The sequence below is a fragment of the Vicugna pacos genome, chromosome 7 (assembly GCF_048564905.1).
Source record: "Vicugna pacos chromosome 7, VicPac4, whole genome shotgun sequence".
Taxonomy (NCBI): domain Eukaryota; kingdom Metazoa; phylum Chordata; class Mammalia; order Artiodactyla; family Camelidae; genus Vicugna; species Vicugna pacos.
This window is the reverse complement of record NC_132993.1, coordinates 84405081-84526976: the sequence shown is the minus strand read 5'-3', so window position 1 is coordinate 84526976 and position 121896 is coordinate 84405081. Positions and strand designations below refer to the sequence as shown.

At 51.2% G+C, this 121896-nt stretch overlaps 1 protein-coding gene and 1 long non-coding RNA gene across 4 annotated transcripts; one reads left to right on the top strand and one right to left on the bottom strand.

Annotated features, from left to right (window-relative positions):
- Positions 1-1763: 1763 nt before the first annotated feature.
- LOC140697597 (uncharacterized) lies at positions 1764-3321 on the top strand. The gene is made up of 3 exons (XR_012074754.1): positions 1764-2022; positions 2347-2436; positions 3097-3321. It is a non-coding gene; the product is annotated as an uncharacterized lncRNA (long non-coding RNA).
- A 1028-nt stretch (positions 3322-4349) lies between these two features.
- ADCY1 (adenylate cyclase 1) lies at positions 4350-115291 on the bottom strand. Of its 3 annotated transcripts, XM_072965300.1 has the most exons (20): positions 114545-115291; positions 99364-99513; positions 73440-73558; positions 66867-66978; positions 51740-51867; positions 49075-49233; positions 44735-44876; positions 43256-43411; positions 32710-32904; positions 32433-32530; positions 31336-31420; positions 26488-26577; positions 25729-25985; positions 25318-25444; positions 24616-24732; positions 23510-23656; positions 22796-22894; positions 18855-18969; positions 16734-16858; positions 4350-11937 (listed from the first exon to the last, which is right to left on the bottom strand). In XM_072965300.1, exons 1-20 carry the CDS (start codon positions 115193-115195, stop codon positions 11599-11601), a joined length of 3411 nt encoding a protein of 1136 aa, XP_072821401.1. In that variant the 5' UTR covers positions 115196-115291; the 3' UTR covers positions 4350-11598. The 3 variants fall into 3 exon arrangements, with proteins under 3 accessions (XP_072821401.1, XP_072821402.1, XP_072821403.1); XM_072965301.1 differs by lacking the exon at positions 4350-11937 and having other exon boundaries at positions 16767-16858; positions 22796-22913; positions 114545-115211; XM_072965302.1 differs by lacking the exons at positions 4350-11937; positions 16734-16858; positions 18855-18969; ... (1 more) ...; positions 23510-23656; positions 24616-24732 and having other exon boundaries at positions 25380-25444; positions 25725-25985; positions 114545-115211.
- Positions 115292-121896: the final 6605 nt, after the last annotated feature.

Sequence of the window (121896 nt, the reverse complement as noted above, 5' to 3'; positions counted from 1 at the left end):
GGATGAAAAGCTTATTTCATTTATTCCAGAAAGAACGCTACTCATTGGCTATCTTTATTTCAGAAAACTAATTCTCTCCTGGTCATTTATTACGATGATATATTGAATGGAATATAGACATGTTCCGTTCAACATATACATATTTATATGCAACAAAATATATATTATACATAAATATATATATTTACACACTCAATTTTATATTTTATAAAAGCAACCTGAAAGAATTTGAAGGGCAGTGTATACAGTTGTACAAAAAGCCACCTTTCAGAACACATTAGGCGATGTCTTTCCTATTTCTCTGTAACTCCTATGCTACCCAAACGAGCCACTAAGCAGCCTAAAGATCTGTAATGAAGGGTGCCTCTCTTTGCTACTTTTATGCTTTTCATGTCCACAGCATAAGCAGTGATGGGAAGAAACTGATTGTTTTGGCCTTGGACCTAAATGTCACTATGCATTTGGTTGGCTTGGACTTTCCAAAGAATAAAATCATCCCTTTGTCACGTCAAAGAAACTACCAGAAAACAAAATTGTCAAAGGAGAGTTATAATTTCCTATAATGGAAAAAGAACCTACATTGTGAGACTGGAAGTTTTTCCAAATTATAAAGGAGTCAGATCAGTTGGGGGGCTGCGGGAGGCAAGGGCACCAGCCCGCTCTGGCCACGCAGGGCGCGGGCGACTCCGAGAGTCCAGGCGCGGGGCGGGCTTGGCGGCGGCCCGAGGTCCACGGAGGCTTCCGCGCCCGTCACCAGAGCGCCCAAGCAGAGGGGGCACAGCTTTGGGGCCAGGGGAGGGATAGGGAGCGACAAGGGCTCCGGGGTGCTCAGGGTGGGGAGCGACCAGGGCTCCAGGGTGCTCAGGGTGGGGAGCGACCAGGGCTCCGGGGTGTCCAGGGTGGGGAGCGAAAACGGAATCCGGGTGCCCAGGTTGAGGAGCCATAAGGGCTCAGGTGTGCCCATGGTGGGGAGCCACAAGGGTTCCGGGGTGCCCAGGTGGGAAGCGACAAGGGCTCAGGGGTGCCCAAGGTGGAGAGTGACAAGGGCTCCTGGGTACCCAGGTGGGTAGCGACAAGGGCTCCGGGGTGCCCAGGTGGGAAGCGACAAGGGCTCAGGTGTGCCCAGGGTGGGGAGCCACAAGGGCTCCGGGGTGCCCAGTTGGGGAGCGACAAGGGCTCCGGGGTGCTCAGGGTGGGGAGCGACCAGGGCTCCGAGGTGCTCAACTGCGCCCACAGCCATGGCCCCAGGCCCCCAGAGTGCCGACGCCCGCACTCCCCGCCCCGCGGAGGCCCGTGGGGCCTCCCTCCCCCCGCGGGGGCCCCGGGCGGCAGCCGCCGCATCCCCCTCCTTCCAGCGCCCCGCGCCCCGCGCCCCGCCGCCGCCGCCGTACTCACCTCAGGGGCGCAACCGGCACAGCCGGCCGTCGGCCTCGTTCCCGCCGAAGCGTCTCGCTGCGGTACTCCCTGCGTGGGCGGGCTGTTCCCCGGCGGTCGCACGGGGTTCCGGGGTGGGGGGGCGGGGAGCAACGAACCGAAGCGCCGCCTGCTGGCATTTTCCACAGGCCGGCGCCACCGCAGCCGCCTTGGGTCCGCACAGCCCCCTGCCGGCAGCAGCTCTTGCTGTCTCGCCGAGCCGACAAGCCTCCGAGGACAGGGGACGGAGCCGCGGCGCGAGACGGAGATCGGGCGGCGCTGTGCGCAGACTCTTTCCTGTGGGGACTGCGCGCATGCGCACCAGCGGGGCGGGACCCGCGGCCGCTGCGTGGGGGCCGGCCCCACCCAGGGGCGCTGGTCCAGCTGAGCCAATCGCGAGCGCCGGGTACCTCGGCGCGGGCGCTTTGAATGCTTCGTGGGCCGCCTGAGGCAGCGGCAGGCTGGCCATGCCGCTGCCGTTTTGGGAGATCTTCTGAGATCGGGAGGGGAACTCGCCCCTCATCCTTTCGCCGGATCCCCACCCTCGCCAGGCCGCGGGACTGGCGAAAAAAAAAAACAGCTGGGAAAGTAAAACAACACTGACTTCAGGTAACAGTTACCTCTTTGGATGGAAGGAAGGGAATGGGATAAAGGAAAGGTGAAAAAGAAACTTCAAGCATTTGTATATTATTTGATTTCTTAAAAGAAAACTTTTTAAATGCTGACATTTTGCCAGAATGCTTAAATTTTTTAAAGAAATAAAATGTTAATATGTAATTTTGTTACAAAAATACCCAAAATATATTCTTGCATATGCACACAGATATGCATATTTTATATCTAAACGTTAAAAACATTATTCAATGAATAAAATTATAGAAATTTTCTTTATCATTGAACTTTATTCTTTTCCTTTACTTATGGTTATTTCAGGTACTTCAGGGCTCCAGAGCTTGCCAGGAGATGCACATATCCAAGAAGGCCAGTCCCCAGCAGGGAAGCAGGATGGAGCCCCAGGTGCAGGTAGGTCAAGGCAGGATGGGGATGCTGGGGATGGTCCAAGGCAGGCAGCGAGGCTCGAGGTCGGTCAATGGGGAGGAAAGCATCGGGGTCTATGTGGGGCACAGGTAGGCCAAGGCAGGATGGAGTGAGGGGCGCTGTGTGGGACCCAAGTAGGAAGGGAGGGGAGGGGTGCTTCAGGAGCCAGGGTCGGGCTATCCCCCCCCCACCTCCTGCCACCTCCCAAAGCAGCAGCTGAATCCCTCCTGAGCTTCCTGTCGGACAGGCCCAGCTTTGGCATCTGCATCCTTGCCCCAAGTTGCTACACAGCTCCCCTCATCTGGATCCCCCTGCCCACTTTTCTTCCCCGCCAGCGACCTGTGTTCAAAGGCCCCCCTGGCTGGGACACCAGACCCAGTGCACCGTCCAAGGGACACCAGGGGGATTCCCTTGTTCTGTGAGCCAGTGTTCTCCAGGTGGACAGTTTTCCATGCCTCTCCTCCCGATGTGCAAGGCCTTCTCTCTAGGTGCTAAGGCCCTACACATTGACCTATTTGGGTTTGTTTCTCGGCCTCCAATTTTACCCCGTCAGATGACTGTCCATAAGTTTATAAGAAGCCTTAACACTTAGGAGGGCAATGTACACTTCTTGTTCTTGTTCCATTTTATCTTGGCTCTTCTTAGAAATTCCTCATCCCCCACCCCTGATGTCCAAGTCCTTGGCTGCCCTGAAGCAAGAATCCTGGTGCTGGATACCTGACCAAGCTCCTCTTGGTACCTCTCCATCCACAGAGCCGCATACTCTGCCCAGTGGCCAAGAACCCTCAGCTGTCTTTGCTGTATCTGGAGTGGAGTCTGATCTCTCTCCCTTTTGGCACTAGCCTTGAATAAACTCTTTCCTACCATTTTTAACAAGTGTCCGGTGAATACTTTCTACTCACCAGCAGCACCATGGAGCCTGTCGCGTGGCGGTCACAGCTCAAGCACACCCAGGCTTACACCCTCAGTTACTAGGTTCCCCCCACACGCCCGCACGACACAGAACCTGAGAAAAGTCTGAGCGCTTCCAGAGCGTGGAACCCGCGCACCCCACCTCTCCTCCAGTGCGTCCTCCTGGGGTCTCCTCCTGCTCCTCCCTCTGCCCACGGACGGCTTCCTAGTGGGCCAGGCTCCCCACTGGCAGTTCTCAGATCTCCATGGTGACCGTGCTCCTCTCCTGGCCATGCTTCGCACCACCCCACAGGCTCATTGGGCAGGAAGCTTTGGAAGTTCCAGGGCAGGCATACAACTTAACCTGCTCTCAAAGGGGACAGAGGCACCCACTGACATTCTCTGAGGATGCAGGAGAATTAGCATCTGCCACAATTAGGGCCCACACTCCACTCTGGGCTGGGATGGGTTTTTTTCCCTAAATCACAATGACAGCCATCACTCACTCCACTAAATGCTGTTCCCAGAAGCCCTGGATTGTGCTGTTTCACCGAGGCCTCTGCCTGGAGGTGGCTGTCCCCATCTGCCCAAAGGGCCGAGGACTCACTAGGTCTGCATGGGGCACAGACCAACAGTGAGGCTAGACCCTAACTTCCATATTTCATTTCAGGAAGGCAAGATTTTTTCCTATTGTTTTATAAAAGATTGAAATAGCAAGAAGACACTGCTTAGAGAGACTAGTCATGAGGAATTACAAATAATTCAAATCTTCTTCCCTGGAATCTCACATTAAGGTGCAAAAATTGAGCACCAAAGAATCCCCATCCACTGCTGCCACCTGTCATGAGATGGGGCTGCTCATCAGAAGGGGAGCAGACCCCACGCCAGGGCCCCGAAGGAGGACAGGGTGACTGCATTGTAGAAAATGGCAGGGTACGTGAAACACACAGGACTGTCTTTAAAACATCCACACAGTCGTCTGTTTTTCAATTAAATTGGCCACGGAGTTTAGTCAAGCAATTTTTTTCCTTTATTTTTGTTAAATAAGATTCCAGAAAGTATAGTGCAAACACTCAGTAGAAAAGTTGCAATTAAGAAATGTACATTCACATTTAACATTTCAGTCCATTCACTTTGTTTCTAAATAAAAATAGGACAAATTATTCAATGACTTGTCTCAATTTAACAATCTTGGAAAAGACTGGAAGGTGCTCTACGGTGTCCAGTGGACGTAAAAATAGACCCGTATTGATTATACAAATCTATCATGAGAAGTTACCCAGTGATATTGAGTTGTTGTCCTTCTGACACAGACATCTCGTTTCCACGTCTACAGAAGCGTTCTCAGTGAGCTCTACTGGTGGGAGGATGTGTCACCCGGGCCACTCTGTGCCCAGGAAGGGACACGGAAGGGCTGAAGGGTTCCCACAACCCTTCTCAGTGAGTAAAGAGAACCCAAGAGTGGGCTTTGGGTTTACCTTAAATCAGAGTGGAATCTGCTGCTCAGAGGTGGCCATGATCACCTTACATCATCTCTGCGTGTGCAGGGTGGTGTGCGGTCGGTGTGCACGAGAGACGGGGAGGGTGCCGGGGCCAAGTGGGGGCGCTGCAGGAGGGGTGCGGGAGCCACTGAGGCGCGGGGGGCCAGGACCTGCCGGGGCGGGACGCTCTGCGGCCAGCCGGCGGACGACCTGTGGTGACCGGGGCCTGTCCCTTTGCGCATGCTGCGTGTCTTGGAATCCAAAGTAAGTGACACACAATTAGGAACTTCACAGCATGCGACGCTGAGTGCAAAGGGCTTGTGCAGCCACGGTTTCGCCAGGGCCAAAGACAGAACTGCGGGCCTGTCTGGGACTGATGCCTGGGTGGGGAGAGCCGGCGCTCCAGGCCGGCAGAAGAGGCCGCGGTATATTCGTCAGGAGTCCCAGGACGTGGGGGTGGTCCCCTGAGACGTGTGCTTCGTGCCCGGGCCTCAGGGGGCGTGGGAGTTGCTGGTGGGAGGCAAGAAACAAGTTCTGGCTGCTGGTGGGCCCACTGCCCAATGCACATGCCCCGGGGAGTGAGAGCCCGCGGACGGGACGCTGCGTGGCTGTGCCTGCAGGCGGCCCTGCGCATGTTTACAAAGCCCGAGCGGTGGACAGATCTCTTGGGGGTTGGTCTGGGACTTCCTCGCTGGTTAAACTCCAATTCTTAGTCAACGACTGCCAGCTGTTTTGGAATCCAACCCATCCAAAGTCTGATCTGCCTGGAACCACAGAAGTCAGTGCCTGGGGGAGCCCAGGACACCCGTGCTCCAGCGGCTGCCAACTGCTCACCATCCATCATGATCCCCATCTCGCCTCCCGCACATTTTCAGTGAAATCTGTTCTTGTATGTCCTCTCATCCCCAGGAAGGAACAGTGACCACCTACATCGCTGCACAGCATGACGGGGACACGGGAGGGCTCTGATCAGGCATTGGGGGCTGGGTTGGCTCCACATAAGTGGAGAAGCGTGTGGAGTATGAGGGCATCTGGGGGCCCGCGTTCTCCCCCTGGCTGATGTCAAAGAGGCCTTACGGAAAGAGACAGGACAAGTGTCCTCACTGAGGGAAGAGTCTGTGTTTTCTAAGACGCGCTGGCAGGTGGCGCTGCTGGATACAGTTTTAGGATAGAACGTACGCTAAGATAAGGCAGGGAGTTTTCAGGCCAACGCTGTGTGACTTTGCTAGAGATCCTTCGTTAAAGCACAGGCAGGGCTCAGCTGACAGTCCATGTGCTGTTCCAATCTCACAGCATGAGGCCTAAGTGAGGGTGACTCTGTGCCTGGGCACATCCGGGGATGGGCAGTGGGGCAAACCTGGTGCCTGGGGACCTCCCTGGCTGTTCCAAAGCAGCCGACCAGGCACTGCCACCACCGTGCGCGCATGAGCTAAGGGCTCCAACACCACCAGCACAACTTTGCTGGTGTCACTGTTAGCTGAGAGGTGCTGAACGTGAGTGGCTCCCTGGGTAACTGGGAGGGAGGTGGGCGGGGGGCTGCCGGCTCTTCCCTCCAGAATCCCTGCACCAACACCCACCTGTGCCTCTCCCCTCAGGCCTCCACGTATACCCAAAACCCAAACACAACAAAATGAAACAAAGGACGAACTACGGAGAATGGGACCAATTCAGTGCCTTGATGCTGCGGGACTGCAGTAAAGGAAAAAAGAAAAGAGGCTTTCTTCCTCTCTAGCAGATGTTGGAGACAGACGCCGAGGCACCACTGGGACCTTGGTGGGAGTCAAGGCCACCTCTGTGTCCCAGAGCTGTTGCCCCCGCTCCTCCCAGGGTCAGGATTTCTAGGGGAAATCAAGTCATGGCCGTCAGGGAATGCCCTGGGGGTGGCAGTCATCTGTCCGTATTCCAAGTTAGTTTGTTCTTTATATGCATTCATCTTAATCCCAGGAACAAATAACTGATTTTAATTCTGCTTAAGCCATGCCATTCACACACACACACACCACACACACACTTGCATTAAGCATGACCTCTGGCAGAATAATTTCTTTTTATCTTAGAGAACAGATTTGATATGGAACAGATTATATTTTCAGGGTAATTAAGGAATAGAAATGTCTGAGTCGTTACCACAAAGTCAACTTGTGTAAGGAGGTCTAGCCCCAAAGTGGGGCCGTTGAAATTGGGTTTGTTATGAAACAGATGCTGGAGAAGACAAATTCCGCTACACCATCACAGGACCTGCCTCCACGACGTGTGCGCACACACGAGAGGCAAAGGGAAACTCCCCGAATCCTTTCCAAAGCATCCTGTGGCTTCCCAGACGTTAAAGTTCCTCAGGCACTCCCCGTCTGGGGTGCCAGCCCCCTAACCCCGAGAGGGAAAATCTAGGTCAGATTCCAGATGCTGGGGCTGGGCCCATGGTCCATGCTGGTCTCACTGGCCGCCCTGCTGGCCACGCCAACCCCAGTCCCAGCCACTCGAGTGCCCCTGCACCCCACGCTCCTACATTCCTATGTTCAGCTACTCCGCCCACACTGCCTCCCTCCGAGGCATGGGGCCTGCCTGTGGCTCTTGCCCATCAGGTTACACAGAATTAAGGGTGCCCTCCCACCACTGAGGGACTGGGCGGTGGTGGACAACTGTCTGTCAGCGCTCCCTGGGGCCAGCTACCCCTGCCTTGGACGGGACGCCCTCGAGCTCCTGAGTCCATCCTGGGAAAACTCACAACTCGATTCCCCCCACTGCCCACTTTGCCAACCACTGGGCACCTGGCCTGGACTTTTCTTGCCACATACGTCACTGGACAATGGGTACTGTGGAATCGGAGCTCTTCAAAATTCTTTGCTGTACCCCAAAGTCAACTTGGAGGCCTGACCCATCACGACTGGCCTCCTGACACCCAGGTGGGGGTCCCCGTCCTGCCTGCTGACCTCTGGGCCTGGTGACACAGCTCCCAGCAGACCTTGAAACCTCCTGATTTAGACCCACCCACAGCCTCACAGCCTAAGGACTTGTGAAGCCAGATGAAACCCAACGCGCCGTATGGAGAAACATCACGTCTTTCGTCATCCACTGCGGAACCTGGAGTATTACATGAAAATGAGAGGCTGCTAGTGCAAATTCGACTTTCAAAGCAAACCACAGCTGGGGAGGCGGGATGTTCAGGCCCAGGGACACTGCTGAGGCCGCCAACTGTCAGCTGGCCACAGCTCACCCCTCATTTATTTCACCAAACCAAAATATTTTGGAACTCATGGTCTCTACGGAGTTTGGATTTTTGGTTTTTGCTTTGTTGCTCTCTTTTGCATCGAAGCCATTACAAAACCAAGGATAAGTCAGTTTCTGGGGAGTTAGTTACACGTAACTAATGGGGCTGCATACTGAGAATGACAAGTGTACCAGCAGATCTGTGACCCCTCCCAAGAGCGCTACTCAATGCAGGGCACAGTGTGACCTTGCATTTCCTGCGCGGGCCACACACACAGAGGCAGCGGTTGCCTTACGAGTCATGTGTGCAGGTCAGGGGCAGGGCTGGCCACGCGGGTAGACCAGCAGGATCCCAACTCAGGCGATCACAGAACACACCACGCAGAAGGGTGGGCGCACCCTGGAACCTAGATGGGGCCACCTGCAAGGGGGTGAACCTGGACATGGTGACAGGCCAACCCAGCCCTTCCTTCTCGAGAGAGAGGTGAAAGCAGGAATCTAAGCACTCTATCCAGCTCGCTCCTGGGACGATGGTGCAGGATTTCTATCAGCTGCAGACAGAGCATCGCGTCTCAGAAGGCTGGCCGGATCCTGCCTGAGCCCAGAGTCCACCCATCAGCCAGGGTTTGGGGGTGTCAGCCCCCACAGTGCCCTGCAATCTGGGGAAACTTGTACACGTGGCTTGTCTCTGAATCACCAATCTGCTTTGGACCAGACCTGTCTCTACAGTTTAGAATTAGTTATTGCTTCTAGTGACAGAAGATATTGGAAGCCCTGGTGGCTTTGGAGTCAGATAAACATGGCAGGCTCAGGGTGGCTGGGTCTGGGGGTCCACCCTGCAGGACACAGACCCCGGAGTGGACTGGCCCAGGGTCAGGGTCCATGGAAGCATTTGGAAGTTCGAGGCTGTCCTCTACTCTACTGAGGCTGGAGCACAAGAGGCATGCAAGGGTCTCGAGGGGACACACGGAAGGGGTCGTTCCAAAGGGCAGCAGCCTCGCCAAGCAGGGTGTGATGCGTTGGGAACCTCACACACCGGCTACGGCGGGCTGTCCACACAGGCGGTCGTGCCTGTCTTCATCTTGGTCAGAAGGAAACAGGCAGCACCTGCAAGCGGTGCACTATTTACAGAGCATCTTAAATAATTTAGAGAGACTCCTACTTAGAAGGCGCTAACATTTGTACACGAGTATTGTACAAGGTTAAAAATAACTAAGGCAGTATCATACAGTGTAATCACAAATAAAAAGGAAGTTGTTGACCAAACCCCAAGGAACGTTATGGCTGAACGGGGCCCCTGTGCCCGCAGGAAGCAGGTAGGGTTTGGAACTGCTGATGATGGTGGAGGTGCTGCTCACAAAGGGGAACCTCGCTGTCTCAGCCGAGGCCCCGATGGCTTCCCGTGGCCGTGGTGACAGCTGGCCACACGTTCCATGGCTTTGCCAACACTCGTAGGGGGTCCCACGGCTCTGCGGACCTGAGGTCCCGACATGGCCAGGCTGGGCTCTCGCCCAGAGGCTCAGGGTCCATCTCGCTCAGGTCGACGGAATTCAGTGCCCGTGGGAGTGGGTTGTGGGAGTGCCGATCGCTTCCTCACTGGCTGACGGTTGGGGCGTCCTAACCTTAGACTGGCTGTGGCCCCTCAGCTTTAAACAGCAACCTCATGCTTTGAATCTTCCTGACCACCCCGCCTGCCTCGTCCACTTCTAAGGGGCCACGTGGTCACACTGAGCTACCCAGACGGCCCAGGATCCCCTCCCCACCTTGTGGCCTAAGCCCTGGTTCCCTTTGCAGTCCCCTTTGTCATGTGACAGAACATATTCATAGGGTCGTGAGCCACTGGGCTGTCCCCTCACCCTGCCTGGGGTGGAGGATCTGCCACGAGGTGCCGGCGGGCGCAAGTGCGCACACCTCCACGGGCCAGCGCTCACTGGGCTCCAGAGGTGACCTGGTTTTCCCTGGAAGAACTAGGCCCTGTCTGTAAGGAGGGTAGGGAAATCCGGTCACCCATCTAGGGCACATCTGAGAAAAGAACCCTCCATCACTGGCCTGCCCACACACGGCAGGGTGGCTGGCCCTGCTGGCTGCCTCTACACTGCAAAAAGTCACATGCCCACAATGGGGGCAGCCCAGGGGACACCGCTAGCCACCCCCATGGGGCTCTGTGCAGAGTGAACTCCTGTTCCAATACTGAAAAGTCGGCCCTTGAGGAGGAGTGCAATGTGGGACCCCCAGGCCCACTGGCTCTACCGAGCAGGGCTCCCCTGCAAGCCACAGACCCCTCCTCGTCGCTGTCAGAGCTGAGGGTCTCTGGACGGCCATTCCCCCACTGACTTGCCTGTCCAGAGCCTTTGGTCTGGTTTCAAGCTGTCCTGTCTTCCTGCAGTTGAGAGTTGAGGTCCCCATGTCCAGCTACTTCTGGCCAGTGCCTTTCCATTGGCCCCCCCAGACCCCTGCCCCGAACAGCACATCCCAGCACAGCCTCAGTCTTCATCTCCATGGCGACTGCAGCGAAGCGCAGGTCGGAGATCCCCAGACTCACACAGAATTACTTGCAGTCACTTTCCCTGTAAATTAGAGCAGGGACCTCTGTATTTACAGCCATCAGCGAACTCCAAAATACCATGTCCAGGGCCTGGTTCTGCCAGAGAAATGCCTTCCATCCAGGAAGATTTCCCATGGTCGTGAGGTTCACTCGTTTTCAAAATCAACAAAGTCTCGTGCTGTTGTTCAGCGAACAGAAACCCAAGACGCCACTGCAGAGAGGTAAGAAATGACACCGGCCACCTTCTCTCCTTTGAACAAACACAGTGACGTGGGCAGAAAAGGGAATGTCCGGATTTGACGGGAGCCGATATGCTCAGGAGGGGCAGGTGGAGAACGCACAGGAGGAGCAGGAAGTGTGCTGGTCACCGTACAGAGACGTGTCTGCAGGGCCCCCAAGAATTCCAGGAGACCCGACTCTGGCTCTTAGTGAGAAACCAACCTTGAAGAAAGCCAGAGGCCACCACCCTCCGTGCAGTGGGACAGGGCTTCTCAATTCTCCCCAGGCCGTCCGTCTAGGCCCGTCCAGCTCTGGCCCAGCTGAGAGAGCCCTGACTCCCACTCTGGGCTCTGCAGGCCGCTGCCCAGGGCTGGAGCCGCCCCCAGGGACACAGCTGGGCTGATGCTGACTGGTCTCGGGGCACACTCAAGGTGGGTCCCCCTGTCCACCTGCCAGCCAGACCTCCAGGGCTCTCCCCACAGCTTGCAGCCCTGGTGGATGTTCTGAAGGTCCCGGTGCCCGATACTGACCTGGCCAACCTCCCTCTGGCACCGAGGAGAGGATGGAACAGGCACAGCCGCCGGGAAAGCCTTGGCGTCCGTGCGGCCAGGGCTGTCCCCTCACTGGAGACGCTGCCCAGCTGCTTGGGGCCGTGCCTGGACAGTGACTTTTCTCCAGCCTGGCCACTGGCTCCTGGCCCTGCTCTGCTGCCCGGGCTGGTCCCTGCAGGAGCCTGAGGCCCCTGAAGCCCCTGAAGCCCCGAGCATTTGTGCCCTGTGTCCCCAGTAGCCCGTCTGGGCTCCACTAAGCCTCCTTCCCAGCTGCTCCAGGGGGCAAGTGCTGACCTGGGGGGCAGGGGGTGAACCCCGAGCCCTGCAGAGCCCCCATCCCGGCTCTGACTGAGAGGCTGGCCACAGGGGGCACTGGGGGGTGGGCCGTGGCCAGTCTGCTCTGGAAGCCACCTCTTCCATAAAGACACATTTTCCGCTCTGAGTTCATGCACCTGGTTTGGGAGCCGTTTCCGTCAGTCCTGCCTTCCAGGAAGTATGTCAGCATCTCGCCCTTGCCCTTGACGCTGACTTTGCCTCGGCACACGAAGCGGTACGCACCCTGCCGCAGCAGCCGGTGAACTTCCTCGGTCACCTGCAGCAGAGACATGCGGGCATCACTCTTGGTCAGTGGGGAGCCCACAGAGGGGTCCCTCCTCCACCTGCACGGCCCATCCTGATCACCCAGCCCCTGGCCTCCCTAGCCCGGCCTGGGAGCCGGGTCCTCTGCTCTTCCTGTGGTGACTCTGCTCACTCTGTGAGAAGGACGTGATCCCACAAAGAGAGCAGGGGACTCAGAGGGGCCTAACCGGCCCCAGACAAGCAGGCGAGGATAGTGTTCCCCACGGATGATGGGTGGGCTGGACAGGGGACAGGGTGTGAGTTCCGTGGTCACCCCAAGCTCCAGCCAGATGTGCAGACATCGAGCTCCAGCTGTGGACAGACAGGAGCAGGCCCGGCTCTCTGCAGGGCTCTCGGCACCTGCAGTAACCTCGGACAGCTTTGAGGGTCGGGGACTGGCAGGAAGGGCCCAGCACCAGGCTCGTATCCCTGTGGCCGGCACAGAGCCCTCAGGGTCCAGGTGGGGTGCCCAGGCTCCTGGGGCTTCTGTGGGTCCAAAAGCGGGGCCACCAGCACAGACAGGGCAGTAGGCACATTCCCCTAGTGACAACGGGACATGACTTAACTCCCTCAATTCTTGGGTTCCCACACAATGTTAGCTAGAATTCCTGCCTCACAAAGTTAAAAAAAAAAAAAAGATGATAGAGGAGAAAGCACTTTCTAATAAGGTTCTTTAAGCAGAAGAGGACACAGTAACTTGGTTCCTCCTCGCCTTACACTGAAGGAGGAGACCACCTCCCTCCTGATCCCCCTGGGTGCTGCTCTGAACCCCCCCCCATGTCACCTCTGGGATCTTTAGTTAAAATGACTCAGCCCTTCCAGGGCCCAGGGTCTCAGGTCCCCCGGGTGTCAGTCCCCGGCAGAGCTGGGCAGAGGACTGCTCTCTCCCCTGCCCGATGGGCTGGAACCTGGCCTTTCTCCCGCGTGGCCCTCGCACTCACTAACCATCGGCCTGCTTCTGGCATGCACATTGTCTAATTCCCGCTCTGGACAGTGAGTGCCCCACACAAGGGGTCTGGTCTGTCTCACCACGTCTTACCAGGGCTCCATATTCATAAGTGCTTGTTGAATGAAAGAAGGAAGGAGGGAAGGAAGGAAGAAAGGAAGGTAGGTAGGCGGGCAACCAAGGCCTGCAGAAAACTGTTTATCCAGGGAAGCACAGAAATCACACATGACCACAGAAAATCAGAACCTGCCCAGCTCCCTGGACAGTGAAATCCGTCAATGGCTCTAAAAGCCCCTGGGAAGAAACAAACAAAACTGGCTGATCCAGTATAGACAGGAGGGGGTGGAGCTGCGTCCGCTCGACCTATAGGAGGCGGCCCAGGGCACTACCAGTGCCCTGAATTGACGACCTCTGCCAATTTCTGCAGCTGCTCCTCAGCCAGGCCCTGGCTGGTGCTGGCACGGAGGGGCTGGGGGCTGCCTGGCGTCGGCAGAAAGTCCCCTGGGGAGGAACCGGATGCTGCCATTCACCCACCCAGACGGAGAAGGGGAGGTGGATGCCTGAGGCCTGGACCCTCACCGATTGGGCTCCATCTCTTAGCCTTGGCAGCTGATCAGGTGGTCCCTCCCACACCTGGTAAATGAGAAGGATGCTGCCCGCTGACAAGAAGAGTATCTTGGTCAGCCTGACGGTGGCTATCACAGTCACGGAGACTCAGATGGTCAAGAAAAAGGGGGAGTGCTTAAACTCCCCAGGGCGCTGGCTGGCGGGTGGCCCCAAAGACCCCGGTCTAAAGCCACACGACGGTGAAAGCCTCATTCAGGTCCCCCGCAGGGCTCGCTCAGTGCACCCTAAAGTCCTTCGTGAAACTCAGCCAGAAACTGGCTAGTTACCGGGGGAGACACCGAGGTCACCACTCAGATGTGGCCTCTTAAGATTCAAGGTGGAAAAATGGATCGTGATCAAAGGCTCCGTTTTGCTCTTTCCTTTCACAACTGAACCCACAATTCATCTGTTCAGAGACTTGTGCTCCAGAGACCCCGCCGTCCTGCTTGAGCCCCAAGATACACACTGACAAGCCGACAAAACCTCTTGAGTCTGATCCTGACCCTGAGCTTTTTCTTTCACTGTTTTCACTTGTTTTATGAAGAAAGGTAATAAGGAATCCAAAACATTGTGCAAAGAAATGCTGGAGGTGAGGATGACCCACCGCCACACACAGTAAAGCCGAGGTCTGACAGCAGGTAGGGACGGGCCAGGGTGTCCTTCCGGGTCGCCTGGGAGCTCGGGCTGCAAGCTGTCCCCGTAAGCCCCTCAGCCTTGAGATTTCAGCCAGGAAGTCCCAGGCTGTGAATCAGGACAGTGCGTGCTGTTACCGGGGTGGGTCCTGGCGAGGGCCCAGGTCAGGAGCTCAGAGACACAAGGGCCTCAAGAGGCCACGAAGGCATCCCCCAGAACGTCCGATTCTTAGCCATCTGCGTGAGGGTCCCTGTGTCGAGGCAGAGTCGAGCTGGGGACGCTCCCTGGAGTTCCCTGTGAGGCCCGGCCGGCAGGGGAGGACCCACCCCACAGCCACGTCGACCTCACTCTGCCTGAGAACAAGTGCTGGGCCCCCTGGAGGCATTTCCGGGGAAGCATCTGCTCGGTCCCCAAGCAGACGGCCGAGGTGGAATCTGGGCATCGTCGTGGTCAGCCTTCCCTTGGCTGCCTTACTCCTTGGAAAATGGGGCCCCGAGATGTCCCTGGGACTTCAGTCTGCACAGAACCCTCGCCTGTCTCTCCTGGGAGAGGAGACACGGGTGGGAGGGAGTCTCCTTTTTTGGATTTTTGACACAGAAGAAAAACGCTTCCACCAGAGGGCTGAGGAATGAGAATTCCGGCAGGCGATGTCTAATGGACATTTTTTTCAGGAAAAAGTAAGATGCCTCTTTACAAACCTTTAACATTAAAATCCCAGTCTCCCACTCCCTTCTTCAAGGGAAGAAGCAAAGGTTTAAATTAACGTGGGCCAGCACAGGGAAGGGGCTCTCTCCTGGACCGTGACTAGGAACCCCTAAAAGAACCACACAACAGGGGAGCATAAGTGTTTCTCCCTTAAAACAGCGGGCAGGAGCCCGATGGGCCGAAAGTGCCCTCAGCGAAGAGGGCGGTCACGTGGCCAGGCCGGGGGCAGGGACTGCTGGTCTCACCCAGGCTGACAAATGTCAGCAGAGCCCCGCTCTTGTCCTGCCCTGTCCCAGGTGCCTGGGTGCTGACACTCAAACCAAATGGAGGAAGGCGAGGGGTCTGGTCTGCAAAACCCTGCTTGATGCAGGCCCTCCCAGGAGGTCCATGCAGAGGGACCGTGGAGCCAAGACGCAGCACTGCCCTGTGGGAGCCCAGACGCGGACATCGCCAGGCAGCAGCTGGGGGAGGCTGGATGGTGTGGGGGAGGCCACGTGATGGCAAACAGCCCTCAAAAGAGGCTGAGGGAACAGGAGTGGTTCTGAGAAGAGGAGTGGCTGACTCAATCTGACTCCTCAAACTTAGAAACGTGACATTGGCTCTGGACGTGGCCAGGCTGGGGAGTGGGAGGGGCTCCCGCCAGGTCTCCACTGGGACACGACCAGCTCTTAGGGAAGGCTGCAAGGAACAGGGGTGACAGATCCTGTTAGGAAAGGAACACAGTGACCTGGGATCGACAGCCATACAACAACGTGCATGCCCTTAGCACTACCGAGCTGGGCACTTAAAACTGCCGAAGGTGGTTAATTTTACGTTATGTGTGTTTCACCACCTTAAGGGAAGCTTAAGAAAAAGAACCACAGATGCTGCACGGAGATCCCACCTACATTCTGAGCAGCAAGAGAGCGCCATAAGGATTTTGGTCTGCTGGTCATTCAAGCTGATGGATCCAAGGGACCCACCAAGGTACCTGACCAAGAGTTAGTGCCCAGCGAATGCCAGGTGGGGCCACCGGAATCGTACAGGCACGAGGTGGGAGAGCCCCAGGCTTGCAACCTTCTCATTGGAACCACATCCTGCAGGGGGCTGTACCCCAGTGTCTTTGTCAAAACCCGGGTTGAATGCACATCTCACACGGTCTGCAGAGGACCAAGTGCGACTCTGTGATACAGCAAAAAGACCAGCGCTAACTGGCTGCCACGTGGTGACAGCCATTGGGCGCACAGTCCTGTCACAGCCCCAAGGCCAGGCCACAGCAGGAAGGCAGCAGCCCTACTTGTCAAGTGCTGCACTCTCTGCCCTGTCCCCCGGGGTCCCCAGAGGACAGCCACAGCCACACCCAGGGGACAGGCTCCTTCCCTCTGAGGCTCCCAGAGGCCTGCAGCTTCCAGCCTTGAGCTGACTCACACTTGCTTGTTCAGTCTAAAGGAAATTCAGAGAGTGCAACCACACTCCCACCTACCCATGAAGAGCAGGGGCCACTGTCCTCGAAACCTTCAGATGACTCCCCGCTGGGGTCATAGCACCAGGGTCTCATCCCAGGTCAGGTGGCCCCACAGCCCTGTGCCCTTCGAATGGCGAAGAAGCCCCTTTCCTTCTAGGAGCGGTCACTCACTGTCCCCAACTGTCCCGGTCACTCACCACCCTGACTCTCCGCATGGCCACACAGGGACCAACCCCCAAGGCCGCAGACACAATGAGCCCTCATCAGTGTACCTTCATGCAGCTTCGTTTCCCCACCCAGAAGAGGCAGACGAGGAAGGGAGGATACAGGCTGCGGAGCTGGGTGGCTGGCCCGCGCCTGACCCTTGCCTCTCCTGCCTCAGTCTCCCGCCTGCAGGAATGGGCACCTGCGCCTTGGGGGCTCTGAATGCACTGACCTGGATCCTGCCCTGGACCCCAGTGCTGTCCATCCGACTGGCCACGTTGACTGTGTTTCCCCAAATGTCGTACTGGGGCCTGCGAGCTCCAATCACTCCGGCCACCACGGGGCCAACATTGATGCCTGGAAAACAGCCCCGGTGTGGTGTTAGTGGGGAGGTTTTGGAGGGGAGGCCCTGGATAACTGGGGTCACTAAGTGCAAACCCCTCCCTAAAGCAGGGACCCCACAGCATCACTGAGCAGCTGCTCCCAGCCCCTGCTTGCACCCCACACCACCAGGAAGCAGTCCTGATCCCAGAAAAAGTCCCATTTCCTGGAACAGCATCCTCAGACCAAGTCCTGCTGCTAAGGCGGCTGACCTTTCAGTCTGTAGAGCCACAGTGTGTGTCCCCCCCACCCCAGCTCCCTCTTTCAGAAAGGACAGTAGCTCCTGACTGTTTCCCGGGTGGGATCCCTCAGCTCCTCCGGGTGTGGGCCCAGAACGAAGTACTTCAGGATGCTCTGAAGGAGAGTGGAGGCCCCCTTCCCTTTATGTGATTCGGGGCCCACCCGACCTGGGGGGTGACACAGGCCCAGGTGCCCCAGCTGTGTCTGGGCCGACACCAGGTCGTATCTTCTGATTCTGTCCTCGGGCGTCGATCTTTCTGAGCTCAGCCAAGCTGTCAATAACGTTTCAGACACTGGCCTAGTCGATCCCCCAAAGCCTGGGCAGGCAGTGCTGGCATCCGCGGGAGAAGGTGGGGGAAGCGAGCAGAACTGGACGGTGTGAGCTGGGGGCACTCAGCCACGGGCCAGGTGGATGTGGGACCTCGAGGAAGAGCCCCAAAGGGCCCACTTCCCAGATGGCTGGTGGGACGCAGAGAGCCACCCTCTACCAACCCGGATGCCTCAGTCCACGTGAACAAGACGGAGCCAGGATCCAGTCTCATGTGACCAGCCATCCAGGCACAGAGGGCACTGGCTGGTGGGTTCTCAGTAGGAGAGTAAACAGTAGAATTTCCCTGATGGACCCTTGGATCTGTTCCCTGTTGCACCAGTACATCTATTAATCCGAGCTCGCAGCCCCGGAGAACTGACCGCTAGGGGTGAGGCGCAGAGGGCGCCCTGCCCCCACCTCCAGCCCGTCCCTCAGGCCAGGCACCAGGTCTAAGTTAGCGCTTGTGCTTAAGCGCATCAGAACTCCACCCACCCTGATGGACACCTGCTGCCCCCCTCACACTCAAACCCAGAGCTCAGTCCTACTCTTAAGGCCACTAGACGTGTGAATTGTAAAACAGCCAGAAGTGTCCAGTTTAACTAACTGTATCGTGACTAGCAGGAAAGAGAGAGAGAGAGACAAAGGAGAAAAAGAAACCATAAATCTGCAGGGAGGAGGGCATATCTTAGTGGTAGGGTCCGTGCTTAGCACGAAAGAGGTCCTGGGTTCAATCCCCAGCATCCCATTAAAAAAGTAAATAAATAAACCTAATTAACTCCCCCACTGAAAAATAAATTGAAAAACCTAAAATAGTTAAGACAAAGATTTTTTAAAAAAAATCATAAATCTCTAGTTTAACTATATCCTTGACTAGCAAGAATTTTTGTGGGAAATTATCTTCTTCCCGGAAAAAAGCTGAATTTAAGAGTGAAAAACAAAACCCTATAGGATTTATAAAAGCTAGAAAGGAACTTAGAGCTCCAATGGTCCCCCTCCTCACGCACAGGTGAGGGAAGGGACCCCAGGAGGACATAGGACCCGGCTTGAGTCTGCACAGCGGGGCTCTGCACAGCCGCGGCCCCAGTGTTCCGGGCCTGCTGACAGGGAAATGGGGCATCTTCCTCCAGCTAAGTGTGGACTCAGAGGTGTATCTGAAAGCCTCTGAGACAATCTACATTTCTCATGTGTTTTGTGAGCTGGACAATAACTCTTTCAGGTCCTAAGTCACTGATACCCAGCTCTGAGGCACACCCAGCTGTCCCTGAGCCCCACTCACTCATCTGGGTGGCTCCACTTTCCTCCCTGAGACAAGGGAGCCTGGACCAATGACCTCCTAGGGGGAGGGCCGCGGCCACCAGCTCCTGGGGCGGGTGTGGGAAGGGTGTGCTGGCCCCCGGGATGGGACGGCCTGCAGCCACGTACCGACACGGAGCACAAAGTCATTGTAAGACTGGTAGTTGATCTCATCCAGGACGTCGAACATCTCGATGGCAAAATCTGCCAACGTGCTGAGGTGGGAGGAGATGCACTTCTTCGCCTGGATGTGAGCAGACACGGGTTATTACGTTCAAGGGGTGCAAGGGCAGAGGCAGCAGGGACACTCGGCCAGGGATCTGTCGGGGAGGGGCGCAGCCTGTACCCCTGATGAGCTCAGGGATTTGATCCCCACATCAGCAGTGCAGCAGCCGGACTGCTTGAGTTAAATCTACAGGTCAAGTTGGGAATCACTGACGTCTTAATGATGTCTTTCTACGCAGAAACGCTATCTTTCTACTTATTTAGACCTTTGATTTTTTCATCCGAGTTTTACAGTTTTCCTCATAGACATACTACATATATCTTTAAAAGTTTGTACCTAATGTTTAATTTTGAGGGAGGGAGTGCTAATGTAAACGGTATTGTATTTTTAAATTCCACTTGTTCATTGCTGGTATATAAGCAGGTAATTGACTTTTGTTCTATTAACTTTGCATTTTGCAACCTTGCTGTAACTGCTTACTGCAGATATTTTGTTGATTCTTTTTTATTTTCTACATAAACATTCACGTTATCTAGGAACAAAGAGAGTTTTATTCCTTCCTTCCTTCCGTCTATTTACCTTTATTTCCTTTTCTTCTCTTACTGCACTAGTTAGGACTTCCAGCATGAATGTCAAATAGGAGTGGTGAGAGGGGCCTGCTTGCCATGCTCCTTACCTCACGGGGAAGGCATTTCTCATCATTATGCATGTGGTTAAGCTACAGGTTTTTTTTTTGGTAGGTGTTTTTTATCAAGTTGAGGAAGCTTCCTTCTGTATGTAGTTTGATGAGAAATTTTTCTTTAAATCAGGAATGAGCGTTCTGGGCTGTCAAATAATTTTTCTGCATCCATTAATGTGATTTCTCTTCTTTATCCTGTTGATACGGTGAATTTTATTAATTAATTTTGAAATGTTGAGCCAGCCTTGCCTATCTGGAATAAATTCATCAACTAGTTTGTGGTGTATAGTTCTTTTCGAACCTTGCTGGATTCAACTGGCTAATATTTGTTAAGAATTTACGCATCTGTATTCAAAAGAAATACTGGTCCGCAATTTTCCTTTTTGTAATTTCTTTATCTGGTTCAATATCATGGTAATGCTGGACTCACAGAATGAGTTAGAAAGAATTTCTTCTACTTCTATATCCTGGAAGAGATTGTAGGGAACTGGGATGATTTCTTCCTTAAATGTTTCATAGAATCCACCAGGAAACCCATCTATGCCCAGCACCTTCTGTTTTGGAAAGTCATTAATTATTGATTCAATGTATTTAATAGACATATCCCCACCCAGATTATCGGTTTCTTCTCAGGTGAGTTTTGGGAGATTGTGTCTTTCAAAAAATTGGTCCGTTTCTCCTCATTTATCAAACTTGTGGGCATACAGTTGTATTTTTAAATATTAATTGGAAATAGTAACTTATAAAATGTTTGATTTTCTAATTGTCTACAGCTAATATACAGAGATAAAACAGAAATTCATATGTTAATTTTATATACAGCAAGTTTGGTAAACTCACTTAAAAATTTTAGCATTTATATATGAATATTTTAGTTGAGAATGATGGCTCCATTCCTACTTTTGCAATTCACAAATCTTCTATTTATTGTCCTTCCCTTATTGGACTACTAGTTAGGACCTCCAGTGTAGCACCATAGAGTTGTTCACAATATATGTTAATATCTTTTTAATATCCATTGGATCAGTGGAAATGGCCCCTCTTTCATTTCTAATATTTGTGTCTTCTCCCTTTTTTCTTGATTGGCATGGTTAGAGATTATCAATTTTATTGATCTCAAAGAGCCAAATTTTTGGTTTTGTCGATTCTCTTGATTGTTTTCTTGTCTTTAATTTCATTGATTTGGGCTCTGACTTTTATTATTTCTTTTCTTCTTCTTGCTTGAGGTTAGATGATTCTTCTTTCTCTAGTTTTCCAAGGTGGAAATTTAAACTATTGATTTTGGATTGGTTTTCTTTTCTAATACATGAATTCAGTAATAGAAATTTCTCTCTAAATACTGCCTTTTCTGCATCCCACAAATTTTCGTAAGTTATATTTTCAATTTCATTTATTTCAAATTATTTTTCAACTTCTCTTGAGATTTCTTCTTTGTCCCATGTGTCATTTAAAAGTATATGGCTCCATCTCCAAATATTTTGGAATTTTCCAATTATCTCCTAGAAATAGGTTTCTACTTTAACTCCATTCTGGTGTGAGAATATAGTTTATATGATTACAATTCTTTTAAATTTGTTAAACCGAGTTTTATGGCCCACAGTGTGGTCTATCTTGGTAAATGTTTCATGTGAGCCTCAAAAGTAGCGTATTCTGCGGTTGTTGAATGAAGTAGCCTATGTCAATTACATCAAGGTGATTGACGACGCTGTTCAGTCCAGCTACCTCTACAGATTTCCACCCGACTGGACCTACCAATCACTGATATTGTGGCACTAAATTCTCCAACTATAATAGTGGATTCATCTATTTCTCCATGCCGATCTATCAGTTTTGGCCCCCTGTTGTTAAGTGTATAAATATTGAAGATTGTTGCATCTTCTTGGAGAATTGACTCGTTTTTCATTATGCGATGACCCTCTTCATCCCTGATCATTTTCCTTGATCTGAAGCTTGCTTTGTCTGAAATTAAGATAGCTACTTGAGTTTTTAATAGTGCTGGCATTGTATTTATTTCTACATCCTTTTTTTTTTACATTCTGTTATTTCTTTTTCAGTTTTATTAGGTAGAATTATTACAATTTGACTGCACATACACATTATATTGCATGTGAATGCATATATACAGTATACTGCACTTTTTTTTTAGTTTACATATATGTACTAATTATTGTTTCTAAGAACAGATTAGATCTTTAGCCTTTTAAACTTTCATAGTTATCAAAGGAAAAAAGCCAACTACAAAATAAGAATCAACAGAATGTGGTAATCCAATCATAAAGGACAGTCAGATGTGCTTACACATATTCAAGACATCAAAATAATAATTAGTTCATTTGGGTCCTTACTATTATTGTTATTATTTTTTTAGGTTCCTCATATAAATGATGTCATATGGCATTTTTCTTTCTCTTTCCAGCCCACTTTACTTAGAATGACAATCTTCAGGTCCATCCATATTGCTGCAAATGACATTATTTTATTCTTTTTCATGGCTGAGTAGTGTTCCATTGTATATATGTTCCACTGCATCCTCTTTATCCAGTCATCTGTTGATGGACATTTGGGATGTTTACATCCTTTTGTTTTTAATGTGTATGTGTCTTTATATTTAAAGTGTGTTTCTTGCAGAAAATCTAGTTGGGCCTTGTTTTTCAGCCACTTGATCAGTTTCTGTTCTTTAACTGGTGTATTTAGACCATTCACATTTAAGGTGATTATTGATACAATTAGATTAGTATCTACTGTATGTACAACTGCTTTCTAGCCATCGCACTTTTATTTTTATTTTTTTTACATCTTCCTTTCTTTTTCTGTCTCTTTTATAGGAGCAACCTGAGGACTTTATTCACAATCCTGCATCAGGGAAGGGGAACATTCAATGGTGCCAGGCTGCCACGGTGGTCGTGGTGGGGTGCCGGTGGGGAGGGGGCAGGGCTGGAGGAAGTCCCTATGATGGGCCTTTCCTCTGTTGACTTTCCACAGGAGGTCGTGTCTAGAGAGAGCTGGTCACTGACAAGACAGCCTGCAGGCTGCTGCCCTAGTCCAATGCAAAGGGCAAACCAAAGCCCACAGTGGGGACTCTGTCCATGGTCCCTGGGCAGTTTGGGGCAGAGCTGGAACCCAGTCTCTGAGCAGGGCACACCTGGACAGCGGGCAGGCACTCACCTTGGTCCCAGCTGTGGGCGCCAGCCCCACAGCAGCCATGTAGGTACTCCCAATGGTCTTGATCTTCTCCAGGTCCTTGTAAAAGTCTTTGTCCATGAGCTTTGTTTGAAACACAAAACTGTTAGATGTTACATAACATTTTAGACAAGTCATGGCAGTGTACAGCCACCAGGAGTAACTGTGGAGCGGATGGGCACGGCCTGGAAAGCAACATGTCTTCTTCATGTGGCTCTGAGATAAGTTCTGGGGCTGAACTGAAAAACTAAGAAACTCAGGCCTCAGGGGCTCCTACAAAGGCGTTTGAAAGAGGAGCCAGGGGGAAGCATACAGAACACACTGTCTTTCAGGAGCTGAGGTCACAACCACCCAGGAGGACGACGGGCCCCCAGCGAGGGAAGATCTGGCACAGACATGGGACCCAAGGTGGAGGATGCAGAGATGCCCACCCGTCCATCCTGTAAGTGAGGCCACCCACCTGAGCCCAGCATTTACAAGGTAGGGTACAGGTGCCAGCACCCCACCTCCTAGCCCAGAATCCATCCTCCCCAACCTAAGGCAAAGCCCCTTCCTCAACGGTCAAAGTCCGTTGGGATTCCCAAGGAGACAAAATGTATGTGCATCTGCAGAGAACATGCTACACTTAAGAACTGTTGGGGGCTGGGCACCCGGGCGCCCTCAGGCCCCAGGGAGTCAGGGCAGTGGGGCGGCCCTTACCTCATCGAAGTCGGCGATGATCTCGTTCAGGAGGCGCAGACACTCTACCCCCATGTTGTTGCCGTCCAGCTCGATGTAGAAGTCGTTGAAGTTGGGGATGGAGGCGAACATGACCCCCACCTGCGAGTACGACTGGTAGTACAGGTCCTGGGGGTCAAAGGTCGGGTCAGCCACCGGCGCCGAAGCCGTGACCAGAGCAGCTTTCAGCGCTGGTGCTGGGGACAGGCCCCACTGGGAACCCCTGCCTGGGCTGCCAGGATGTGCTGGGACCCCACACCGCACAAGGAGGGGGCTCGGAGCATCCAGGACACCGCGAGGTCGTTCAGCTCACAGGTGGGAGCAGAGCCCCCTGCGAGGAGGGGAGGAGGCACCAGGGAGGGACACACTCTTCTGGGAAAACAAACCACTCTGGACACCCCCAGGTCCAGCAGGATGAGAGATGAGCCCGGGAGCTATTTCAGGCCAAAGCTGGTCAAGCTGAGTCTTGGTGTTTGTGCCTTTAGGACCTAAAAGCCAACCTGAGCCCCTTTATTTTTGAGTCAGCTTTTCTAAGCCCTGTGCTGTGCTGCTGGGGTGGTTTTAGAGCTGCACCTCTAGGTCATGGCCCCTGACTGCGCTGAACACGGAGGAGGGAATGAACCACCGGCCCTGCAGCCAGATGGGCAGGGCCAGGCCATCCACACAAACTGAGCCAGGAGGGGGCGCCACCCAGAACATAAAGGCCTTGAAACAGCGCTTTCCCCCTTGAGTGTGGTTTCCTGAAGCCCGATCTCCCGCCTCGTGGGGATGGTGAATGCTACTCTCTCTTTCAGGATCAAAGGGGAGGGCACACCAGTTCTGGTCATCTGTCAATCCCACGTCCCAGGGGCCTCCTGATGGCCCAGCCTCTGCCCTGCCCTTGGGGGTGGGCAGGGGGCCTCCCATCCTCGGTGCAGCTGAGGGCTTGGAAATGGCCACCCTCTGCGATTTTAGGCCGGAGGAGGGTCCCTCTGGGTCAAACCTCCAGCTGCAGCCCTGCAGCCCCCACCAGACCAGCTCGGCTGGGAGGAGCACCCTGCTGGGTCTCAGTGCCCGGGAAGCAGCTGCCACGCAGGCCGCATGCTCACCATGTTCCGGGGGTTGGACATGAGGAAGTGCTGGGCGACGTGGGCCGGCAGGAGGTTGAAGAGGATCCTCTTGTTGTCCAGCTTCACCCTCTCCATGTCGTCCCGCTCCTCCTCCGCCTGGGGAGGGTGGGATCCTCCATTAGTCACTCGCCTGCTCATCCATGTTTCCTTCACTCGCTCAACAACCCGCCACCTGACAAGAGTCTCTCCTGGACCAGACTGTGAACCCTCTTCCCAACTGGGCCCTGACTTTGGGGCATCCCTGTTCACTTCCACATTGTCCAGTTTTAGCAAGAACTCTGCTGAGCCAGCTCAACCAGACACCTCATCCCTGACATCCGATCACCCCACACATCTGATTGGGTTCCTCATCTCCTTCCCTTCTCAGGTGATGTCTGATCACCTTGTCCTCAGCATGAATCTTGTTAGGTCAGCTTAGAAACCCCTCAGCTCTGATCTCTCCTCTTAGTAACTTTGCATCCACTGCCCCCCACTCTGCCCCTTGACTACACACGCCCACCTGCCCTTGCTGTATTAGGGTGGAGCCTCGTCTCTCTCCCCTACTGCAAGGCCCCACTGCAGTGGTCCTTACACCTAACACCACCCACACGGCTGCTGGCATCTAGCCGGGAGCCCCCATGTGACACCCCTCCCAAGGGACTCCCTTGCCGACCCCCAAGGAAGCAGAGGGGCTCCTCTTGCCTGCGCGGCCCAGAGGTAGTCCAGCCGCAGCTTGACATCCACCTGCCGGGCGTGCAGGGCCAGCGCACAGGAGAACAGCAGGATGGCCATGATAGGCTCGAAGCTGCGCCCGGAGATGCTGCCGCCCCTTGTGAAAGGGAAGGAGGAAAACCCACGTCAGTGCCAAGAACACAGGACCCGTCCACAGAGGGCCCCTCAGACGTGACACCCCCAGAGGCGCCTGGGACTGACCCGGGCTGAGATCCACATCTCATGGGGAAACCCAAGGACTTGCTGGAACTGGCACCCAAGTGAAGCAAGGGAGAAACCCTGGCAGTAACGAGCTTCTAGTCAGCAAACTGGAACACAGGGCACCACAGGCGGGTATTTGAGATGCCCGCCCACGGGCTCTGGCAGGAGCAGCGTACCTACCCCACGGCCTTTGTGTACCCGCTGAGCTCCAGGACCAGGATGTAGGACGTGGTGAGCACGCCGAGCAGGATCACTTTGAGCAAGGAGGAGACCCGCAGGAACACGGCCAGCGGGAGGGCGCCCACGAGGCCGCACAGCAGGGCGTGGGGCGCAGACTCGCAGGGCAGGGCAGGCAGCACTGGGGCCCGGCCCCCAGATGACAGGATCACCAGGGACCCGTTGGGGCTGGAGCTCCAGGCCCAGGGCAGGCAACCCACCTGGAGGGGGATGGAGGGGCCAGGAGTGTGGAGAGGGCCCCACTCAGGGCACACAGCACCCCCTCCTCCCCCGCTCTCTCCAGCCTTCAGCTCCGACCCACTCCCCAAGTGCCATCAGCCGGGCCTCGGACACTCCCACCCAGTTCCGGCCCTTTGAGGCTCCTCACTACCAGAAGGGGAGCCCCAGGATCTGGGCTGGGGGGCACGAGACCCCTACCATCCTTCTAAACCACTCAGCTCCATCCTGTTCTCCCCACCACCCTCTCCTTCCTATTTCTCTGCCCAGCTTCTGTCCTTGGCACACTACGAAGGGCCGATCACGTTTCCTCCACTGGGTGACGTCCCCCTCGCCCTGGCTTCCTGGGGCACCCCAGGCCCATCTCTGACCCCCTTGTTTCCCTCCCCATCCTAGGGACGGGCCCTCCAGTGCGGCTCCTGCAGGTGCCCCTCATCCCTGCACCTCACAGCTCTCTCCACGCCCAGCCCCCGCAGACAGGCTCACCACACATCCTTGGGCCACAGAGTAGATTAAGATGACTACAAAGATACACAAGACGGTGCGGATCTGGATCGTCAGGCATCCTGGAAAACACTGAAAGATAAAATACTATTGAAAACACAACCTGTTTTACAAAGTCGTTTGTGGCCACAGCAGATAATTCACAGTACAGAACGTCCAGAACCACTTGAATGCAGCCAGATCCTTTCCCATAATTCATCCTCCACATACGTTTCCTGGCTGTTTTCATGTAATTAACTTCCCAGGTGAAAAAGTTGCCAAAATTAAAAAACTGAAAGGTGACATCTTTAAATTCAAAAGAGCAACACTTCCCACCATCTGCTCCGCCCTGTGACACTGACTGGCACTGACATTCACTGAATAGATTAACTTGACATTTTTATAATACTGCATCCTTCTATCTCAGAGATGTTAAGAATTTCCCTTTATTTGTTTCTTCTCTTAGATGCTTTATCATTTTCTTCACATAGGCTTTATACAATTTCGTTAAGTTATTAGAAACTTTATTTTAAGCCTATTTAAACACATTTTTATAATATTTGACAAACGATTTCAAGGATAGTCAGAAGATCTTAGAATCACACTTCTGAAACTAGAAATGAAAACAAAAATAGAGACCCTGGGACCTTGCAGAAAGCACGAACCAGCGAGGGTGCCCTGGGCCGTGCGTGTGTTACCCCTCTAACCCTCCCACCCCGTGAAGTCGGGTTCATTACGATCCCTGCTCTATAGGTGAGGAACCGGGGCCCGGACACCACCAGCCAACCTCACTCGCTCTACAGACCAGGACACAGAGCGGGTTGCTCAGCTCACGTTGAGCTGAGACACATCCACACACAGACCAAACAATAGCACGAGAACTAATTTGTCATAACACCAAAAAAAGACAGCTGATCCGACATGAACAATGGAAAATGCCCCTAGAATGGGACCCACAATTAGTCAAAGGCAGCCCAGTGGGGTGTTAGCTGTTGGACCATCCTCAAAGCTCGCTGTCACTGTCTCAGAAAGTGACCGTGTAGCAATGGCCAGGCTGGGCATCCCGGACCCTATGGCCAGAGGCAGTTCACAGTCGGAGCTGAATTTCACAAAGGGCCCCAACAGCGGGACGAGGCCACAAGGCAGGAGGATGCAGGGCAAATGTGGAGCGAGAGCCTGTGCTCTGCAGGGAGAGAAGCCGCGGAGCGTGCCGTGACCAGGACACGACACAGGAGCACTGCAGCTGCACCAAATGGTCGTGGGAGGTAGGGTGGCCGCTGAGTGATGACCCCACCGTGCCTCAGCTCTGTGGCTGCGGAGTTTAAACAGTGTAGGCAAAGGGCACAACTACACAGCCACATCCTTCTCCACTCAGCCAGCCGTGCTCCTGGCTCATTCTCAGGGCTCCTGCCGTGTGTTACGGGCCAGGAGGAGGCGCGGCCCGGCTCCCTGGACCACGTACTCCTACTGCGGGGGGAGGGGGGCATTCAAAGGCTTCCAACCAGGCGACAAACTAAGAACCATGTTGTAAATCACAGTCGCACAGACACACACAACTCAGAGTTTCAGGAAACCCTGATGACAATCGATACAGTGACATTTTCATTCATTCTTGTTCTGTTTCTTTTGTTTACAACTCACACACATACACACAAAAGATTTCACAGCCCCCAGTGAGTCGCAATCTGAAGTTTAAAAAATACTGACAATCTATGCTAAATAAACGAACTCAGTCCCACACAGATACGCTGCGGGAGCCACTGGGGCTGCGGCAGAAAATGATGTAACACGAGGACCAGGACTGGGCATTTGCAGGGGCTGGCAGGAGCTCTTGGGTTTGTCTCTGGGGTCCCTGCCCTCTGCTTGGGCTCCCTCTCTCTTCCCAAAGAGGGAAAACCTAGAGGTTTTCTAACTTTCTACTCACTGTCCATTCATCAACCATGTCTAGTTTATCTCACCAGAGCTGCAAACCTCCTCCTTGCCTTCCCCACCCACTGCAGGGCTCTCAGGGTCTAGGGTGGGCTGGGCTGGGCTGGGGGTGCTCTTCCTCCCTGGAGGCCAGCCCTCCCACGGCAGCAGGTGTAATAGAAAAGAACAAATTTAACTTCATATTAGATCTGTTTCTTTTGCTTTAACCCTGTACCCTGTTTTCTAGGCTGAGTCTTGCCAGCTCTGCACCTTTTGTAAAACAATGCTGCCTTTAGCCTGAAATAGACAGGAGAGCCTATTCTCTGAGCTGTGACCTTTAAGGATATTAACACTTTTGTACTTACATAGAGATGACAAGTTGCAGAATAGAAAATAACATTTGTTTTGTTAGAGGTTTTACAGGGACACCATGACCTGACCCACGTGTACAGCTGCAAGAACAAAGAATTCGAAGAACAGAACTCCTGCACCAAGAAATCTGCAACAACCAACCACACCCCCTCTCTCCTTTTTAGTGTAGAAGGAGCCTGCATTGTGACTTGGAGAAGATGGATCTCCAGGGCATTAGTTTTCCATCTTCTCAAGTCAGCCGGTTTTCTGAATATAGTCACTGCTCCTTGCCCCAACACCTGGTCTCCCGATTTACTGGCCTGTCATGTGGCGAGCAGAACGAGTTTGGTCTTGGTAACAGAGAGCGGAGGAAGCCCATGTGAGGACTCTCACCTCCTGAGGGAGCCCCTCTGCCTGTGCTCAGAAGACCACAAAGGGGTGACTGGGACAGTGGATGGAAAAAAGAAGCTGAAATATGACCATCAGCACCACGCCTGGGTGAGAAAGATGAGGGGGGTTGCTGTCTAAGGCACAATGGCCTCCTTCCAGGTCACATCACCCTCGTGTCCCCAGGAAGCAGAGAGGCCTGGAGCCCCAGAGAGCAAAGTGCACCTGAACCTGCAGGTGCCCAGTGACCGGTCCAGTGTGCACCCCTCTGGCGCCCTCCTCACTGCTCCTCCTCCCCCCGCCCCACCTGCTCAGCCCTGGTCCCACCACAACCCCACCCAGGGCCAGCACCACTGCAGGAACGCCCTCGGCAGGCCGCACAGCCTCAGCTGGGTCCGCACGCCTGGTCGGTCCAGCTCTGCCCCTTTCCAGCCCTCACCGTGACTCTCCAGCCACCTGCTCTCCCGCCTTCCACCCTGAGCCCTGTAGAGCGCCTCCTCTGGTCACGGCATCCTGGCCTCCAGGACGGACAGGGATCCCGCCCCTTTGTTTCACCAGCTTCTCCTCCTGTTCTAAGAATGTTCAGTTGCGCCTATGGCGTCCCAGGCCCTGCTCCCAGGACTTCGCGAACATCAGCTCCAATTCCCATCCCTTTGACAGACAAAGACACGAAGGCCATAGAGCTGGCAGCCCCTAGTGACGAGGGAGCCAGTGGGGTGGGTGAAGGGCCCAGGTGGTCCCAGAGCTGCCACACCGGCCCTGATGCCCTGGCTGTGGCCACTTCCATATCATGGAGGAAAGCCCTCTGCTGACCCCCAGGCCTTCTTGGGGATGTGTGGCTGCAATGGGCCCCAACTCAGCCGCGTGCACAGCTGTGCCCACTGGCATCTCCCTTCCTCGGTACGCGCTGGGCCTCTGCTGGACAGTTCTGACCCACCTGCCGGCCCCCATCCTCCCCAGCCAGATCCTGCCGACCATGCCCCCCGTCTCCTGGCCCCAGTCTTCTGCACAAGCCCCGTGGTGAACTCAGAGCCCTGCTGTCACATCCAGGGCCTCAGGAGGGAGTGTGTGAGCACGTGGGTCACCCCTGAACAGGCACACGCCGGCCGGGTGAACTGAAGCCGCCTGCCATCAGGACCGTGCGTTCCACCGGAGCTGCTTCCTGACCCGCAGCCGGGAGGGGGACCTGCTGCCGCGCTGGGTCAAAAATCACACTTAGAAAAAAATGCTCAGGCCGACGAAGGAGGGCGAGGAGGGGTGAGCGGACATTCAGAAAGAAAGGGGCTGGCGGAGCCGGGGCCCCCTCCACCAGGAGAGCTGTTTGTCCACCAGGCACACAGGTCCCCAACACTGGGGACGAGTGTGACAGGACTTAGAAACCAGCATCTATTTGCGATGCTTTCACTTGAAATTAGGTGAATAAAGCCATCTTATGTGAAGTGGGAAGTTTCACTTGACCCAATCAGATGCCACTCCATCTATGAAATCAAAGAGCTAGGATTGTGGCTATTTATTCAAGTAGCATTTTTTTTTTGTCTCAACCTAAATCAAGAAGGTACCCATGAATAATAAAGAATTTAAATAAATACACCTAGATTCAATCTTCTCACAAAGTAGTTGTTTTCAACAATTGTACAAAGATAACCCAGGGTCTCTCAAACATGACAGCTGGGGGTCTAGGGGGGAAATGGGACTTTGGAAAAAGAAGATTCAGAACAGAGCCCTCTCCTGGGAGCCTCGGGCGGCACGGGGCCACAAGCTCAACCCTGGCTCCAAAGCCAAGGAAGAATCTTCGAGAGTGTGGAGGCCCCAGTCTATGACACGATCACACGACAGGGCACAGGACCCTCCTTTGGAGAGAACAGTGTCACCCCTTGTGTTCATTTATTCAATCACCATCCACACCCACCCCTTGTGTCTAAGGGGCACGCTCCCAGAACTCCAAACAGCACCCACACAGGATGGGGCCCAGTGAGTTTCTCCCACGTGGACAAGGCTTTTCACCTGCCAGAAGGTGAGGGACAAACTGCCTCCACCTGTCCTGCCAAGAGGGCATGCAGAGGCCGTGCACTTACCTGTGCAGGTGATAGGCAGGTACAAGCACACACACGTGCATCTGGACCAGGTAACGTGCAGGTACATCACACACACACGCGTGTACCCGGATCAGGTGAGGAGCAGGTACAGGACACACCATGCACGTACCTGGACCCGGGTGATGTGCAGGTACAGGACACAGGACACCAGGAAGCAGATGCAAAACACCAGCAGGAGCAGGACGGCCACACTCCTAGGACAGATGACACACAGTCCCTGCAGGCTGGGCCAGGTGACGTGTGCCCAGAGGATGCCTGGGACCGCGCCCTTCCTCCCCTGCCCCACCCGGGTCCCAGCCCCAGGGAAGCAAGCAGTGGTCTCTGGGGAGCTGCCCGTGCTGGTCCTTTCCTAGCAGAGGAGCCCTTCCTGTGTCCCCTCTAAGTTCCCCGCCACCCCAGGGTCCCTCTAGCTCTGGGGGCGCCTGAGAGGAACTCTCCTCGTGCGGGAAGGATGAGGGCTGCACAGACTTGGCTGCTAGACACTGCCCTCTTCCTGGGCCTCATCTGGAAAGGGTTTTTCTAGAAAAAGTTGGATCCCCAGGCAGGGCCATGCAGACGGCCACTGCGTGTCCACAGTGTCTGGGGCTGGGGGTGGCTTCCATGTGTTTTCTGGAAACTCACAGGGGAATCACTCCACTCGGGAGGTTTATTAACAAAGCCGTAGGTCTGCAAGAAAAGTGGAGATTTTCTGGGGTCTTTCTTGCCCCAAACCCAAAACTGCCAAACTCACTTTCACCCATAAGGATGAAATGTTATTAAAATTATTGTATCTGTGTTCCTTTCCAGAGCCTACTTTTTCTCATTTTAAAGTTTCTGAGAATTTGTTGACAAGCACCTGGAAATCAGGGTGCCTCTTTGGTCTGTTTCCTCTCGCAGAAACTGTCATGAAGCCAATGGTCCACGTGCTGTGGACGGAGAGGGCTTAGAATTGAGAAAATTTAAAATTAAAAACTGAGAACTAGCAGCCCCGCACACCAGCCAGCAGGCTTGCACAGCCAGTTCCTCCAGGAAATGACGCGTGTCCCAGGAGGGGTGTGGACCTCGTTTGTAGAGAAAGAGGAGTGGTTCTGAGTTTTTCTGAGACTGTTCTCAACGCCCTCCAGAGGCGGGGGCACCGTGGGACTGTGACTGCGGGAGTCGAACCTGAACCTGAAAAGCAAAGGACCCTTGGTGACCTCTGACGGATGGACCCAGAACAATACTTACTGCGGGATTATCAGCAGGTAGACAAGGCCGAATAAGGCGGCCAGAATGAGGGCCAGAATGACGGCGCTGGTAAAATACTCGTCCTGAAGCTGGTGGTACTACAAGACAGAAATCCCCCGTCAGTGGCCTTGGCTTCCCGGAGACGCCAGGGTCTCCCCAAAGGTGCCGGGGATGCCCAGAACCACTGCAGCGTTGAGAAGGGCCACACCCACGTTCACAGGATGTCCCAAGGCCCCAGCCTCCCGCCACCCCCGACTGCCCCCACCCCGGCACCTACCTTCCTCTCTCGCTCAGCCTGCTTGTATTTCAGGGTGAAGAAGTTCAGGTCCGCCATCTCCAGCTCCATCTGCCGGGCTTCCAGGAGGCGGCCGATGTACCTGTTGACGCGTGTCCCGGGGGTGGCGTGGACCACGTTTGTAGAGAAAGAGGAGCGGTTTCTGAGCTTTTCCGAGGCTGTTCTCAGCGCCCTCCGCTGCCCATCACGGGAAGAAAGGAAGGAATGCTGTCAAACTCTCCACTTACTAAAACAGGGAGCTCTTATGTGTCCCTCCTTCTGGCTCCTCGCCCACTGCAGTCTTGGCGGGGCTGGTGTGGGGATCTGAGATGCAGGTGTGGCTCCACCACCTGCTGGCGGTGAGATCCCAGGTAAGTTATCTCATCACTGGTGTTCGGGCTCCCGTGTCTGTAAGTGGGGTTGCACGGCACCTGAGTGGTGGCTCCGTGTGGAGGGTTTCTGGGCCCCATATGTGAGCAGTGGACAGTGCCCAGTATACAGCAATGAACTTGGTTCTTTGGAAATACCGATAAAATCAGTAGGTCTCTAGCACGTAAATCTGACAGCTTAGATCAATGACCTACTCCTTGAAACACACAAACTACCACAACTCACCCAACAGGAAAGATAATTGGAATAGCCCTGTAATTGCTAAAGAAATTTAATTCATAATTTAAAAATTCATGAAAAAGTAATCTCCAGGCTGAGATGATTTCACCAGAGAATTCTACCAAACAGTTAAATAAAAATTAACAAAAATTCTATACAATAGATTCTAGAAAAGAGAAGAGGAGGTAACACTTCCCAGCTCACTTCATAAAGTCAACGTTAACCTGACACGAAAACCAGACTAAGACAGTAAAAAAAAAAAAGAAAAAAGAAAAAATTACATTTGAGGCCATATTCCTCATGAATATTGATGGAAAAAATCCTTGGCAAAACATTAGTAGATAGAATTTAGCAATAAATAAATAGAGGTATGCAGCATGACCATTTCAAGATACGCAAGGCTGTTTAAATATCTGAACATCAATGCAATCCATTATTATTAATAAAACCGTATTAACCACCGCATGGAAAACCCCATGGTCATACTGATCGATAAAGAAAAAGCCTCGGACAAAATTCAATATCCATTCATGATATACATGCTCAGAAAACTAGGAATGGAGGGGAACTTGCCACAACTTGATGAAGAGCGTCTACAGAACACCTACAGCTAACATCACACTCAATGGTAAAAGACTGAATGCTGTCCCTCTACAATCTGCAGAGTCAGAGATGTCTGTCTCACGCTCCTATTTGATATAGCGCTAGAACCCCCTGACCAGTGTGATAAGGGAAGAAAAGGAAATAAAAGGCAGGTAGATCAGAAAGAAAGCAAGAAAGCTGTCCCTATTTGCAGATGATATGATAGCCTACAAAGAAAATCCTGATGGAAGAAAAGATCCTGGAACGAATAGTGAGTTCCACGGGGTCACAGGATACAAGATAAACATTAAAAAAATCAATCATATTTCTTCATACTAGCTATGAGCACGTGAAGACCAAAATTAAGATACAGTAACATTGACAATCACTGAGAAAGTGGAATACTAGTAAATCTAACAAAACACCTACAGAACTGCAGGCTGAAAACTACAGAGCGCCAGTGAAAGAAAGCCAAGCAGACCACACTAAATGCACAGACATTCCATCAGGGATCAGAAGACTCAACATAGTGAAGATGTCAATTCTCTCCACGTAGATGGACACAAGTTTAACATAATTCCCTTCAAATCCTAGCAGGACTTTTTTTTTTTGGTAGAAATGCAAGTTTATTCTAAATATGAAATGGAATGGCAAAGGGACTAGAATAGCTCCTTTTTCTTAAAAAGAATCAAGTGAGAGGAATCACTCTGACAGTGACTTACTATCTAAATACATCAACCCAGACAACGCGGTGTTGGCAGAGAGACAGACACACAGATCAAGGGAACAGAACACAGAGCCCAGAAACAGCCTCACACAAGTGTGGGCAACTGATTTTTTGTTGTTGGTGGTGGTTTTTTGGTTTTTTGAGGGGGAGGTATTAAGCTTTATTTATTTCTTTGTATTTAGAGGAGGTGCTGGGGATTGAACCCAGGACCTCGTGCACGCTAAGCACGCGCTCCACCACGTGAGCTATCCCCTCCTCTGCAATGGGCAACTGATTTCTGACAAAGTGCAAAAGCAATTCGATGGAAGAAGCTTGGCTTTTCAACAAACAGTGCTGGGGCCTCTGCAGAGCCATTAGCAAAAACAAATAAATAAACCTTGACCCAAACCTCACACTTTATTTTAAAGAACTCACTCAGAATGGATCATAGGCGTAACTATCAAATACGAAAATAGAAAATCCAATTAGAAAGCAGACAAAGGATACAAGAGGCATTTCACCGAAGAGGGGAACATACGGATAGAAAATAAACGCTTGAAGAGATGTGCGACATCATTAGCCATCAGGGAAATATAAAATAAAATCACAAAGAGATATCCCCACACATTTATTACAACAGTAATGTTTGGGGGAAAAAAAGGAGTGACGGGACCAAGTGCTGGCAAGGAAGCAGAGAAAACTGGATCACGCATACACTGCTGATGGGAAGGTGAAATGGGACGGTCGGTCCGGAAAACAGTTTGGCTGTTCCCTATAAAAGAGAGAAGAAGTGGGGAGGCTATAGTTGTAGAGCACATGCTTAGGATGCACAAGGTCCTGGGTTCAATCCCCAGCACTTCCAGTAAATCAATCAATCAATCAGTCAATCAATAAACCGTTACCACCCCTCAAAAAACAAAAGAAAAAAACACGACCCATTAATGACACACCTGAGCATCAATCTGAGAAAATGAAAATTTATGTCTACATAAAAATCTGTACCTGCATGTTTATAGTAGTTGCATATGTAATATACAAATTGGAAGCAACCTAAATGTCCTTCAGCAGGTGAGTGGCTGAACAAAGGTGAGCCATCCCAGCCACGCCGTGCCAGCCAGCCACGGAAAGGAAGGCGCTACCCATCCCAACAATAACCAGGAAGGACACAGGGGCATGGAGCAGAGTGACGAAATGGCCAAGTTCCCAAGGTCACACACTGTGTGATTCCATTTACACCAAATTCTCAAGTGACAAAGTTACAGGCAGGGAGAACCAGGGTTAAGGATGGCTGTGGGGAGGGAGGTGGTGTGACCCTGAGCAGGAAGAGACCTTGGTGGTGATGGAAATGTTCTGTATGTAATGTCACGTGTGGATGGTTACACGAATCCACCATGTGATGAGGTGGCACAGGACTACACACTCGGTGCTCCGATGTCCGTTTCCTAGTCTGGGTGTCACACTAGTTTTAAGATGCAACAGAAACCCCGTGGGAAACTGTGCAGAGGGTACAGGCTGCTTGATTCCACAGCTCACACGCGTGCAATCAGCAGTCTATCAATTCTATTGATAGCTGTAAAAATATTAAATAAGTAAAAATATTAAATAAGTAAATAAACAAAACCTAAGTCACTCCCAATCTCTGCTTGGAAATAAATCATCAGTCTTTTGCAGTACATCCCTCCAAATTTTTCCCTAAGCAGGTACCAGCCTGGGAATGTGTTATTTTCCAATCAGAGGCTCGCACTTCCAATTCCAGATGTGCTCTGGCCTCCCTTGGTCCTGAAACCAAGCACGGAAAAGACTGCAAGCGGGAGAGAAAGAAACTGTGAAGTCTGCCTTGAGTTAATGGGCAAGTGGCTTGTGCTCCTGTGAATTCTTTCTCCCTCTAGGATCTGACACATTTGTAAATATCAAGGAAAAAAAAAAGTTGATGTTGTGTCTGTGAGACCGGGAGCTGGCTCTCCTGTGGAGAGGGCCCAGGAGGCTGCCTTTAGGCAGGTATCACAGTCATCAGATTTCAGGGGTTTGTGCTTAGTTACTTTGTGTGGGCAGGGCTGACATCTGGGGGGCAGATGTCACCCTCGGCCCTCAGGGCGGCTGAACAGTGGGATGGGAACTCCATCAGTGGAGAATGTTAACCATGGCCAGCTCCTGGCATCTGGCATCGTAATTACAGATTTTCCCCTTTGTCATGCTTTGCTCTTCTTTCCCACAACAAACATATACTTCCTTTAAAAACAAATCCAAATCAAGTCAAGGGAAAATATTGCTAATTTTGAAGTGATACTTGGCTTTCTGAGTGTCTTTCTTGACCCACCAAAGGGAAGGAAACCGCAGGGATGCAAGAACCAGGGGCTGTGCAACCTGAAGTGAGCTGCTTAACCTCTCTGTGCTCCACTTTCCTAGTTAGCGCTCATGAGGATCCAGAATGTTCATACTCCAGGGAAAGACATCTGGCCCAGAGGGAGTCCTCCAGCTGGTCATCACTGTTCTGAAGCAGATAAGCAGCTGACATCAATAAAAATGCCCCCAAGTCTGCAAAGCACAGAGCTGTGTCTCGGGTCCCCTGCTCTGTCCAGCAGCTTTCCAGATACCAGTGCAGACTGTCCCCAGGTGGGCAGACCTGACCTGGGTCTCGACCACAGTGAGTGACCTTCTACTCAGAAGCTTAGTGGCCAATGGTGACTGTGAGCTGGTCTGACTTTTCTGGGGCTGATGGACCTTGGAGCCACCTCAGGTTAGCCTGTCACCTCAAGGTTTACAGTCTCCTCCTGCAGCAACTAAAAGCCACTGACAAAAGAGTGGCACATGCATCACTGTGGTGGCAAAGAGGGGGGCCCTCTGCTGCCCCTCGCAGTGGGTGTACCTCGAGCATCCTGATTTAGCGGGGACAGAAAGTGAGTAAAAACCTACTAAACATCAAAGAAACATTGCAGGATCCTGTAACTCTGTTCACCCTGTAAGAGTCAGAGGAGAAGATCCACCAGACTGACCATCTCAAGAGATGCTGAATAGCATTTTCTAAAATTCAACATCTCATTTTAAAAAGCGCACACACACTCACTCACATGGGCTACTTTCTTGAGATAATTTGGCACCTATTACAACTCCTTAACCAAAAGCATTGCAATTAATAGTAAAACTTTGTTTGTTTTAGCTAATTAAGGCCAGAATGGAAAAGAATGCCACTCATCAGCATCACTTGATAAAGGATGTAAAAGAGAAACAAAAATGATCAGCATTTAAACATGATACTACTGTGAGCTCTGGAGTTACCCAGCTAGATCAGGATGAAACAGGAGTAGCTGGTTCCTTCCAAATATGAGCAATGGTTCCCCTTCTAAAAAAAAAAAAGAAAGTGATACTACTGTAGATCAGAAAAAGTCGAAGGAAGTAAAAATTTACTAGAATCATTTTCAATAAGGGTGATCCAACCAACATGAACTGGAATTTTATCTTCATTAAATTCAGATACTGGAAAAAATATTTTTAAAGAATTCCTAGACATGTTTAAAACAAAAAGCTGGGAGAAGGGGCAGGAAAGGCCCTCTGTGGCTCTGAAACAGGAGAGCAGGAGGGAAGACACAGCACGGAGCCACCAACAGTACTTCAAATGTGCTGAGCCCGAGGTCGGGGTAGAGCTCAGCGGGAGAGTGCGTGCTTACCAGCAGGCACAAGGTCCCGGGTTTAAGGCCGAGCTGGGCGGTCAGGAGGCTCGGAAAACGTGGGGAGAACGATCTGGTATCAGCTATCAAAAATTAAAATACATACACCATTTAACGCAGCAATTTCACTACAAAGAAGTTGCCCCAGGCTTTCCTTATAAAGTTCACTAAGATATATTGAAAAAAAAAAAATCTGTGTCTGCAGGCGGAGGCCACCCGGCCCGTGCCGCCAGGATCTCTGATGTCTGTTACTGAGTGAAAAAACAGGGTGTTGGGACAGTCAAATAGGTTAAATCCTATTTCCCATCACCTTCTGGCACACCGCCAGATTCTTCTGGACGGTAACACAAAATGATAAACAGTTTAGGGGATTTAATTTTTGCATTGTGTCTACATGTTAGTTTTTTTTTTTTAAATAGATATGCTTAGGTATTTTAAACATAAAGAGAAGGACAGAAGCAGCATTTTAAAGAAAGGGAGAGAGAGCACTGGGGAGGCACGTTCCCCACCTGCTGCTACAGGTTAACACTGTCTTACCAGCTACAGACTCACTTTCACAGACACTCGACTCAGAGAATTCCATCACACAAAGTGATCAGAGATGTAAATGCACTTCCGTGTGAATTATTTACTTTGATTAAAAAAAAAACCCAAAACAAAAACCAGAAATGACCTAAATACCAATGCAAGTTGAGTAAGTAAGTGGTCTCTCCTTAGGCTGAAAATCTACACGGTGATTAAAGAACCCTATTTTTGAGGAATATTCAGTAAGATAAGGAAATATTGGCAAGTGAAACTAAACAAGCAGCAAACTGTATCATCCCATCAATTTTACTGAAAAACGTTTAAATATACACACACTTAAGAAAGACCAAAATGTTAACGATAAATTGATTGCAAGCGGTTGGATTGTAAATGAATGCTTTTCATTGTCTTCTTTGTGCATTTTTGTATTTTTCTATACTTTTTTCCACCATAAATTCGTTTTATGATCAGAAAGGAATATTGAAGGAAGAAACAGAACAAGCTATGCTCGTGGGGGTCGGGGTTTACGGCAGGTGCTTGTCCCTGCACATTACGGGGAGCAGTCCGGGAAGGCCCAGCTGGCAGCCCTGAGACCTAACCCCAACAGCCCAGGCACTGCCAGGAGGCGCCCTGCACAGCATCGCCCCCTCGGGGCCAACCCACTCTGGGCTCCCACAGCCCTGATCCAGGAGAGGCCAGAGACCAGGTGGACCCAAGAGGGACTGTGGTCTGAAGCTAACCACATACATCTGCAGGTCGCTCCCCAGTACTTGGGACACGATTTCTCCAAACACGGTGCGAAGACACAAAAGGCAGGGGAACCCACTGCCCTGATCCCACCGGCTTCCCCTGCTCCATCTCCAAGGCCACCTCGATCAGGCTGTCAGGCCTGGAGATGCAGATGAAGTAAATGGAAGACAGGAACAAGAATGATGAAACAGACTTCGTCCTAAAACAGAAGCAGGATCTGAGACCCGCCAGGGGGAGGCAGCAGGTGGATGGGGTTGCTCCCCATGCACGCGATCACTTGACAGGTCACTCACATCATCCCCCCACATGCCCAGGCTGGCCCTGCCCATGCACGGCCTCTCCAATCCATCCTTCTAGGACCACCAAGGACCTCCCGCCTCAGGCCACCTGCCTGTCACTGCCCCATCTTCACCCTGATGCCATCCCATGTTGCAGACGCTGCTACCAGCCCCATTCTGGACTCTTTCTCACTAATCACAAGGCTAGTGGCAATGAAGAGGCGCAGAGCCAGGCAGCAGAGGTCCAGGCTCCCAGCTCGGCCCCCAGCCCACGGCACCTTCCTGTGGAGGCTGCACTGTCTGCCCTGCCAGGAGAGGAAATGCCAGGCCCACAGAGGCTGCCCATGGGGCGAGGGGTCAGAGACGGAGACCAAGGCGGAGAAGACAGTGTGTGGCTGAGTCTGGATGTACTAGCCGGCTGCTATCCAGGGTGCGGGGAGGGGGCGAGCAGGGACCCTTCCAGGGCAGGGAGCTCAAATAGGGAGCCTGGAAACACCATGATACATAGGAGCTTGGCTCTGGACCCTGGAGTGAGGGCACAAGGCGACAGAAACAATCACTGGGTGAGCAGACCCTGAGGTACACATGCACCCACTACCCTATAGCTCACTGCAAAGCTTCTTCCAAGGGGCGAAGGAGCTAGCCTGTCAGAGCTGGGGTCTGGGGGCCCTGAGCCCACAGGGCACCTGTGGGAGACTGTGGGACAGAGGGGCAAAGGACGAAACCCAGGACCCCACCTCTCGTGCTCCCAGGGAGGGCGGGAAGGCCACAAAGCCAGGCATGTGAAAGGCACGCAGGACGCGGGAATCCAGGAAGCCAAACGTGACTCCTGACACTGGTATGAAGTGGGGGAGGGAAGGGGCCCTGCACGCAGGCAGGTCTGCGACCTGGGATGGGAGGGACGGAGCTGCAGGGTCCTGCAGGGTCCTGGGCCACAGGGTCAGGGGAGGAGGCTGGAGACACCGGCCAGAGAAAGTGGGCCAGTGAGCCCAGGTGTGCAATTCCTCCTGGACCTCAGGAGCCGTTTTAGGAGCGGGGGCGGGTGCTGCTGGAGCTCTGAGGTCCAAGTGGGGGACACCGAGGAGGCTGCCCAGCCCCAGCGAAGGAGAGACCCCTAACTGTGTGGGTTAATCAGGTTAAATCCAGGGTCACAGGCTCCTGCCGCCGGTCAGCATGCTCTGCCCGGGAAAAGCCCGGACCCTTAGGTCTTGTCAATCCTCCTCTCTGAGGAGTCCTGGGGGCAATCAGCCCTTGCCTCGGGCTCCAGGATGGCTCTGGACTGCCCTGGCTTCACCCGAAATTTGATGCTTTTTGTTCCTTGTGGATTCTTTTGGGTTACGTTTGATTTTTTAAAATATTGCACTAATTATTATTACTATTACTTATCCTGATCCTGCATTTTGGACGCATTTCAATTGTGCGCCCCACTCCCCTCCCCCAGTTCCATCCCCGAGGGGTCAAGTTCAGTCAAGAGGGCTGGGGGTGGGGGCGCTGGAGGAAGAAGACAGCGATTAAATCCCTGTTTCTACTCTGGCAATATTGGCAACAAGGAAGCCTGAAAGTTGTCCTGTTACAAATTCTAGGTAAATGTATTAACTCACATATACTTTGAAACTCAGCAGTCAAGAAAGTAAGGAAAATGACCGGTGGCCAGAAGTGTCAAGACAGCAGGGATGCAGGCCAGGGAACGGGGCCACCATGGGAACTGCCCGGGCTGCTGCAGTCTGAGGAGACCAGAGTTTCCTGAGTCCTTTAATGTCTCCCGGGCTTTCACAGAAAAGCTGGGGCCTGAGCAAGATGGGCAGGGAGGTTGAAGCCCTCTGGCTGAACCCCAGGCCCTGAGAGGCTCCATCAGCAAATATTGACCAGAGGAGATCGTGCAGTGGGGAAGGCGAAAAAGCTGACCTGTCTCAGACCCAGCTCTGCCCCGGGGAACCTCAGCAATGTGTCTGCACCTGCCTGCCATCTGGGGCCAGCTTCCCCACCTGAGACTTCCAGAAACTGAGACCGGAGGGAGGGAGGGAGGGCACAGCCATTAAAAGAAAGACAGCAATTAGCACCAAGAAGGTGGAAGACTCATCTCCCACTAGACCTCAAGCTTCAATCTACGCTTATTAAAATACAATCACATGCAAATTGGCCCTCCCACCGGGGCCAGGACAGTTTCAAGGCCGACCATAAAAGGTCAGAGGGTGCGCAGTGGCCCGATTCCTGGGAATCCCCACCCCTTCGCCAAAGTAGTTGCAATAATCCTGCCACCTGTTAGGATATGAAGTTACCAAGCCCGTAAAAACTGACAACCCCGCACCTCGTGGTCACTCTCCTTTCTGAGCCAGATGGCCCGCACTCTGTCTCTCGCGTGTAGCTCTCTCTCTGAATGAATCTACCTTCACTCAGCTGTGGCTGAAGCCAAGGACCCACACTCGGCAAGGCGCATCCTAGGGACTCAACTGAGACCTGGGACACGGCCATCCTCTTGCCCCACAATTTTCCTGTATCAAAACCACAAGCAAAAAAAACTAAGCATTTAGTTTAAAGCCACCGGCATGGCTGACAGAGGAAAAGCCAATCTTCTTGAGGGAGTCCACCATCATCAGAGCTCTTAAGGGATTTCCAAATAAAGTTTTCCCAAATATGAGCTCAAAAGCAAAGTCACAAAAAAAAATCCCTCTAGGATAAGGCACTGCAAGTGAGACAGCAGGAGTTTGCTGCTTCCTGAAAAGGTTCGAAAAAGTGATGAAATTCCTTTTAAAGGCATAAAACCGACAAGGCAGAGAAAACAAGAGTGCAGAAGGTGGCAATGCAACCTCAGGAAACAGGCAATCGGTCACTGCCGTGCAGACCCATGAACACAAATGACGGGGAAAGAGAGAATGTTCAGGAGGCACAGGCGTGAGTGGAAGGGCAGGCGCTGGAGCGCAGATTGTAACAGAAAAGAAACAGATCTGACTCCATATTAGATCTGCCTGAAATAGACAGGAAGCCTATTCTCTAGACTCTGATCATTTCAGATATTAACAGTCTTGCACTTACATAAAGGTAACAAGTTGCAGAATAGAAAATACCATTTGTTATACTGGAGGTTTACAGGGACACCATGACCTGACCCACGCGGACAGCTGCAAGAGCGAAGAATTCCTGCACCAAGAAGTCTGCAACAATCAACCACATCCCTCCCCTTTTTAGCATAAAAGGAGCCTGAATTCTGACTTGAAAAAGATGGTTCTCCAAGACATTAGTGTGCCATCCTTTCGGTCTGTCAGCTTTCTGAATAAAGCCGCTATTCCTTGCCCCAACACCTCATCTCCCGATTTACAGGCCTGTCGTATGGCGAACAGAACGAGTTTGGACTTGGACACAATGCCAAGGGGATACGGGGAAAATGCTGTCCCAACTGGTGTCTGCCGAGGCCCTGCACACTGGGGCTGACCTACCTTGTCATCGTCCTCACAGGTCATGACATTGGAGAAAGGGATCTCCGCCTTGAACATCTTCCGGCAGTGCATGAGCTGCACCAGCAGGTAGCACACAGTCTTGAACTTCATCCTTTTGGCCGGTTTTATGTCCGAGAGAATCAGCCCTGGAAATATCTGTGCAGACATGGGGCAAAGAGAAATGCTGTGAGTGGACACACTCATCCTATCCTGCCTGTCAGGAAGGGAGCACAAATGTGACGAGCAGGGAGGTCACAGCCACCTGCTCAAGGCCTGCTGCTCGCCAGACACAGCAGGGAGCAGAACCAGCAACCCAGTTCCAAACACGCAGCTCTCAGATACACACAAGGCATCTGAAAGCCGGATAAGTGCCCCGAATCCCGGAGTAGATTCGGACTCCTGTGTGGATTCATGGACCTCGCCCAGCTGTGTCAGCAGGAGGCTGATGAATGTCACCCATGAGCCCCCGGGGCCTTCCTGCAGATTCCCCTTCTGCCTTTTTCTCTCCTTCTCATCCCAAACTTCTCCAAAGGGGCTGCTCCTTGTACAGACCTCATCACCCCGCTCACCCCCAAACCGCAGCCACGACTGATGCTGGTGCTTGATTCTGCATGACCTGTGGGGTGGCATCCCTGCAGGGCACCGAGGCTCCCTCTCCGGCTCAGAACCTCCTGCATCCCTGCAGTGGCCCACAGGCCTCCCTCCTCAGCCCCTGCCCTTCGCTCCCACGTCCCCAGGTTGACAGCCACTGGTCACCCAAACCTCTCCCCGAGCCCTCCTCCTGGCCATGCTCACACCTGCAGTCCGCCAGCACACTCATTCCCTTTTTCAGGACTCAGCTCACCATGCCTGCCTGACCCCTCTGAGCCCCACTTCTCTCTCCTGGCCAGTGCCACTCCCGTCCACGGTCCCCATGTCACGTGAGCACCACTGCATCCCAGGGACTGTGGATGCACCAAGCAGCAAAACTCAAAGTTTTCCCTTGTATCTGACCTACTTGTGTCCGGAAGGAGCACTGGGGCCACACCTGAGCCCAGCGCCCCTCACCTGAGCCCTGGAAGTGGCTCAGTCACCCTATATCGTGTCCAGGTCGCATTCTCTTGAGAGTGACCTCCAGCACCCCACACACGATGGTCACAAGCCTTCCTGTGTGCACAGATCCTTCAATCCATAGGGCACCCCATCCCTGACTTCCTGCAGAGGGTTCTCAAACCTGATTACATGAGAGGCAGAGGGGAGGTGTGGGAGGATGCAGGATGGCCCAGGCCTTGAGGTCTCCAGGGCCCTGACCTCAAGTTAAGTCCCCCTGCCCTCCCCTACTGCCCTCCCCACGTGCTAAGGCCAGGCCCAGGGACAAGGTTAGTGGGGACACCCTCCAGTGTGCACAGAGCTCAAGGCCTGAGAAGCAGTGATCTGAGGAGAAAATAGGAGCCGTCAGTCTCTGAGAAGGCGCAGCACAGGAAGGGTTCTGGAACCTACCTTTCGTCTATGTGAGGGCACGATAAAAAAGGTCTCGATATTATGAGTTTTCAGAAAACTGTTCCTCTCGTGTCCATGGCCCGGCTCCACCTCATAGTCACCATTCAGGCACGCCAGGGTGGTCTTTGTGATGTGAACCTTCCTACAGAAAAGGAGGCAGAGATTTGGAAAGAACATTCAGGCAGAGGGGAGTAGGGGCCACAAGCAGACAAGAAGCAAGTGTCAGGATTCAGTAGAGACGATGGGGAAGGAGAGGGCGGCCAGGTGAGGGGAGAAGCGAGGCCCCTCCCCAGTAGGCAGTCTGTCCCTGAAACCTGCAGGGTGGGAGGACCCAGTCCAACATCAGGCCCACGCTGCCCCGACACAACGGGGGGCAGGTGGGAACAGTACGCTGTGGGCGGCATTCACAGTTCCCCAAGCGAGTTTTCTGGCGACAGAAGGAGAAATCCTCACCGTTAGCGCAACCTGAACGGAAACCGATCCCACACGACCTAGACACACAGCCTGAGCTCCCACCCCTTAGCAAGGCCTGAGCGCTAAGTCCTCCCATCTCTGCACAATCTCCTGAATTCCTTGCCGGCCTCGGGGTAGGGGAATGGGGAGGGGGACACATGCAGGGCACTGAGGCAGGAGTGAGTGTCCCCCCACAGCTAGCTCTGAGAGCACTTGGGACTCTGTCTCCCCATCAGCCTGGCCCTGAACTGCAGAAGGGACACCATGCACCAAAGGTCTCTAGAAATGCGTGTGTGTGTGCTCATGCTTTCACTGGTCCTCCCTCGCTTCCTCCTTTGCTTCTACAACAGAGACTGACAGCACTCCTGCTGCTGAGCTGAGGGGCCCACAGGGAGACAGGAACGTCAGCCATGGCGCTCAGCACACAGCATCCCAGGCCTGGGAAGGAGGAGGAGTCTCGGGCGAGGAGGCCCTAAATGCACGTGGTGGGAATGGACTGCACCCAGGGTCCCAGTCTGGACCCGCGGAGAAACTGGGGGCCTGGCTGGTCCTGAGCAGCAAAGCCACTAAGGGGGACAGAGCCCCCTCACTAGTGAGCACTGCCCACACTCACCAGGGGCGATCGCTCACCAGCACGTGCAGTGGGAGTGGAGACAGCCAGCCATGGGAGCGCTCCGTCCCTGGGGACGGAGGGTGGGGATGCCCAGTGTCTGCCACCTCCAAGGCCCCTGGCACCAGAGGCCCGCTTACTTATGAGACTGTCCTGTCCACGATGGCGGGGGTAGGGAGACATGAGGCCTGGAGGCCTGGGGTGGGGGTCCCACCACATGCTGGAGCTGGTTCTGGCCTGAGGGCCCCTGGGGGTGGGGAGAAGCATTTGCTCAGGATCCAATTTCACCTGCTTCTAGGCAGCCTGGAACATGCACCCAGCACACCAGTTTGGGGCAGACCAGGAGCTGCATGTGCTTGGGGCAGCAGAGCGGGGTGTGTGGTCTCCTGCTGCCAAGAGGCTGGAAGCTGTCACCATGCAAGGAGCAGACCCCTCCCTGGCCTTGGCCTCTCCAAGACAAACCACCCAGGGCCTACGGCCTTGGGAAGGAGCCCATGAACTGAGTCTCAGGAGTCCCAGCATGAGAGGGTGGGGTAAAGACACAGTGGTGATTCATTCCTCCCATGGATGGAAGGAAGTATGGAGAATGGATGGTTGGGTGCATAAAGCAAGCAAAAGAAAAAAAATCACATTACGAGTTAACGCAAGAAAACAGCAATCCTAAAGGGAGGCAAAGTGAGGAAATGGTGAGAAGCCTGGGGGTGGATGTCACCTCCTGGGGGCGGAAGTCATCTCCAGGGGCCTGGGGGGTCTCAGGTTACTAGAAAACCCCTATCACTGCCCCCAACCCAAGGGCAGGGCAGGACCCTGAGGGATGCACATGCCAGGTGTGCCAGGCCCCTAAAGGCACTGAGGAGGGTGGGCTCGGTAGCCCCTGGTCCCCACTCAACAGGCAGCTCCCCAGCAGCCCCTCCCCGGCCAGCTTCCCTCGGCTCCTCCCACCTCCCTGCCTGGGAGACCTGCAGTGCACTGCCTCCCTGGAAGCGCCCATGCTTTCGCCCTCCTGGTGCCCTGAACCATCTGCTGAGGCCACCGCTGGCCCCATGCACCTGACCTGGTGTCTAGTCCTCATTTTGCTGCAAAAGAGCAGCGCTGAACACAGCTGACGGCCCTTCCTCCTCCGGGGGCACACTCCTTCCGGCTGCCCGCTCTCCCTCTAACCGCCCCCACCTCTCCCTGCTCCCCTTCTCTCAGGGACCTGGGGCCCAGGCTTGGCCCTTCATCATCATCTCTCTTTCTCATGATTGGCACGGAGTTTCCAGGGCATCAGTGCCCCGAGAGCCTGTGACCCCCCCACACACTCAACCTCCAGCCCAGACCCCTGCCCAGCCCAACCAACCTCTCACCTCAGTGCTGGGGAGACCTGGCCTGACAGGTGATAAAGGACCCCCAGGCTCAGGGCCCCAAGCCCAGCTCTGTGTTGATTAACACCGCCCCGCCCTGTGTCATGACCCCCCCTTCTGCATTCCCTGTAGTGTTCCCTGTGGCCCCCCAAGAACATGAACTCCACCAGGGCCGGGGTCTGTCTCTGCTGCTGAAGCCCACCTCCTGGAACAGCGCCTGCACACAGCATGCGCTCTGTAACACCGTGCTCCTGGCTGGCGGCATTTCTTTGGTGGTGGGTGGGGGACCATCTTTTAGAAATGGGTGGGGTGGAGGAGAGAAGGGAAGAAGCAGAGAACAGGGCAGGGAGGAGGCAGCCCCTCCTGCAGGTCTGGTAGGTGGAACAAGGGAAGGGAAGTTGCAGGTCAGTCTGAACTTGAAAGAGGCGCTGGCCAGGCAAAGGGCCGGGGGAGGGGCTGCCTAGCGGTGGGAAATCTGTGCTTGTCCTCAACTGTGGGGCTGCAGGGCAGACAGAACACACAGGACCTCAGCAGGGAGGCAGAGGAGAGGTGGGCAGCTCCTGTCACCACCTAGCCAGCTAAGGGTCAGGAATTTGTGCGGCACAGTGGGGCGGCAGGAGTGCTGTCAGTGGGGGGTCGCTCTGGCTGCCAGAGGGGGAGGGGCAGGGACAGTGAGAGGGTGCTTACAGCAACCCCCCAAGGCCCTGTGCTGAAGGATGGAGGACAGGGGAGTGGGGGGCTGGCAAGGAAGTGGGGTGGCAGGGAGGCGTCAGTGGCTGCAAGGGTCCCCCCACAAGGGGACGCTCAGAGGCAGCCCGGGATACAGACAAAAATGGTGTGGTTTTTGAGCCCATTTAGAAATGCTGTGGCCACTCCTACGGCTGGCTCAGCTGTGGTATTCAAGATGATTTTGAGCTCCCACCTCCCTTTCTCTGCTGTTGGATTCTAACTTCCATGCTAGCTACTACTGAGGTTCCAGTAAGCCTTCCTTTCATGTGGTTAGCAGCGGCTGTCCAGAGCGAGCACCGCTGGATCCTGGCTGTCCCCAGCCGAGCTCAGGGCCTCGGCACAGGGACAGGGCTGCGTGTTTCAACCACCTCCCCTGAGGTCAGGCCGGGAGGGCGAGGGAAGGATGTGCCCAGAGGACACCAGGCCTGCAGGGTGAGAACAGGCCGTGGGGAGAGGGCAGGCAGCGAAGGTCAGAGAGGCCAGAGCAGAGGGCGCAGAGCTTTGCCCTGACGTTCACAGGACGTGTGCAGAAGCTGACGTGGGTGTGCGGGTGTTTAACGCTCAACTCCAGCACCTGGGAGCCACTGCTGGTCTCTGCAGTAGATGTGAGCACATCCTGTGATCTCCTCTAAGGGGAGGAAATCAGGATGGCGGGACCTCGAGCGTGAGCCTCAGAGCCCCCTTTCCTGCAGTCACATCAATGTCCTGCCGCCCCCCGCCACGGGAGGAAGGGGAGCTTCTGTAGTTTTTTGTTTTGTTTTGTTTTACATACAGTATACTATGCCTCGGCTTTGTGAAAGGTTTGAAGAAAATGAGCCCAGAGAAAGCAAATGTAGTTAGAACGCATCAGAAGTGCACAGACCATTGAGAACTCATCCCCGTTCTAGGAGGAAACCTGTAACTTCCCCAGAGGGGCTCTGAAGCCACAGCACGTTCCCCTCTGAGTCTGAGAAAGAAGCGAAGCGCGACGAGGCCGTCAGCACTCCGGACAGCTCCGAGCCCGGCACACCGCCCCCGCCTCCAGTCTCCTCCTCCAGGGCCCTCTCGCCTGCTTTCTGTGGGGTTCATGGGGTCAGGTGCCTGAACCAGCCCAGAGAAAGTCTCTTCCATGTTGGTGGGGGGCCAAGATGGCCAGGCTTCCCAGATCCCCACACAGAAGGTCGGATTAGAATCCCCCACACCTGCCCTCAGGGTCCCAGACTCACCCAGGCAGGCCGGCGGCTTCCATGACGTTGGCCAGGGTCACATCGTTGGACCACACATCGTACTGCCACTTGCGCAGGCCCAGGACCCCGCAGAGGACCCTGCCGGTGTGCAGCCCCACACGCATGTTCAGGTCCACCTCAGTGGCCTCGGCCACGGACCTGCAGCAAACAGACACAGGACGTGGGGATGGGTCCCCGCTGTCTGCTCCCGGGACGCCACGAGGACAGGAAAGCCGGGCCTTGTGCTGCCCCTGCTGTGAGGCTGGGCATGGTGCCCAGAGGAGAAGGAGCATGGGGGTCTCCTGACCTCATCAGCCTAACCCCTGAACTATGAACTGCTCCGGGCTGGCTCCCCGCAGCTCCCTGGCCACTGGCCATCTCACAAGGCATCACACCCCCCTTCCCCCCGCCCCCCCACCCAGGGCAGCCCTGAAGGGAAATGAGCCCAGGATTTGAATCCCAGGACCCCAAGCCGTCTCTGTGCACCACGCCTTGGGCAGGGCGCTCACCCCTGCTTGCTAGCCAGAGGCCCACATGAGAGCCACGGGAGCATCTAACAGTCCCAGGAGCCCTGGGAACAGGCAAGCTCTGACCCTGGGCCCCTGACTGAGAGGGTGGGCTGCAACCCCGCCTGCAGGGTGGCCCAAGGCTCTGCAAACCTGCCCTGAACAACAGATGGACTCCGTGGGCTGCAAACTGTGCCTCAGTCACTTGTGGGAGAAAACAAGACAAAACGTGCAGACACTGAAATCAGACTGCAGGCCCCAGTGCGCACCTCACCTCCCCAGCCACTCACGACCCTGGGCTCCAGCCCCTGCTGGGGACACAACAGCTCCAAGTCCTGAGGCGAGGCCCCGGGTGTGACCACTCTTGGAGGTGGGGGCAGCATCCCAGGAGCACTTGTGCAAGGTAACAGGAGGTGGCTTTAAAGGCTCCTTATAAAGAGATTCCCCGCAGTGGTGGAGGAGGGCTGTGCTCAGAAATCCTCTCAGGGGCCCCCGAGGGCGCCCCGCACGGTTCCTCCAACCCCACGACGCCCACAGTGAAGTGAGAGCAGGAGGCGCGCGACGCGCCTTTGGTGGCACAGTCAGAGCTCAGGGCATGCTCCACGGCCACCGTGACACCCTCTGATGCTGTTTTCCTGTATTTTCCACTTTTCCCCCAAAAGGCAGACGTTATTTTACTTTTAAAAAGTCTGGAACAGGAAGCAGCATTGGGCCTGGCTGGTGTGCTCCAAGGGACAGAAGTGCAAGGAGGCCTTGAGGGAGGGGCGGGGGTCAGCCTCGGCACCCCGGCCCCTCCCCAGCCTAGGGGTGCGAAGGCGGCCCTGACCGGCAGGTGTGTCAGTGGGACTCCCCAGACAGTGGTGACGTGCTGTAGCAAGAAGGCCAAGGAGGCCTAGTCGAGGGTAGGGGACACTGAAGGCCTGTGATTAGGACGTTGTCCGTGAGAAGGAAGGAAGGCCAGGAGACCAGGGTCACACAGGGCCGCACTGCCACCACCCTCCAGCAGCCCGACACAGACTACTCACCCTCAGTCCCTCCCAGCAGCAGGTGCTCACAGTCCAACCACATCTACACCCACAACAGAGCAGATGCCCCGAGCCTGTGAGCTCACGGCCAAATCTCACTCCTGCTCCAAGACTCAGGGCTGATTCACATGTCCACCTTGTTCAAATATGACACAGGCCCAGCCCCCATGCTGCCTCTTGGAAGCCCTCCCAGGTCCTTCACCAACGCTGACACGCAGCTCCTGTCTCCCGACAAGCCCGGTACCAGGCTGAGCACACTGGCGAGGTGCCCCCCCGGCCCTGAACGCCCTGCTTCTGCACATGGTGCACAGGTGTGCGGACGGCTGCGGGCCCCTCACAAGGAGGCACAGCGAGCCTGCCATGTGTTCCCAGCTCTGCAGTCTTTCTGTCTGGACCGTCTCTCTGTGCGTCCTTTCACCACATCTTCCTCACACAATTCCTGTAATATGACTTCTATGCTCCCAAATGGGCAACTGCATCAGCCCCCGGGAGCCCCGTCTCGCTGAACTGCACCCACCTCTCCACGCTGCTGAGGGGCTGGGATGTGGATCTGTGCTCCATCCACCAGCTCAGCCTCCCGCCTCCACGTCCTCCTTCACTAAAGGGAAGGCTCCCTAACTCCTCACCCCAGTCAAGGGCTGCGAGGAGACAAGGCTGGTTAAGAAACGGGCAGGCCAGGCCCCCAGTGTTCCAGGAATAGGCACCCGCTCCAGCCAACCCTCTCTCCACAGAGCGCGCCTGACCCCTGGTCACCTGCCCGCATGAAGATAAGCACACATGATTCCTTTTCAACTGGAACTCGGCTGGCTTGGAGCCAGCCCTTTCCCCATCCACTCCTTGACCATCTTATCAGGCTAAGCTATAAAAGTCATTTCTTTCCCCCTGACTAATGCACACAATGCCTGGGATCACCGTGGACCAAGAAATGCAGTCCCAAAAAAATGCAAAGGAGGGGATGGCAGGGGCACAGCTTCAGAGATCAGGTGGGACTCCTCCACCCTGTAGCTCGCCACGTGGCCCTGGCTCTCCTGCATGGCACAGGCGACCCACCTTGGACAGACAAGCCAGGACAACGCAGGCCTGCAAGGGGCCCCCCGGGACGGCAGGCAGGTCCAGGTCCCACGGGACACTCACGTGATGGTGTCGATCATGTCCAGGCCCATCTCCACGCAGCAGTGGGCGTGGTCGGTCTTGGGCTGGGTGAGGCCGGACACGCAGTAGTAGCAGTCTCCCAGGATCTTGATGCGGCGACAGTGGTTTTCCTTTGGGCAAGAGGATAAACGGCATGTTAGTGACGTGCCTGGGGGCACCCGAGCACCTGCACCTTTGCCACCTCCAATGTACTGACCATGACGTTCAAGGCACGACCTACACCTGGGCCCCGGGCCACTCTCCCGCACTCAGGGCGGCCTCGGGAGGGCGGGTGGCCCCTATGGCTGTGATCAGCGTTGCCCCGCACCTGCACTCAGCCTCTTTCCACGTGGGGATCCTGCCCTTCATTTCACCGGGCCAACCCCAACCCCAGGGAGCCAGCTCCTGTCCCCAAGGAGGGGACCCTCTCCCAAGATGGGTAGCACAGCACCCCTCTTGACAACCAACTTGATGGCCACCTGATCGCCCTTCTGGAACATGCCCAACTCCTCCCCACCCCAGGAAGGGCAGCCCACATCTAAGTGCCCCTGTGGCTCTGAACCACCAGTCGAGGTCCATGAGATACGTGAGCCGCTCTCGCCCAAAATCACCAGCCAGGGCCTGGGCCCTGACCTCACCACTCACAGGGAGCACCTGGGGAAGGCATCCCGCACCACAGAAGGCCTATTCTCACATTTACACAACAGAAGAAAACCAGGACCCACCTCCCCATCGTGCTGGGGACAGAAGAGAAGCGTCAGACGCTCACTACCACCTGCCCTGTGCTCACGCATCGGTGTCAGCTACGACCGTGACAGGGACTGTCAGTTTTATTTCAAGGACGACATTAAAACGGCAGGTCTAGAATGTTTCGTTTTCAGCACCCCTTTACACACTTAAATAATTGGGGGACCTCACAGAAAGTTTTCATCTAATTGGGTTATAGCCGCGGATATTGACCACATAAGAAGCTACAATTGAGAAAATTTTAATGTATTAATGCATTTAAAGCAACAATAGCAAATCCATTACTTTTAACACAGGTAACATATTTTATGAAAAATTATGTCATTTCCCAAAGCCATAAAAACAGTCAGTGAAAAGGAGGCACTGCTCTCTCTTGTGCAAGTCTCCAGCATCTGCCCTCGCAGGGGACAGCTGACTCTCTGGTTTCTTGTTCACTCCATCACTTCCTGAGCTTGCAGACTGTGGAGACCAGCCTCACGCAGCCTGACCTTGGACGTGATGGACCTCACAGCCCCGAGACAGTCCCCTAAAGCCCAGAGCTGTGCCGACCCCACGCTGAGAACACAGCCTGTCGCTCCTATTTAATTCTGCTCTTCAGTTTCTTACAAAGGAGCTGAGCAGACTCCTGCAGGATTCCCTGACTGCTAGCAATTCACACAGGGCCCTGGGATGCGCACCCTCAGCTCACTCCCTACAGGTGCAAACACACCCCGCTCTCCTGCAGGACACTCTCCACAGGGGCGGGGGGCAGGGGAGGAACCAGGGCCAGTGACCCCACTGCTCTCCTGAGACGGCCCAGGCCACACCCTGGCATCAGAGGAAGGCGCGGCCTCCACACAGACGGCTCGGTGCCCAGCTTCTCCCAGCCCTGGGCCGCCCTTAATGCAGGGACACTCAGTCAAAGGGCAGACACTTCCATCTGTCACCAGGAGGGCTCTCAGAAAGCCCAGTGAGTGGGTCTGCTCCATTCAGAGCCCTAAAGGCTCCCTCTGCAGACAGAGAGCCGGCCTCAGCAAGGTCCAGGGTCTGGCCTCAAAGCCTCCAAGTACAAGGGGCAGCCACTTAACCGTGAGGACGCCAGCCTCCCGGTCTGCAGAAGGGGTTTCCCCCGCACTGCACTGGCAGGCCATCCTGGGGCTGACTTGTCCTGTGACAGATGGAGTCTGGAAGCCCAGAGCCAGATGGCCAGGTGCAGAGGACCACCCTGTGGAGCCAAGGGCTGGGCCCCTGGGAGGCAGCCAGCCAGCCTTCTCCAGGCCACAGTCCCCAGGCCTCCAGGACAGAGGGCAGCACTCGGCTCTCTCCCGGGGCCTCTAGATTGTCTGTCCCCACCTGTCACCATCATCACTGCCAGTACACACCAGACAGGCCAGGGGGTGGGGGGCAGGCAGCATCTCCCCAACCCTCTGGCCCATCTTCACACTCAGGCTGCCTTCACTGGACCGAGAGCCCAGGGATAAGATGAGGGGCCAGAGTGGGGGGCTGACCCCTCCCCTGGCACAGAGACCCTCGGCAGAGAGCTCACCCCCCAGGACTCATCAGGCTCCCCTCTGTGCAACCCTAGCTTGGCTCTGCACTGTTCTCGGCTGTCTCCAGGCTCCACGACCCCAAGGCCTGCTGTTAATCTCTGTGTGTCCCCAACAAGCCTGTGCCTGGGGCTGGAAGGTGCTCAGTATGAGGCCACTGAGCGGGCAGGGGGTGTAAGTGAGTGAACGGGCCATAAAGCTGACGGGCAGGTGGTAAGTGGCAGCACTGCCATCAGATTTGAAGGTATGTAAGAGGCCATGGGTGGAGCTGCCCCAAACGGCCTCACCCGGGAGCCCGGCTGTCAGATTTGATGCAGAGACTTGGGGCGGCCACCACCGAAAAGGGAAGTCACAGTGGGGATGGGTGGGTGGAATGTCCAATGATGGGCTCCTCGGGGGAGGAGGCCTTGGAAGAACAAGGTGTAAACTGCCAGGAAGGCAGCGGGTGCTCTCAGTGAGACACAAGAGTGGCCCTTACTACCCGGTGTGGCCGCTTTCCAAGGCAGGAAGGACCAGGGCATCCAGCCAGTGACGTTCAGCAGGCCTCGGGCGTTCAGCAGGCTGACAGGTAGACAAGGTCCACTGCACTCTGGGGATGCCTTCCTAAAGGACAGCCACCCTTGGCTGGACCCGTCAACACACACAGGACTGGGCACATAATTACAGCCCATCAGTGACATCCCGAGATGCGGTCCCTCCCGAGCCCAGCTCCACTTCGGGGCAGCTGACACAGCCCAGGACAGACCGGGGAGGTGAAATGCTAACCTGTCGCCTTGTTTTATCATCTCAACTGTCTTGGCTTTTGTTAACAAGATTGAGAAACCAAAAAAGACATTTCCCATTACTTTTAGTGTTTCAAGTTATAAAATCTTCCCTGCAAATACTAACAGCCAGCGCCTGCAGTTCCCCATCAGGGAGCATCTGTGACCCCGAACAGCTATTTCCCAGCCAAAATGAAGAAAGAAAATGGAGGAGGGGGGCTGGGGGGCTCGCTTGGAAGGGACAGGAGTGACAGGATAGGACAACAGGGCTGTGGGAGGACCCAGGTAGGAAGGTCTCATGCTCTGCTTCCCAGGTGTGGTCTGCAGGCTCACAGGTGAACTCTGGCCCACCTGGCCCTGCCCGAGAGGACCTGAGACCCTCACACTAAAGGGCTCTGTGACCCTGCTCACCTGGCCCCAGGCCTGGGAAGAAGCAGAAGATTTAGGGGGATCAGGAAGACCCAGTGAGACTCCAGAACCCAAAGATGCCCAAACCCCTCTGAGGTCAGCTCTGAAACAGTGGATTCCAGAGAAACCAGAGCCAAGAGGTGGACCCCCGATGCTGTGCCTGGATTCTGGGAAGACAGATCAGCTCCTGGGACCTGGTGGCATCCCCAGGGAAGAGGGAGGCGCAGAGAGAGCTTGAAAAGATCCAGTTTATGCCCCAGGTAACTGCATCCAGAAGTCAACTGGCAAGTCACATTAACTTTGCAGGGCACTGGGCTACCAGTGGGAAAACAAGAAGAGATTTTAGAAAATGTTGTTTCTAGCTGGCCCTCTCACGCGTTCAGGCAGTGTGTGTTTACTCTGCTGCGTCCACACAAAGCTGAAAAGAAAGGCACTGAAATATTAACCCTGCCCATCCCTGGAAGGTAGGAGACATAATCATTCAGCTTCAACGTGCATACATCACTCGTGCACATTTCCTCTGACCCCCACGTGGGCCACCCCTGCGGTAAGCACGAGGGATACAAGTGCATGTGGAGATGGGGGACCTGCGCTCCCGGGGCTTCCTGCCCACATGGAGGGACCGCACAGGAGCAACGGAGCTGGAGCCCACAGACACCTATCCTGCAGCAGGGACCGGACAAGTCAGCTCAGTACCGGAAGTCTCTGCAGCCTCGGTCATGCCCGAGAGACGTCACCCGGCCCCACTGAGGCCCGCTCTCCAGTGATAAACAGTCACACGCATGCATCTGCTCCTGGTGTCTAAAAGGAACCGTGCAGACGCAACTGCAAACCCAGGGCAGATGCCCACCTGCAGGAGGCAGGGGGAGGTGGGGGGCAGCTCTCTCTCGACGTGTCTTGTCTGCACTGCGGGATAGAGCAGTGCAAATATTTTATGTACATCTAAAGAAAAATTAAATTTAAAAGAGATGCCTGAAAATCGAAACCAAAATGCAGTAGACCTAACTGTGACTGTGTTGGTAGCATGACCACACAACAGAGAATTATTCCAAGGGATGTGAAATTATGTATTTGACTTATGTATCTAATGAATTGAAATCCAAGGACAAGACAACTGAAGAAAGTACTAAAGACATCTTAAATTGCATTCAACGGTCTTACTGTGGATAATAATATTGGCAATATTATTTTGAACCAACTGTTTATAAAAGGATAAAACAGGTTATATTACTGTCATCAGGGTTTCCAACAAAAGAAAAGAGACACAAATATAAAAATCAAAGGAGTGAAGTTAAGTGAATTGGAAGTATCAGAATCTGTTTTTCTTTTTCTAGCAAGTATCTTCCATTTCTGTCTCCTATGAAGTCCCCAAACCAATGACGACAACCCAGATTACAGGCTGGAAAAACCATTTCCCGCTGAAAGAAGCTGGAGCTTCCAGAAAACGCCGCATCTGGGCGTGAGGCAGGGAGGTGCTCGGAAAGGACGGGCCGTGTCACAAGGAAGCAGGAGGCGACCTCACAGCTCACCCTCCTGGAGGGTTCTAGAGCACCGACTGGTTTTCCTGAATCTTAATAAATAAAAGGAAAGAATCAGCATTTACCGTTTTTAAAGACAACCCAACAGCTGATGAGTAAAGGTTCTTCACTTTTAAAGAATCACAAGTTAAGAAATGCAGAAGGAACGACAGAGTTAGGACACCACCACCGTGTAAACCCAAGTGACTACCGAGAGGTTGAGCCCTGGGGACAGCCACTGTGACCCCTCGGCTCCACGTCCTGGGGAGCGAGTAACCACCCAGGAACCTGTGATCCAGGGGACCAGGCGGGAGGAGGCCAGAAGAGGGGCGGGCACTAGGGGAGAAGCCCCGCAGGCCCAGGAAGGGCCGCTAACACCAGGGAGCGAGCTCAGGACCTAAGTCAGGCAGGGAAGCCTGCTGGGTCCGGGCTTGGACGAGGCAGGAGGTGCACACAGCCACCCAGCCTTGGGGGGAGCGCCACACAGGGCAGGAGTGCCAAGAAAGAGTAGAAAGAAAAAACCAAAAACAAGAAACACTTAGCAAGCATATCAACTGAATGAGATGTGTATATGCACCCAGTTTTGTACCTTCTGTATCCTGTGATGGTCTGACATGCTGGGGGCCTTGCTGGCTGTGAAGGACCCCCCTCCTCTCCCCTTCCCAGGGCTGGCTTATTCCTGAGGACATGAAACCGCTCATTCCTATTCCACCGACGGATCAGAGCCCACGCCTCCTCTGTGGACACTCACTCTCTGGCCAAGATCCCCACCCTAATCACCAGGGCAGGGGCCAGACAGCAGGGGACACCCTGCAGCCCAGAGCTCTCATCATCCATACTGTCCAGCCCTACGTCTGCCTCACCCCTTTTTCACGTGGAAACTCCGATAAAGCCAGGCCATGCTCCCCCAGTTCCCTCTGCTCCCCTGTGGCCCCGGGAGGCCTGGCGTGACCCTTCCTCTCCAGGACTGTGAGTGACAGAGTTGCCTTCTATGGCATGAGCCTCTGTGTCGTCTCTTTGTCACCTGCGTAAGTTAGAACCCAGCTCTGAGCAGCTCACCGGACCGGGATGTCGGCACGAAGGCACGACCCTCCGAAACAAGCCCGGGGGAAGCCTCCTGAGGAGGAGGAAGGACGGCGTGCAGGAAGGATGGACGTGAATGCACCCGAGTGTGCTCAGAACTGGGCAGGGAGCTCCAGCCCCAGGCCACCTTCCGGGGTCCCTTTCAGAAGCATCCCTAACAACACAGGTAACTGGAAAGTAACGGCCTCACCAACACAGGTCATAACAGCCATCTTTCAGGAATTGAAGGTTCAACACAATGGCTGGGTCTCACGATGAAGCAGATCAGCCACCCGCACTGTCCAAAATCCCATGCGTCCCTTGTGCTGTGCCAGATGACAGCCACGTCAGGGCGGAGAACTGACAGCAGTGTGACCCGCTCTCACTGGGAAACAGTCCTTGAGGGATTTCTGGGGTCGTGACCAGAGCTAAGGACTGTGTTCTCATCTGTCTGTCACCCCTGAGAACCGGGCCACGACCAGCCCCTGGGGCCCGGCTGATAAGAAGTCCACTGGCACTCAGGCTCGTCTCTGCCGCTGACACACCGAGGACTCTCCACGCTGCTCCGCAGCCTCCTGGAACCAGCCAGAGGGAGGGCAGCTGTGTCCGGCCAGTTCCCTTGCCCGCTGAGAAAACTGACATCCACAGAAGGGCCTCGTTCCTGACAGGTGGTGGTGGAGCGAGTCTGAGCCCAGGACAGGTGTTGTTCCATAAAGTCAAAGGATGTGGCCAGTGCCCCAAATACACACGGACTTCAGAGCAAACACAGATCTAAAATGGATCTAAAATGGGGGAAATGTCAAAGACTCTGCATATCTGTGGCCCTCAGCCAGGGATCAGGGCAAATAAACCGTGAGCTCCTATGAAGACAAAGACAAACACACTTTCTGTTTGTCTAACTGCCTGGCAGGGACCTTTTAAAGGAAGCTGTGTTTGGATCACCTGTCTGTAATTTCCAAACCTGTGCTCATGGGGTCACCACACCCTGCACCCTGGGCACTCGGACACAAGACAGGCACACGTCTCAGGTGCTCCTCAGAATAAGACACAAGCAGATTAGCTTGCAAATGTATCTGAAACACACAACATCAATGCACAGAGGAAAAAAAAGCAATACATTGGAAGGGAATGAGGCCATCTTAATCTTAAGCCTCCTCACAGTTACATCAACAAGAAGAGAAAAAAAATCCAAACTGAACTTCTAGAGATGAGACTGTAACGTCAGGGACGAAAGCTGTACTGGATGGAGACGTGGCAGGTTATTCGCTGCAGATGCAAAGATCAGTGAACTTGAAGGCACAGCAGTACAAACTGTCCAAAATGAAACGGAAAGAAAAAGACACCTGCCCACCCCACCCACAAATAAGAAAAAGATATTCATCCTGACGCAGGTGAAACTGATGTCCCTAAAGGAGGAGGGGGAGGGTCAGAAAAAGCATCTGTTAAAAGGTAATTGAGGGGTTTTCCCCCAAATACTGTGAAACTATAAGCCTACAGATGCATGAAGCTCACTAACCTGCAAGCACAAGACACATGAAGAAAACCACAGCAAGGCACATCAAAATCAAATTGCTTAAAACCAGCGACCAAGACACAATCTTAAAAGCACACAGAAAAAAAGACGTATTTCATACAGAGGAACAAAGCTGACAGGAGACTGCTCACTGACTATCATGTGAGAAACAATATAGCAGCATCTCTAAAGTTCTAGGGGGAACATCTGGGCACCTAGGATTCTATATCCAGCAGAAAAAAATTCAAAAAGAAAAATAAAGGCAATATAAAGGGTTCTTTCAGAAATATAAAAGCTGAAAGTTCATCACCAGCAGACCCACACAGTAAGAGCCGTTAGAGGAAATTATTCAGACAGAAAAAAAAAAAAAACATGGAACTATGGCACATACAGACTACCCTGAATAAAGAGCGAATGAAGACACACAGAAATGGAAGCCCTAGGAGTAGGTATGTAGTAGAAAAGGACAAATCTGACTCCAGGTTAGCTCTGTTCCTTTGGCTTTAACCCTGTGTGTGCCCTGTTTCCTGGGCTTAGTCTTGCTGGTTCTGCGCCTTTTGCAAAACAATGTTGCCTAGAGCCTGAAATAGACAGGAGAGCCTACTCTGAAGGCTCTGACCTTTAAGGATATTAACACTTTTCCATTCATATAAAGATAACAAGTTGCAGAATAGGAAATAACATTTGTTTTGTTGAAGGTTTTACAGGGACACCCTGACCTGACTGACAAGGACGGCTGCAAGAACGAAGAATTCCTGCACCAAGAAGTTTGCAACAACCAACCACAACCCCCTCCCTCCCCTTTTTAGTATGAAAGGAGCATGAATTCTGACTTGGGGAAGATGGTTCTCCAAGACATTAGTCGGCCATCTCCTTGGTCTGCCAGATTTCCCAAATAAAGTGGTTATTCCTTGCCTCAACACCTCCTCTCCCAGTTTATTGGCCTGTCGTGCAGCAAGCAGAACAACTTTAGACTTAATAACAGGTATGAAAGACTTATTTCAATCTCTTTAAAAGGGAACTGGTTGTGTAAACAAACAGGAATATTGTAGAATGGAGTTCCTAACAAGAAAAAGTGAAATGTACAGCAAGAAGTTCACAAATGCCAAAAAGGAAGTAACAAACACGTCATGTGACATGCCTTCAGATACTGTAGGTGATGTACTTGGTATAATAAACCCTATGAAGAAGATGGTTATAAATTAAAAATATCCCTTCCAGACACCAAGGCAACCACTAAAACGACAAAACAGTTATAACCAATAAGCCAACAAAGGAAGTAAAGATGGGAGTCATAGAACACAGTGGACATTAAAAGTATCAGAAACAAAAACAAGCAAAACAAACAATGGACAGGACAAACCAAAAGCAAAAAACAAGATGAGAGACTTAAACCTGACCACAGCAGCAGTACAGATACTCTAAACGTTCCCAATTAAAATCAGAGGTTGTCAGATTAAATTAAAAAAGGAAAATCTGGCACTTTAAACACTTTAAAAAGCACAAACAAAAATAAAAGTATAGAAAATGATACCCTTCTGACAGTAATCAAAGGAAAGTTGGAGTAGCTGCATTAACATCAACGAAAAGTAGATTACCAGGATAAAGAGGGTCATTTCTTAGTGATAAGAGTTAATTCATCAAGTGGACTTTACAATCCTACATGTTTACAAATGGAGTAACAGAGCTTGAGAGTACCTGAAGCAAAACCTGATACAACTGGAAGAATAAACAGGAAAATCTGTAACTATGTCGGAGAGCTCACTACCCCCTCTCTGTAACTGAACACGTAGCCAGGGTATCAGCAAAGATATAAAAGCCATGAAGAGCCCTATCAACCAACTGGCCTAATTTTATTTACAGAGCATCCAGAACACAAGGATTCTACAAATGCAGGATACACATTATTTTTAAGTGTCTATAGGTCCTTTACCAAATTAGATCATATCCTGGGGCATAAATTGAAGGGGATTCAAATTTTAAAAGTATGTTCTCTTACCACAATAAAATTAAATTTGAAGTCAAACACAGAAACATCTTTGCAAAACCCTTAGACAAATAAGCAAATAACAAAATCCTCTTAATCCACGGGTCTAAAAAAATCAAAAGAAAAATTATAAAGTATTTTGAACTGAGTAAAAATAGAAAACACAACATATCAGAAATTTGGGATACTGCTAACGCAGTACTGCAGGGGAATTTCACAGTACTAAGCACTTACATCAGCAGAGACAAAAAGATCGAAAGTCAATGACCTCAGCTTTTACTTAAAGAAACTACAGAAAGAGAAAAGCAAAACCAAAATTAGCAGAAGACAATAAATACTAAAAATCAGAAAGGATATTAATAAAATAGAAAGAGAAATATATTTATTTGCTCAAAAGCAAATTCTTTTAAAAAAACTCAACGAAATTGATAAACCTTTAGCCAGAATGATGAGGAAAGAAAAGAAGACACAAATGACCCAAAGCAGGAATGGGAGAGGTGCCATCATCACAGATTCTACAAATATTAAAAGGATAACAAAGCAATAATGGGAACAACTTTGTTCTAGTAATTTTTACAACTTAGATTACGTGGACAGATTCCTTAAAGATTAAAAAACACCAACTACGTTCAAGAAAAAATTAAATAACCTGACTAGCTCTATTTAAAGTAACTGAATTTGTTTTAAAAACTTCCACAAAGAAAACTCCATGCACCAATGAATTCTATCACACATTTAAGAAATAATATCAATTCTATACAAACTCTTCCCAAAAAAATTGAACAGGAGGAAATAAACCCAAACTCTTGTATAAGATCAGCTTTACTATGATACCATATAAAGACAACACAAGAAAAGAAAGCCACAGACTTATCCTTCAGACCTAAATGGAAAAAAAACTATAAACTTTAGCACACATAGTACACACTTAATATATACACAGAGGCACACTCATACCCACGTGCACACACACACTCCTAACACATCTTCTACTCCACTCCACCATGAGGCTCCAACGTGTGCAGCACCCGTTCTCTGGAGGCGTGCACTTCTCTTGATGAAAGTATTTAATCCAGCGTCCCAAACGCTAGTATATGTCCTGGTGAAAGAGCAAAGTAGTGAATAAGAAGGGAAATCTCTTACGCACCAGCAAACTGAATAGCCTAGAAGAAATGGGTCAATTCTTAGAAACATACAACCTACCAAGGTTAAGTCAGGAAAAAATCAGAAAAATCTGAACAAACCTACTACCAGGAAGGAGATTGGATCAGTAATTGAAAACCTCGCAACACAGAAAAGCCCAGGACCCAATTGTTTCACAGGTAAATTCTACCGAACACATACAGAATAATTAATACCAATTCTTCTCAAACTCTTCCAAAAAGTAGAAGAGAAGGGAACCATTCCAAACCCATTTTATAAGACAAGCAGTACCCTGATATGAAACCAGAGGACGTCTCAGGAGAAGAAAATTACAGGCCAATAGCCTGATGAACATAGATGCAAAAATCCTCACCAAAAAAATCTGCAAACCGAATTCACCAATGCATTAAAAGGGTCATACAGCATTATCATTCCAGGGATGCAAGGATGGTTCAACATGCACAAATCAATCAATGTGATCAGCCTCATTAATAAAATGAAGAATAAAAATCATACAGTCATCTCAACACAGATACAGAACAGGCATTTGATAAAATTCAATATCCTTTCACAATTAAAACTCTCAAAGTAGGTATAGAGGGAACATAACTCAACATAATAAAGGCCATGGATGACAGTCCTGTGGCTAACATCATACTCACCGGTGAAAAGCTGAAAGTGTTTCCCGTAAGATCAGGAAACAAGACAAGGATGCCCACTCTTGGCACTTTTATTTAACATAGTTTTGAAGTTCTAGACAAAATATTTAGGCAAGAAAAAGAAATAAAAGACTTCCAAATAGGAAAAAGAGAAAACTATCTCTGTTTGCAAATGACATGATATTATACACAGAAAACCCTAAAGACGCCATCAAAAAACTGTTATAACTAATAAATGAATTCAGTGAAGTTGCAGGATACAAAATCAATATACAGAAATCTGTCTCATTTCTACATACTAACAATGAACTATCAGAAAGCACAATTAAGAAAACAATCCCAAACCTAAGGAGTAGGAATATCTGCAAATGATGTGACTGACACAGGCTTCATTTCCAGAATATAACAACAGTTCATACAACTCAGTAACAAAAAACAACCAACCCAATCTGAAAATGGGCAGAAGACCTAAACAAACATTTCTCCAATGAAGACATACAAGTGGCCAATAGGCACATGAAAAAATGCTCAATAACACTAATTATCAGAGAAATGCAAATCAAAACTACAATGAGGTATCACCTCACATCAGTCAGAATGGCCATCATTCAGAAGTCCACAAATGATACATGCTGGAGAGGGTGTGGAGAAAAGGGAACCCTCCTACACAGCTGGTGGGAATGCAGTTTGATCCAGCCATTATGGAAAACAGTATGGAGATTCCTTAAAAAACTGAAAATAGACTTATGCTATGATCCAGCAATCCCATTCTTGGGCATTTATCTGAAGAGAACTCTAATTCAAAAAGATACCTGCACCTCAATGTTCATGGCAGCACTATTTACAATAGCTAAGACGTGGAAACAACCTAAATGTCCTCTGACAGATGCCTGGATAAAGAAGCTGTGGTATATTTATACAATGGAATACTACCCAGCCATAAAAAAGAATGAAACAATGCCATTTGCAGCAACATGGAAGGACCTGGAGATCATCATTTTAAGGGAAGTAAGCCAGAAAGAGAAAGAAAAATACCATATGAGATCACTTATATGTGGAATCTAAGAAAACAAAAACAAAAAACGAACTTATTTACAAAACAGAAAAAGACTCACAGACGTAGAAAACAAACTTATGGTTACCAGTGGCAGAAGGGAGGCAGGGTGAAGGGATACACTGGAAGTTTCTATATTTGCAGATACTAACACTATGTATAAAATAGGTAAACAACAAGGTCCTACTTTATAGCACAGGGAACTTTATTTGGTATCTTATAATAGCCTGAAAGGAATATATATATATATATACATATATATATAGTTATATATATATGTATAAATATATATATATATATAATTATATATATATGTATAAATATATATATATATATGAGTGTGTGTGTGTGTAACTGAATCACTATGCTGTACATCAGAAATTAACATAACATTGTAAACTGACTATATTTCAATAACAAGAAAGAAAGAACTCACATTTACAACTGCATCAAAAAGAATAAAATACCTACAAATAAATTTAACAACAACAACAAAAAGGCAAATCTTAAGATTTCAGGAGACACATGGAACACGGAGACATTTAGAGGGAACATGTGATGTCCCCACATGTGGACCCCCTGCCACGTGCACCCTGGGTGGTGGTGCAGATGGAAAGGGGCAGTGGATGTCACAGGTGGGACAAGGGCTGATGAGGCCCCACCAGGGCCAGGGTGAGGGCATGGGCCTCGAGTCGAGGTGACACACAGCAGCTGCTTTAAAATGGAAGAAGCTGGCAAAGTGACAGATGGAGTTGTACTCTAAGGAGATAAAGAAGGAAGAGGACAGGACAGGGAGCCTCCAGGTCACACATTTCATCCTGAGAACAAACACCCAGAGTATCCCCCAGGGCAGCATCTCCAACCGTGCCCTCTCACCCAGGGGAGGCCCATCTCTCCAGCCCTCGGACGGGGCGGGCCCCGCGTCTGCTCTGACAGGAGGCAGCACGAGAGGGCCGGCTGGCGGAATGCCTGCCTCTAGGAGCCCTGCATCCCTAAAAGAAGAAAGTGATCAGTGGACTGCATAAAAACGAAACTCTGCCCTTCACACAGCACTGTTACAAAAATGAACAAACAGGCCAGATCAGGGAGAAAATATCTGCAAATCAGGCATCTAACAAAGGATGAGCAGAAAATCTATAAAGACTCCCTGTGCCTTCCTCGGGGGAAGGGGAGAAGTGCCACTGCAAGAGACCTGGAGTGGGGGGTGTCCCAGAGACAGCGGAGGGGAAGGCTGGTGGCACCACTTACCAGGGAGTCACTGACTTGGCCCTGACACTTGGCCCTGATCCCTGGGGGGCCACGATGCTGACCTCAACTGCTGGGAGGACAAGCGGACGACGGGGCAAAGAGCTCAGGCCCTCCTGTGCACATGCTCAGAGGAGAGGCCCCGGTGGGCTGAGTGGCACCCTGGTCCAGAAGCTTCCTGGTGGAGGGGAGGAAGGCGCGGGCTCGGGGAAGCGCTGGGGCAGCAGCGAGAGCCCTCAGCCGCCAGTCACCACCCCTCAGCCGGACAAGACACACATCCTGACCCAAATTCAGAAGGTCCTGGAGGCCCCAAGTGACAGCCAGGGCCATGCTCACGCCCTTCCTTCTCCTCTAGGCTTCTCCAAAACCACCGGTATCCCCGTCCGAGGGGAGGACGACAGGGAGGTGGCATTTCTTTGCGCCAACCACAGCCTCGCTCCTGGGAACAAGCACAGTGGCCGCCTGGACCAAGGCTGCCAGGGCATCTCGGACGGGCAGCTCCATGCCCAGCAAGACAACATTACAGCCAGTGTGACCCCTGCCCGCTCTGCCTGCAGGTCAAGGGCAAAGGCTGTGCCCTGGTGTTCTGTGCCCTGCACAGGGGCCGGCCCGAGTCTGCGGCCCCCTGAACCCGCCACGCAGCCCTGCGTGCGCACGCACACGCACAGACACACGCACACAACATCCCTCATGACTCCTGGCCGCTGCGTAAGCCAGGCCCGGCCAGGGTCCTCTCCTCACCCTGTTCAAGAGGAGATGTTAACACTTTCTCATAGACCTTTACCTGTCACCTCCTCTGAGATGGATTCTGACTTTGGCAGAAGTTGCTGCCACCTCCCCCTTTCACAACCCTGACTCGGGGCCCCTCCACGTCCACCTCGAGAGCAAGGCTGGATGGGCAAGTGAACTTGTCCACGTGCTTATGTCCCCAGGTCCTTGCAGGACACAAGCGGGTGCTGGGGTCCAAGGAAACCCAGGCCGTCAGTGGCCCTCGTGCTGCAAGCGGAGGCTGGACTTAGATGTGACCTGTCCCAGGTGGGCCTGCAAACCCCAGAGCTCAGCTCGCAGTGAGCGAGGTGACCAGGCACCGTGAGATGTCACCAACTGCCCCCCAGCAGGGAAGTTTCAAGTCCAGGCAGAGAATGGCAGCGCAGGCCTGCTCCACAGGGCTCCCCGCCAAGGCCAGCCCAGGTGACATCTGCCAGGGGGCAAGGTGGGGGGTGGCCGCCTGGCAGAGCCACACCCTCTCAAAGCCCCGCAACACAGCCAGCGCCTCCTCCTGCCCGTGGCCCTTTAAGCATCTTCCCCTCTGCAAATGCAGCACTCAAGTCTGAGGGAAGGAGCCAATGAACAGCAAGGCTGAAACAGTGGGTGACTTACAGCCAGGCTGTGGAGCACTGCGTCCCGACCACCCTGGGTCACATCTCCGACACGGGGATCCACCTGGCCCATCGTCACCCCAGGAGTCACTCAAATTACACCCGAACAAAAGCAGCGGCTTCGCTTACCGTGGCCAGTTCGTCAAACTTGCCGAAGAGCTCGTTGAGGAGTTTCACCAGCTCCTGGGCTGTGCACTGCGACGCCAGGCCCGTGAAGCCCACGATGTCTGCAAAGAGGATGCTGCAAGACAGAGGGGTGCAGGCTGCCCTCCTCCACGGATGGACAGGCTCCGCCACCTAGACAGACGCTTACCCTCACAAAGCACCTTGAACTAGAGCTCCCGGCTTATTCCTCCAAGCAGGCTGGCAATGAAGCTCTGCTGTTCACATCTCACAGGTGAGAGGACTGAGGCTGGGAGAGGCCAGGGGACTCTTCACAGTCACAGAGGGGGAAGTCCTGGAGCCACTCAGAGCTCCTGCAGACCCCACCAAGGACACAGGGGAGCAGCTCAAAGGCCACTAGACCTGCCCCCTCCTGGGGTGTCCCTGCGGTGGGATCGTGGCCGCGGGCACGTGAGCAGAAGCGATGTGCTCTTAAGGGAGCAGCAGCCTCCGCAGCCTCCCTCGGCTGTGCCCTCCCACGGCTGACACAGGCACTGTCAGCTTCACGGTGGCTTTCTGCGCTGCGCGGAGGGCCACCCCCGGCCCGCTACAGGGGTGGGGGGCACATCTCTCTCTTACACGCTGGGCCTCCGCTTCCTACAGAACCCGGGTCAGTCTAAACAACACAGTGTCCACCCGCAGCGCACAGCTGTCTTCCCGGATGCTGCAAAGGATGTAAACGCTTTAAACAGTGAAAACAGCACGGAGGACCCAGGCAGCACAGAGAACATGCAGAATCACGGACGGCCTCCCCGAGCCGCATGTTTGGGAGCAGCCAGGGTTCCTGACGAGCCCTCCAAGCGCCCGAACCCCCACACATGTGAGGGATGAGCGAGATGTCACCGGGGGCCTCTCTCGGAGGGAGGCACTCCGGGGAACCCACAAGGGAGAGGCCACGGGGCTTGAACACGGAGCCGCCGGACCAGCGCCAGGCGCCACCTCCGGACCTCTCATCCCAGGGGACAGTGAGCCCCTCACTCTTGAAGACACTGCACAGCCAACTTTTGTCACCTGCAGCCTAAAGCGTCCTCAGCTGTGAGACCTGGGAGGTCACACACAGGGGTACATGAAGGGGTCTGACAGTGACTTGGAATTATAGAAGTTCGATTTTTGGACACAACTGTGTTCATATCTTGATTCCTGATGTCAGATCTTAATTCAGTCCTGTATTTTTAATAATACTTCATGCCAGACAGTGGGGACCCCTGTCACAAGCAGTAAGTGGGGATCATGTCATGGGCAGAAAGCGGGAGCCCACATCTCAGAGGGGCTTCTCCCTCACCCCACCACGTCCACCACGCCCTGCCCATGCGCAGAGAGCCCCCAGGGCTCACCCCACCACGAGTCTCATATCCTTTTGTCATCCCCTAACTGTGGAACAGCATCCCCCACTGAGACTCGGAGCACGTAAGGATGCAGACTCCAACCTGTACATCCCATAGCACCAAACGCAGAGCAAGGGGAATGCGTACTTTTGCTATGAAATGGATGAATGGGTGGGTAAAAAAACTGGGTGTCTAGGCTATAAGGAGTGTCACTGATACTGCGAAGCTGGGAGACAGAGCTGGCTGCAAGAGTGTGCGGGGAGACAGACAGCACAGGTTTTCTCCCCTCTCTTTTGGTATAAAATTCAGGCTTATTTACACCTTTGAGGAGCCACCATTTTCTCCTTCTCTACTCTATAACTAACCATGCGTTCACATGCCTTTCTGCACCCACTGTCTTCTCAGCCTCTGCCCAGTCATGGCGTTTCACGAACACGGACTGAGCACTGCCAACCCCCATGCTAGGAAAGCCCCCCAGCGCTGGCCCTGTCTGTCCTCCTCAGCCTCCCGCTGAAGCACCCTGACATCCTCCATGCACACAGGCAAGCACGTGTGCAGGACCTCTTACACGCCAGGTCCCTGTCCTCAGGAGCTCAACATCCGGAGAAGGCGGCTCCGAGCAGGGAGGGATGGAGCACAGGGAAGCGATGATACGGGAAGCCCAGATTTCTGCAGGGAGGCACAACACCCACTTGGCTGATGCAGCCAGGCTGGAGCAGGGTCTGGAGCCCACCCAGGAATTTATCCAGACCAACAGGGAAGGAAGGAGGGAAAAACTGAAGAAGAAAGGAAGAGCGGGTTGATTCAGAAGTACAAATAGCACCTGGGAAACTAAGATGAGTGTGAAACCATATAATCATATAAAAAGCTAAGAGATCCAGAGTGGCTGAAACACGGGTCCAAGTAATAAGCAGCAGGGCACAGTCTCCAGGATGAGGGGGTTCCTGAGCGTCAGCCCGGGAAAGGCAGGAGGGGAACAGCAGTGAGAGCCTGGACTCCAGTCAGACTGTCCGGCTCCCCCATGTACAGCAACAGGACCATGAGCAACTTAGCCAACACCTTCATGTGTCAGTCCTTCCATCTGCAAAATGGGAACAAGACTGGAGTCCATCTCATAGGTTGTGAGGGGTACATGGATTAACAAAGCACTTAGAATAATACCCTGGACCTAGTAAGAGCGCAACCATTGCTTCTTTATAGTAACTAGCAAGTGTTCTAATGCAACAAATATTTACTGAAGGGTATCTGTGCTAGGTAGTGCTCCAGGGGCTTGGGTCTTCAGCAGTGAAGGCAAGAGTCAAACATCACTGCCCTCCAGAAGCTTCCATTCTAGTCGGGGGAGGTATTTCAAGGGTGACATGTGTGACTATGGAGAAAAATGAAACAATGACGATCAGTATGGAGCCATGAGCAATGTTAACTAGAACAGGTTAGGGGACACTTGAGACCCGAATGGGGGGAAGCCATGAAGACACTGGGAGAAAGCGGGTCTAGGCAGAGGGAACAGCTGCAGTTTTGGCTCGATACAATTCTTGTGTTTTTAGTTCAGCCTTTGAATATGCCATCGCATTGTCTTGTGGCCTCCATAATTTCTGATGAGACAGATCCTAAAACCTTTATTAAGGTTCTGTGTAACAAGTTACTTCCCTCTTCCTGCTTTCAAGATTCTCTCCTTGTCTTTGGCTCTTGAGAGTTTCATTTTGCTGTGTCTAGGTGTGGATTTTTTGAGTTTATCCTAATTGAGATTCTTTGTTATTTAGGTTAGTGTATTTCATCAAATTTGGGATATTTTTAGCCATTGCTTTTTCAAATACTTCTTCTGCCCCTTTTTCTTTCCTCTTTTCTGAGATTCTCATCATGAGTGTGTTGCTATTTTTGATGGTCTCCCTCAAGCCTCTGAGGCTCTGTTCCTCTATCTTTGTCCTTTTTTCATTCTGTTCGTCAGACTGGGTAAACTAATTGAACTACCTTGAAATTCACTGATTCTTTCTTCAGCCTCAAATCTGCTGTTAAGCCCCCAGGTGAATTTTTCATTTCAGTTATTTTGTTTTTCAAATTTGGAATTTCTATTAGGTTGGATTTTTGTGGAGGGAGTGAGGCTTACTTACTTATTTATTCATTTATTTTAACGGTGGCACTGAGGATTCAGCCCAGAACCCTGTGCATGCTAAGCACGCACTCTGCTACTGAGCTACATCCTCCACCATCTTGACTTGTTTATTGTTAAAAATAATTTCTATCTCTTTATTGGTATTCCTTCTTTGATGAGGAATTATTCTGATACTTTCCTTTAGCTTTTTTGACATTGTTCGTTCTTTGAGCATATTTAAAGTAGCTGATTTTAAAGGTTTTATCAAATAAGTTCAATGTCTGGGCTTCCTCTGGGATAGTTTCTATTCACTGCCTTTTTTTTTTTTATTCCTGTGTAAGCCACGCATTCGTGTTTTTTTGCATGTCTCGTATTTTTATTAAAAACTGGATAACATACTGTGGCAACTCTGAAAATCATTCCCCTACCCCATCTCAGGGTTTGCTGTTTGTTTGCTGCCATTGCTGTTTATTGTGTTTTTTATTTAGTGACTTTCCTGAGCTAATTCTGTAAATTCTGTATTCCTTGCTACGTGAAGCAACTAAAGTCTCTGCTTTGTTATCTTAGTGGTCAGCTAATGACTACACGGAAGTCTCCTTAGATGGCTAGGGCCAAAGAGTCTCTCAGTCTTTGACAACATGGTGTGTGTGCATGCTGGAGCATGATGTCAGCACTCAGCCAGGGAATTACAACTTGGCCTTAACCTTCACTTCCTGCTTGCACAGCGCCTCAAGGTCATGCAGAGGTGAGAACTAAGGGCCTTCTCAGGTCTTTCCTGAGCATGCAAACATTCCTACACTCGTACATGGTCTCCTGATTCCCAGAAATACTCCCTTTCAAAGCCCTTGATGGACATCTTATTCCTGTTTTCCCTTTATGGTTTTTGATTACCTTGCTATCGGCCTTCTCTGTTGTCATTGCCTAAGGTAGCTATGATATTAAACAACTGACACTGACTGTTTTCAACAAATGTCCAGGCAAAGGCTGTACATACTGAATGTGAGTCAGCTCAGATAAAGGTAAGCCCATCAGTGGTGTTTTCCAGTGAATTTCCAGACGGTCAAATAATTTTCTGTGAATGGGGTTTTGAAAGACTGCCAGCCAAGTTCTGCCCCTGCCAGACGCTGCCAGGCTACAGGTTTTCATCATGATGGCAGCTGTTGGCTTTCAAACCTTTTGTGAACTGGGAGATGGGAGGATGGAATAGAGCAAGTTAAAATTGCACCAAGCTCACTGTTCTTACCAAGATTTTGCTGTTTTTCTTAAATGAACATTCCCGGATTCCTGCTAGACTTTGGTTAATTTGCAATGTTCTAACAATGTTGATTCAGACCATTTTCTCCAACGCTGTCATTGCTTCTATGGAGGAGAGGGTTCTCATGGTGTTCCACCATTCCCAATGGCATCAGCCACTGTGAGTTGCGAATGGCACACTGAGCTTGGATGTAACAAGGATAGTAGAGAGGGCACTGAGATGTTTGTATTGGGGCTGTAGAAAGATGTCTCTGAACCCTGCTAGAGGGTGGCCAGCGGGGCTAGTGTGCAGCTGGCATCATCTGTGACAGGGAGTCTCAGCTTCCTCTCCCATCTCAGGGCTGTCTTGCCTGCATCCAGCACACTGGTCCACCAGGGAACATGGGTGGAAAATTTCCAGCAGCAAAGGGAATTAATGAGTCACCACATCTGTATTTGTTGTCACAGGTAGAGGAGAGGGAGGGAAAGGCACCTGGGTGCCCATCTTCACCTGCAGCACTAGAAGACTCTTCATGTCTGATGCTCTTTCCCTGCTGTGCACAGATGCTCTGCCCTGGCAATGTGCTCCTTGGATTGTTCGAGTGATCTGATCTCAGTCAGGGGCTGGGCCACTAAATTGTGTCCAAAGTCTAGGCAGATGTCAGAATCAGCCAATCCTAGTCTAGCTCCAACCACACCACTTACTAGGCAGGGAGTTCTGCACACTCACTTCACTTTGCTGATCCTCAATTTCCTCACATATAAAGTGGAGGGACAGGACCCATGGATATCAGGGGTACGATGACATTAAAGAGAACCATGTGTCCAGTGGAGAGGTGTGTCCTGCCCGGGCATAAATGCTCGCCCCACATACGGGGCCTTAAGTCCCCTCAGCTTCAGTGTCCTCTGTAGGAGGACAGCACTGGTCCTCACTGAGAGGCACAACAGTGGGAGTGAGTGCACTCAGCAGAAGCTATTAGCCACGCCGGCCCCCACACAGGGGCACCTTGGACCTTGCTGGGGAGGTGCTGGCAGCAGCAGCCCCTGGCTCACTTTGGATGAACAGGCACCAGCTCGCAGGGACACAGTCTGAGTCTCTTGACACAAACAGAACAAGGATGTCTTCTCCTTTTGTCCTTAGGGGTGCGATGAGCAGGGAGGCCTGACACCAACACCCAGGGAAGCCAGTAAAGAACAGCGAGAAGGGAGAAAGCTTCAGACCTTCAAACCTCATCTCCCACCTGAGTGACACTTATGGTAAAGTATTACCCCCAGACAGGCAGCGCTCAGCTACCCCGAGGACCGTAGAAGGGAATACAAGATTTAATACAGTAAACTGCTTTTTAACAGGCCCTTTGAAAACAAACAAGCAAACCTCAGAGTGTCCAGGGAGAGGTGGCTCACTCCAAGGGCTCAGTTTCCTCACCTATACAATGGAACAACAACCCCCACCTCCGGGGGTGGCCGCGAGAGGAACAGAGTGAGAGAACACCTCACCCCAGAGCCTGGCACCAACCAGAACAATGTTTGGTTACTGACCCGACGCAGGCAAATTCCCTGCCCAAAGGCCGCTGCCCAAACCCGGCACAGGAACAGAGTTCTGACCCTCTCTAACCAACGCAGGAAGTAAAAGGTGCAGAATGAGAAAACGGGAGAGAACAGCTGTGGAATGAAGGCAACACACCGCTCCCCTGCCGGGCAAGTGTTCACCTGGGCTCCTGACCCACACCCACTCCCTCCTTCCCTCAAACTAGGACCCTCTGCTCACCTCCACCCCCACCTCCTATCTCTGCCATCACCTCCACCCCCTCCCTCCCCCTCCCCCTCCCTCACCTCCCACCTCGGCTCCCCAGGCCCACTGCAGGGCCAGGCCAGCGCCAGCGCCAGCCCTACCTCACGTTGTCATGCCGCTGGATGTAAATCTTGTGGAAAATCCTCTCCGGGGGCTTTAGGAAGTCCTCCTTCATCTCCATGGCAACGTTCCGCGGCAGGAGGCTCATGAGCAGCCGCTCCTGGACAGGAGAGACGGGCCCATGTGACATGGCAGCTCCTCTCCGTGCTTCCTCCACGCTCCCACCCCAGTGAGGTGGGTGCCGGGGAGCTGCCCTCCACGAGCATGTGGTCCGGTCCTACAGACGCTGCCCGGCCCCAGAGCCTGGGTGGGCAGCACCCAGGCCTGGACTGTCACTGCACGGGTCACTGGCTCCCAGAGCGATGGGCAAGCACCAGCATCACCTCCAGAACACCTGACCCCAGTCGGCTTTCGTCAGGCGATGCGATGGTGGTTCAATACTGAAATACCCATCAGTGTTATACAGCATAGCCCACAGGATAAAAATTAAAACCACATAGCAATTAATACTGAAAAATAATTTGACAAAACTCAACATCCATTCATGATGAAAAGTATCAGAAAAACAGGAAGAGAGGGAAACATCTTCATCTTGATCAAGAACATCCAGAAAAAACAGCTAACATCCATTTAGGGTATAACGTTGAACACTGTCAAGAACAAGGCAAGGAAGCCCACTCTCATCACTTTTATTCAACTTGGCATGAGGTGCATCCACTCAGTGCCACAGACAAGAAAAGGAAATAAAAGGCACACAGATTAGAAAGGAAGATATTATACTATTTATTTCCCGATGACATGATGGTCCACATAAGAAACACAAAGGACTCTATAAAACCAAGATAAAATAAAACTGTATCCAAAAAACCAGAAAGTTTCTAGAACAATAACTGAGTTCAGAAGGTTATACGACACAAGAACAACACACAATAATCAGCTGTATTTCTACAAACTAGCAATGGACACACAGACATGGGTATTAAAAACATGATATCCCTGGCCAGTCTGCAACATCTGACTGCGGCATCCGGAGGGGCAGTGACCCACCCGCCCGCAGCAGAGGAGAACTGCATCTGACCCCGTGTTAGGAGGAGGCGCGATCTGCTTGCCGACAGGTGCTGGGAGCAGCACAGAAGAGGGCGCCAAAGGAGGGCCTATGAAAACAAGCTGAGCTTCCAAAACAAGACGAAGACAGAAGGACTTCACATTAAAAGCACACAGACTCCAGGAGAACACCGACAATCCCTTTTTTTGGTTTGTTTTTTGTTTTTTTTTGTTTGTTTGTTTTTTGTTTTGTTCTTAAATCTGTTTTTACCTGTTCTATTTTCAATTACTCTCTTAATTTTTACTTCTTAATTCATTTCTATTTCTCTTGGGTTTTCATGTCCTGTTACTGATTAGACACAGGCTTCAAACACATCTATTCATCTCCCCACCCCTTTTTTTTTCTTTTTTTTCTTTTTTTTTTAAAGGTTTTAAAAGGACGTCTCCACCCGATTAATACTCTGCTTCAGTCCGCTCTTCTATTATTCATTATACACTGTTTTCAAACCCTCTTTCTCCCTTCTTTTAAAAATCTTTCTCTCTCTCTATTTTTTTCTCTTTTTTTTTCTAAGTTCTATTCCTAAATAGGCATTAGATAGATAAAATCCTTAAGATCCAAAATAGACAACTGATACTCCATAAACCACAGTGCCAGAGAGGTATGAGCAAGATGAAGAAGCAGAGAAAACTTTCCCAATTAAAAGAACAAGAGGAATCCCCTGAAAGAAAGATCAATGAAATAGACATCAATAGCCTACTAGATCAAGATTTCAAAAAAGGAGTGATCAAATTGCTGAAGGAATTAAAAGAGATAGTGCTTAGAGATATAAAATATGTCAAAAGTGAAATTGAAGCTATAAAGAAGAGCCAAGCAGAATGGGTAAACTCACTGACAGAGATGAGGAATGATCTAATAGCTGTGCAAAGCCGACTAGTTAATGCAGAGGAACGAATTAGTGATCTAGAAGACAGGGCAACAGAAAGCACCCATTCAGAAGAACTACAAGATAAGCAAATAAAAAATAATGATAATAGCATAAAGGACCTATGGGATAATATAAAGCATCCCAATCTTTGCATAATAGGGGTCCCAGAAGGGGAAGAAGGATCAAAGGGGATTGAAAAGGTTTTTGAAGAAATCATGACTGAAAACTTCCCAAACTTAAAAAAGGAATCAGATATCCAAGTACAGGAAGCTCAGAGGGTCCCAAACAGGAAGAATCCAAATAGACCCACACCAAGACATATCATAAGATGGCCAGAGTCAATGATAAAGAAATTATTCTAAAGGCAGCAAGAGAAAAGCAAAGAGTGAATTACAAGGGAACCCCCATAAGGCTCTCAGCTGATTTCTCTACACAAACACTACAGGCCAGAAGGGAGTGGCAAGATATATTCAAAGCCCTGAATGAAAAAAAGATGCAGCCTAGGATACTTTATCCAGCAAGGCTATCTTTTAGGATAGAAGGAGAAATAAAGAGTTTCACAGACAAAAAAAAGCTGCAGGAGTTTACCAACACTAAACCCATGCTAAAAGAAATATTGAAAGGGCTATTCTAAATAGAAAAGCAGCAGGATGCTACAGAAATGAGAAACTCACAACTGGAAAGGAGATAACTCATGAATTACAAATAAAGAAAACACGAAATTATAAAAGAAGACATACAGATCACTGAGAGTGGGAGAGGGAGGCAGGGAAATATAGAATTTTTTTTCTTTCTTTTTTAAATTTTTTAACAGTAGGATGGGTTTGAGATCATGTTATTATCAGTTTAATAAAAACAGGTATAGGTTAATAGATTTACAAAAAAGGGTAACCACAAGTCAAAAATTTTCAAGGGAGTCACAAAAATTAAATAAAATCCATGATAATACAAAGGAAAATTACCAAACCACAAAAGGAAGAAGAAAGGACAAACAGGATATACCAATTCAACTGCAAAGATAAGTTCAAAATGGCAATAAACACACATCTATCATTAATTACTGTACATGTTAATGGACTAAATGCTCCAGTCAAAAGACATAGGGTGGCAGACTGGATAATAAAGCAAGAACCTTCAAAATGCTGCATACAAGAGACCCACTTTAGGGAGAAGGACACATATAGATTGAGAGTGAAAGGATGGAAAAGGATATGCCACGCAAATGGAAAAGCCAAAAAAGCAGGTGTTGCAGTACTGATTTCAGACAAAATAGACTTTAAAACAAAGGCCATAAAGATAAAGAGGGACATTTTATAATGATTAAAGGAGTGATACAAGATGAAGATATTACACTCGTTAATATATATGCACCCAATATAGGAGCACCTAAGTACATACAAGAATTACTAACAGAGATAAAGGGGGATATTGATGGGAATACAATCATAATTGGAGATTTTAACACTGCATTAACATCACTAGACAGATCTTCCAGACAGAAAATAAACAAGGCAACAGAGGAATTAAATACTACAATAGAAAAACTAGATTTGGTGGATATTTTCAGAGCATTACACCCCCAAAAAATAGAATATACATTCTTTTCAAGTGCACATGGAACATTTTCCAGGATCGATCATGTACTTGGACACAAAAGAAACTTCAACAAATTTAAGAAGATAGAAATTATCTCAAGCATCTTTACTGACCACAATGCCATGAAACTGGAAATCAACAACAGAGAAACAAAGGAGAAAAAAGAAAAGCATGGAGATTAAACAATATGTTATTGAAAAAACAATGGATCAATGAGGAAATCAAAGCTGAAATTAAAAAATACCTTGAGACAAATGATAATGAAAGCACAACCACTCAAAACCTATGGGACACAGCAAAGGCAGTGCTAAGAGGGAAGTTTACAGTGATACAGGTCTTCCTCAAAAAAGAAGAACAATCTCAAATAACAAGTTAACCCACCACCTGAATCAATTAGAAAAAGAAGAACAAAAAGCCCCAAAAAGCAGCAGAAGGAAGGAAATAATAAAGATCAGAGAGGAATTAAATACAATAGAGATTAACAAGACCATAGAAAAAAATCAACCAAACCAAAAGCTGGTTTTTTGAAAAAGTAAATAAAATCGACAAACCTCTGGCCAAACTCACAAAGAAGAAAAAAGAGAGCACAAATTAGCAAAATAAGAAAGGAAAATGGAGAAATTACAACGAACAAAATAGAAATACAGAATATCATACGAGAATATTATGAAAAACTATATGGAACCAAACTGGATAACCTAGAGGAGATGGACAAGTTTCTGGAAACTTACTGTCCACCAAAACTGAATCAAGAAGAAACTGAACACTTGAACAATCCGATCACTAGAAAGGAAATAGAAATAGCAATTAAAAATCTCCCTACAAATAAAAGTCCAGGACCGGATGGCTTCACCGGGGAATTCTACCAAACATACAAAGAAGAACTCATACCAGTCCTTCTCAAACTCTTCCAGACGATTGAAAAGGAGGGAATACTCCCAAACTCATTCTATGAAGCCACCATCACCCTGATACCAAAACCAGGCAAAGACACTACAAATAAAGAGAATTATAGGCCAATATCACTGATGAACATAGACGCCAAAATCCTCACCAAAATTTTAGCAAATAGAATCCAACAACACATAAAAAAGATTATTCATCATGACCAAGTGGGGTTCATCCCAGGGACACAAGGCTGGTTCAACATACGCAAATCAATCAATGTAATACATCACATCAACAAGAGAAAGGACAAAAACCACATGATCATCTCAATCGATGCAGAAAAAGCATTTGATAAAATTCAACACCCATTTATGATTAAAAACTCTCGCCAAAGTGGGTATAGAGGGAACATATCTCAACATAATGAAAGCTATATATGACAAACCTACAGCCAGCATAGTTCTCAACGGTGAAAAACTCAAAAGTTTCCCACTAAAATCTGGGACAAGACAAGGATGCCCACTATCACCACTCCTATTCAACATAGTCCTGGAAGTCCTAGCCACAGCAATCAGGCAAGAGGAAGAAATAAAAGGGATCCAAATTGGAAAAGAAGAGGTAAAAGTGTCATTATATGCTGATGACATGTTACTATATATAGAAAACCTTAAAAGGTCCACACAAAAGCTACTAGAGCTGATCGAAGAATTCAGCAAGGTAGCAGGTTACAAAATTAATGTTCAAAAATCAGTTGCATTTCTTTACACTAACGATAAATCAACAGAAAAAGAAAGTAAAGAAACAATCCCCTTTAAAATAGCAACCAAAGTAATAAAATATCTGGGAATAAATCTAACCAAGGAGGTGAAAGAATTATACACAGAAAACTATAAACCGTTGATGAAGGAAATTAAAGAAGACTTTAAAAAATGGAAAGATATTCCATGCTCTTGGATTGGAAGAATCAATATTGTTAAAATGGTCACACTGCCCAAGGCAATCTACAGATTTAATGCAATCCCTATCCAATTACCCAGGACATATTTCACAGAACTAGAACAAATCATAATAAAATTTATATGGAACCATCAAAGACCTAGAATTGCTAAAGCATTACTGAAGAGAAAGAAAGAGGCTGGAGGAATAACTCTCCCAGACTTCAGACAATACTATAGAGCTACAGTCATCAAGACAGCATGGTATTGGTACCAAAACAGACATATAGACCAATGGAACAGAATAGAGAGCCCAGAAATGAACCCACAAACTTTTGGTCAACTAATCTTCAACAAAGGAGGCAAGAATATACAATGGAATAAAGACAGTCTCTTCAGCAAATGGTGTTGGGAAAACTGGACAGCAGCATGTAAAACAATGAAGCTAAACACACCCTTACACCATATACAAAAATCAACTCAAAATGGATTAAAGACTTAAACATAAGACAAGATACAATAAACCTCCTAGAGGAAAACATAGGCAAAACATTATCTGACATACATTTCAAAAATGTTCTCCTAGAAGAAATAAAAGCAAGAATAAACAAATGGGACCTAATGAAACTTACAAGCTTCTGCAGAGCAAAGGAAACCAGGAATAAAACAGGAATAAATAAAGAATAAAACAAGAAGAAAACCTACGGAATGGGAGAAAATTTTTGCAAGTGAAACCAACAAAGGCTTGATCTCCAAAATATGTAAGCAGCTCATACGACTCAATAAGAAAAAAATAAACAACCCAATCCAAAAATGGGCAGAAGACCTAAACAAGCAATTCTCCAAGGAAGACATACAAATGATCAAAAAGCACATGAAAAAATGTTCAATATCACTAATTATCAGAGAAATGCAAATCAAAACTACAATGAGGTTATCACCTCACACCAGTCAGAATGGCCGTCATTCAAAAATCCAAAAATGACAAATGCTGGAGAGGCTGTGGAGAAAGGGGAACCCTCCTACACTGCTGGTGGGAATGCAGTTTGGTGCAGCCACTATGGAAAACAGTGTGGAGATTCCTCAAAAGACTAGGAATAGACTTACCATATGACCCAGGAATCCCACTCCTGGGCTTGTATCCAGAAGGAACCCTACTTCAGGATGACATCTGCACTCCAATGTTCATAGCAGCACTATTTACAATAGCCAAAACATGGAAACAGCCTAAATGTCCATCAACAGGTGACTGGATAAAGAAGAGGTGGTATATTTATACAATGGAATACTACTCAGCCATAAAAACCGACAACATAATGCCATTTGCAGCAACATGGATGCTCCTGGAGAATGTCATTCTAAGTGAAGTAAGCCAGAAAGAGAAAGAAAAATACCATATGAGATCGCTCATATGTGGAATCTAAAAAACAAAAACAAACAAACAAACAAAAACAAAGCATAAATACAGGACAGAAATAGACTCACGGACAGAGAATACAGACTTGTGGTTACCAGGGGGGTGGAGGGTGGGAAGGGATAGACTGGGATTTCAAAATTGTAGAATAGATAAACAAGATTACACTGTATAGCACAGGGAAATATACACAAAATGTTATGATAAATCACAGAGGAAAAAATGTGACAATGAGTGTGTATATGTCCATGAATGACTGAAAAATTGTGCTGAACACTGGAATTTGACATAACACTGTAAAATGATTATGAATCAATAAAAAATGTTGAAAAAAGTGATATCATTTACTATCACTCAAAAAGAATCAAATATTTAGGCGTATTCTATCAAGACATGTAGAGGACCGGCATGCTGAGAACTGTGAAACACTAATTAAAGAGCCCAAAGAAGAGCTAAATAAATGGAGAGACATACAACTTTCACTGATTCAAAGATAATACAGTAAAATGTCAATTCTCCCCAAATTGACAGACAGGCTTAGCACAAATCCTACCAAAATCTCTATAAAGTCTTTGATAGACATAGGCCAGATTATTCTGAAACTTACACAGAAAGGGAAAGAAACAATAATAATTAAAATAATTTTGAGAAGGAACCACAAAATGGGGGGACTCACGCTACCGGATTTCAAGATTTATGGGATGGCCACAATAATCAGGGTTATGGAAGGATAAACACACAGGACAATGGAACAGAACACAGAACTCATAAATAAACTCACACAAACATGCCCAACTGGTTTTTGACAAAGTGATGAAAGCAATTCAATAAAGGAGATAACAGTGTTTTCAACAAAAGGTGTGGGAGCAAGAAGACGTCCATAGGCAAAAAAAAAAAAAAAATAAGAAAAGAAACCTGGACTTAAACCTCACACTTCATGCAAAATATTAATTCAAAATATATCATCTATTTAAATGTAAATAATAAAAGTTAAAACTTAGAAAACCCGTTAGAGAAATCTTTAAGATCTAAGCCAAGCAAAGAGTCCTTAGACTTGACACAGAAAGCACAATCAATAAAAGGGAATGCTGATAAACTAAACTTCATCAACATGAAAAACAATCGATCTTTGAGGACCTTGTTAAGAGAATGAAAAGACTCTAAGACTGGGAGGAAATGCTTGCCAACCACATATCCAAGAGAGAACTAGTATCTAGAATGTATAAAGAATTCTCAAAGCTTAAAAGTAGAAGATAGATGATAGATAGATGGAGTAGACAGACAGATGGATACCTAGATGGATTAGACAGACAGACAGACAGACAGACATATAGATAAAATCATATTCATAGTAGCCCCGAACTAGAAACAATCAAGATGTCCTTCAAGAAGTGAGTAGTTAAGCAAACGGTGGTCCATCCGCACCACTCGGCAATGAAAGGCCTATTGATGCAGCAACAAGCTAGATCAACCGTTGGGGATAAGACTGAGTGAAAAATGTCAGTCCCCTGCCCCCACACACAGTGTATGATTGCACTTACAGGACATTTCTAAGATGACAGATTTATAGAAACGGAGAATAGATTAGTAGTTGCCAGGGCTTAAAACTGGAGGCTGGAGGAGGGAAGTGAGTGGGGCTTTTTAAGGGCGACATGACGGATCCCCATGGTGACGGAAGGCCCTGTATCTTGGCTGCACCAATGTCAGCACCCTCTTGGCTGTACCACCGTCAGCATCCTGGTGTGATGGTGTGTGACAGCTGTACGAGATGTTACCGTTGGGGAAATGGGGTAAGGGGTACACAGGGTCTCTATTATTTTTCACAACCACGTGTGAACCTACAATTAATTCAAAATTTAAAGTTTAATTAAGAAAAAATATGGAATGTAAACTGGTGGAGCCTCTTTCAGAACAGTCTGGCAGTTCCTCGAAATGCTAAACATAGTTACCATGTGACCCAGCGATTCCACTCCTAGGTATCCGTCCAAGAGAAATGACAACGTCTGTCTACACAAACACGCACACAGGAATGTTCACAGCTGCATTACTCCTAACAGCCAAAGAGTAGGAACCACCCAGCTGTCCATCAGGATACATGGACACAGTGTGGTCCATCCACACAGCAGAATACCACTCAGCCGTGTAACAAGGAGTGAAGCACTGATGCTACAACACGAATAGCAACGTGAGAACATTATGCAAAATGAAAGAAGCCAGACACAAAAGGCCACATACTGTATGATTCCACTTATATGAAACGTCCTGAGCAGGCAAACCCACAGAGACAGAACATAAATTACTGGGGTCTAGGTCTGGGAGGAGGAAGTGACTGTTAATGGGTACAGGTCTCTTCCTGGGGTGATGAAAATACTAAAAAATTAGATTATCGTAATGGTTACACATTCTAAATACGGGGAAAAAAACATGTAGTTGCTTTGAACTTTAAATCGAGCTTAACAGTATGTAAACTATAGATCAAAAAAGCTCTTTCTAAATTACAAAATAAATAACAACTATAGCAGATTGGAAAGGGGCTGTGAATCGGCCAGAGCGCTTTAAAAAAAATCCATCCTATATCACTCAAATGGAAGTTTGCTTCCTCTAGATAAATTTTCTCGTGCAATGGGAAATCAGAACTGTCCCATTTACCTTGTTATGATGACAAACTGAGGACGTGCTTTGTAAACAACTGTACGTAATTTTGGAATTATGAATTAATAACGGCACTTGAGGAACGGCAGGGCCTTTGCAGTGACGGCCTCTGCTGATGCTGAGCTCAGGGGTGGCTCCTGCAAGCTCAGGCTTCCTGGCTGGGCTCAGCAGTGGCAGGAGGAGGGCCCCCCACCTCAGGAGTTAAGGGGTGACCATCACAGGCCTCTCACTCCCCTCCCTGTGCTCTCCAGCTCTGCCAGACTCTGATGTCAGGGTTAGGGCCCAGTGGGGAGCTGTGAGCACGTGAGGCCCTCAGGTAATCTCTGCCCCTCAGTGGAGCAGGCTTTCCAGCTCTAGCCCAATCCTCTCCAAGCTGAAGGAAGACAGAGCTACAGCTTACCAACATGCCTGTCCTGTCTGGAAAACAATGCTGTGACTACCCCCACCCACCTGCTGCCTGAATGTCACCTACTGCTCCCCATCTCCCACCCTCTACCCAGCAAACTCCTACACATCCTTCAAAGCCCCAACCAAATATACTTTCTCTGGCATCCATTCCCAGTGTAACTTCCCTCCACGTAGCATGCCCCTTGGACGCCACTATTCTCCAGTTGGGCCTCTCCATGGGGGCCAACTGCTGCCTTCTGTCTCCCATCCAGTTACATCAGCTTTTACAGGTTCCCTCTGTCCTGGAATTTCCAGAGCCATGTGCCAAGCATTCAGACGGATGACCACCCCTCAGAGAATTCCAGCTGGGCCTCTCCAAATGCACTCCGGCACCAAGAGGCAAAGGGCCTCGGGGCTGACACTACTCACGAGTGCAGGACTTGGGGGACGGGGGCTGCTCCCCAGCACGTCCATCTGACCTGCACTTCTGACAGCCTGGAATCCTAGCTCCATCCTCCGCGATCGTGTGCAAGGTTATCCTGCACTCACAGAAGGAGTTTCTGTCCTACAGATGATCAGATTGGAATATTTCCCTTACAAATTTAGAACCACTGGGGCCTGGTGATTACTTTCTGGCAAGCTTTCCATTCCCGAGCAGTCAGTTGTCTTAATGATCATAAGATGTTCCAGGCTTTCTTTTTCTTCTAGAATCAGTTTCAAAACCTGGGAATTTGTCCATTTTGTCTAAGTTTTCAAATATTCTGGCAAAAAAAAAATTCTTAATATTTCCCTCTCGTCTATTTTTAACCTGGCTTTATCCCAGTAGCCACGTGCTTTCCCACCCCTAATCATCTTAGCTGTGTCTGCTCTTTCTTCTTGATCAGGCTCTCTAAGGCTGTCCTATTTCAAAGAACCAACTTTTGACATTTTTGTTCTGAAACTGAAAGACTCCGGTTAAAAGGCACCTCACGGCCCTTTGGAATATTTCAACCTGGGTACCTACAAACCCCAAACCTCTGTGTGAGCCTTTTTTATGGCCGAGGAGACGTGAGACTATAAAGGAAGAAAGTGGGCCAAGGCTGGTTTGGGGTCGGGGGTGGATTCTTGGCTTTGGCCTCTGCTGTCCTCGCTCTGCCACCAACTACGTGGTCACTCACTGTGTTATCCCTCCCACATCATTTAAATTCTCAGAGCCAGCCCCAGTTCTGATTTATAAAGTGGAACAAAGCTCTTACATGCTTAACTAGGATGCAGAGGCCTGAAATCAGTTTTAAAGACCTAAGAACCCAGAGAGAAAGAATGCGTTCAGATCAAGCATGTTGATGTGCTCTGCCAAGCCCCTGCGGGACAGGACAGAGCCGGGCAGCCCTGCACAGGGGCCACTGTCTTGTTCTGATTTTGGTGGGATGAGGGGTCACTTCAGCACATCCGAGTCCCTCTCAAAGGAGTCAGCCTTGGGGACACTGATGACTCAGGTAGCTTTCTCGAAGTAGAGCAGACAACCTTCCAGAAGTAGAGTGTGCCAAGGAAACAGAGAAGGCCCGCTGTCCACCCTCTCCCAGCCCCTCTGGCTCTGCAGGCTGCTCTGGGGAGGACAGAATGATTCCAATATTCCCACTCGTGAAAACATTAGAGACTGGTCTGGGCTGACCACGCCTGTCTGCATCGGCAGGGAGCAAGGTGAGAGATAAATAAAAGCTTCTGTAACCAAAACAGTTGTGCTTTCTTTTAAAATAACAACTGCAAGGCTGTTAATTCCAAATAATATTGGAGGGGAGGGGATGCCCCCGATCACTGGAGCAATTATCACCTTCTTCACAGGGTTGCCACAAAATCAGTGATTACACGCACAGAATTCCCACGGGTCCCTCCCAGCAGTGGGCGGGTGAGGGATAAAAGCTCACCGTGGCATCCTTGCTTAAGACAGTCAGAGGCCGAGCTCCTGCTTAAAGAAACCAGTCCTTCCTCTCTGACTTAGTCCTGGGGAAGGAGTTTCAGCCAGCGAGATGTGTTCTCAGCACAGCCAGGTGAGGCTGAGGAACAGAAGGATCCTGCCATGGTCCCCGGTCTAAAGAGTCTCGCGGTTTATCAATTAACAACCATCTGTTGTGGATTTCCAGTCAAGATAGCAGAGTGGTAGGAACATTTGCCTCTTCTCATGAACACAACAAAACCACGACTGACTGCTGGACAGACATAGATAAAAAAAGACTGGAACCTACCGAAAAAGATCTTCAACTGGAGACATAAAGAGGGAACCACAGTGGGAAGGCAGGAAGAGTGCACTGATGGTATAATCGGGTCTCATACCTCCAAGGTGGGCAACCCACAAGCTGGAGAATAATTACATTGTAGAGGTTCAACCATAGGAGTGAGAGTTCTGAGCCCCAGGTCAGGATCCCCAGCCTGGGGGTCCGGCATCAGGAGGAGGAGCCCCCAGAGCATTTGGCTTTGAAGGCCAGCGGGGCTTAATTGCAGGAGCTCCACAGGACTGGGGGAAACTGAGACTTGCTCTTAAAGAGCACACACAGTCTCGCGTGCACCAGGACCAAGGGCGGAAGTAGTGATTTCACAGGAGCCTGGGCCAGACCTGGCTGCTGGTCTCGGACGATCTCCTGGGGGGGTACTGGGGGGGGTGGTTGTGGCTCACCCTGGAGACACAAAAGCTGGCGGTAAATAGTCAGTATTTATCATCCACATACATTTTCCTGGAAGATGAGATCTTGCGTAGGTCGTTAGCACCAAGACCTGGCCCCACCCAACAGCCTGTAAGCTTAAGTGCTGGGATGCCTCAGGCCACACAGCTAACCTGGTGGGAACACAGCCCCAGTTATCACCACACAGGATGCCCCTAGACATGGCCTTGCCCATCAGAGGGCCAAGACCCAGCTCTACCTGCCAGTGCATAGGCACCAACCCCTCCTGCCAGGAAGCCTGCACAGCCCTCTAGCTCAGCTTCACCCACCAGGGGGCACACACCAGAAGCAAGAAAGCAGCATTCCTACAGCCTGTGGGATGAGTCCACAAAGTGAAGCCAGACTCTACCCTGGGACCAGTAGCCCTGACCCTTGGGTGACGAGAGAGAAGTGCACTGTTGGGACCCACAGGACATCACCTACAGAGGGCCACTTCTCCAAGGTCAAGAAATGTAACCCATCATATAATAAAAGTACAAGTAGAAATTTAGACAAAATGAAGTGGCAGATGAGCTAGATAAAATCCCACAAAAAGAACTAAATGATGAGGAGATAGGCAATCTACCCAAGAAAGAGTTCAGAGTAACGATTGTGAAGATGATCAGAGAACTCAGGAGGAGAATGGATGCACAGAGCAAGAAGTTTGAAGTTTTTAGCAAAGAGTTAGAATATACAAAGAACTAAACAGATTTGATGAACACAATAGCTGAGGTGACAGCACACTAGAAGGAACCAAGAATGGACTAAATAAGGCAGAAGAATGGATCAATGAGCTAGAAGACAGAGTAGTGGAAATCACTTCCACAGACAGAAAAAAAGACAAAAGAATGAAAAGAAATAAGGATAGTTTAAGAGACCTCTGAAATATGAAGCCAACTAGTATCTGCATTACAGGGGTCTCAGTAAAAGACGAGAGAGAGAAAGGACCTGAGAAGAATATTTCAAGAGATAATAGCTGAAAACTTCCTAATTTGGGGAAGGAAACAGTCGCCAAAGTCAAGGAAGCACAGAGAGTCCCATACAGAATTAGCCCAAAGAGGAACACACCAACTCATATAGTAATTAAGTAATCAACACAAATTAAAGATAAGCAGAAAATATTAAAAGTAGCAAGAGAAGAGCAACAAATCACATACAAGGGAACTCCCATAAGCTTATCGGTGGATTTTTCAGCAGAAGCTCTGCAGGCCAGAAGGGAGTGGCACGATATATTTAAAGTGATGAAAGGGCAAAACCTACAACCAAGAATGCTCTATCCCACAAGGCTCTTGTTCAGGTTGATGGAGAAATCAAAAGCTTCACAGATAAGCACAAGCTAAAAGAATTCAGCACCACCAAACCAGCTTTACAACAAATGTTAATAAAGGAAGTTCTCTAGGTAGAAGGTCAAGGCCACAAATAGAAACAAGAAAATTATGAAATGGGAAAGCTCACCAGAAAAGGCAAACATACAATAAAGGTAGAGAACCATCCACACACCAACTAACAGGGAAGTTAAAAGTCAAAAGGAGTAAAATCACCTGTATCCACAAGAAGTAGATAAATGATACACAAAATGATTAAATATAAAATATGATGCTACAGCCAGTAACCTGAGGGGAGGAGACTATGAATGTAGGTATCCAAAATGCATCAGAAATGAAAAGATAAACAACTCAAAACAATTATATGTGTGTGTGATTCTATACAAAAACCTCATGGTAACCACAAACCAAAAATCTGTAACAGATACAAACAAAAAAGGAAGAGGAATCCAAACATAATGCTAAAGAAAGTCATTAAATTACAAGAGAACAAAAGAAGAAAGGGGGAAAAAGACCTACAAAAACAAATCCGAAACAGCTAAGAAATTGGCAATAAGAACATAACCTATTGATAATTACCTTAATGTAAATGGATTAAACACTCCAATCAAAAGACATAGAATAGCTGAATGGATACAAAAACAAGACACTGTCTACAAGAGACCCAGTTTAGAGCTAAAGACACATACACAGTCAAAGTGAAGGGATAGAAAAAGGTATTGCAAGTAAATGGAAACCAAAAAAAAAAAAAAGCTGAAGTAGCAATACTTACATCAGACAAAATGACTTTAAAATAAAGACTGTTACAAGAGACAAAGAAGGACACTATATAATGATCAAGGGATGAATTCAAGAAGAATATATAGCAGTTGTAAATACATATGCAACATAGGAGCAGTTCAATATACAAGGCAACTGTTAACAGCCATGAAAGGAGACATCAACAGTAACACAATAATAGTGGGGGACCTAAACACCTCACTTACATCAATAAGTGGATCATCCAGACAGAAAAACCAGTAAGGAACTACAGGCCTTAAATGACACATCAGACCAGATGGACTTAACTGGTATCTACAGAGCATTCCATCGGAAAGCAGAAGAATACACATTTTTCTTAAATGCACATGGAACTTTCTCTAGGACAGATCATATGCTGGGCCAGAATGCATGCCTTGGTAGACTTAAGAACACTGAAATCGTATCAAGCATCTTTTCCGACCACAACACTATGAGATTAGAAATCAACTCCAATGAAAAACTGAAAGAAAAAAAAAAAACCACTAACAAAACCTATGGAATGCAGCAGAATCAGTTCTAAGAGGAAAGTTTATAGCAATACAAGCTTACTTCAGGGAACAAGAAGAATCTCATATAAATAACCTAACATTACATCTAAAGTAACGAGAGAAAGAAAAAACAAACCCAAAGTTAGTAGAAGGAAAGAAATGATAAAGATCAGACCAGAAATAAATGAAATAGACTAAAAAAGCAATAGAAGAGATCAATGAAAGTAAAATTAGGTTATTTGAAAAGATATGAAAAGATAAATAAAATTAATAAAACTTTAGCCAGACTCATCAAGCAAAAAGGGAGAGGGCACAAATCAATAAAGTCAGAAATGAAAAAGAAAAAGTTACAACTGACACCACAGAAATGCAAAGACCATTTTCAACTATATGCCAATAAAACGTACAACCTGGAAGAAATGGACACGTTCTTAGAAAGCTACAATCTCCCAAGCCTGAACTAGGAAGAAACAGAAAATATAAACAGAGCAAAAACCAGTACTGAAATTGAATCAGTAATTTTAAAATTCCCCCAAATTAAAGTCCAGGAACAGATGGCTTCACAAGTAAATTCTACCAAACATTTTGAGAAGAGTTAACACCTATCCTTCTGAAACTCTTCCAAAAAATTGCAGAGAAAGGAACACTTCCAAACACATTCTATAAAGCCACCATCACCCTGATACCAAAACCAGACAGATCACTAAAAAAGAAAATTACAGGCCAGTATCACTGATAACATAGATGCAAAACTCAACAAAATACTAGCAAACAGACTCCAACAGTACATTAAAAGGATCATACACCACGATCAAGTGGGATTTATTCCAGGAATGCAAGGGCTTTTCAATATCCACATATCAATCAGTGTGATACACCACAGTAACAAATTGAAGAATAAAAATCATATGATCATCTCAATAGATGCAGAAAAAGCTCTTCACAAAATTCAACATTCATTTATGATAAAAACTCTTCAGAAAGTGGGCACAGAGGGAACAAAACTCAACATAATAAAAGTCATATATGACACATCCAAAGCTAACAACAAACTCAATGGAGAAAAACTGAAAGTACTTCCTCTAAGATCAGGAACAAGACAAGGATGCCCTCTCTTGCTGCTTCTATTCAACAGTTTTGGAATTCCTAGCCATAGCAACTGGAAAACAAAAAGAAGTAAAAGGAATCCAAACTGGAAAAGAAGCAGTAAAACTGTCACCATTTGTAGATGACATGATACTTACATAGAAAATCCTAAAAATGCTCAGAAAACTACTAGAGCTCATCAATGAATTTGGTAAAGTTGCAGGATAAAAAATTAATACAGAGAAATCTGCTGCATTTCTATACACTAACAACAAAATATCAGAAAGTGAAATTTAGGAGGAAATTTCATTTACCATCTCATCAAAAAGAACAAAATACCTAGGAATATAGAGGCAGAAGTCCTGTACTCCAAAAACTGTAACACACTGATGAATGAAACTGAAGACAACACAAACAGATGGGAAGATATAACATGTTCTTCAATTGGAAGAATCATTAGTATTGTTAAAATGGCCTTAGTACCCAAGGCAATCTACCAATTCAATGTAATCCCTATCAAATTACCCATGGCATTTTTCATAGAACTGGAAAAAAATTTTTAAATTTGTATGGAAACACAACAGACCCCGAAGAGCCAAAACAATCTGGAGAAAGAAGAATGGAGCTGAATGAATCAGGCTCCCTAACTTCAGACTATATTACAAAGTTACAGTAATCAAAACAGTGTGGCACTGGCACAAAAACAAACATACAGATCAATGGAACAGGATAGAGAGCCCAGAAATAAACCTGCACACTTACGGTCAATTAATCTACGGTGAAGGGGGCAAAAATATATAATGGAGAAAATACGGTCCATTCAATGAGTGGCGCCAAGAAAACTGGACAGCTACACATAAAAGAATGAAACTGGAACATTCTCTAACATCATATTAAAAAAAAAAACCTCAAAATGAATTAAAGACCTAAATGTAAGATGGGATATTATAACTCTTAGAGGAAAACATAGGCAGAAGACTCCTTGACATAAATCACAGCAATAGATTTTTTGGATCCATCTCCTAGAGTAATGGAAATAAAAACAAAAGTAAATGGGACCTCATTAAACTTAAGAGCTTTTGCACAAGAAAGGAAACCACAAACAAAATGAAAAGACCATCGACAGAATGGGACAAAATATTTGCAAATAATGCAACTGACAAGGGATTAATTTCCAAAATATACAAGCAGCTTACACAGGTCAGGTCAATAACAACAACCAAAAAAACAAAAAAACAAAAAACAAAAAAACCCAATCCAAAAATGGGCAGAAGTAGGAGATTAAAAAAAAAAAAGGAAAAAGAAATTGATATGGGATCTGTCCCACCGAGAGGGAGCAGTAAAGGAGGAAAAGTGGCCTCACCCTGAGAAGTCCCCTCTCCAGCAGGGAGGTCAGCTGCTGCAGAAAGGGAACCTTAGAGGCTCAGAGGAGAAATCAGCAGAAGCTTGGCAGACAGACTGAGAGAGACCAGCAAAGAGGGCCCTGGCAACCCCTAACGTGAGCTGTGAGCTGGAAGGGACAGGCCAGGACTGGGTGCTGGAGTTTGGGCTTCCGTAGACAAACCCCAGGAGAGGACTGGAGCTGACTGCATAGAGGCAGCCTTAGGGGGCCGCAGTGCGGTGTGGGCTGAGGCTGGGAGTGTGCGCCTAACAGCCTGGGTCCCCCATAGAAAGCACCACTGCTGGTGCTCATTGAGGGGAGGGGTGCAACACAGCCCAGACATAGCAGCCATCTCCACTAGTCCAGGGGGCGTTGCTCAGAACCACGTTGGCATGTGTTCTTGCAAAGTGGTTCACACGGAGCAGTCTTCTCGGATTGCTCTGAAGGGCCACAATCCCTGGCGCTCAGCTTCCAGGCAGAGGTGGGGCTGAAAACAGAATCGATTCTCAGGGCTCTCAAGACTTCACAAGCAGGGCTGAGATTTGATTCTAGCCCCAAGCGCTGGTGGCAAATTTGCTCTACTGGTGACTTTGTGACACGCCTCTGAGACAAACAAGTGGAATACTGGCATGCAGCTGGGTGGGTCTGGCATTAACAGTGGGCCTGCATTCACAGATGCAAGACTGGGTTCTGGGCTAACTCTGTGGCTCACAGTGGATCCAGGTGCATGACCACATAGCACTGCAGTGGGTCCTGGTGCCTGACACCAGTGGATCAGCATGAATGGCTCTGTGGTGCAAAACCTGGGGGACACTAGGGCAGATTGCTGACATTCCTGTGGCTAAGGGGAGGACAAGAGCAGAGACAACAAAGTACACTTTGTAAGCCTGCATGATGAGTGACAGACGACACCACAGAAGGCACTCACCAGTGGACATCTTCTTCCAGTGGAAGTGCCCCCTCCTGCCACAAACCACAGCTCAGAAATGGGCCTGAAAGCCTCTATTCCAACAACAGGGAAGCGACCTGGCCCCTGTCAGGGCTGTGCCAACCACCAAACAAAGAGGAGTCCCTGCTCAACAACCAGGGCAGGCTCTGGTCACCACAGCACCAACCATACTCCCAATCAAGGGAATAAGAGCCAGCACACAGGGAGGAAAGACCTGGCAGCCACCCGTACTTAAACAGCCCTTGTGACAAAAATATGAGATGCACACTGTCTACACAGGGATGCTCCCACATAAAAACAAAACAAAACAAAACAAACAGCCCTTCAACACCACAGTAGATAACTGTTACACCTAAAGTCATAGTCAAGGAGAAATATTTTAAAAAGGAAGAAGCAGAGGAACCACTCCCAATTAAAAGAACAAGAGAAGTCCCCTGGAAGCATGAACAATAAAATAGACCTCCACAGTCTACTAGATTCGGAGTTCAAAGAGGACATGATAAAAGCACTGAAGGAAATAAGAGAGGCTATTGATAGAAATGAAAGATACTGTAAAAAAAAAAACTATAAAGAGGAGCCAATTAAAACCAGAAAACTCAATTGCTGAGATAAAAGCTGAGCTAAGGGCAGTCAATAGCAGCCTTACATGATGCAGAAGAATGAATCAGTGATTTAGAAGACAGGATAATGAAAATCACCCCATCAGAACAGCAGAAAAGCAAATGAAAATAATGTAAGGGACCTATGAGATAATATAAAATGTGACAATCTATACCTAATAGCGGTCCCAGAAGGAGAAGAAATAAAAAAGTGGATCAAAAAAGTATTTGAAGAAATCATGACTAAAAATTTCCCAAACCTAAAGAAGGAAATAGATATCCAAGTGCAGGAAACACAGAGGGTCCCAAACAAGAAGAACCCAAACAGATCTACACCACGACATATTATAAATAAGAGGGCCAAAGTTAAAGATAAAGATTCTATAGGCAGCAAGAGAACAACAAAGAGTTAGTTATAAAGGAAATCCCATAAGGCTATCAGTTGATTTCTCTACAGAACCACTGCTGGCCAGAAGGGAGTGGCAAGATACATGTGAAGTCCTGAAAGAGAAAAACTTGCAACCTAAGATACTCTACCAAGCAAGAATATCCTTTAGAGTGCAAGGAGAGAGAAAGAATTTCACAGACAAGCAAAAACGAAAAGAATACGCCAATGTTAAACCTATCCTAAAAGAAATATAGTAAGTTTTTCTCCAAATATAAAAGCAGGAATCTGTAGAAAAGAGAAAACCACAATTAGAAATGTGATAACTAAAATGAACAGCAAGGGAATAAACATGAAGATGTAAAAGAGGACAATCAAAATCGTAAAATGTGGGAGAGGAGAGCAAGAAAATGTAGATTTTTTTTCTTTCTTTCTAGGATGTGTTTGAGACTATATGCTTACCAGTCTACAGCAAATAGATATAGTAATGGGTTAACATACTTGAAAAACAGGGTAACCACAAGTCAAAAGCATACAATAGAGTCACAAAAAAAAGCAAGTAAAAAAGGGAAAGACATCAAGCTAATACAAAAGAAAATCATCAACCCACAAAATAAAGAACAAAAGGAAAAAGAAAGGAACAAAGAAATACAAAATCAACTGGAAAACAAAGTTTAAAATGGCAGTAAACACACATCTATCAATAATTGCCATAAATGTCAATGGATTACATGCTCCAATCAAAAGACACAGAGTGGCAGATTGGCTAATAAAACAAGAGCCTACAATATGCTGCCTATAAGACACCCACCTTAGGGTGAAGGACACACATAGATTGAAAGTGACAGGATTGAAAAAGATTTTTCATGCAAATAGAAATGACAACAAAGTAGGGGTAGGAGTATTCATGTCAGACAAAACAGACTTTAGAACAAAGGCCATAAAGAAAGACAAAGGACTACATAATGATCAAAGGAGGAATACAAGAAGAGTATTATTACACTCATTAACACATGCACTCAATATAGAAGCCCCTAATCATATGAAACAAATACTGAGAGACATAAGGGGAGGAGGAACGGCCAAGATGGTGGAGTAGAAGGATGCTCTGAGCTCGCTCTCTCCCATGAACACACCAAGAGAGAAATCCACGGACCCACCCATCCACCCAGAACACCTGCCAAACTTTGACAAGATATCACCTTCTTCAGAAGACAAAATTCCTCACATAGCTGGTAGGAGGAGGAAAAAAAAAAGCAGAAAAAAAAAGGAAATTAGTGTGGGACCTATTCCTCGGGGAGGGAGGAGCAAAGGAGGAACGGTGCTCTTACGCTGGGACGACCCCCACTCCAAAGGAGAGGTCAGTGGGGATGGAGGGGGACCCTCCGAGGTTCCGAGGAGTACACAGCAGCCTCTTGGCCGACAGAACTGAGAGAAACCGGCACAGAGGATCCCTGCGATCCCCAGCCCTAGGAGTGAGCCGGCACAGGTGGAATGGGACCGGCCGCCCGAGCCCAGTGGAGGGCTGGGGCTAAGTGGGCAGAGACAGCCTGAGGGGCTGGATCCAGCGTGCTGTACGCCGTGGCTGGGTGTGTATACAGAACAGGATAGCCTGGGCCCCCTACCCCACCCCAAAAAAAGAAGGAAAAAAGGAACACTGCTGGTGTGCACTGTGGGTAGGGGCGCAACGCAGCTGGGCCGTAGCCTTTGTCTCCACATGCCTGTGGCACCATCACTGGCATGTTCTCGGGAGGAGAGGTGCAGCTCCCAGGTAAAGGCGGGGTTCAAGCCCGAATCTGTACCCAGGGGCCCCACAACTTCATAGGCGGGACTGAGAGTTGTTTACAGCCCGAGGCAGAGGGGACTGTTTGGCTCCGCGGGTGCGTTTGTGGACCCACGACTCCAAGACAAACAAGCAAGGTGCAGGGATCTGGCACACAGTGGGGGCGAGGGCAGGTGGGGCCCTTCAGTGGGCCTGCCTACCATGCACGGATGTGGCACTGGGGACAGCTCTGACTTGGTGGCACAACCACACAATCACCGCAGGGCTGGGGTTCTACCAGTGCAGGCCTCTAAGGTGAATGAGCAGAGTTCACACAGCGAGGGCAAGTGCAGGAGCCTCACTGGGCACCAGGGATGGCGCTACCCCAATAGTGCACCACAATCCAGGTGTGTGACCCAGAAGTTGGTGGGTCTGCACTGGCAGCTCTGAGGGCGGAGAACCTGGGGGACACCAGGGCAGAGCACTGACATTCCTGTGACTAAAGCAGGGACAAGGGCAGAATCAGCAGAGTATTTGAAGTGCTCCCACCCTGCCTACCACACACCGCAGCTCAGAAATGGGTCTGGAAGCCTCAATTCCAACAAAAGGGGAACAGACCAGGCCCCTGTCAGGGCTGTGACAAACACAGAACAAAAAGGAGGCCCCACTCAACATCGAGGGCAGGCTCTGATCACCACAACAACAGCCACAGCCCCAGTCAAAGGGATAACAGGCAACACAGGTGGAAGAAAGATACGGCAAACATACGTACTAAAAACAGACTTCGCAACAAAATTAGTAGAGGCGCACATTCTACACAGGAATGCATCCTCTTTAAAAACAAAACAGAACACACAAAAACGGCCCTTCAGGACCACAGTAGATAACTGATACCCCGTAAGCCACAGTGAGAGAGACAGAAGTCAAGTGAAGAAGCAGAGGAACCACTCCCAATTAAAAGAGCAAGAGAAATTCCCTCAAAGAACAATCAATGAAATAGACTCGACAGTCTGCTAGATCATGACTTCAAAAAGAGAGTGATCAGAGCACTGAGGGAAGTGAGAGGGACTATAGATAAAAATGCAGAATACTATCAAAAGGAAATAAAAACTATAATGGAGAGCCAATTAAAAACAGAAAACTCAATGGCTGAGATAAGAGCCAAGCTAAAAGCAGTCAAAAGCAGACTAGATAACGCAGAGGAGCAGAAAAGTGACTTAGAAGACAGGATAACAGAAGTCACCTGATCAGAACAACAGACAGAAAAGCAGGTGAAAACTAATGAAAGCAATACAAGGGGCCTGTATAATATAATATAAAGCATCCCAACCTACACATGATAGGGGTCCCAGAAGAAGAAAGGCAAAGGGGATCGAAAAGGTATTTGAAGAAATCATGACTGAGAACTTCCCAAACCTAAAGAGGGAATCAGATACCCAAGTACAGGAAGCCCAGAGGGTCTCTAACAATAAGAACCCAAACAGACCTACACCAAGACATATTCTAATTAAGATGGCCAAGGTTAAAGATAAAGGGATGATTCTAAAAGCAGCAAGAGAAAAATGAAGAGTTAGTTACAAGGGAACCCCCATAAGGCTCTCAGCTGATTTCCCTACACAAACATTGCAGGCCAGAAGGGAGTGGCATGAATGAGAAAAGCTGCACCCTAGGATGCTCTATCCAGCAAGGTTATCCTTTAGAGCAGAAGGAGAGATGAGGAATTTCACAGATAAGCAAAAAGTAAAAGAATTCAGCAATACTAAACCTATGCTGAAAGAAATATTGACAGGTGTACTCTGAATAGAAAAGACGCAGGACGCTACAGAAAGGGGAAAGCCATGATTGGAAAGGTGATAACTACAATGAATTACAACAGAATAAACATGAAGATGTAAAAGAGGACATCAAAATCCTTAAAGCTGGGAGAGGGGAACAAGAAAATATAGATTTCTTTTCTTTTTTTCATTCTTTTTAAGATATGTTATAGGGCTATCAGTTTAAAGCAAACAGATACAGTAATGAGTTAATACACCTGAAAAACAGGGTAACCACAAGTCAAAAACATACACTGCAGTCAAAGGAACCGAAAAGTAACCAAGATAAAACAAAAGAAAAATTCTGAACCCCAAGAAGAAAAAGAACAGAACAAACAGCAAAAAGTGAAGTAAGCCAGAAAGAGAAAGAAAAATACCATATATCACCCATATGCAGAATCTATAAAAAAAGAAGAAAAAGAAAAGAGGACACTAATGAAGTCATCTACAAGACAGAAACAGACTCGCAGACTTAGTAAACAATCTTATGGTTACCAGGGGAAAGGAGGCTAGAAAAGGATAAATTTGGGAGTTTGAGATTTGCAAATGTTAGGCACTATGTGTAAAAACAGATTGAAAAAATGTCCTTCTGCATAGCACGTGGAACTATATTCAATATCTTGTAATAACCTTTAATGAAAAAGAATATGAAAACGAATATATGTATGCATACGCATGACTGGGACACTGTGCTGTACACCAGAAATCGACACATTGTAATTGACTGTACTTCAATAATAAACAAATAAAAATCAGAAATTAAAAATAAATCTACGTCTACATCAAAACAACAATGATGTGGGAAAAGAACGTGTCTAAAGATGAAAACTTGAAAACCCAGAGCATTCAGCTGGGTTGATGGGATTGGGTGACATTTCCCATTTTGCACATTTCCTCCTTAAGAACATCAGGTCTGTGATTAGAACTCAGGCGTGTGTCCTAAGCCTCCCTAAGTCTGGGCTTCCTCGGCTGCGGGGCTGAGAAGATGCGCCCTTGATCGCGGGCCACGCATGAAATGACACACGTATGGCAGCCAACGCTGGGCTCGCAGCTGCTTCGTGAGAGCAGGAGTGCTTGCTTGGCTGCTGCATTCCCAGGGCAGGGACACGGGCTCAGGGGAAGAGAGGCTCGTGCTTGCAGAGCCTCTGCCTGCAGGCACGCGATGGTGGCCGCGTCACAGCCAGCATCCCCGCCATCACCACTGGCATCGACAGATGGGACCCACCCTGGGTGACAGAGGGCGCACCAAGCATTCAAACTATTTTAAGGCTGGAAGCTATGTCGTCTGTAGGAGTGGCAGCCAAAGAAATGGAAACAGACAAAATCAGAGGAAGTAGGAAAGGAAGAGACTTGAAAGGAGATGGAGAGGAGGGAAAATAGCGGGAAAGCAAAGGAAGATTCAGAAACACACAAGCACAGCCCTAAGATTGATTTGTCCAGTACTTCAGGTGATGTATTTAAGGGGCGAGGACCCTGAAGAGCCACTTCTGGGATCTCGCAGAGGTGATAAAGGTAAGGACAGCAAGTTCAAGCACCTCTGAGCACCGGAGTACCCCCATCCCTGCTGATGGTGCTGGTCTGGGAAAATGCTCAGGGCACAGCCCCAGAAGACGTGCTCTTTACGCTCGTGCACATGTGTGCATGCACACTTATCCATACACACCCACACACACACGTATGCACATATGCACAACCCCACAGCACACACACATGCATACACGTATGCAGAGACAGACACAGTCCACATGAATTCAAATCCACACGTGTACACAGAGACATGCACACACTCATGTACATTTACCCCACCTGTCCACAAGCATACACACGTGGTACATACAAACACATCCCCGCATGCATGTGCCACACAACACACACTTGCACATGAAATGTGAGCACCTATCCACCCAGACACATACCTCCCCCACAAAGCCACCCACAGACCAAGCCACCCACAGACCCACACACATGATCTAAATATACACATATGCCATCTATTTCTAAATGATATCCGGCTGTTACTGTAAACACTAGGTATTATGGTAATACCTATAAATGGAAATGTATGTGTGCATTTTTTTAAAGGTATGGTCAAGTACTTAATGCCTTGTATTTACAGTAAAAATAGCATCTCTTATAAACTGATCCCGTCCGTCCACCACAGGAAAACAAGCCTCCACCATCAGCACTCCGGTAAAGCACAGGATTCCGGGTTCTACCGGTTAAAAACCTCGCCCAGGGCTCTCGTACCATCCTCCTGGCCCCAGGACAGCGGATGAGGAAAAATGCTGAGAGAATGGTGAGCCCGGGACATGCAGCTGACAGTAGCTGGGGGTGGGAGGAACCCAGCCCGGCTCCCTCCAAGCCCGTGCCCTTCAGACTGGAGGGGACAGTGCTCTGCACCAGCAGGCGGGGTGCCCTGCGGCCTCAAGCCAAGCTGCAGGTGTAGGGCTGCCCAGGTGACTGTCTCTTCCTAGCAGCTCAGCCCCTCCCAGAGGCACCAAACCCTCAGTGCCAGCTCCCCAGCTCTCCTCTCCCTCCGCCTGAGTGTGTCTCCTCCACCGCCCGCACCTCGAGTCACCAACAGGGAAAACCCAGGGATGACGGAGGGCGATGGTTCTTCCGCCTCCCTTTCCAGGGTGCTGCTGCTGTCCTGTCTCCTCCAAACCACCAAGGGGCTGGCCCACAGAGGCAGGGGGGCCAACGGGGGCCTGAGGTTCCCCACCCAACTCCCAGGCAGGCCAGGCTGGCCCCACTCCCAGTGCCCTGCGGGCAGAAGGCTGCGCCGGCTCCATGCTCCCCGCCCCCCGTGCTCCCCACGACCCCCTGGGCGAGACCCCCCCCCCCCCCCGCGCACTGACCTGCTTCTCATTCTCATCCTCCAGCCTCAGCCGGTCCTCAATGCAGTTCCGGGCCTGCAGGAAGGCCTTCCTCTGGGAGCGCTCAGCCAGGATCCTCACAAAGACCCCGTACATGTTCACACTGAGGAAGAGCAGGGCGTTGGCGCCGAGCTGGAGGGGAGAGAACAATGCAGAGTGCTGGGCGCAGGGGTCCCCACTCCGCAGAGGCTCCTAGGAGTCCCCCGACAACCAGCCCATAATAGAACCACGCCAGCCAGACCCACGGTGCAAAGCCGCTTGGTTTCACATGGCCAAGGGCCAGGGAAGCAACCTCACCCCCTCACCCTATGCAGGGGCTACAAGCTTGTCACGTAATGGAATAATCTGCAAGGATACAAGGGCTGTGCCCCCAAAATTCACATGGAAGTCCTGACCCCCAATCTATCAGAGTGTGCCTGTATTTGGAGAGAGGGTCTTTTAGGATGTAATCAAGTTAAAATGAGGCCATGAGGGTGGGCCCTGGTCCGACACGACTGGTGTCCTTATAAAAGAGGATTACAACGCAGACAGGCACAGAGGGACGACCATGAGGACCCAGAGAGAAGACGGCCGTCTACACACCAAGGAGAGAGGCCTCAGGAGAAACCAGCCTCCAGAACTGTGAAAAGTCAGCGTCAACTGTGTAAGCCACCCAGTCGGTGGCACTTTGTTCCCACAGCCCTCGGAATTACCCTAGAAACTAAACATGAAGACAGTGATTATTTCCACAAAGGCTACATCTGGAGAGAAGCTGTGAAGGAGGGTTGATTAAAAACAGAGAGAAAGAAAGAACGGCATTTTGGTATGAAGTGAACCCCTGTGATATATGCATGAAGGTAAAAATGTGTCCAGAGCCTCTCCCAGTGCCCCTGGGTTTTCAGGCCACGTCGATGGACAAGCGAGAGACGGGCGCGGCTGAGAAGGACCCACTCCAGGGCAGCCGAGGCCCAGACTCAGAGGCTGGGACTTGCTCGACCAGGAAAGGATGCGTGAGTGAAGATGCAGGTCTGAGAGCAGCAGCATTTACTGCTTCCTGCTTCCACCTGCCTCAACTCCAGTCCAGTCCAGACCGCCCAGGACCGAGCCTGGGGGACTTTACACGGACAGAGGACCCACTCGCCCCTGGTCGCGCTGCACAGAGTGGCAGGCCTGGGGGAGGATCAGACCCCACTTCCCCACCGGTCCTCCGCAGCTGGTCTGTCCCTACCTCTTACGGCCACAAGAAAGGAGTGCCTTTTGTGGGCTGGGAGACCCAGCACATCCCCCCGGGGCCCCCAGACTGCTAACAGAAAGACAGAGAGAACCCCCGCCCACCTCCCGGTGGGGCTGCGGTGTTTACAACCACTGCACAAAACCGCTGCCTCTCAGCTGCTGCAAAATGGATGATTTTGTGCCTGATTAAACTCCAGCATTTCCTGCAGGTTCCAAGGGACACTGCTCCTCGTGGATTAACTGGAAGCACGCCCCACCCAGGACTGTCAGCCACACCCGATTGCACAGGGCAAACAGAGCAGTCCTTGGGCAGAGTCCAGGCAGCGATGGGCAAGGTGGCCTTAACAGGGTGAGCGGCAGGACGAGGAGAGAAAAGACCCAGGAGGTTGCAGTTGGCAGTGATGACCGTCTAGAGACATGAGAGCTGTTCACAGGAGGTGACAGGGAGCGAGGCCAAGGGACTCGAATCTGCAGGATCGCAGCTCACAATGGTCATCTCCCTAAACCCCCCAGTAGGGGGTGAGTTCCCCAGAAAGCTCAGCCAGGGCTGCTCCATCTCACGCACACCTGCCAGAGAGGCTGTGCACATCCCTACATCACACACAGTCTCACAAATATGCAAATATGCAAAAATATTCTGCCGCAGATCGCCTCATGAATCCTACCTCTGCCACCCAGGTCGAGGGACGGCCATTCTGAGGAGACAGGAGAGTGGACCAAAGTCCTATAAAAACGGTGCTCACTGTCACCCTGAAGACCTCATTGTGACTTGATCATCTCCATGTGACTGAACATCTCCACATGACCTGGACGTCTCCTTGTGACCCTGGACATCTCCACGTGACCTGACCATCTCCATGTGACCCAGGACATCTCCAAGTGACCCTGATCACCTTCACTGTGACCCTGAACGTCTCCAGGTCTGACTGTCCCCCCAGCTGGGACATCTGTGCTTGAATCGGGTGCAGGGCTGGAACACAAATGCTCTTCTGGTGCCTGTACCAGCCTCTGGCCAGGCACGCGTGGCCAGCGCTGGCTGCACCTAGGGGAGCTGTGCTGAGCCCCTGCATCAGACATGTTTTCTGTGTCCAAAGGAACATCTGCTGTATTTTGGGATCAGCTCATGCCGATCTGTTTATGAAGGCAGTTGTCTGGTGGCGACAGGAAGACTGGCATCTATGAAACAATAAACTGCAGTTTGGTAGAGTCAATATTTAAATGTGCATCGAGAGTGTTTAAAACACCCACAGGCACAGCAGTAGATGCATTTCTAAAAATTCAAACAATAGTGAGTCTTTGCACAAAACGCGCTTCCCTCCCAGTAGACCCTTCATCACTCGTGGCATCGTCATGGCCCCTCCCAGCCTCAGCTTAAGGTTTGAACACACAGAACATACAACACACAGGACACCCTCCCTGGATGCAGCAGTAACCTCTCCTGAGATGCCCTCCCAGCCCGGTGCCCCCACAGCTTCCGCAGACCCCTGCGGTGGAGCCCAGCTGTCACTGTCAGGTGGGGGACACAGTCAGATAGAGGACAAAGAGTCCAACTGAGGGGCCAGGCGCCCAGGGTCGGCTCAGCACAGGGTGCAGGATGCCACAGGCCACCCTCTTGGGCCTGGCAGACATGGCTTTTCCAGAAAGCAAGGCCTCAGCTGGCTTGTGGCAGAAACAAGGGGAAGTAGGGGTCCCCACTAAGGTCTGGGCAGAGAGGTGAGACATGGGCTGGGAGGCAGAAGGGCCAGTAGAGGCTGGACAGTTTGGGAAAAATCAGTAGCAGAGTAGCGGCAGGCTGGGTCACTGGGAGTCCCAGCTTGTCACCTCCACTATACCCACCTTCATCACACCTTCCCTTTACTCCGGCCATGTAATCCCTCAGGGAGACCGAAGCCCCGCTGGGTGCTCACCGAGTACCTGGCTGCCCCGTCAGCACCGTCTGAGCTGCTCACATGGAGAGCAGCCCCAGGCCTGCTCCACAGTGCAAGCCTGGTGGGTAGGGTGAGGCAGGAGCAGAGATCCGGGAGTTGGTAGGGGATGGTTCCTCCCCTGCCTGGTGCTCTGCCTTCACATTAGTACACCCAGGGTGCTTCCAGGCACCGCTCTGACCTTCCCCCCAGGAAGGCAGATGAAGAGGCCACCCACATGACAGCAAAGCTGCCTGCACACCTGCCTCCCTCCTTCATTCACCGCCTCCCCGCAATCAGGAGCCACAGTGATGGGCACATGGCAGGGACAAGCCACGGGGCACAGGGAGGTTTCACGACTGGCTACCTAATCAGTAATCAGTGACAAGGATGACAAAGCAGAGAAAATCCGCCTAGAGGCCACCAGCCGGCAGGTGTGACCCGGAGAGGGTGCTGGTTCACACTGGCAGCAGGAGAGGTGATGGGGGAAACAGGCTGAGAGGGTTCTGAGCTCGGGGAAGGGTGTGTTGGGGTGGAGGCTGAGCATGTGGCCACAGGGCCTCCTGGAAGTGACAGGTTCTCACCACCCCCGCCCAGAAACCCCACTCTACAGACATGGGAACGCTGAGGAAGTTTGGGGCCCCAGCTGCAGAGGGCAGTACACAGCCAGGAGCCCCACATACTGGCCTCCCTGTACCTGCTCTGCACTCCTGGCCTCGGGGTACCTCCCCCACACACACCTGGCCTCAGCATACAAGGCCCCCAAGGACCTCCTTGCAACCCATGCTTCCCTGGAGGCCTGGGCCCTGCCTGGACCCCAATCCTACACCTTCCCCACCCTTTGAAGGCTTCCTTTTCCAGCTGAAACTCCACGGCCCAACAGGACAGCCCCCTGCCTTTCTCACACTCTGGAAATTCCAACCTGGTCAAAGCCAGCTCCATGCACATGCCCGGCACCGGCAGAGGACACACCCCCAGAGCCGTCTCCCACGAGCGCACATCCTCCAGTCATAAGGAAGTCATCGTCGTCTGCCCTTCCTCCCTCGGGGACCTCCCTCTAGCCATCCCAGCCAGTCCCGCTCCTTCACCAGCAGGGCTCCCCTCTCGCCCACAGCTGGGACCTGCCACTCTCTACTTTCACCCTCAGCAGCCGATGTATGACTATTTCTTTCCCTTGAAAATGAGATCCTTCTCTTGACTCCTCTTCCTTTCCCAGACCTTCCCATTTTCCTCCCCTTTCCAGCAGAACTCCTAGAAAAGACTCACCCTCCCCGACCCTGCCCCTGGCCTTGGCCCTACCCCAGCCTGCTTGCCCTTCCATGGCTGCTCTGGGCAATCTGTGACCAGGTCAGGGCCACCTTCACATCCTGAGCCCAGCCTACCCTGCTCAGGACCACCAGCTCCCCTGCCCTGGGCCCCTTCCCCAGCCTCACACCTGCACCCCTCTCCACCCCAAACATCACCCCTCCTGGTGTCTCATCCACGCTCAACTTGGAACTCCATCCCTGTGTCAAAGACCCCAAATCAACACTTTCAGCTTCACCCAGCCAGCTGCGCCCCTCCACAGCCCATGCATGTCTCCAGCTGGGGGTCTGCTCAACCCACCATGGCACAGGCCCTGGTGGAACCCCTGGTCACCCCCAACACTCACCCCAGCAGCCTCTCCCACTTCTGCTGACCAGGCCCCTGGAAAATGCACAGGCCATGGACTCATCTCCACCATCAGCAAATCCTACCAGCCCCTACTCAACAGATGGGGCACCTGGCCACCCCCAGTGCCAGCCGCCGCCTGGCTGCTGACAGTGCCTCCCCTGTTCTCCCAGGATCTCCTGAACTGAGCAGCCAAGGTCAGATGGCTCTGTCCTCTGCCTTAGCCTCCTGGCCCGGAGTCCCCCTGGGCCCAGAGCCCTCTGTGGCCTAGCCCTGATGCCCCTACATCCTACGCTCCTTGTGTCCCCCGGCCTGGCCTCCTCTGCTTGGGGCCTCTGGGCAGGAACCCTTTCCCCAGTATGGCACCCGCTCACCCCCGCGACCTCTAGGAGCACCACTCAACTGTCACCTTCTCACCAGCTTATCTGACCACCGTGTCAAAAAATGCACACACTCCCACCTGTACTTTAAAGATTCTCCTGCCAGCCAGTTCCAGTTCTTTCTCCTTATTCTTTTTGTATTTTTAAAAATTGAAGTACAGTCAGTTACAATGTGTCAATTTCTGGCATACAGCATAACGTTTTAGTCATACATACACACACATATATTCCTTTTCATATTTTTTCATTATAGGTTATTACAAAATACTGAATACAGTTTTCCGTGCCCTGCAGAAGAAATTTGCTTTTTATCTACCTTATATATAGTTGTTAGTATTTGCAAATCTCTTCTTGTTGTTTTTAGCAGTTTCTGTCTTCCAATACATTATATTCTTAACTCACTTATCATCTTCCCTGCCTGTCTGCCCCTCAAGAGGGGCCTCAGCCTGTCAGGTCCAGTGACAGATCTGGGAGACTGGAAGAGAGCCTCTTGTGCTGTAGCAGGTGCCCTGGTGTTGGTTGAATGAATAACTGAGGGTGCACGGGTGGTGAGGCGGCCCAGCCTGGTCACACTGCTGGAAAGGGGCGGAGGGAAGACTCTGAGGCAGACAGCGGCGCTGCTACCTGCACTCCCCAACCTCTCTCCAGGCCGCCTCAGATGAGAGCTGATAAGACTGTGTCCCAGCTCTCAGATCCATCATCAGATGAGCAGGAGGGAGGGACTCTAGCTTTACCACGAACAATAAAGGCACAGAAGAGGCAGTATGTCCTGATGTCTGCAGTGACATGGCTTCTCAACCAGCCGTTCCCAGCTGGCTATTAACTCACTGGACAACCATAGGCTGTGAAGTCAGAGGCCCTTAAGAGAAAACTATCATGGAGAGAAACAGACACCCCCTGCTGAGGTTTTCTCATCATCTTAGCTTCCTTTCTCTCATCTTCGGGGTTAGATTACAAACATGAATGGGGAGTCCCTGGGGGGCATAAAAGAGCCAGTGTGTTGGTTTGTCGAGATGACTGACCAGTTGGTCCTTATGTGCCAGGGTCCTGGGTCTCTCTCTCTCTCTCTCTCACACACACACACACACACACCTGCCATATGTGTGGTCAGTGCCCTTCCCAAGTTGTGTCTCCCTCACTGCCACCCAAAGGAGGTGCTCCCCATGTCCCCACTGCCCTGCCCCCAGCCCTGCATCCCTCACGGGCTCCTTGCAGCCTCCAGAGCCCCACTCAGGGGGAAGCAGCTCTGCCTGTCTCCCCATAACTCACCTCCCCATCTCTATTAGCTGCAAACCTGTCCCGCTCAGCACGAGGATAACTAGTTAACCGCAGTTAGGAAATTTGTGAGCTAACCTCACAAAGAAAGCACATATTCCCCCTCCACTCCACCTTCCGACCACCTGCAGACCCTTCATCCAGCAGGAAACCCACCCACTCCCGGGAGCTGAGAGCTGCCCCCTACCCCAGGAAAACCAAAGGGATTCCTGAGACAGGATCACTGAGGGGAGAGGACACTTCAGGAAGACTGGGTGGGGACGTCTGCCAACCACCTCTCACCCCACCCTGGGAGCCCCCAGGGCTCTCCCACCTTGATGCTACCCATCGGGACTGGGTGTTTCCCCACGTCTTCCCAGACTAGAGCTTCCTCACATGCCCAGCGCATCTACTGATCCAAGCCAGGCACCCCAGAGTTTTTCCCCAGGGTTCAGGATTTTAATTCTCCCCTTGAAGCCCTCTGAACTCACGGCATGGCAGGAGGTGCACAGAAGACGGAGGCCACGTGGCTTACCACGGGCTGTGAAGAAACGACAGGGGAGATAGGCCTGGGGTCACCGTGAGCTTCTCAGAGATGGGGTGACCACAGGCTGCAGGACTGGGAGTTGTGGGGGGAGGCAGCATCTGCAGGCATCACCTGCCACACCTGGAGCAGCAATAGGATCCTGAGCCCTCCTCAGGAGAGGCTGCACTCCCAGAGGACCCACAGGGACACGTGCATCACTCACTGCTCAGCACGGGAAAGAAACAGAAGCAGGTCAACACGCGGGCTCTCCACGAAGGCTCCAGGACGGTGCCTAGGACCTGGGCCAGGTGAGTTAGAAGCCAGCCGAGGAAGAATTGCCCACGGCCAGGGCCCAGGGCACGGGATGGGGGGCAGGATCGAGAGCAGCGCTCATCTCTCCTAGCCCAGGTGAGCCAGAGATTTCTTCTGAGGGAGCGCCTGGGCCCACTATGGGCCACAGTCAGCACACACGGGGACTGTGCCCGGGTACCTGAGGCCCCAAGTGGGAAACTGTCACTTGGCCTGGGAAAGACCTGTACCACATCCCAGCGCCCTTCAGGGGACGTCCTCTCAGGTGGGGAATCTCCAAGTGCCCCCTACTCCTGGGGGACCCCCAGCACTGGACACAGGCCAAATGGACACCTCTTCGGTGTGGCCAGGCTGCGATCCTGAAGAAACTCCATCCTCCAGAGCCTGACCATGAGCTTCTGGGCTCCAAGGCCAGGCCAGGGCTGGCACAGGGGCCCCTAAAGTTGTGATGGGTGACCAGCAGGACCCCACCCAGCCTGGGGCTCCTTTCCCTGGGGATGATGGCCCAGAACCATGGGGCTCTCATGGCCTCAGCCAAGGGGCTGCTCAGGACCCTGGTCCCCAAGTGGATCTGGGAGTGTGCAATGCATTGCACCCCCTCCCTAAAGGAGACCCCATGCTAGCTTTAATTCCATGGGGCTCAGGCGGGTGGGGCATAATCTCACCTGGCCTAAGATCCCCCACATCCCCAGAAAGGTGACCAAGTCCAGGGTAGACACAGGGCCCGAGCCTCGCCCCTAAGACCCCAGCCCCTGGAGCTCCCTTCTTTCCTCCAGTGGGAAAGGGCCATCCCAGAACAAGGAGGGACTAAGAGACAGAGTCAAGCATCCCTTTGATGCCGAAGCGCATGTGAGCACCCCCCCACCCTCTGTCCCCCAGTGGAATTCTGCTGGGCTTCCCTCAAAGGCTCCTCCGCAGGGCGCTTGGTCAGCCCCAAGCATATGAAAACTTAAGAAGCTAAGCAGGCCTGGGGTCAGACCTGGATCACCTAGTGGACCCCGCCCCATCCCTAGGGGCTGCAGGGAGACCCCCCTCTCCTCCCCCACAGCGCCTCAGGAAGGAAGGGCAGACACTTCGGATTTCAACCTGGGTAGTTAAACAGGCAAGTGTGTTCTCCTAGAGAGCCCCTGGTGTCCTCAGAGGGGTCCTTCATAAGAGGAAATGACACACACCAAAGAAAAATTTTTCTAAGTTCATGGCAATTGAGAAACCAGTTCAAGTATCAGCAGATGATAGGAACAGCATCCCCCACATCCCCCATGATCACTGCACCCAAACCCCTGATCCCTGCTCTCACACCTCCATGCTCACGGTACCCACGCCCAGGGTCACTGCTCTCATACTCCCTGTGGTCACTGCTCTCACCCTGTGCGCAGGGCGCAGTGCACACATGCGTGCATGCACACACATGCAAACTCCCCGGCCTCAGCTCGGGGGAGACCACGCTGTCCCCTCGGCACTGCTCCCTCTCACTATTGCCTCTGCCTGCAAGGGTTTCCTCCTTTCACTCGGCAGCCTCCTGACCCCCGCTCCACAATGCCAAGATCCCCTTTTATTACTCCAACTTCTTTGCTGGACTTGTTCCATTTTCAACCTGTCGCCGTCCAGACTGTCCCCAGCACAGGGCACACAGCCTTTCCTGCAGAGGAGTGCAAGTGTGTAGACACAAGGGTCTGGCTCCGAAGACGTCCTTCTCACTGTCACAGAGGGCACTGTGGCCACAAGACAAGAAAGCAACTGCCGCCAACGGAAACTGTCCCGCACCTCACTGGGCACATCCATTTGGTCCATCATCGCACCCCCACCCTCCACACCCCACCTTGCAAAGCCTCTGTGCCTTTGGGCCGTGGGCCAGGCCCTAAGACCCACTGGGTCCCTCTCACCTCCTCCCCGCAGGCGCTCAGAGTGGGACCCGTGTGTTCCTGCTTCTGCGCGGTCACAGCAGGCTGGGTGGTGCTCCTGTCATTTTTTTTTAAAGCGGAGCTGGCTTTTCAATATCGCTCACAAGTGTGTTGTTAAATTAACATAATTGCTTGTTAGCTCTCCGTTTTCGAATTAATGAAAGTGTTTTAGGATCAGCATCTTTTGAAAAAAGAGCAGAATGCTGATAACTGTTGGAGCCGAGGGTTTGTACCCAAGAGCTGGTCCCTCTGCTCTTGTGTGTGTTTGAATTCTCCATAATAAAAATAAAATAAAAACAGAGTATTTTTTAAAAAGATTCTAATGGGCTCTTTTGAGCTCCTGCCATTGCATTTGCAAGCCCTGAGGATGAGGACCGCCGGGCTGTGGTCGCCACACCTAGTTAGGGGCAGATGCCTGGGCATGGTGCTGTGTAACCCTCAGCACCTTCATCAAGGGGACGTCCTGGTGTTGGGGCCTGGCTCACCCCACCTGCTGGGGCGCAGCACCCACTCCAAGCCAGCCAGCCGCAGAACCCCGTGCCCGGCATTCCCCACCCGCCCATCCACAGCACGTACAGTGTTTCACCACCTCCGTTCACCTTTAGACACCTGGACGCCAACTCCAGCCACAAAGAGGCTCTCACCTCACTACCCATTCCTGACCCTTGAACAAACTGGATTGTAGAAATGGGTCTCATTGCATAGGGTCCCCCAGGGACAAGGTGAGTGTCCAGGAAAGAGTGTGATATCTGCAAGTAAAGATCTGCTTTAAAATAAAGTGCCAGAGAGATTTCCAAATCTGTAGGCTAAACCAGTGACTCCCCAAATGTGCTCCCTGAGTTTCGCATCCCTGCAGCAGGGCACGTGGGTTTGGGAAAGCAGCCACCTTGCAAAACAAGTTCAAAGAGCACGCGTGTCAGATCCCTTTGGCCAGGGTTGATTCAGGAGGGCAACGCGTTCTCTTGACAAGAGTGTTTCTCCCATAAGGAAATCAGGCAAAAGGCACCAAGAAAAACACGTTAACCAGTCTCAGAGAAGGCCATCCCTCCAGCACATCACACTAGCACAAGGCTCTCAGTGAGCCCCCCCCCCCCCGCCCCATGCTCACCACCAAGCTCTCCCAGCAGGGGCAGCATGTCTCAGAGCAGACGCCTGGCTCAGATGCGCACGAGGCTGCCAGTGCAGAGGTGGGAGACACCCTCCAAGGAGTGCAGTCTCACCTGGATTTATAGGCAGTGCCGAGAAGGGTGCCAGGAGGACAGTGCCCAGGAAGAGAGGTCAAGCAGAAGGGATGGCTGAAGGGCCAGGTCCCACATACCGCCAGTCATTCTCCTTGTCCACAGTACAACATCTGACAACCCCCAAGCTGGGCACACAGTACCACGGGCCCCATAGGGCTGCCACGTGAGCACCAAGGCCCATTCATCCGTCAGAGGCGGCTGTGCTCCCAGAAAGCAGAGGAGAAGCTGGACCCTGATAGAGTTACTCTGTACTTGAACTCATCACCCTAATTCCTGCTGCCCTGGCGGGGGCAGTTCTGAATGCTTCTTCAAGTTAGAGCTGGCTGCCCTGTTGGGAGGACCCGCGCTGTGATGCAAATGGACCAGGATGCAGGGAGGGAACCACCCATCATCAGACAAGGGGGCTGGGGGTGTAGGTTCTGGGGAATGAGGAGGGATGCCCACTGGATGTGTACCAGGAGGATGCACCGGACTCCGCCTGAGGCTCAGAGAGCAGCTGGGCTGTAATGGGCAGGGGGATGGGAAGCCGGGGGCAGTAAGAGCAGGGGCTGTGGGGGCTGAGCCCTGCCCCGCGACAAGAGGTCTGGAAGAAGAGCGTCCAGCCGAGGACAAGCTTACACCAGGAGGATCTACCTGTCTCCCTCCCTGCTCCTGCCCCCAGCCAGGGCAGCACTGGGTCAGCCAGGCAGGTGGACACACAAGCAGGTGGGCAAACAAGTGACAGGACCCATGGGGCAGAGGAGGGAGAGGGAGGTATCAGTGAGGGGGAAGAGTCAGGAGGCGGGAGGAGGGGCAGCAGGAGAGGGGCCCTGCCTGGGAAAGCGCCCAGTCGGAGAAAAGGGCCCCCCCAGGGTGAGGGGCCAGCTGTGGGGCAGGGCAGCAGAGGCCACGGAGGGGGAGGGGCAGAGGGCCAGCCAGTGGGGAAGGGGGCCAGCGGGGGAAGGGCTCAGCCTAAGGAGGGGCTGGGCTGAGGGAGGAGCACAGGTCCTGACAGAATCCCCAGAGGCTCTGCCTTGAAGGAGGAGACCCTGCGGGTGGGGGCAGGAGGCAGGGGTCCACGCCCGTGGGCAGCCACACGTGAGGGCCCAGGGCTACTGGTGATTCTGGAGGGAGGTTAATTGCTCTACCCGCCAGCGTTTGAGGTCTCATCAAGAACTCAGACCAAATTGGAGGGTCACGGGGGAATTCTGGTCAGCTCCCACTTCCCTGGGGACAGCCATGGTTTTCCATTACCCTTTCTGTGGTTCAGAACTGGTCGGGCACTAAACACATTCCTTTTACACTGACAGGCAACCAAGCTGTGCTGCAAACTGCACACGGCAGTGATCCTTCACTATCTGCCCTCTGAAAAAATACAGCAATCTTGACTGACCCTGGCCGAGAAGCCAGCAAGAGAGGAGGCATAGGGAGGAGGCTCTGCGCTGGCGAGAGGCACCTGAGGGGGCCGGGCGCCGAGGGGGCGGGCACCTGGGGGCAGGGCACCAGGGGTGGGGCAGGCACATAGAGCCAGCTGCCCTTCTTCAGAGATACCCCTCCTCCCCCACCATCACTCCCCAGCAGTGACGTTTGCAAGCACTCACCTGACTAGATTTCCCCACCACTCCCCTGCCCCATCCCTAACACAGTCACCTCCTCACCAAGCCCCGCCCCTCAAGGCTCTGTAAGTCAGCAATCCACAAGTCTGGCATCTCCCACTCCCCTCCTCGAAGCCCCAGGACCCCCAGCCTGTTACACTGACCCTCATCACCCCACCCCGGACCCCACCCCCTTCGCCGTGCTCTCCAGCCTGGCCACAGCTGCTGGCTCTGAGCAGGCCTTTGGTGTTCTTGAATAATGCGCCTTCAGTTCTCACAAGTCGCTCAGTTAAATAAAAGTCGGTAACAGTGTGCAGCTGAGGTATAACCAGGGGGCCCTGAAAGCACAGGGCTGGGAGAAGGGACTCAGTCTGGTCAGTATTTATGTGGCTCCTCCTCTGTGCCAAGCCAGGTGGAAATCAGGCCATTTCCCCTGAACTCCTTCTGCTCTAGAGTTTTGAAAGCAGCAGCGAGCACAGCCTCTCAGGGAAGGGTGGAGCACCAGCCCCCCGAATTTCAGCTGTGCAGTCAGGTACCCAGTCCTCCCTGTCCTCCCATCATTTGGGCTGGCCTGGGCTCTACAGAGCCCCAAAGCACACGGCTGCGTCCCCAGAGCCCTGTATACCACAGCAGCACAGGATGGCTGCAGGAAACCCCAGAGCCTCCCTGCAGGGGGACAGAGGCCCTGGGAGCCCACACGTAAACTGAGCACACTTTCTCCAGCAAGCATATGACACACTGCATGTATGCAGCAAAGACAACCCCCCAGCACAGACTGCCTCGCCCATCCAGCCTCTCTTCAGCCTCTTTTGGGCCTCTACCCTGTTCCCTGCAGGGCTTCTGCCTGCTCTGAATTGAATTCCATCCTGAGGGAGCGGCGCTGTCAGCAGGTGTGCGCGCTGCAGGATGGCAGGCGGCGAAGCGTGAGAAGCAACGAACGTGCTTCGTAAACGTGGGTGCCACCTCCTCCACCAGCCTCAAGTCCCAAGTCTCAGCTCACTAAAGGCGGATTTCACAGACTCCCAGAATTTCCAAATTGGAAGGGAGAATCCCAGGGGCAACACACAGTCTGATCACCATACGTCTCTCGGTATCCATCTCCATCTATCTGTCAGTATCACCACCACCTGTACGGACTTGTGGGCTTAAAATATGAACATTCAAAAGAAGCCGAAGCAATTTAGAAGTGGCACAAGACTTCGAATATGTGATTTTCCAGTACAGACATTTCACACAGCCCTCCAGGGGAGCTTCCATGCTCTTTAGACAGGTGGGGAAACTTGAGGCGGGTCTGCATTGCCAGGCAGTCACAGCCAGCAGCAGTGAAACCCAGATGTCTGCTCCCTAAGGATCCATGCTCCTCGGATGGGCTCCCTTCCTCCCTAGAACACAGGAGCCCATCTTCTCCTGGGAAAGGGGTAGGGGGTGGGGCTCTCAGTGCCCCTGCACCTTTACAGACCCTCCCTCTCTCCCTCTCAATCTTGTCAATTCTCTAAAAGGAATGACTACAGGCTATGTAGACCGTCACTTATTTAAAAAGGAGAAGACAGCCCTTCACTGAAGCAGATGTATGAACCCCTGGTGCACAGAACTCAAAGATCCCAACCCAGGCCTGCCCAGCTCAGGCCTCCTCCCCTACTGAAGCTGACTGGGCCCCGCTTCTGGTCCTAGCAGGGGAGTTATCCTTGCTGGAGGGGCCAAACACACAACACAAGGGAGGGCTGTGGCAGGGGAGGTACAGGAGTGCCTCTTGAGAAGGTCAAACAGCCCCACTCGATGCCCATAGGATGCAAGGCAGGAAGCCTGCTGGAGAACAGTCCAGAACTGAACTCACCCCCCTTCTCTTCCCCCTCCCTGCCCATCCTCCCCTCCCAGGGAACACCCAGCCCTCGGACCCTTCTCCCTTTCTTCTGCCTTTGTCTCTGCCTCCTCTGGGTCGCCAGCCTTCACCCTACTTCTGTTTCTCCCTTCCCCCAACCTTCCCAGTCCCTCTCCGCCAGCTCCACTCCACATACTCCCTCCTCCTGCCCTCCCAGCCCTCCGCCCACACTGGCCTCTCTGGATCCTGAAATGTAGGTCCACCATAGTGTCTATCCTGTGTCCCATGGCCCCTCACTGTGTGCACCCTGGGCATCACTGTCTCGGAGCACCTCCCTTGGTCCTTGGGTGGTGGGCCCCAGCTGTCTGACTCCCATCATCCCCCGCAGTTGTTCTTCCCAAAGCTTGCTCTGTCCAGCTCCCCCCACCCCGTCTCCTCATCTCCTCCATCTGCTGCCTTTCTCTCCCTAGATGGGCTCCCCTACACCATCAGATTCCCACCACCCTCCTGCCAAAATGCAGCCAGCCAGAGGCAGGAACAAAACCCTCCCTCAGGGCTCTCCAAGCCCAGGTGGGATGGGCTGGGCTGCACGGAGAAGATCCAAAAACCCCACACGGAAAGACATTTGCCTCAGACCTCTGGGGTTCTTGGGCTGGGACAAGGAGCCAGCAGCAAGCACCACATGGGCGTCCTCACTACGGTCTTGCCCGCCCAGCCCAAGACAGTAACAAAGTTCAGGCGCTGCGAGCCTGGGTCTGGCTGCAGCAGAGCCGGCAGCAGGGACCAGAGCCCTGTGCAACCTTGGCAAACCCTGTCCCTCTGGACCCCAGATAGGTCCACACTCGGCGCCAGAGCTGCTGGAGAAAGCCAAAGACCTTGCCCCCTCCCCACATCCCTCGTGGCCGCAGGGCTGGGAAGGCGACTCTGCGAGCCCTGCTCGCGCTCCAGGCGCACGGGAGAGGAGCCCGCGGCTGTGCGCACAGCCAGTAGGAACCCTGCCTGTCTGGGGCCAGCTCCCCGCGCCTACTTTTCGTCCCTCCTGCGGGGATGGGTGCAGCCAGAGAGCAGCGACCCGAGCTCCCGGCCGACTTGGCCGCTCACCAGCTGCCTGACCTTGGGCCAATACTTGCCCTCCCCACGCTAGTCTCCGGTCTCTACACTCTACATGCAGGGGCGCTTTGTGAACTGTAACTCGGAAAAGAGTCTGGCCCCAGGGTGCCAGCCCCCAAGGTGTCCCCAGTTCTCTGAGTGACCTTGAACGTCCCCGTTCCAATTCGGGGTCTCAGTTTCCCCACCTGCCCAATCGGCAGATGTGTGCCCTTCTCCCAGCGTTCCCAGTCCCTCCCGGGCAGGTGTGTCCCAGACCCGCTCGGGGGCGCGCGGCGGCACTTACCGTCCTCCAGAGGCGTGGGCGCTTGGCGGGGACCAAGGTAGCCGTGACCAGCAAGTGCGAGGCGGCCACCACGACCCCGAAGCCGATGGCCAGCAGGCTGCGCACGGGCAGCAGGGCATAGGACACGAAGGTGACCAAAAGGAGCTGCCAGACGCCCTGGTCGGCTGCTGCCGGCACCGCTGCCGCCCCGGCGTGAGCCCCGGCGGGGCCGCCGAGCGCGAAGGGACAGCAGAGCAGTGCGAAGGTGAGGCTGAAGAGCAGCGCGAGCTGGCCGACCTGCTGCAGCTGGGGCACCTGCAGCGAGCGGACGTTGGTGACCACGAGCAGCGCCAGGAAGAGCACGCAGTGCACGGGGTGCGAGCCCTTGGCCAGGCCGGGCGCGGGGCCCGGCGCGCCCAGCAGCTCGGCCAGGGCCAGCGCGCCCGCCAGCAGGCTGAGCACCGCCAGCGCCTTCAGCGTGGCCGCCTGCTCCAGCCGCAGCGTGTAGCCCCGGAACAGCGCCTCCAGCTCGGGGCACGCGAACTCGTCGTCGCACGCCCGCAGCCCGCGCCGGCCGCCCGGCCCCGCCGCCCGCTCGGCGCCCCCAGACTCGCCCTCGCCGCCTCCGCCTCCGCCTCCGCCGCCGCCTCCGCCGCGCGGCGCCCCCGCCATCCCAGCGCCATGCAGCAGGCGCGCCCCTCGCCGGCCGGGGCGCCGGGCGGGCGGGCGGGCGGCGAGGCGCCGGGGCGCGGCGGGCCGAGCTGGGGCGCCGGCTGCCCCGCGCGCGCGCGCGCCCCGAACGCGTCCCCTCCCGCCTGCCGCGCCTGCGCACTGGCGCCGCCCGCCCCCCGGCCGCCGTCCTCCGGTGACTGCGCTGCAACAGCCGAGCTCGGAGCCGCGGGCCTGGGCGCGCAAGGCCCGCGCTCGCGCCCCGGCCTGCACCTCAACCCCGCAGCCCGCGCCCCCAGCCGCCAGAGGGCCCGCGTGACCTTAGGCGCCCACCTGGCCCCTCCCAGCCTCGGTTTCCCCCCGTGGTGCGCCGTGCACCCCACAGTGCCTCCTCTTGGAGTTGAAAAATGCTGAGATTCTGCGCTGTTTCCCTTTCCCTGGGGGAAGGGCTTACCCTGTCAAATGTGTGCCCTCCAAATGAAAGCAAGCTTCTTTATTCTAAAGGAACCCAAAGCGTAGCCCAGGCTTCTCTGTGGACCGTTAGCCTGGGCCTTGCAAGGTGAAGCCGTGCCCAGGGACCCCCGGGGACGGGAAGGAGGCGTCTCCGTCCCCCTAGCCCCTCCGAACGTGAGACCCTCCACTCGGTGGGCTGTAGGCAAGTCCTGCCCTGGTTCCTACAAACCCTGTGTGCGAGTGCAGGGGTCTGGGAGCAGTGACGGTGGTAAGGTCGGACAAGCAGAGCCCCCAGCCAGTGTTCCGGGCCCCAGGGCATGTGGCCAGGGCCACCCGGGGTGCCGAAGGAGCCTGGTTAGAGTCTTGGAGTGAAGTGTCCAAGGAAGCGGGTGTGAAGCTGTTGATGCAGAGATCGGGCAGGAGATAAAAGAAGGGGTGCTGAAGTTCGCTCTAAGAGGAAGCTGGAAACCCAAGTGATGGGGAGGTGTTTTCTTCCAGCAGCACAAATGTAGGCACTGTGGCCATGGGGCGAGTAGGGGACCTACTGCTTACACTAACTCTAAGGAAAGGGGCTTTGTGCCGGCCTTCACCTGCATTATCTCCTTTGGTGCTTGCTCACAATGGCTCCCGGGGATTGGTGCCTCTGTCCTCCTTTACGAGTCTCAGGTAGGAAGCAGCTGGCTCCTGGAGGCTTGGAAAGTCATGAGGACTCACAGCAGAACCCCTGCCCTCTCCATTATCCCATGCCCTTTCTCAAATGAGTGGACCCCAGTATGGGTGGACTGGGAACTGGAGGGCCCACCAAGTCACAAAGAGCAGGAAGCTAGCCCCTTGCAGGAGGTCCTCCCAGGGCCCACCTCTAGACAAATGGATTTACTGTGGCCCAGACGTGGGTCTGTTTTAGAGGTACTCCATGGGATGCAGGGGCCCTAGGGGTGAGAACCACCGCACCATCTACTATTTCATGAGCACAAGGATTAGAATTTGAGGTGTTTCACGTCTTTCTGGAAACTGTTTTAGTTGAGCCATAATGAAGTTGCCATTTTTGTAAAACATCCAAAGTAGTCACACATCAGCTCTAATAGTTGTAGAGATAATGCCTCACAGTCTTTCCCTAGGCCAGGAGCACCTCCCTTCCACGTCCCCAATACTTCATATCAGCAAATATTTGGTAGCCATCGGGTCCCTCCTCCTGGTGGGAAATGGCCTCCCCTCCCAGGCCACCTCCTCTGTGAAGCTTTCCGGGCTCTGCCCCGCCCCAGCCAATTGCTTCCTCATCCCAGTCCCTATTCCCCCTAAAACCCACCACTCTATCTGGTCATCTGGTCATTTGTCTCCCACCCCTCTTAGAACTGGCAGCCCTGGGAGGGCAGTGACTGAACCAAGAAGATGGCCTGCCTCCCCTTCATTTGTGTTGGACTTGGCAAAGAGCCTGTCTTCTATCATTTAATTTTCTGCCTGTCCCCAGATGGTAGCGAAGTCTGCAGGATCTTTCAAGTACTGAGTGTCAAGAGTAGATTCTTTTGTGTGGTGTGTTTTTATATCCTAATGATTTCTTTTTTATTGGAATGTAGTCAGTTTACAATGTTGTGTCAAAGTCTGGTGTACAGCGTAATAGTTCAGTCATACATATACATACATATATTTGTTTTTATTTTCTTTTTAATTATAGCTGACTACAAGATACTGAATATGGTTCCCTGTGCTGTACAGTAGAAATTTGTTGCTTATTTTATACACAGCAGTTAGTATCTGCAAATCTCGAACTTCCAGTTTATCTCTTCCTACCCCCTTCCACTCCCTGGTAACTATAAGTTTGTTTTCTATGTCTGTGAGTCTGTTTCTGTTTTGTAAATGAGTTCATTTGTCTTTTCTTTTCTTTTTTTTTTTTAGGATTCCACATACAAGTGATATCATATGGCATTTTTCTTTCTCTTTCTGGCTTACTTCACTTAGAATGACAATCTCCAGGTCCATCTATGTTGCTGCAAATGGCATTATTTTATTCTTTTTATGGCTGAGTAATAGTTCATTGTATGAATATACCACAACTTATTTATCCAGTCATCTGGTGCAGCTTTTATGGAAGACAGTATGGAGATTTCTCAAAAGTCTAAAAACAGACTTACCATATGATCCAGCAATCCCACTGCTGGGCATATATCTGGCGAGAACTTTAATTCAAGATGATACATGCAGCCCAATGCTCATAGCAGCACTGTTTACAATAGTCGACATGGAAACAACCTAAATGTCCATTGACAGATGACTGGATATATCCTTATGCTTTTATGAATGGAAAGCTAAATGGGTTGAGCTACAGAAGAATGAAAGAAGTATGATCAAGTGATCTGGGTGCAAAGTTCATAAATCAGTAGCACTCTCTTCCCTCCCCAGCAAATGTAAGAGGCAGGTTCTGTATCAACTGCTTCCTAAGGAGCCTGCGATGATGTCTGTCAGGGTTGCTGGAAAGAGGTTCAGGCCTGGGCACCATACCCTTTGCTTGCTGCCACACATGCTCCTCTTGACAAAGCATCCAGGGCCGGGCGGTGCTTTTCATGGGTCCTTGTCATGTCCATCATCCTTTTCATTCCTCGTGGCATCCCGGAGAAAAGGTTTATCACTCTTGCTTTGTTGAGGAAAAGGCAGAGGTTTGGAGAGATTGCTGTATTGCCCGAGACAGGACGCGCCAGAGCTTGGAGCGATCTGTGGGAACTTCTACCTCGTAACTCCGGAGGGTGGGAGGGGGTGTTACTGTCAACAGTGTGGGCATGTGCTGCTAATATATTCATCTTCTCTCATCCTGTTTGCTGGGTGAAAAGGAGAAGGTCTCAAATGAGCAGTGTGCAGGCAAGGATAATGGGGCAGTTGTCTGAGAGACAGCCCAGGGCACACACCCCATATTGTCAGTGTGTGTTGTGGGTTGCACTTTGCTCCCCCAGATTTCATGTGCTGGAGTCCTGACCCCCTGCAGCTCCGAACATGCCCTTATTTGGAAAAGAGGTTGTTGCAGATGTAATTAAGACGATGAAGCCAGGCCGGAGTAGGGTGGGTCCTAATCCAGTATGACTGGTGTCCTTATCCAAAGGGGGCATTGGAAACAGACAGACACACACACAGGAAGAAGGGCATGAAGACAGGAGTGGTGCCACCGCCACCAGCCAAGGAAGTGCCGGAAGTCAGGAGAGGGGCCAGGAAGAGATCTTCGCCAGCACCTTTCGAAGAAGCGTTCTTGCCCCCCCCCCACACACATATACACACCTGGATCTCAGACATCTGGCCTCCACAACGGAGAGAGAACACATTTCTGTTGTTCAAGCTCCTGGTCTGCCTTACTTTATCACAGTGGCCCTAGCAGACTGATAACATCCAGCACAAGTCCTCTCCTGGATAATGTTCCATGCTGCGGAGGGTGAATGTTGACCAGCAGCAAAGGGGCTGCAAAGATCACAAGGGGGAATTCTGCTCTTCTGGGGAGCACGTCCTCCCCGTCAGAAGGGAGCAGGTGGAGGGCACCCTAATGGGCCACATTGTGTCCTGCTGGTCTGGAAGGACAGGTGTTCGGTTACCTCCTTGTAGCCAAACAAAAGCTTTCCTCTCAAAAAAAAAAAAAATGACACCTTTGGCTCTGTCTTTCCCATGTGGGTGGGGGTGGTTTGTAGTCCTCTCCCCACTTTTGCAAGGAGGGCTGGCACCTCATTTGAGCCAGGAAGGCAGCTCTTTTGGCAGCCGTGATGCCCCTGGGAGTCCTTCTGACTTTTCATTGTGTACAAATCTCAGGTGTGTCTTTGCATTTGAGCCTCACAACTGCTGCGGGTCCTGGCCTATGGAAGAAAAAAGCCAGTTCCTCTGGATAGTGCATGGGCATGGTTCAGGGTAGGCCCATCCTGGAGCCAGGTCCACCGTCCCAGACACCACAGTGGTGGATGGACCTTGAGTCACATAGCCAGGTTGATGTCTCATCACCACCTCTCCCAGCTGTGTGACTTCAGGCAGGTTACTCAACCTCTCTGTGCCTTACGTTCTCCTTAGATTGGAAAGGTAACAGGTCCTGGCTTACAGAGTTATCATGAGAAGAGGTCTCAAATGTACACAAAACCTGCACTTTGTAAGCACAAAGTGGACAGTTTTTGCCTCTCATGAGTCAGCATTCCATGCACACAGGAATGGGTTAATGTTATTCAAACTCTTTCAGGCAAATGTATCAGTTTCAGGCATTCTGAGCAGACCATAATACCAGGGAAGTCACTGTAAGCCAGGGCTGTCAGGAGAGAGCTCGTTGAGTTTCTTGGACTTTGGCCAGATATTTGGCTTCCAGACAAGTGTTTCTTATCCCACTCTCACTCTGTATTTTGGGACCAAGTCCCCCCTATGGGTTTGTAGGGAAGAGACCCACCTCTAATGGATTGACTCTGAGCGATCATGGAAATGCAAGTTGGTCGGAAAGAGTTTTAACGGAACTATATTCAGCAAAGTTAATTTTATCAAAGCCATTTCTAGATAATCAAATGATCCACATGACAGATTCAATGAGCCATTAAAGTGGAGAAACCCTGAAGCTGGGTGACTTGCGGGGGCTCAGTCTCCAGGGGAGCCCAGATGCATGTTCCTCTGATGCCAGCCACAGGCACCCTTCCCAAGCCTGTCTCATATCTCCCGGTGGACTTGCTCTTTGGGGGCACGAGGGGCCCATTAACAGAATTTGTGGACAGTGATTAGAAAATGTCATGGGATCTATTCAGGACTCATTCAGCTAAAAGGGGGCAGAGAACTTCCAACCCCAACTATCTGAATCCCAAAACTAGGAGGCTGGCTCTCTCTCCCAACTGAAAGCCTGGACGGCTTAGCCAGGACCACAGCTCCCCAGGCAGGGCCACTCCTGGAAGCAAGGGCAGGGAGTCCCAGAGCCCAAGCAGGGACAGCAGCTGGATGAGCGGATGGGTGACCAGTAGGCAGATGACCCATGAGCTTCTGAGCCAGGCAAGAATCGCAGTGGGATCAGACTGGCTAATTTGGCCCCTTCACACATCGCCATTCCCCTGTGTTGCTAGGAAGAAGGCTAACTGGGGCTTCCAGCCAGCTCTGCCTCTCCGTAACGTGGCTCACGGGTCCTGGGGGGACTCAGCGTCCTCGCCTCTCTCTGTGCCAGGGTCTCCAGCCAGCCTAGGGGTGACAGGCATCAGATAAGTATCTGACTGCACGCCTCTTTTGCAGGGACATCCGGCTGGCAGGAGGAGATTTGTGTGATGGGCACTTTTGCCAATTGCCCTTGTCACTTAGGACACAGCATCAAGCAGAAAAGGACTCCTGGCTGGTTGCAGAGGCTGGTGCCAGGCTGGCAGTCACACGGATAAATATGTGATCACCACTGTGGCAAAGACCTCCAAAGGAAGCAGCCGCAGGCACGTCCTCAGTGAGCCCTGAGGTGGGGGGAGTGGGGCCAGGCCACGCTGGGCTCTGTGACAGCACTCGAGTGCCCAGAAGGGTGGACTATCGGCAACAGCAGGGATACCTCGTGACCTGAGCTCAGGATGTCTAGACCACTCTGTTGGGCCCGGACAATCCAGACTCAAGGTCAGGGCCGGGGCCCGTCTCCAGTACTGCATGGAACCAGGGTGCCTATAAGGTTTCTGTGTCATCCTAGTGAGACAGCAAGCGACCTCACAAGGAGTGGACATCAACCACAGGCAGGGTGGAAGGGTCCTGGTGGCCCTGGGAGAGAGACCATGGTGGATGCTCTCCAGCACGGGCAGCGGCTCATTCAAGCCCGTTCATGCCCACTCGCGTGTTCTGAGGAAAAGCTGTCTTCCCTCATCTCCCTCAATAAGCCAGAGCAAGTGCATCCCCTTTGTGTTTTCTCTAATTTGCAATTTTTCCTACTAAATTCAAAAGAAATTAGATTCTGGACAGGTATGCAGGGGTATTTTCTGAAAGGGAGGGGAGCCTTCCATCTGGGGCCAAGTGCGTGGCTCAGGAACACGGCTCTGTCCTCGTCAGGCTCCCCAGGGCCCTGCACACACCCTCGGGGTACCAAGAGGTCACTCTCATGTGGGACTTTGCCAGTTCCGATTCCAAGGTCCGTCCCAAGCTGTGCTACGCTGCAGACAGCACAGGTCTCCGTCAGGGAGTTAGACCGCCCAGTGGTTTTCCTGAACAGGTTTTCATGTGTCCCTGGTTATACCAGGGATGGCGAACGACTTCACAAAGGATGCCAGTCTCCACCATGTGTCCTCACCTGGGTGTGTCTTGAA

Coding starts and splice junctions, on each gene's coding strand:
- ADCY1 (XM_072965300.1), bottom strand. CDS start 115,195: ATGGCGGGGGCGCCGCGCGGCGGAGGCGGCGGCGGAGGCGGAGGCGGA. Junction 23,657..24,615: donor TGTCCAACCCCCGGAACATG/GTGAGCATGCGG, acceptor TTTGACCCCCAG/GACCTGTACTACCAGTCGTA. Junction 18,970..22,795: donor CGCCCACAGCTGGGACCAAG/GTGAGTGCCTGC, acceptor GCTCACATCCAG/GCGAAGAAGTGCATCTCCTC.